A 144179-nucleotide genomic window follows, 5' to 3' on the forward strand; every position below is an offset into this window, starting at 1 on the left:
TAATTTCACAAATCAATAAAACCAACATTTATTAAGTACCCAATAACTTTGTGTTCAGGCACTGGGGAATAAAAAAATAAATCTATCCTAGAGGAATGCATTTAGTGGGAAAACATACCAAAAAAAGGGCAACTTTCATGTTCAAAAAACAATGTTTGAAACATCTTAACATCCTGTTTTTTATAAAAAAATATTTAACCTGCAAGTTTCCAAAACTATTAACTATCACTACGCTTTGCCTTTCACGATGTTATCCCATTCAGTTTTTTGGAAGAAAACAGCTCAGTTGAGGAAAAAAACAGGGACAAGTAGAGGGGACTTACTGGATCAGAGAGGTGTTTCTCAAGTTGTAATCATTTTTGTCAGATAAATAGGAATACTATAGCCCCAGGCTGTTTTTGCAGTGAGGTTTCTGGGCTGCCAACATCAGAAGCAAATAGGAACTTGAAAAGAACATAACTGGCCAGGCCGGTGTGACTCAGTGGGTTGAATGCTGTCCCATGGACTGAGAGGTCCAGGTATGATTCCTGGTCAGGGCACATGCCTGGGTTTTGGGCTCAATCCCCAGTAGGGGGTGTGCAGGAGGCAGCCAATCAATGTGTCTCACATAGGTACTTCTCTCTCTCTCCCTAAAAAAAAAACCACAAAAAAACAACATATTTTAAAAAACACATAATTCTAGTGCTCACGCCCCCCCTCCCCCCATCTCAACTGAATTCAAACTCTCTTGGCATGGAACTGGTAATCTGCATTATAAAGTAAGACAAATGTGTACTGAAGGTTTGAAGACCTTTATCCTAAGGGTCTCATATTCTAGGGAAAAATTTTAACTAAACAACTTGTTTTTGTTGTTATTCAGAGTGGGAGGGAGAGAGAAACATCGAGGTGAAAGGGACACAAGGAGTAGTTGCCACCCACATGACCCAACTAGGGCTGGGGACAAATTGCAAGGTTCCTGACGTGCCCTTAGTGGGAACCAAACCCAGGTCTCTCTGGACTACAGGATGACACTCTAACTGCTGAGCCAAACCGGCCAGGGCATTAAGTAAACAACTTTAAAAAATATAATTGAAACCTTTAAGATGCTATATTAGCACATAAATCAAAAAGCATTTTAGTGTTAAAATATATCTATTAATTTATACTTCATTAAGTTGTAACTTAAGATACTTAGGGTCTCCTCTGATGAAGTTTTTCCAAAAATGAACATTTGAAGGACAAATTTAGGGCTGGTTTTCATTAATATCAGATACAGTCCTATTACCATTATGGTTTCATGAAATCTCACTTTCCTAAAATTTGTTACGCATTCTCTTTTGAAATACAAACTAGTCAACACTTGCTTTCTCAACACACTATTGTCCAAGGAAGACTTATCTTTAATAAGAACTTGTTGGGCTTTGCTCTCAGCTAGGTTCAGCTGAAGTACAGAAACAGGTAAAATAAAACAAGCAGGGGAGTAAGAATCCTAAATGGGTCAGAGACAACCAACTTTTATTTCCTTTACTGCTCAGTATGAAGAGAAAATTATCAATGTCCATATTAAGTATTCTGAAATCCATCAAGTTTGTGGCTACAGCTACACCGCCCATAGTGACAATTTAAATTACATAAAATTAAAAATTCAGTTCTTTAGTCACACTGGTCACATTTCCAGTGCTCAATATTAATATATGGTTAGAGGTTACCATATTGGTCAGAACAGACTTAGAACATTTCCATTATTGCAGAAGGTTCTATTGGACAGTGCTAATCTAGAGCACTAACAAGTATACAAAGACCTGTTTAAGAGACCAATAATCTATCAAACCTTACAAAGATACCTACATGTCATTCCATTTTATTTAGGATTGGCTAAACATCAAGGAATATACTAAGAGCTTAGTGGTACAAGACTCAACAAGAGCTTGTGCTCAGAATAGTTAAGAGAATTTAAACAAGCAATGACAACAACCTGAGAAGTGCTATGATTCAACATGCTTGTTATGGGATCAGGAGAAAGCACTCTTTTTTATAGGGGAGCCTGGTTATTAGAACCACATTTCACAGAAGGATCACAGGGGAGATGATATCTGAGTCTTAAGCCTTGAAGGGTAAAAAGCATCAAGGGTACGATTCCAGCAGGAAGGACCCTACAAAGTGTTATGACTATATATGTCACTATGATTTGGGTAAAAAGTAATCAATTCAGTGTAACTTAAGCAGAGAGGTAATGTTGGGTGTGTATATGAGGAAAATCGCAGCAATGAAAAAGTTAAGAACAGATGAGGTTAGCCCATTGAGGGACCTTGTATAGCACATTAATGATGATGGAATTAATCCTGGAAGGAGTTAAGAGCCAGTGAAAGAATTACATCAGTTATTTGCATCCTACTAGCTGTATATTAGAACAACAGCCTGGCAACATGTAAGATGGATCAGAAGAGAAAACCAGAGGCAGAGACACTGGTTTGGAGACTATTAACATTATGGCAACTGAACTCGGGTACTAACTGATGAGAACAGAATTTATGAGATGGACTGAGAGGTTCCTCAAGGGAGGTAGAAGAGAGATGTCGCTGAACTTCATGTCCAATTATCAGTAAAGCAGTAGTCAAGGTTACCTGTACTATGAAAAGGGTAGGGGGTAGAATCCTGGCTGAGGTAAAAAGATAAAAAACTGGGTTAAGAGTGAGGCCTCTGCTCAGGTTGAATAGCCTTAATTGGCGGTGGAACCAATCTGTCTGGTTTCATGACTCACCGTGCTACCAAAAAGAGCAGAGGAGAAAGCCAATAGCATGTCTGGAGACTGGACGAGCAAGTACAACAAAAAGATGGGCTCAAAGTGTGAGTGAGAGTTGTTTAGGTGCCTGATCCCAGGGATGCAAGGAAGGGAGCCTAAAATTTAAATTTAAGATTAAGATTTTATCTGTGATACTATATTTGAAGGCTTAGTAAGGGTCTCTAATGGGGTGAGCATAAAATTCAATCTGCCTTTAGTCTCTCACTTTATCCCCAAGGAAAAAAGCTACAAAAAACATTATTTTCTAAGTAGTAATAACACGCAGTCTTGCTATAAAATCAGTCCCAGAGTGAATACCTGGACTCCATTTCCCTCCTGCATTCCTATTATAATTACTTTGTGACACAAACTGAAGTCTGTGGAAAGACAGAGAAACTGGGCTCACCCTCAAAATCTTACACCTGCTGAAACCCCTGCAAGACAACGCCCAGGCACCAGGTTATGCTTGGGCAAAAGAATCCCGCCCATAATCTACAAGGAGCGACTAGACATGGAGGCGATGACGAGTTCGAGGGTGGGGGAGGGATTCTTCTAGGCCCAGGGCGGTCCTTAAACGGGAGACAACAGAGAACTCCCATAAAGGTATTGCGGCAATCCCCTCCCCCTGCCTAGAAGGGTGCGGCCTTCTCTCCGCCTCCTCCACTGCAGCTCCTTCAGGGTAGCAGCTCGCGCCGATTTTCGGAGAACATGCACCTCCCACCTACAAACCAGCAGGACCGACCCCCGCTCCTTTCCCCACCCCCACAGGCGCAGAGCAGATCGGACTCGTACAGGTTTTTAGGCGGCGGGCGCCCGGGGCGGAGCCGCGGTCGCCGCCACCCAGAAGCCTCGGCCGGGTAACCCGCCCCCACCTCCAGCGCGCGCTTCCTGCCACGTTGCGCAGGGGCGCGGGGCCAGACACTGCGGCGCTGGGCCTCGGCGAGGAGCGTACCAACGACCGCCTCCCCGCTACCCCCGCCGCCCCGTGCAGTGGTTTCGCTCACTTGGGACCTGAGCCAATACTAAGGGGCCGTTCCCGGGATTCAGCAACCAATCAGATATCGAGGCTGCGCAGGCGGCGGGTAAACCGACTCCCCCGAAGGGGAGGGTGGCGGGACGCCCTCGCAGGAGCCACTTTCACTGACCCTTCTCCCCGCCCCCCGCTTACAGCCCCCGGGAGGCCGACCGCGCCTGTGGATCCAACTCTCCCCACCTACACCCACCCAACCCAGAGAGCAATGCGAGATTCCCTGGGCGGCTGCGCACTCCCGACCTTGTAACTGACAAGCCCTTTACTCCAACCAGAACACGCCATTCGTGTTTTCACACACGGCGGGAGAAGCAGCAGCCAATCAGTGACAAGAGCCGAGCCGGAAGCATTCCTCCCTTTGCGGTAGCAGTGGCTCTGTCCGGATTCGAGCCTTTTCCACTCCTCCCTCCCCCTCCGGTTGCCGCCGAGCAGGCCGCACATTCCCACCTGCCTCGACCTCCTCTTTTCCTTCCAGCGTAACAGACGTTATACTCCCGACTTCCCGCGGGAGGAGGCAATCCCCAAGTACCGGTCAGACCACCTCAGCCACCCATTTCCCCCGCCGTAGCCACCGGACCTCCCCCCACCAGAGTTCCGCTCCCCTACCTAGCCGAGGCTCTCTGAGGAGCCGGAGCCCCAGAGCACAGCCTCTTCTCTAGGCGGCCCCGGCGGCTTCCGCTGATTGGCGACAAGTTGGCCAATAGGTGTGGGGCGATGGGCGGAGAGGCCAATGGCGCGGCGGGAGGGGGCGTGTCCCAAGGTGCCCCTGGCGCCGGCGCTGGTAATCCCCGTGCGGTCAGTGGCGTTTCCGCTCGGGCAGCGGCTGAGTGAGCTGCTGCTGCCGCCGCCGCCGCAGCCGCCGGGGGAGGGGCGGCCGCCGCCCGCTGGCGCTCAGAGACTCACGCAGCCCCAGTCCCGCCAGTCCGCCAACATTGTAGTGCCGGCCCCCCCCCTTCCCCTGGCCCTTCCCCCACCCCGCCTTTGCTCGCTCCGCCTTTCTGCCCCCACCCCCACCTCACGGGCAAGGGCCATTCCCGGCCAGGAAACGCCGTGGCGCCGCGTTGGGCCTAACTCGAGTCCTACTGCCTCCCGGGAGTGCCGTACGCCGCAGCCCGGGCCCAGGCCCCGGCAGCGCCTGGGACAAGGTAAGGGTCCGACAGAAAAGAGGGACCTACCCTCACGACCGGGCCCCAGGGGAGGGAAGGGTCACCTCCTCCGTCTCCCCGCGCTCGCTCTCGGGACTTGGGCCTGGCCCTCCCCAGGCTCTTAGCAGGAGGATGCTGCCCCTTCTCATCCCCCTCGTCACTCCCAGGTACACCGTTGCATCCCTCTTTCCCAGGAAGAGAGGCCCCCTTCGTAATCTAGTCGACCCCACTACCCTTTTCATGTCTTTCCTGGGTCAGGACGCTTCCCCTCCCCCAATGTCTCTTCACCCCTTTCCTGGGAACTGCCTCGTCCACGTTTACCTTTGACTTGAGGATAGGCCTTTCCCTGGCCTCTTGAAATACACAGGCATACTTTTTTCCATCCCCAAGCCCCCACCCCCAAACCCCGTTTGCGCGGCCTGGTGACAACTCTGGTCGTTCTGGGGGCTTATGTCTCCTCTTCATAATGTTCCTGGACGCCTTCCCTCTTGTTCTCGGGTCCTCATCTCAGATGATTGCTTCCTTTTCCACATTAAAGACATTACCTTCGCCACCCCCACCTCACATTCTTGGTTTCTCAGTGGCGTCTGCCCCAGTATCTCTGAAATAGTCCTATTGAATTTGTAGGGTTCAAGCTTGGAGTTGAGCCAGATCGTGTCGCTCTCCCAGCCTTGGGCGTGGAGAGCGATTATTTGAGAACGTCTTTAAAGGCAGAAAAATGTACCCTTTATGAATTCCCATTTCCCCTGCGTGGAAGCTAGGGGATGCGAAATGAATGTCGATGAGAAAAAGCCCTCGTTTTTAAGTAGGTGAATCTCGTGAGAGGGAAAGTTTAACTGCTGGGAAAGCCCCCTCTATGCTAATTTATTCTATAGAGCTCTTTGCTTGTCTCACTTCGTAGGAATAACTGATCTTTCCCTTGGATACTGATGCTGCAGCCTGCTCTGCTGGTCTGGGTCAGAGGTGCATGTATGACCTGCATTTTCTGCTTTCTCATGTTTCTTGTGCAATGTGTTCACCAGTAACTCATTTCGTGCCCAGATTTCTGGGTTCCATTTAGCTTTGTCTATACTTTAGTAGTTCATTTCTCCCGTTTTCCCCGTACTCAGTACAGAAAGAATCACCAGGGTCTCTGCTAATTTCTATCATCACTTAACAAGTTGTTTTTAAATGACTTATTTGTAACCAAGGTCATACTTACATTTTTTTGTTGGGCAGATGTTACATAGCTCAACTTTTGATTGGGGAGGATCCAGTTGAGCTGAGCATTATGAGCTTTTCAGGAGAATGTTTATGTACTCCCTATTTGGGAAAATTTCTTGGTGATTAATTTTATATCACTAATGCTTTTTGGTCACTCAGAAAAAAAAGTTATAATTTTAGATGTGTGGAACCTGAGCTAGGACTAAAACAGAATATTCACATAACCAGAGGTTTCTGGGCCTCTTGGAGAACATAGGAAATTTTTTTTATTGGATTTCTTCCAGTTTTCTCAGGAGGATCATTCGTTTTCTTCTATAGCCAAAAATTCTGGTCCGTTATGGGATTAGAGTCTTTAAGGTTTACTCAGACTATCATTAAGATTCAAAAATGAATTATGTCCTTTGGTAGGCATGACACAAGGCTAAGTCTCTAGCTGCAAATTTAAATTTGACTGTAAAGAGAGTGCTTGGAAAATTGGCTTTTTAAAGACTAAAGCTTAATCTTCACTCCTAAACTGCTGGCTTAATTAAAATGGATATATAGAATTTGGTAAATAATGATTTTTCTAATAAAAGGCCCGTAGTTTAAAACTAAAAGGGTGACCTTAGGGTTGTTTCTTTCTAAAAGCATAATTCCAGCCCTCCTGGCATGGAGCATTGGTCAAAAAAAAAAAGTGTGTAAGGAGTGGGGGTGGGGTAAGGAGAAGTTTGTTCCTTTGGGTTGGATCACAGGGGTGAGTATACAAGGCAGCAGCAGCTGCTGGCTCTGGAGCTCTGGTTGCTACGTGAGAAGCTTGAGTAGTGCTGGCTGCTGTCTCCAGGGAAGGACAGCAGTGCAGCGTCCATTAATGCTGTTGGCTGCAGGGAGCTGCACTTAGGCAGTAAGCTGCTCCAGGACTAAGAAGAAACCTTGCTTTCCTGGGAATTTTCATTGCTGAGCTGGTTTGCATTTTATTGGTGGGGAGATGAGAATTCATAACCTTCTACCCATTTATGGATATCAGCATCTGGAAACTGAATCATAGAAGACTTTTTTCTTTTTTGGCAGGTTTTTGGTTTTTTTGGCAGGTTTTTGGTTTTATCTGTAGCTTTGTGCTTGAATAGGACTGAAAGTTCCATTAGAGTTTTAATTTTTCAGTCCATTTAAAACCAAAGTAATAAGAATTTAAGGATCTTCCTGAGAACCAGGAAAAATGGGGAAAATATCAGTTGTTTTCTCTATGACTGACATGTTTTCCTTCAGCTTTTTAATCATTGATTCAGTTTTAATATTGTGTATTGTGTCTCCTTCCTTTCAGTTGTTAGGCCATATTTACCTTATTGAATAGATGTTCTGCTAAATGTTTTACTAAATTTGGAATCTTAAACTCTAAAAAGAAGTGCCCTTTTCAGAATGATTTGTAAATACAAACCTCAGAAAGATTTTCTTTATTTCTGTATCAGTAATAAACTTTTCAAGATTAAATTATTTCTCTGGAGTTTGACCTGTAAAATGGATTCATTATATATGTGTTGGATGCCGTCTCTTAAGGCCACAATGATGTATGTTTGACCATGATCCATCTGAAACATAGGACAGACCAGAAGGAATATTCAGAAATTGAATAAGCCTAGTGTACAGGATACTTGAGAAGATGGCTTCTTAGCCCCTTATGTGGTCTCCCCTCCCCCACAGCTCCTGCACATTAGGAAGATCTCTGATTAAACAGAATAGTGTGTCGAGTATGGAAGTAAGGAGAGCCACCATCCAGATATACCACCAATTTTATACAGTACCTAACAGATGGGTTGTTTTTCCCCACCCCACAAGATTTACATCCTATATTTTTTCCCCTCACAATTTTAATGTTTAGTTTTGTGTAAATGTACTTAAACCCAGCCATCTATAATATGTAGCATGACCATGGCATTTGTGGCAGGGAACCAAAAAGAGTGGAAATGAGTTGTGTCATTCACAAATGTGGCTTGCATTGTCTCTCAGTGATACACACTGACTAATGAAACAGAACCTTTTTCATAGGTGATATTTGTAGGTGATTCATTATTACTGTCTTATGTAAAAGATGCCATATCAGATAAGTTTGGTTTCACTCATAGTGGCCGCTTAACATTTTAGATATAAATATTCTTTAGTTTAAGTTATATGTTAACGTTACCTTATAAACGCTTTTTCGCTTGTATTTCCTGTTGTTTGGAACCTGTTGTGATCTGGATGTAATCATTTTCCAGATCATAGAGGCCTTTTTCATATATTTATTTAACCAGTATGCTTCAAAATTTTTATATCTTCTGATACTGTTTTGTGTCTGGAAACTTATATACTTTCTGAAGTTATTCTGGCCTTTCTGGGGGAGAGTGGCTATTTAATTTTGCCTCGACAGGAAAATACCATAGGGCAAAATGCAGGTGTGCAGACAACCACTTTTACTTTGTCCTCTTCATAATTGAAATAACTTATGAAACATTAGGCTATAGTTAAGGACAGTCAGTGATTATTGGATACATCTTTTCAATGAGAAATTGGATCATGAATGGAATACAGCTTTCTTACAACTTCTGACTTCACTCTGGTGATTTGTCAGTTTATTTGAAACTAAAAGGCCTAACAGTGAATTTTGTTTATAAAAATTTTTTCAGGTATTGGAAACTAAAACTTATTAATGGGAATGTTTTAAGACAAACAAAACTTACTCTGCAAAATGTGTGAGATGGTGTATATTTTAATACAACTGATGGTTATTTGTAATTTGATTTAAAACATCCTTTCAGAGGCACTCCTTAAAAAATAAGTGTAATGTACCTATGGTAGACAATGATCCATACCATTTTTAACCTTTCACTTGATGCAGTGCTTAGATTCAGGTAAAGATTCAAGGAAGTTTATGAAAGGTGAGAGAATATAATTTCTTTCATTTACCAGTACATATTTTGTTAAATCAGAGTCTTAAGAAAAGTATCCTGTTGTATATTTGTCTAAAATGAGTAAAAGGTATCCAGTAACTTGGGGTATTAGAAAACATCACTTTAGAGAATTCTCTTATTCTGACAAGATATCTTCAAACTCTTTTAACACTTTATGAAGCAAATTTGAAATATAATAAAGGAACAATGAAGCTAAATTTTAGTCTGTTTTATACGAGCCCTCACTGAGCAAGGACTTTGTAATCCCATCCTGCCTCACTCAGTTTTTCCATTATATTGATTTTGTTTTCTAAATACCTCAGGGAGGGATGTAAGGGTCACATTAACTGTCTTTGATATAAAGACGGGAAAGGAATTTTCTGCTTATTGGAATAATGTCTTAGTATTTTTAAAATAGTAAAATTATTGGCCAGTTTTACCTCATGCATTCAACTGTTGATTTGGTCTGACTGCTCTCTCTTCTTTGCTCTTTCTGTCTTCATAGCATGAGAATTCTCAGAGTTTTGATGGTAGACTGAAGTAATAAGAATCATTTCCTTAGCCATGTTAGTTATGTATGTATACCCAGAGCTTGGAATACTCCTTGACCTATGTTATGAGTCACAAAAAAGCAGGGGATGTAGGAATTTATACAGACTTTGTGTCTATCTGGGGGATCAAGTTTTTGTTGTGCTACCTAATTGAGGGAAAATGCTGAATTCCTTGCTGCTCTGTTTGGAAAAAAGATGGAAGCATGGGAGGAGCCTGAGACCTCTGCAGCAGATTTGGTCTGAGTAGAAAGGAAGATTTTTGTTTCAAATTGCCAGCTGCTTATGTCATACTGACTCCCTTATTATGCCTCTAGTTGGCCTGTCAATATGGCCAAACAGCTAGATAAGTGTGGGGCAGGACAAAGGGCTCTTTGCACAGCAGGGAGGCAGTGTTGGTGGGGGAGGGGTTGGAGGTAGGAAAGACAGGAGGAGGAGGTTCTTTCCCTAGGAGATTATTCACTTTGGCATACAATTAAAGAAATCATTTGTAGTTCCTACTGAAGCATTGAATTTGTGCCAACCATATACTGTTAACCTGAAATTTAGTATATCCCTGAATATCTGGTAGGGACCCATCCTCTTTTCTAAGGAAAAACAAAAAAAATCAAAGCTTTGTATAGGTGAAAAGAAAATAAATTCTATGCACTCCACCTTCCTAAATACAAGTCACCTCCTGAGTAGACCATCTAGAGCAGAATTCTCATTAAGAAATGTAAAAGAATATTCTATCTGAATAAAACTTATATTTCAACATACACATTATCTTTATTTGGGTTGGGATTAGACCAAAATAGGTTGAATAGTTTGTTTCCCTTTGTGAAATAGTTACATATTGTTAGCTCCAATTTTACAACAGCAATATAGAGAGCACCCTCCAGCATTTATGTGTTTGGCTCACCATCATGTAAAATGCTAACTGAAGAAAGGCTACTTACTGTTTCAGTCTCATCCCTCTGGAGAACCTGATATTCTCCCCCCCCCCAACACACACTTTTTAATATTGGCCCAAACTTGTTTGATACATTTGTGCTCAACTGCAGCAAAAAGTAGGGCTGCTGCATCCATATTATTAGAATTAATATGAATCAGAGTTGGAAGAGATCTGTGGGTTATCTGGTACTTAAAGCAAAATTTTAATGAAATATTTCAAAGTTTGGGAAACTTCCATTAATATGTTAAAAGGCTCAGTGTCTTGGACAGTATTTTTAGTTACTTTTAAAATAAATATCAAACAATACATGTGTGCTAGGTTTTTTTTAACGAAAATATTAAAGAGTTGCACTCATAGACAAATTAGATAGCAATTATTTGGGTTGCAAAAGGATTCCTCCTTAATAAAGGAATATATGCTGAGTTTCTTTTAAATGCTTAATATATTTTAAGAGAATTTGATTTTTAGAAATAATTGATCAGAACTCAGTTTTCCAAAAGTACATCTGTTGCTTAAATTGAGATGCCACCTGTATTGCAATGTTATTAAACTAGCCTTAAAGATTTCCCTTCTATCCAGACTGCAAGAGACAGTTAAGGAAACTAGAATGCTAATTTTTGCTTATGGATCCAGAGCTTAGGACTGTTAGCAAAGAGGTTTTGTTTTAACTTAATAGAATAACTAAAAACTGCCCTTAATGCACATTGTAATATTAAGCAAGCCTGACCATATTTTGTGTCATTTCCCTCTGTAAAAGAAAGATACACGTGTTACTGACTTAACATTATATTTCTATGTGTATTGGTCTTGGCAGCAATGATAATATTTTGTCTAAAAAGGGAAATTTGAATGACTTATCATTATCATTTAGAACTTTTTTTTTCTTTTCAGTAAAATAGCAACAATGTTAACATGAAATTTAGTAGGCTATATTTTCTATTACTATAGAAATTTAAGGTAGTCGAATTCTCTTTATAATTCATTCACATGGGTTATTTCCATAGATTTGTGGGACTAAAATAGAATCCATCTAGTTCAAACCCTGGCCTCCATTCCAGACAGTTTTCTCTACATGTAGTAAGACCCATATTGCTAGCTCTAAGGAAAACACGTTTCAGTGCACACACACATTCCCCACTTCCAGATAATTAGAAATTTCTTCATTGTAGCTTCTACTACTCCTATTACCTGAATCTTGCCAGAGGCCCTAAAAAGTTGCTAGCAAAAGTACGGTGGGGAAGAGGGGCACATTTTGATCCCAAAGGTATGGATAACTGCTTTGGCTCCCCAAACAGCTAATCTCATTTTCAATAAAACCCAGCCGGCAGTAGGCTAGAATGGAGGTGAAATGTAGCACTGTACCTCGTCTTGCCTTTGCAGCTGCTCCTCCTTATTTCCTGCTATTATTATCCCACAACGCCTCTCCCCAGCAAAAAAGAAACTAGGACAAAAGGAGAAAATTGGATAGGCTAATATGATTTGTACTATAGCTAAGGGTTTGTTTATATGTACTTAAATACAAAACTCATTTGTCCTATTCTTAAAAGTCAGTAGTGAAAGATTTTGTAACTTCAGTATCTTCCATTCTCTTTCTTTATAAACTATTTCAGATTCTTAGCTTTACAGAAAAAAAATGTTTTTAAGCATACTTAATTTTCATTGGCTGTTCACATAATCATTATTACTGCCAGATGCCACTGTATTATTAGCTTGAAGAAAGGGAGGCTTCTTCTGTATATAATATTTGTAATTTGTATTGAGAATTATTAATTTTGTGAAACAGATTTATAACTAAAATAAGGTTAAAAAATTAAACCTTTATGTGAAATTGTTAGAAATAAATTTTTCTTTCTTTAGTATTCTTTCTTCAAGCTGCATAATTAATGTCCTTCAGGCCTTCTTTTTCCCACACTGCCATTTCCCACCCCCATTCCCCCAAAAAACAAGACATTTTATTTTTATCATTTTTATTGTTGTCTTCTGCTGCTGAGATTTACTCCTCCCCACTCCTGAAATATGAAGACTCATAAAATCCAGGAATCTAATAATATGTGCATTGTTGAATATAGTAAGAAGATTATTTAATAATTCTTAGAAATTATGATCTGGTTAGGCTGTTTCAGTATCATGTTAGCCTATTTAATAATATTGACATGTTAATTTTAATATATGTCCAGATTTATCTCATTGTTTTAGATTTGCACCCATTGTTTGTCTTTTTATATGAGGTTGTTTCTTTTTTTTTTTTTCCCTGTCTCCATGGTTTTGTATTCCTGTCTTGTTATGATCTTTGGCCTGAGTCAAAAAATTCTATTTCCTCCACCAACCTCGGTGTATGCCGCAACACATATGGTTTTTACCCTCACAGCTCTGTGAAGGAGGATGATCTGCAGTTAATAATCAACTATTTGGGCATTCTTGGTATCCAAGGACAATTTTATTTACCAAAAACGAACCTGGAAGGACCTGTTGGCAGTTAGACTGCCTTTGCCTTTATGTTAATGTAGGTTGTTGAGAGTTAACTTGTTTTATAGGAGAAACCAGACAGAAAGGGAAGAGATACAGATATGATTATTTTAAAAATAAGTGTTTATTATGATAACATTTGAGATAGGAATTTAGGGCTTTTTTTTTTAACTTTATTTTAGTTCTAAAGGTGAAAGTTTAAAATTCTAAAATAGAACAAAGGATTGTTGTAGCAGTATGATTACATGCTCAATGTAGTATTAGAATATTGCATGAATGCATAAATTCTTATTTTCTCAATTTCTTTGTGTTTTGTTTTTTATTTTTTTCTTTATTGATTTGGGAGAAAGAGGAAGGGAGAGGGATAGAAACATTGATGAGAGAGAACATCGATGGACCGCCTCCTGCACGTCCCCTACTGGGGATCGAGCCCACAACCTGGGCTTGTGCCCTGACCAGGAATCGAACCAGTGACCTCTTGCTGCATGGGTAGATGTTCAACCACTGAGCCACATCGGCCAGACTATTTTTTCAATTTCTGTGGTGCAAACTACTATAGCCATGCAAGTTAATTGTCTTTATGCCCACCGCCTGAAAAATATTAGGTGGAATGACTTTTTATTAATGTTTTTATTTTTTTAGAGAGAGAGAAACATCAATGTGAGAGATAAACATTGGCTACTTCTTGCATGTCCCTCACTGGGGATCGAGCCTGCAGCAACCCAGACATGTGCCCTGACTGAAAATCGAACCAGGACCTTTTAGTCTATGGGATGACGCTCAATCTGCTGAGCCACACAGGCTGGGCTGGAATGACTTTAAACAAAAAACAAACCAGATCTGAGAAAAATATAGGAGCAAGTTCAAATTTTTTATTTTTTTTTAATCCTCACCCAAGAATATTTTTAGAGGGAGGGAGGAATGGAGAGAGAGAGAGAGAGAGAGAGAAAGAAACATCGATGTGAGAGAGATCGTTCGTCCACCTTACTTCCCCTCCCCCTGACGTGGAATAGAACCTGAAGCCTTTTGGTGCATGGGTCGACGATCCAACCAACTGAATCACCTGGCCAGGGCATTAGTCCAAATTTTTGAAGTCCCCTTTTAATTAATTTTGGTATTGTTAGACATATTTTGTTTTATTTATGGCAATTAGAACTTTAATGTCATAGATTAGTACTGAGGGTAGATTGACATGTGGTGTTAATGTACCTTTTAGGATGAGGCTAAAATCATACCAAATTGTTACAGTTTTAGGCTACTTTTAAGTTTACCAATATTTTTAAACCTATGAAGTGGCATGAAATATTCACAGCTTAAACAGGTATAGTTACTTTATTGTTGGTGCATTACGTAAACAATAATCAGATATTTTACATCGGATATTTAATAAAAATTCAAAAAAAAAGAAAAGAAAACTATGCTGACATTATGTATGGAGCTCTGAAGTAATTGTAGCTATACTACTTAGATCAAATAGGTAATAATGCCAGCTTCAAGGCTCTTACTTTGGCGCCTAGGCTGGTTGACCTGACCCAGATGTTTTTACCTTGCTCTTTATTACTTAGCCCCTAGGCTGTTAAGGTTTGAAGTGTTGCTAGGAATAAAGAATCCGTTCATAAATTGAGTAGGAATCTGACTGAGCCATGTGTGAAGACCCATGGGAAGACATTTATTTTTAGAGAAGCAAGGTCTGGGTAAGTGTTACTTTCCTCTTATAATTTATCATGAAAAGAAATTGCTGGAAGTTTGCAGAGTACACTGCGCAACAAGAAGAGAAGTGTACACATCCCTCTTGATGAAACAACTATGTGCCAGGCAAGAGAGATGAAAAGTTTCTTTTGTGTAGAATACCTTAGTTTTTCTGAAAACTTAATAATAGGAATGTGTTTCTGTAGAAAATAGTTCCCCAAAGGATTGAGTTGAATATCATTTGTGAAAATGATTTTTAAATTGAATCTTTTGCAGATAGAGTGACCGTATGTCTTGGTTTCCCTGGGACAGTCCTGGTTTATGCCTACTGCATAATTAGTAATAGCACATCTTTCTCAAAAATATCCCAATTTGGGCCATAAATTATATACTCACCCTAATTATAGAGGATTATGGGACTTTTATTCTTTTCTTTATTTTTACAGAGAGAGGACGGGAGAGGGAGGGAGAGAGAGAAACATCTATGAGAGAGAACATTGATTGGCCACCTCCTGCATACCCCCCACTGGGGGTATGGCCCACAACCTGGGCATGTGCTTGTGCCCTGTCCAGGAATCAAACCGGTGTCCTCTTGGTGCATAAGTCAATGCTCAACCACTGAGCCACACCGGCCAGGCAGATTATGGGACTTTTTGTCATTATATAGCAACCCATTTATTTGTCTTTTATTTATTTATTTATTTTTTAATCCTCAACCGAGGACATTTTTCCACCCTTTGTTCAGATAGAGCAGGAGGGAGGGAGAGGAAGAGAGAGAGAGAAACATCGATGTGGAGGGACACATCGAGTGGCTGCCACCCGCACGACCAACCAGGGCTGGGGACAAACTACAACCGAGGTACGTGCCCTTAGCGGGAACTGAACCCGGGTCTCTCTGTACCGCAGGCCGACTCTCCAACCGCTGAGCCAAACCGGCCAGGGCTATTTGTCTTTTATATGGCTCTGATTCTCTTCTGCTGAGATTTATCTGTTGTCCTCTCTGAACCCCCTTTTTTACATGAGTGGTTTTTAGAATGCCTTTTTCTTGTAGTTGGTGAGGGAGGGCATAGATATATATTCGATTATTTTTTTATTATGAAAAAGTCCAAATACAACAAAATAGAGGAAATAGAAAAAGGGACTTCACTTAGATTTTATTTAAACCATTCCATTTGATCAAGATAAGATCTATATATTGCACTTAGTTGATAAATTTGAGTCTTTCTAATTTATGTTTTTTCTCTGTCTCACTCTGTCTCTGTTATTTTTATATAATATACTTATTAAAGAAATTTTATCATGCTGTAAAGTTCCGGCTTTTTGGATATTGGAGGTTGCATCTACATGGTGTCACTTAGTGTGTTCTATTAGATGACACCCCACACACATTTCATATAAATAGTGATTAGATCAATTGCAAGTATACTGTTATGAGTACTGTGTACTTCCAAAGGCCCCCAAAGACCTTTTGTTTGGGTGGGGTTATATCAAGATTTACCAGATTAGAAATTGAAACAGAACATTTTTATTTGTTTTTTGTTTTTAAATCCTCATCCGAGGACATTTTTCCATTTTTTGTACAGACAGTGGGAGGGAGAGAGAGGGAAACATCGATGCGAAAGGGACACATCGAGTAGCTGCCACCCGCACGACCAACCAGGGCCGGGGACAAACTGCAACCGAGGTACATGCCCTTAGTGGGAACCGAACCCGGGTTCGCAGGCGGACGCTCCAACCGCTGAGCCAAACCGGCCAGGGCAAAACAGAACATTTTTAAATTATTTATATTTGTCAATTAACTTTAAAATAACAGTAACAAATCCTGCTAACTCAAGTTACATTAGTTTTATGAAAAATAACTAATTTTTAAAAGTGGCATTGCTTTCTATTTTTGCAAATCTCTTTAGTGTCTGACTTAATAGAAGGCAACTGCTTTTTCACAGCTACTTCTGCAATTAATTTGTGTTTCTTTTGGTTGAAGAGTATGAAGAAAATCTGTCCTCAAGCAGATAAGTAGTTGAAAAGGAAAAGACCTCACATACTCCCTGAAACAATCTCAGGAACTTCAGTTCTCCAACCATACTTTGAGAACAACAGGCTTAGATCCATTATTTCCTTTATGATTGTGCTACTTCATTATTTTCTGTAATTATTTGTTTATCCTAAAATGCAGCTTAAATACAAAAGGCAAGATTGGTGCCTGCTTTTCCTCCGTTACTAGTTTTTGAAATAGGTTGGTAACCTAGCAGCCTCCAAAGGGGATCAATGAAGTGTTATTATTTTGTACATTTTCTCTTTTAAGACTCACCCATGGATATGTTTTATTGATTTTAGAGAGAGAGGAAGGGGGAAGGATGGAGGGAAGTGGGGAGGGGGAGAGAGACTGACTTCAGTGTGAGAGAGAAACATTGTTCGGTTGCCTCCTGCCCACACCCTGACCAGGGAGGGATTGAACCCTTTCAGTGTACAGGATGACACTTCAACCATCTGAACTACACCAGCCAGGGTATTATTGTGAACTTGTGGTTTTAAATATACTTATGTGTTTCAGTCCCTTGTAGTTATTATTTTTGACGTTGAAATTGTCCCATAATTGACTCTTGGCTCCTAAATCCTTTTTCTTTATTCTCAATCACTTCCTGGCTTTTTGTTGTTGTTGTTGTTGTTGTTGTTGTTGTTGTTGTTTGCTTTCCATTAAGACAAGATGTGGAATTATTTTTTTACATTCCCTGACCCAAACGTAGAATTATTTATATTTACAAAACTCTGGTTTCTTTTAGTGGGAAATGATACTTAGAGACCACAGGCCAATGACTTGGTTGGGTCCTTGTTTCTAAACCTTTACAGTGGACAGCATAAAAGTGGTTTATTTTCTGTGCTCTTTTTCTTTTTTTTAAATATCAGTTATTGGTATTTGATAACTTATTTTGAATTCAGTTACTACATGATATTTAAGTAAACCTATCTTTCCTCACACCCAAAATTCCAATTTTCACTAACACCAATGTAATTACTCTGATTTGTCCCACAATACATACACAACAGTTTTAGAATCTCAGAACAATATGATTACTAGAAAGTGGAGTTGTTTGTTTTTGCCCTTAGGATATGTACCTCTAAAAATAATATGGTCAAATTACAATGTTTTAAATCGCTTAGAATAGTTCTCTATATGGTTTTTCCACCAAGTTGATACACAGTGAGGTTAATTTTTTTCATTTCACTTTCAGATTTTTCACAGACTGCTTTTTTTGTTTGTTTTAAATTACATAAAATATGGTTACTAAGTGAAATTTACATCTGTAGATAGTCAGAGAAATCTGGCTTCCAGTCTTTTCTATCCTGTTCTCTTTATGTCCCTATGTATACCTGACTTGACAAATTATTCATTATTATTTAAAGTGTGTGGTTTTTTATTTTTTTTTATCATGGTACTTTTATTGTAACAGAAGAACCATTTAAGTTAGTTTATTTACTAAAACTATCTGTTTCTAGATTTTTCAATAACTAATAAGTATGTTTAGGCCATGGAAGAGGAACATGGACTTTTCTGTTTTTTTGGTGACCACAATTCCTTGCCTTAGTATAAACAGTTAAGAAAAGAAACTTCCTTTCTCAAATAAAAATTACCTCTCTTGAAATGATAGATTACTTTCCATTTGTCCCTAATGATTTCAGATACTTAAATACGACTAACACTTGCTTGGGACACTGGTTCTACTTGTAATAGAAAGCTCATCAGTTAACATGAGTGGTTCATTCTTAGATCTGAAATATAGATGTTGTATTAGAAAGGATGTCATCTACTTTTTAACTTAGTCATTTAAAATTCAGAATGCTTGATTTTATACGTTTTAAATAAAATCTTAAACCTGTTAAATATTAAATCTTTTATTCTACTAAAGTAGTTGCAGTATCATAGTTCAGCAATATATATCACTACTCAAATGGTGAAGCAGTAGTGACTGAAAGTGGAAGGGTTCTGAAATGGGATAGACCTTATTTCAGATTTTAGTTTGTGGTTTTCTTACTCTGGCCTTGGACAAGTTTCTTGGTGCATTTAATCTTTTGACTAAATAGAAATAACCTTCCTCATAAAGATGATGTGGGCATTACATGAGCTAATGCATGTAAAGTGATTGACAACACTGTGGTTGGTACAAAATAAGCATTAGTAAATGTTAGCTTTTATTTGAAAGTTATTGTTATGAATGTTTGATCAATTCTTTACACTCTCTGTGCACCTTACTTAGGATAAGTAATGCTTATTACATGCTGTAATAAGCATGCACCTGCCCTGGCCGGTTTGGCTCAGCGGTTAGAGCGTCGGCCTTCGGTCCGGAGCATGCACCTGATTTTCATGACTTCTTTAGTTATATGAAAATAACCAACTGTCAACAAAGGAATAATCAGGGTCTAACTAAAATTTGTTTGGGGCTTCTGGCTTTATAATGTGCCAGTGCATACTTTATAAATACAATCATATTTTAAAACTTAATATATAAGGGGTGCTTTAAGGAAACATTCTCTTTTTTAACACCAGATTGCTTATTAGTTCAGGTGTTCTGGTTGGTTTGTTTGTTTGTTTGTTTAAGCTTTATTGAGGTATAATTGAAAAATAAAATTGTAAGATATTTAAAGTGTACGTTGGGGTGATTTGACATACATATACATTGTGAAAGGATTCCAACAATTGCGTTAATTAATACATAAATCCCTTACATATTTACCCTGTATTGCAGTGGTTCTCAACCTTCCTAATGCCACGATCCTTTAATACAGTTTCTCATGTTGTATGTGGACGTATGTGCATGTGGGTGGACCCGCCTGGATAGGGATAGAGGAGCAGTGTCTCGGTTTCTAAGACGACTGGAAATATGTGTTTTCCGATGGTTTTCGGTGACCCCTGTGAAAGAGTCGTTTGACCCCCAAAGGGGTTGCAACCCACAGGTTGAGAACCGCTGCTCTATTGGGTGGAGGGTAAAGAATCCTTCAATTCTAATCTCTTGGCAAATTTCAGTTATACAATGCATACAGTATTATCAACTAGAGTCACCTGAAAGTTTGTCCCTTGTTACTAACCTTTCTTCACTTCTCCTTCACCCCAACCCCTGTTTCTATAAATTTGATTTTTTTAAATTTGTTTTTTAACAATTCCATATATAAAGGATACCATGCAGTATTTGTCTTTCTCTGTCTGGCTTGTTTTACTTGGCATAATGCCTCCGGGTTCACCCACGTTGGCACACATGACAGGATTTCCTTTTTATGGCTGAATAATATTTCGTTGTAGGTAAATAGCTAGATATCATATTAATCCATTCATCCTTTGACAGACACTTTAGTTGTTTTAATACTCCAGCTATTGTGAATAGTGCTGCAGTGAATATGTGAGTTACAGGTTTTCTTCAAGATGCTGATTTTCCCCCCAAAGTGGAACTGCTGGATCATATAGTAGTTCTATTTTTAATTTCTTGAGGAACCTCCATACTATTTTTCATAGTGACTGTACCAGTTTACATTCCCACCAACAAACAGTGTACAAGGGTTCCCTTTTATCCACATCCTTATTAGCATTTGTTATCTCTTGTAATTTTAGTAATAGCCATCCTACCAGGTGTGAGGTGATAACGCCTTTACTTGTTTGTTTTAATGTTTTTAGAGAGAGAGAAACATCGATTTGTAGTTCCATTTATTTATTTATTTATTTTTTATCCTCTCCTGAGGACATTTTTCCATTTTTTGTTCAGATAGAGTGGGAGGGAGAGAGAGAAAGAGAGAAACATCGACGTGAAAGGGACACATCGAGCGGCTGCCACCCGCATGACCCAACCAGGACCGGGGACAAACTGCAACCGAAGTACTTGCCCTTAGCGGGAACTGAACCTGAGTCTCTCTGGACCACAGGTCAACGCTCTTAACTACTGAGCCAAACTGGCCAGGGCTGTTGTTCCATTTATTTATGTTATTCATTAGTTGATTCTCGTATGTGCCGTGACAATTAAACCCGCAGCCTTGGCATATCAGGTTGATGCTTTAACCAACTGAGATACCTAGGCAGGGCTCATTATGGTTTTGACTTGCATTCTCTGATGATTAGTGATGTTGAGCACCTTTTCAAGGACCTGTTGGTTTTTTGTGTTTCTTGTTTGGGAAAATGTTTATTTGAATCCTTTGCCCATTAAATTTTTGTGTTTTTTTGCTATTGAGTTGTATGAGTTTTTATATACTTTTTGATATTAACCCCTTATCAGATATGTAGTTTGCAAATATTTTCTCCCATTTTATAGGTGGCCTTCTTATTTTGTTGATGGTTTTCTTTGCTGTGCAAAAGCTTTAATTTGATGTAGCCCCACTTAAAAATCCAAAATATAATTAAGATCCGTGTCAAGGACCTTATCCCCTATTATTTTCTTCTAAGAGTAGTTGTAGGTTTCAGGTCTTAACATTCAAATCTTTAATTCATTTTGACTTGATTTTTTTTTTTTTTTTTTTATCCTCACCCGAGGACACTTTTCCATTTTTTGTACAGATAGAGTGGGAGGGAGAGAGAGAGGGGGGGGGAAACATCGATGTGAAAGGGACACATCGAGCGGCTGCCACCTGCACGACCAACCAGGGCCGGGGACAAACTGCAACCGAGGTACGTGCCCTTAGCGGGAACCGAACCTGGGTCTCTCTGGACCACAGGCGGACGCTCTAACCGCTGAGCCAAACCGGCCAGGGCATTTTGACTTGATTTTTTATGTGGTATAAGTAGTGGTCTGGTTTCATTCTTTTGCATGTGGATATTCAGTTTTCCCGGCACCATTTATTGAAGTGACTTATCATTTCCCCATTTGTATATTCTTGGCACCTTTGTCGAAAGTTAACTGACTATATGGTGTATGGGTTTATTTCTGGGCTCTCTAGTCTGTTCTATTGGTGTCTGTTGTTAACGCTTAGCACCATACTGTTTTGATTACTATAGCTTTTGTGATACAGATTGAAATCAGAAAGTGTGATGTTCCAGCATTGTTCTTTTTCAACATTGCTTTGGCTATTTAGAGTCTTTTGTGGTTCCATAAAAGGAATTTTAGGATTTTTATATTTCTGTGAAAAATGCCATATAGGCATTGCATTGAATCTTTAGATCACTTTGGTGATATGGACATTGTAATAATATTAATTCTTTCGGCCCAGCTGGTGTGGCTCAGTGGTTGAGCATCGACCCATGCACCAAGAGGTCACCAGTTCGATTCCCGGTTAGGGCACATGCCGAGGTTGTGGGCCATGCAATCAGTGTTCTCTCTCATTGATGTTTCTATCTCTCCTAAAAATAAAGGAAAAAATTAAAAAGAAAAACTATTAATTCTTTCAATCCATGAGCACAGAATATCGTTCCATTTATTTCTGTCTTCAATTTCTCATCAGTGTTTTTATTGTTTTCAACATACAGATCTTTCACTTCCTTGGTTAAATATATTCCTAAGTATTTTATTCTTTTTGATGCTATTATAAATGAGATTGTTTTCTTTCTTTTTTTCCTCTAATTTTTTATTGATTTTAGAGAGACAGGAAGAGAGGAGAGAGAGAAACATTAATCAGCTGCCTACTGGGGATTGTGCTGGGACATGTGCCCTGACTGGGAATCCCAACTGGTGACCTCTTGGTGCATGGGATAATGCTTAATCCACTGAGCCACAATTTACCTCTGGGATTGTTTTCTTAATTTCTCTTTCCTGTCATTTGCTTTTAGTGTATAAAATGCATCTGATTTTTTGTATATTGATTTTCTATCCTGCAACTTGACTGAATTTGTTTTAAGTCTCTAACGGGTTTTGGGTGGAATCTTTATAGCTTTCTAAATGTAGTACCATGTCATCTGCAAACAGAGTTTTATTCTTTCTGATTTGGAGGTCTTTTGTTCTTCTTGCTAATTGCCTCTGGTGAGGACTTTCAGTACTATTTTGAATAAAGGTGGCAAGAGTGGGCATCTTAGTCTTGTTCCTGATCTTCAAAAACAAAAGCTTTCAGCTATTCACCATTGAGTATGTTAGCTGTGGGTTTGTCATATATGGCCTTTATTATGTTGAGGGACATTCTCTCTATACCTAATTTGTCAAGAGCTTTTATCATGAAAAAATGCATCTGTTTAGATGATCCTATGGTTTTTATTCATTTTGTTAATGTGGTACATCACATTTATTGATTTGGGTAGTTGAACCATTTTTGCATCCCAAGAATAAATCTTACCTGATCGTGTTGTATGATCCTTTTAATATACTATTGAATACACTTTGCTAATATTTTGTTGAGGACTTTTGTGTGTATGTTCGTCAGGGATATTGGCCTGTAGTTTTCCTTTTATGTAGTATTTTTATCGGGCTTTCGTGTCGGGGTAATGCTAGTCTTGTAAAATGAGTTTGGAAGTGTTTTGGAAGGTTTGTTTGATTGATTGAATCCTCACCCAAAGATGTATTCATTGATTTGGGGGGGGGGGGTTGATGTGAGAGAGAAACACTGACTGGCCGACGAGCCCCAACAGAGAATCGAACATGCAACCCTTAAGTTCACTGGATGAAGCTCCAGCCAATTGAGCCACACTGGCCAGGCCAGTTTTGTTTGTTTTTAATACGATAGGATTAGAATGAGATTGAGGAATGCTAAAATGAATTCAGATTGGATGGCAAGTCCTTAGGATTCCAGCCAGAATCTTTTCATTATACCATATTACCTATCCTATTTTATTTTATTTATTTATTTATTTATTTATTTATTTATTTTTTATCCTCAACCGAGGACATTTTTCCATTTTTTTGTTCAGGTAGAGTGGGAGGGAGAGAGAGGAACAGAGAGAGAGAAAGAGAAACATCGATGTGAAAGGGACACATCGAGTGGCTGCCACCCGCACTACCGACCAGGGCCGGGGACAAACTGCAACCGAGGTACGTGCCCTTAGCGGGAACCGAACCCGGGTCTCTCAGGACCACAGGCCGATGCTCTAACCACTGAGCCAAACCGGCTAGGGCTTAATTTATTTTTTAATTTATTTATTTTAGGGAGAGAAAGAGACATCGATTTGTTGTTCCACTTATTTATGCATTCGTTGGTTGCTTCTTGTATGTGACCTGACGGGGATCAAACCCACAACCTTGGCATATTTGGGTAATACTCTAACCAACTGAACTATCCCATCAGGGCCCTATCTTATTTTAGATACTGGGAGTTCTAGAAAAGAACAGAATGATGGGCTAAAGTTATCTTTTCCCTTCCCCAGAAAACAAAACAAGAACTAAAATGTATACTTTTTTAGAGAGATATGCTAACATATTTATGGATGAAATATGTTGTTTGGTGTTTGCTTTAGAATGGAGGAGAGATAATAGATAAGGTTGAATTTGAGCTGATAATTGTTGAAATAATGATAAGTAAATGAAGTTCTTTATAAAATTGTATACTTGTTTGAAATTTTTCACAATAAAAAGTTTTAAAGTTTTAAAGTTTAAAATAAAAGTATCTGTAGACTTGACTGTGGATCTTGTTACAGCAGACTAATAAACATACTCAGATTTTTCAGTCTCTTCCCATTAGTGCTGTTTGCCCTCTGAACCCAATTTCTCTTGTGACTATCACATATTTCTGATCAGTGGGAAAATAGAGTGGCTATGTAGGTATATAATGATTTTATACTAAAAGGAAAAGTTAATATTTTTTAAAATATGTTTTTTATTGATTTTTTTTTTTTTTTTAGAAAGAGAGAGAGAAACACCCAGGTGAGAGAAAAGTATCAATCATCTGCCTCCAGCATGCCTCCTACTGGGGATTGAGCCCATAACCCCGGCATGTGCCCTGACAAGGGAATTCAACTGGGACCTCTCAGTCCATGGAACTAGGCTCAATCCACTGAGCCACACCAGCCAGGTGGAAATGTTAATATTTTAAAGAGGTCTATAAAGATTCTGGAAAGTATTCCTAACAGGAAGATTGAAGAAGCAGATGGGTAAATTAAAAGTATATTTAGTATATAATAGATTTCATTTGATGAGATGGTTGAATAGCTGAAAGGGTATCTTATAAATACTAGATTATTGCCGGTCAAGATTTCTCTAAAATTAATAGGATATTTGACTAAAGGTGAAGGTTATTCTGTAACTATTAGCAAATCTTAATATTAGTGGATTTGGCAAGTTACTAACAGGACTCAAACTGTAAATTCCTCTCCTCCACTTCATAATGTTGGCTCTGAAGCTATAAAGTGGTTTCTATTTGCATTTCTTATTTCCTCTATTGAATTCTTTAATATTGTAACCCTACATACCAAAAAATTGGGTGCTTACAATGTGTCAAATATCTTGCTAGGTTCTTTTATGAATATGTCACTTAATTCTCAAAATAGTGCTGTGGGATGGTTTACAAGTGAATAAATGAACCAGAGTAATCACATAGCAAATAATAGGGTAAATCAGCTTCTTATGATTCCAGAATCTTTTCATTATACCATATTTTCTATTTAATGTAAAAAGCCTTCCACCTTTACCAATATAATTGTGCCCTTTTCTCTCCTCCTGACTTTGGGAACTGCCACCCATCTGTTTTGACGGTTTTTTTTTTTTTTTTCTTTAGGATTCTTTGCCTGAAATTGGATAGGACTCCTGAATCTGGATAAAGGAAAAATAGATGGGTTTTTATTGGGCATTATACCCTAATAGAGTGATTATAAATTCTGACTTTCTTGATATTAAAAAAAAGTTAATGGGCCTCTTTCAATCACCATTAACTTCCTTATAAGTCAGTCAGTTATGGGCTTCCTAAGTCTGGCTGCAGTTCAGGAAGGGTATGGAGGAAAGGCCTATGAATTCCTAGAAGTTTTACAAGTTTTTTTGTCATTTTTCTGAGATAAATATTCATGGTCCTTATCAGAGTATAACAGAAATCTGTGACCCCTTTTCAAACAGGTTAAGAAATACAGGTACCCTAGGATTTGGTTGCTAAAAGAGAAAGAACGTACTAGACTCAGTTGATTCTTCTTAGGCCTAAAAGGTGCCTTTCAGACCTATTGGGCCAAGTTACATACCACCACAAAACCCACTGTGAACATACTTGTTTTCTTATAAAGAAATGATCTGGCCCAGGTGGTGTGGCTCAGTGGTTGAGCATCAGCCCATGCACCAAGAGGTCACCAGTTCGATTCTCATTCAGGGCACATGCCCAGGTTGTGAGCCAAATCCCCAGTGGGGGTCATGCAGGCGGCAGCCAATCGATGTTTCTATCTCTCCCTCTCTCTTCCTCTCTAAAAATCAATAAAGAAAAAATTTTTTAAAAAGTGAAATGATCTGTGCCCTGGCCAGTTTTGCTCAGCGGTTAGAGCATTAGCCTATGGACCAAAGGGTCGTGGTTTCAGTTCCAGTCAAGGACATGTACCTGGGTTGCAGGTTCCATCCCCAGCCCAGGTTGGAGTCATGTGGGAGGCAACCAGTCAATGTGTCTCTCTCACACTGATGTGTCTCTCCCTCCCTCCCTCTTACTCTCTCTAAAAATCAGTGGAAAAGGATCCTCAGGTGAGGATTCACACACACACACACAAAAGAAATGATCTATGATTTTAGTTTTTATTTTTGAAAACTCAATTTTGCTACTGAAGATTGAAGCCTACTTAGTTTTGTTTAATTTGACTTAGATGCATTCTCAGCTGTGCTTGGTAAACTCAATTTTTTTCAAAAGAAAATACTTTTTAAAAGGAAGGCATTAATTAATAACAGGTCTAGAAGTCAGATAAGACTTCCTAAAGGAACTTGTGTTTTGATAGAATAAGGAATGGTAACAAGCAGCTATCGGGCATAGTGTTTTTGTATTGTACACGCTGATAGCCAAATAACTTTGTTATAGATTTCCTTGAAGAAGAGATAAGACAAATAATGTCTCCTTTGAACAGTTCATCGAGGAAGCATTGGTAGGAATTCATATAAGCACATGTGTTCAAAGTTTGAAATCTGCTAGAAAAAAATAGTAACGAGCTAGTTACACCAAGAATCAACTTTTGAATATTGATACTAGAGCAAATGGAAGCCTTGTGGGTTTACTTCTTGCTTTAATATACAGATGGGGGAAGAGTTAGAAGTATAAACGTAAAACAATATTGAATATTAGTGGATTTTTAAGAAATCCTAAATTTATTGAAGAGTCATGAGTCATGTAATTTTTTTCTAGATTTCAGAGATGAGCATGAAGACATCATTGCTTTAACAGGAGTTTTCTGGTGGTTTGGCCCAATAGTTCAAAGGGGCCACCTTCTTAGGCAGAAATCTTCTTTGTTTCCCTTTTTGTCGTTCAAGAATCTGATATATTTACCAAGGTATAAATTGTGCAGTCCTGTAATGGCTAAATAAATAATGGTTCTTAAGGATATAAGATGAAAGGAACTTGTACAGTAGTATTGTTAGTTGTCTAATTATTACTCTGGGACACTGGTACTTTGTGAGCCAGGAGACCCAGTTGCAAAGGATCTAATTGTGTGTGTCTGTGTGTCTGTCTGTCTATCTTTTTTTAACTATATTTTTCTAATCAACAAATAAAAATTGTTGCACTTTTGGAAGTCTGAGATCAAGATGTCAGCAGGATTGGTTTCTCCTGAGGCCTCTCTCCTTGACTTGCAGGTGACTGCCCTCTTGCTGCCTCTTCACATTATCTTTTCTCTGTGTGCACACATCCTTAATGTCTCTTTGTGTGTCCAAATTTTCTTTTCATATAAGGACACTAATCATACTAGATTAGGGCCCACTCAGTGACCTCATTTAAAAAAAGTTTTTAAATCGTGGTAGATGTAATTGACGTGCTGGTTTCAGGTGTACAGCGTAATGATTCAGTATGTATACATTGTGAAATTATCACAATAGTTTAGTTAACATCCTTCACTTTACATGGTTACCAAAAAATTTTTTTTCTTGTGATGAAAACTTAAGCTCTCTCAGCAACTTTCAAATATGCAGTATAGTATTACTAACGACAGTCACCATACTATATGTTGTATCCCCATGACTTATGTACTTTATAACTGGAAGTTTCTACCTTTTGATCTCTATCACTAATTTCTTCTACTCTACACCCCCCCCAAAATTTTTGCACTTTTAAAAACTATCCTTGCCCTGGCTGGTTTGGCTCAGCGGTTGGAGCGTCGGCCTGCGGTCCAGAGAGACCCGGGTTCGGTTCCCGCTAAGGGCACATACCTCGGTTGCAGTTTGTCCCCGGCCCTGGTTGGTCGTGCGGGTGGCAGCCACTCGATGTGTCCCTTCACATTGATGTTTCTCTCCCCCCCCCCCCACTCTATCTGAACAAAAAATGGAAAAATGTCCTCGGGTGAGGATTAAAAAAACAAACAAACAAACAAACAAACAAACAAACTATCCTTTTCCCACCAAAAGATAGGAACCACTACTCAAAAGTTATTACGTGGTGGTCTGCAAGAGATTTGTCATAATCTGGGGTATAGGATTTTGTGGGGTTTTTTTTTAATGTCTTAGTTTTTATATTGCTTACCAAGTACTTGGTTACCAAGTACCTGAAAAGGAGATACGGTGTTCAAAACAATAAGATTCAGTATATAGAAATATTTTACTCAGGAAAAAAGATTGTAAATAGAAGATGTCTCAACAAAAAGGGAAATAACAGGTAAATCTTAAGCTATTGGTGTTTTACTCTGCTTTATTCAGTGCTAGAATTCTGGGATTTACTTAGGGTCAAACTCTGGTATGACAGGAAAACCCACAGAGATGATTAAAGGAGAGTAACTGGGGAAATTTAGCAAGGTATATGATTGTGATTATTTTTTGCATAAGGATTTGGAGCAGCTTACTATGCCAGTTGTAGTCATTAACTAAAAAGTACTATTTTGTCAGTGTCCTGGGGCTAATTTATTGTAAGTATTAATTAATGAATGAGAATTTTGGCCTAAATACAGCTGAAATGTTTACTGAAACTGGACCAAAGATGAGCATCTGTGTCAAGACTTTTAAATCATTTTTTATATTAAGATCTCCTGAGAAAAGTTTTACAGTATTTTGATGTTTTATATGATGGGAACTCTTGAAGTTCCTGGGTCTCATAACAAACCACCATAGATGTTCATCCTCTAGGGAAATAATGTACTCACCATTCCAAAGAGTTCATTTTACTTGGTAACCTATATGAGTAAATATAGGCTAGTTTTAAGCATAGGCAAAACAGTGTACAGGAGTTGGCAAAAGTAGGTTTATTGATGACAACCCTGTATCAAAGTGTGCTTGAGTATAGCAAGTAGACTATAAGAATATGTAAATAATGAAGGCCAGCAATTTGAGCACTTCCAAGATTGTACCTAAGTGCACTGTGCCATTGTAACATTCTTTTGAGTTAATAAAGCTATTGTGGTAATCATAACCTGAGTGTCTTTTTCTATACTAAAACTGCAAACCTACTTTTGCCCACCCATGTATATCAGTGTTTTGTTTTTAGTTGATGTCTTTCATCATTATTACTTTTTAAATTACAAATTATTCTAAGTTTAATTCTATTGTTATCAATATAGCTTCTGTGAATAGTTTGGTAATAGAGTATTGTAGTGGTTTATATTTGCATGGACAGTGATGTGTGCCTATTTTTTCACTAACTGAACTTTAAGATACATGTGCTTTGTGGTACAAATAGGAATTATCCATACATTTCTCAAATGTTTTTGTTCTGTGACACTTTTGTTACTGAGTTATTTCTTAACTGGAAAATGTTTCTCCATTGAGTAGGGTGAGTCTTTTTACCCTGTTCTTTACCACTCAAAGACTCCCCTAGTATGCTAAGATATTGCTTACTAAAAATGAAATCAGCTGGTCACTACCTCATATATGAGCCTTTGGTTCTATGATGTAATATGATATTATCTTTAATACACAGGTTTAATGAAATATATTTTACCTGCTTTTGGGGTGTTAAGTGTTTTTATCTATTTTTATTTACTGACATATAGCATACGTAGGACTGTTGTGTCACAGCTGTGGGTCATGGGTGTACTTGCTGTTAACTCTGCTATATAAGGAGATATTTGCATTCCCAAGAACACAAGAAATTGTATTATCAGCAAACTCATGTTTAAAAAGTAATTGCTTACAATGATTTTTTTCTTAAAAATGATTGACATTTTTAATAGCCATAAGTGTATAATTGTAAACCGTAAACATTACTCAGCATTAAGCTCTTTATGCATCTTAAATTTAGCAAAAGAATGATGGCCTTTCTTTCCCTATCATCATCACCTATCATAAGTAGACCCTTTTCACCCATTTTTATGATTAAAGGGACAGCTTCACTCAGCAGATGTGATATGTATGACCAATATTTCTGGAATTTACAACAGCATAATCCTGTGGAAGAGTAGAGGGTACAGATAAAATAGCCATGAGTTGATATTTGATTAAAGCTGGATAGGGTCCATGAGTTAATTATAGGGTTTTCTCTGCTTTTGTGTTTGTTTGAAATTTTTCACAATAGTTTTTTAAAGATTCAAAACAATAGTAGATCATACAGGGTAAATAGTGTGAACAAATGAAGAAACAGTTTAATAGCTAATTAACAAGGAAAGTCTTATTTTATTCAGGGAAAGGAGTTTGAACTAAACTAATAGGCATTAGGGAGCCAATGTAGATTCCTAGTAGTGGAATGATAAAATCAAAGTTCTGTTCCAAAAGAGTTAATGTCATAGAAGAATGAAGAATAGATTGGAGGGTTGAGAGCCCAGAGTGAGTGAGACCAGTTCATTGCTATAATACAACCTTGAAATCATAATGAATGTAGTATTGGTGAATGGATGAATAAACTAGCCTGTAAAGATTTTTAAAGGAGAAAGAATAGCCCTGCATCCAGGCTCTTAGTCAAGTGCTAGTGCCAGCACAGTGAAAAGGAGAGGTTTTTTGCCTTATTTCTCCAGGGCTTTAGATTTGGACCATGTGGTCGGCTGGTGTCATAATGGAGTATGCCAAGTGAATTTGTAACTATGATACATTTTGGCTCTACATTTTAGTAAATCAGTATTGATAAGCCTCTTATAGTTTTAAAGTTTCTTCTCTTTCTAAGGGTAATTAAAAAGGAAGGCATCATTTTCAGTTACTGAGGCACAACTGCTAGAACAGTTTTGATAACCTGTTTGAAACTAAAGAGCTTAGATCTTCTAGGTACTTGCATTTTCAGTCAGAACCCTGTAGATGCCAGCTAGATTACCTATGGCTAACATAATTTGTTTTTTCATTACTGAAAGAAGAAATTTAGAGCTTAGTGCATTCTGTTAAAAGAATTAAATGTTATCTCTTGGGACAACTATAGGAAAATACTTTGGTTCTGAAATAATGTTTTATCTAGGTTTTATTTTGAAGATCCCAGCCCAAATTTAGTGACAAAGCAACTGAGATTTCCTATTTACCCTATAGAATTTTAAAGGACAACAGCATATCCTATCAGTAGTCTTAAAAGCTAAGCACAGGATTGGTGAGCATTTACAGTTAATTCTCATTTTAAGGTTTTCTTTTAGAAAGTAGAGGCTTCTAAGAAAAAGACTATTTGAGGGAAAAATTGAAATTGTTTTAAACCTTCCCACTATGTTTGTGGGAGTGTACAATGGTTTTTACTTTCTGGGAGGTGGTTCCAGCGTTACTAATAAATATACTCATGCTATTCTAGCAGTTCCACTTTTAGGAATATGTCCTAAGGAAATGTTTGTGCACATGTATAAACAAAGGCATATGTATATGCCATTCAATGCTGCATTGAGTGTTTGGGGGGAAATTAGCAAAAATCTAATAAAGATCCACCTGCAGAAGACTGATTTAAATTATAATAGATCCATGGGGTAGAATACTGTGCAATCCTTTAAGAGGAAGTAAATTTGTACATCTCCTTTGCATATAGAAAGATGTCTAAAACTTATTGCTAAATGAACAAAGCAGATTACAGAACAGTTGGAGTTATTACTTTTATCTTTGGAATATCTTTGGGAAATGGACTTGTAAGAATTTCACTTTATGCTTTTACAATGTTTACATAATTTTTACAAGCATTTTTAAAAATAATATAGCTATTGAGAGGTAAGGACCGTCCTATTGTGTATATCAGAATTATTAAACTTTAAATGTCATATCTGCTATATTCTTACCCACCTGGTCTCTGCCAAATAATCACAGAACATAATATGGTCAGGTTCTGTTCCTCTGTTTTGCAGGTTTTTGCTGCCAGTTGTTCTTCTTTTTTTTTTTTTATCCTCACCCAAGACATTTTTCCATTTTTTGTTTAGATAGAGTGAGAGGGAGGGAGAGAGAGAAACATCATCGTGAAAGGGACACATCGAGTGGCTGCCACCCACACGACCCTACCAGGGCCAGGGACAAACTGCAACCGAGGTACACACCCTTAGCGGCAACCGAACTTGGGTCTCTCCAGACCGCAGGCCGACGCTCTAACTGCTGAGCCAAACCAGCCAGAGCTGTCCTTTATTCTTAATAGAATTTTCCATGAAACTAGTCAGTAAGTTTTGTCTAAATAGTTTAAGAGATTTATAAAAGAATCTGTTTCCATAAGAGACTTTTCTGTGTCACTGGTGGGGTTGTTTTAGGGTTTTCTTTCTTTAGAGGGAGGGTGGTGTTTTCTCTTCAAAATGACTCATTAAATGTAAGGGCATACTTCAGCCCCCCAACCCACCTCCCATAGTTGTGAAAGTGCAATATTTGGCACATAGGCAAACCTAAAGAACTTGCAAATTGCCTCCCCTCTCTTTGGATAAGAGAAACATCTTGAAATAGCATGTAACATAGCTTTTATACATAGTAGTTACTTCATGTTTGTTGAATAAATGAAGAAAAACTGGCAAATCCAGATAATATAAATTCCAAGAGAGTCAGGAATTTTAATCTGGACTTTTTTGTGCAACATAGCACCAATAACTGGTGCTTAATTTAAAAGCTTTTTTTGTTATAATTCAGATGTTGCTTTCTAAAGTAAGTAGTAATTACGTTAATAAATAGAAGCTATACATTAAATTCTGATTTTTTTCCCTGAACTGCACCAATGTGCATTACTTCTTAGAATTAATATATTTGTAGTTTGCTTCATCTATAAAATAATTAATTCGACTTTAATCCTAAAACTAATTTTTTTTTAATCAGCTGGAGAAATTTTGCCTAAACTACAGAAAGTATAACAGATATTAATGCCTCATAAATCTGCATAACCTACTTTGTCTGGAATAAGTAAACCTGGTTCCCATTTCAGGGTTTGAAAATGAAAAGGTTTGGACAGAGGAGACAAACATAGATGTATAAGAGGGTTTTTTTTCTATCTGGTCTGATACATATTTCTAAAGCATGTGCTGAGGCTCCAAACACAGTAAGTAGGACAGAACCTTCAGAAAGTCTTGAGAATATTGCCCTTTAAAGAGGTAAATCAAATTTTGTGTCATCTTTATTTGATACTTAGAAGCCTAAACTTTTTCTAATTGATTCTTGTTAAGAATAGGCTAAGCACCCTGGCCGGTTTGGTTCAGTGATTAGAGCATTGGCCCTCGAACTGAAGGGGTCATAGGTTCGATTCTGTTAAGGGCACGTACCTGGGTTGCAGGTTCGATCTCTGGCCCTGGTTGGGGTCATGTGGGAAGCAACCAATCAATGTGTCTCTCTTACATCGATGTCTGTCTCTCTCTCTCTCCCTCCCTTCCTTCCATTCTATCTAAAAATCAATAGAAAAATATCTTCTGATGAGGATTAACAACAACAACAAAAAGAATGGGATGTGCATCCTTGGTTAATTTAGCAATAAATATGTATTTATCATTGTTAAATGAGTTATACATAAAATATTTTTTTCTACTTAAAATGTCAACTTTTTAAAACAATTTAAAATTATAGTATGTGTTTAATTTCATTATATATGACATGTACTCATATCCTACTCCCCCCCACCCCAAGTACAGCTAAGTAAGTATATTTGGCCTCTATAATATTCCCATTAATGAAATTTTTCATGATGAAAGAATTTCTTATTATAGAATAAAATAGGGTGTTTTTTTGTTTTTTGTTTTAAAAAACCTAGGTTTTAATTGCCTCCTATTAGTCATTGGTTTGTTGTATACCAAGCCAAGTAGTCCCTAGAGGGAGTATAAATTTAGGCAAAGTGGCCAAGGGATAAACAAGCGTTGCAGAAGAGGTGGGAGAAAAGGAAAACTTATCTTGGCTCTAAATTACTAAGTCATGATATTTCTTTAGTCTCATAATTGTTTACCCCAATGTTTCTCTTTTCTTTTTTCACTTTAGCACTGAACTTCTCTTAAATCATTTGCCTGCATTAACTTGCGTCACATTGTAAGCCTAGCTTAGAATTTAACTATCCCAATTATATGAACTTTTCATCAGATTTATTTCTTCTAATGTTTGTCATTTATCTCTCCTATACTTTTTTTTCTGTTTCCCACGTACTGTCTTCTCACTTTTTTTACTGTAGCAAAATTGAAATGCATAACAATTAAAAAAGAGTGAAAATCATTTTTAGCCACGTTCATGTTGTTGGTAGCACTCCTCTTTCCTCACATACATTTAAAGATTCCAGAGAGCCATTTAAACTCTTATTTGCTGCAAAAACTAGTTCATACGCACCTGAGTCAGCAAGTCAAGTATTATTCTTTCTATTATGCAGATAAGAAAACTGAGACTTTGAGACATTGCATGAATTGCATAAGCCCCAGTGCTGGATTCATAGAAATTTGAAGCAGGAAAAGCCTAATAAAAATTTTACTTTGAGGATTTAGGGTTCATCTATAAAAAGTGATTTTTCTGAAATCACCAAACTGATTAAGGTATAGGCTAGAACTCAAATTTCCTAACCCCTAATATAGTACATTTTTCTTTTACCAAGATAAAAAAAAAAAAAAAAGGCTACATTACAGTACAACAACAGTGTTTTGCCTCAGTATTTTAATTTGGGTTGGAGATAGAAGATAAGCATACAATGCAGGTGTCACATCAGTTCTCAGACAAGTTGGTCATGTAGATAAAATGCATTTGTATATTTATTGCGTTTTTTCCTCTGTGCTTTTGTAATTAAATTGAAGATAATAACATGCCAAAAAACCTTCTAGCCTGGCTGGTGTGGCTCAGTGGATTGAGTGTCGTCCCATGGACTGAGAGGTCCTGGTTGGTTGGATTCCCAGTCAGGGTACATGCCCAGGTTTTGGGCTCGATCTCCAGTGAGGGGGCATGCAGGAGGCAGCCATCTTACCAATGTTTCTTTCTCACATGGATATTTCTATCTCTCCCTTCCTCTCTCTCTTAAAAGAAAAACCAGTAAAGACATATTAAAAACAAAACCTTCTAACATCCTCCCCCACCCCTTTTTTTCTTTAGAGAGCAAGGGAGAGGGAGAGAGACAGAAACATTCAATGAGAGAGAACATCAACTGGCCGCCTCCCGCATGCTCCCACTGGGGATTGGGCCCACAACCTGGGCATGTGCCCTGTCCAGGAACCAAACCAGCGACCTCTTGGTGTATGGGTCAGCACTCAACCACTGAGCCACACCGGCCAGGCTGTTTAAAAAATATATATTTTTCCTTTATTGATTTTTAGAGAGAGAGGAAGGGAGAGAGAGAGATAGAAACTTCGATGAGAGAGAACATGGACTGGCTGCCTCCTGCATGTCCCACACTGGGATCGGGCCCACAACCTGGGCATGTGCCCTGACCAGGAATCGAACTGGCAACCTCTTGGTACAGGAGTCAACGCTCAACCACTGAGCCACACTGGCCGGGCAAGTATAGAAGTTTTTAAGAATAAATTCAACTTACATATATAAAAATTTTGAATAATCAGTAGGTTCAGAAATGGAATCTTAAAATTAATGACTATTTTAATCCCTATTGAAAATTTTTCTGATTTGTTTTTTTTTTTCTTCTCCTTATCCAAGTTAAAGATCTTTTATGGCTTCTATAGATCTGTTATTCTGTATATCTGTTACTTTTGATATTTAATAGTTTAAATATAGAGATAGGTTGGTCTGGATATATTGGTTGCAGGATATATTTTAGATGCTTGTTTTTAGTGAATCTCAGTTTGAGGGTTATTGCTTAAGGGAAGAAATTAGGTTAGTTTGGCTAGTTGGAGTTTAGAGAACTGAGGTTTGTTGTACGCAATCTTTTATTCAGTGAGGAAAAAAAAATCCTAATAATTTTCTAACAATACCACATGAACACCATGATTGATACCAAAACTTTGAAAAAGAAACCAGATGAGGAATCTAGGGAGGATTTTAAAGTGAGGGTATTTTAAAGCTACATTCTAACATAGTAAGTTGTGGCTAATAGAATAAAAATAGTGATTAACCCTCCTGTAAGATCTGAAGTAATATTGTTGCCCTGGAGAAAAGTAGACATTGCAGTGTGATAATATTACTCAATCTATGTCAGCCTAAGCAAGAAGACATTATCTTTTTCTGACATCCATTTTTAACAGTTTCACATAATTTCAAAAATGTCTATAAAATATACCTTTGGGAGTATGCATTTTGTCCTTACTTTGAAATCTCATAATTGGGCCCTAGATTTTCATATTTAAGGAAGCCATTACCTCCCAGAATGTTTTCTTATGAAAGTGAGGAAAATATGTGTAAAATTTCAATGTAAATATTTTGTTGTTACTATGCTTGGAGAATTATATTCAGAGTGAAAAAAAAAAATGCTCTCTGTGTTCTAGTTAAAATTTAATGATGGATGATAGATGTTGTTAAACCAAAGGAATTAAAAGACAAGGTACATTTTGAGAAAGTGGCTTGTTCATATGTATCTAAATATATATTTACTTACATGTTTTGTCAGATCAAAATTGAGGAAGAGATTTGGTTTTCAGTTGGTTTGCGAAGTTGATCAGAGATTGCTCCTTGGCTGAGTTGCTATCTGCATAGGCTGTTAACAATTGTTTCTCTGGCAGCAGATCTTGTTCATCAGGATTGCATCATTTCTGGGAGAATGGCCAAGGTCCACAGCCTCAGTACAAAGACTGTCTGAAGCATATGAGGCCTGTTCTCTTTCTGAAGCGGCACTCCTCTTCCTGCCAGTCCTCTTCACAGGATTACTGAAGCAGACTTGTTCTGAATTTCTTTCATTGAATTGGCTGTTTATTGGACTCTTGTCTCCCAGCTGCTTCCGGCTCACCTGGCTGATGCAATTTCTTTTTCTGAAATCTCTGTTGGAATTATTCTTAAAACACTGTCTGTCTTCTGACAGTGCCCAGACAGATCACACGGGTCTTGTGCTTTCAGCAAGTCATATAGAGAAGAAACTATCAGAATGACAAATACAAACACGATTGACCATTTCTGAACCCGATTAAAAAGATAGGGGTAATTATAAACTATTTCTGGCATGTTCTATTTAACAGCCTTTTCCCAAGAACCTGTGTAGGTAAGTGGTGGCATCTAAAAGAGTACCCTGTACTGGGAGACAGGCTGGTTCTACTTCTGAATTTGAGAACTGGTGTTTTTGTGGGTTCTGATGTATTATTGTTTGGAAATCCTTAAGTTGAATTTCTGATGCATTCAGTTTCCCTCTGCTGCACACATACTTACTTCTATTTTTCTTTCATTTCTTATCTTTCTTGTTGCTTCTAGAGGAGTCTACATCTGTCTTGGTTTTGTTTTTGTTTTCTTTTTAAATATGTTTTTTATTGATTTTTTTTTTTTTTTTTAGAGAGAGAGAGGAAGAGATAGAAACATTGATGTGAGAGAAACATCAATCAGCTGCCTTTTGCACACCCCCCACTGGGGATCCAACCGGAAACCTGGGCATGTGCCCTGACCAAGAATTGAACTGGGACCTCTCAGACCTTTGGACAACACTAAATCTACTGAGCCACACTGGCTGAGCTGTCTTGATTTGTTTTTTGTGTTCCTTTTACTGTTACCTTCATCCTTTTATTTTTATAGTTTCTAAGATGCTCTTTGTGAATTGTTTCTAAAGAATAGTTTATTTTCCGATTTTTAAATAGTTGGAAATTCATAAAAACATAAAATACATATCTCCTCCTTGGTAACTGAAATATAGCTCATTCACATATATGATATATTAACATTTCAGGTTAACACCTCATTCTGGCTAATGTTAAATTTCACTTTTCCCCAAAAAGTCCTAGGTCATCACCTGTTTTCTTTTCTCTTTTTGGGGAATAGAAAGTTGATTACGGCTTTATTTTTCCATGTGTTTCTATTATGGGGTTAACCACAAATAGAAATGACTCCCTTTTGTCAATCTTTTTCTATAGTAGGACAAGAGACTATATAAGTGGGATGGAGTAGGGTTGGGGCAAAGGGGTAATATGAACTTACTGTATCATGGTGTAGGTCCTTGTCTGACTGGAGAGTAAATTTGCCATTTGATTAAAGAAAAGCCTCTGAATTTGGAAAGGCGTCAGTGGCGAAGAGAAGCATCTCCTAGGAGAGATAAAAAGAAGGAATCCCTTGCCTGGCCGGTGTGGCTCAGTGGTTGTGCATTGACCAGGCACCAAGAGGTCACTGGTTAGATTCCTGGTAAGGGCACATGCCCAGGTTATGGGCCAAATCCCCAGTGGAGGGCAAGTTGGAGGTGGCCAATTGATATTATCTCTCATCAATGTTTCTATCTCTCTCTCCCTCTCCCTTCCTCTCTCTATAAAAATCAATTAAAAAAAAAAAAAGAATCCCTTGGGAAATGAGAGAGGATTCTAATTTTGAAGGAAAGAGAAGCAATATCCAGTAATATAATAAAGTATTTACCACTTGAAGTTAATAAAGAATAATTTCTCTTTCCACCCTTTACTTACACCTGGCTTTATAGGAAAATAAGATATAAAGGTTAAAGGATAAAAATATAGTACTGGAGCATTGTGCCATACACCAGAAAGGTTGCAGGTTTGATTCCTGGTCAGGGCACATACCTTGGTTACAGATTCGATCCCCAGTCAGGGTGGGTACTAGAGGCAACCAATCAATGTTTCTCTCTCCCCTTCCCCTTTGTCCCTCTCTCTCCTCCTTCCTCTCTCTTTAAAATCAATAAAAATATCCTTGGGTGAGGATTTAAAACATACATATATTAGTAGATGGAACATAGAATGGTAAACAAGATAATATACAGAGATTAAACAAATACAATTGCCATTAAAAATTATTTCTGTGGAATTCTTTTCTGAGTCCATCAGTGTTATATCTTTCTATACTAATTTGTGTCTCAACTTTTTCTAGGTCTTCAGAGCTACTGACATAATTTTTTGGGACTTCATATTCAGAGGTCTATAAAAAGGTGACTGAGCCAAATAAATTCTTTTAATTTTTGTATTTTGATAAAATCATATGTTGAGATAAAATAATCAAAATTCATTCAACAAATATTTTTCAGAAACTCTGTATGTGCTAGGCACTGTTCTGGGCATGGGAACTACGGTGAAGAATAGAACACAACAATTCTTATCCTCATAGAGTTTATTATACTCTAGTAGGAAGAAAGAGAAAAATTAACAAGTAAAAAAGTACCTTGAAATTGTTTCACTCAGAGACTATGTTAACTCTTCTCAGTCTCTCTAAGGACACATCTCCAAACTATGAAATAGATAAATAACTACTGGGTTTAGTAAATTACAGTAGGAATCTTTGTCTTGGCTTATAAAAACTAGTGTCATTATAATAAAATATTGCATATAGATGACCTGTTAAAAGTTCTTTATAGTTAACATTTTAATAGCTACATTTTGAAAAGTGTTATTTAAGAAAGGAATTATCCAAAGGGTTATATGAGAAATTTGGTTTTGTTACCATTTTTTTAATTAAGAAGCCCCAGTAGCCCTGGCTGGTTTGGCTCAGCAGTTAGTGTCAGTCCAAGGACCAAAGAGTCACAGGTTCTATTCCTGGTCAAGGGCACATACCTCGATTGTGGGTTGTGTGGGAGGCAACCAATATATGTGGCTCTGTCACGTCAATGTTTCTCTCTCTTGCTCCCCTCCTCCTTCCTGCTATATTTAAAAAAAAAAAAGAAGAAGAAGAAGCCCCAGTATTGTGAAAGCATTATTTAGAACAAGATGGCCAAGCTAGCCTATGATTGCTTTCATCAGAAGAGTGGAAGAATCATGTAAAACTCGACAAAAGGAAAATGGAGCAATTCATGAAAAAAAGGAATTCATACTTAACTACTTAACGTTAGTTATTTCTCAACTATCAGAATTAGCTGGGGTAGGATTTCATTAAGGAATGTATTAATCACTTATTCATTTATTGAGGAGATAATACCTGACCTGCTCCGTTTCCGACCTGGGCCGGTTCACCCCTCCTTAGGCAACCTGGTGGTCCCCCACTCCCGGGAGGTCACCATATTGATGCCGAACTTAGTGCAGACACCCGATCGGCATAGCGCACTGCAGCCCAGAACTCCTGAGCTCAAGGGATCCTCCAGCCTCAGCCTCCTGAGTAGCTGGGACTACAGGCGCGCGCGCCCGGCGAGGAGATAATACCTGAAGTAATTTTTTATCTTTTCCTTTTAGTATATATTTTTTTAAATTACTCTCAGAAAAATAACTATCAGCATAGGTTTATAAGGTTTTTTTTTATCTAGAAGCCTATGTTTTTTAATGGACATATAATAGTGTCTGTGAAAAGGATTTTTAATGGTGCTGAGTAATTTTTTTTGTTGTTCTTTTTTGTTTTTGTTAATCTTCACCAGAGGATATTTTTCCATTGATTTTTAGATAGGGGTGGAGGGGAGAAACATTGATGTGAGAGAGACACATGAATTGGCTGCCTCCCAAATGACCCCCACTGAGACTGGGGATCAAACCCTTTGGTGTGCAGGCCAACGCTCTAACCACTGAGCAAAACTGGACAGGGCACTTTTTTGTTGTTCTTTACTGAAAACATAACAGTTGATTCAGATTCCTGTATTGGTCGGGGAAGGTATGATTATTATCAGACTGTATTTTGATTATCAAGCCAAGCAGTTTGGGGGCTTTTTTATTTTTCTTCCCTTTGTAATTCAGTGTAATATACAGTGATATTAAAATTAAAGAAAGTAGAACCAACAATCTCCAGTATTTAATTTTATGCCCTTTGGGCTTATTTGCTGTGTTCTCTTTTCTATCATTTGTAGATTTTATTTCAGTTTTCAGAGACTTTAAGGATGTATTGCTTTAAATCTCTGTTTGGTTTTGTTGTTAGGGAAAGAAAACATTTATGTGTAAGATGGGCTCAAAGGCAGAGGTTATTAGTCACTTTATGAGCTGTGAGGAAGCAGTAGGTAGGAAGATTTGCCCTTTCATTTTAAAAGTCCCAGGTCTTAGCAATATGTCGTTGAGTAGGAATAGATCTGTTGCCACACCCATACTTGGGAGAGCCCTAGATCCATTGGTGAGATCAAGCTCGTGCAAAGTATGGATGCCAGGAAGGATTGCTCAATTTATAGCTGTTCTAGCATTCTAAAACAGTGATATAGAAGAGTAATGTTATCTTTATGAATTCTTTAAAATCTGGGCTTGATTCACTGTTCACAATTGGGTTTTTTACCCACATTAATATGCTTCAGATATCAAAATAAGATTCAAGCATCTCAGATTGTCTACCATTTCAAATATATAGTTTTCATGCCATGCAATTTTTTTTTAGTATGAATAATCATTTGGCTTCTACCATCTCATTTTATCATAAATCAGTATATCAATCATGGCTCTGTGGTCTTTTTTTTCTCTCTCTCTCTCTCTCAGAAATCTTTATTCAATTGGATCTTTAACATTGACTTTCTTCCCACCTAAAATGTTTCTTATTTCATTCTCTTAATGTTTAGTTGTGGGTTTTTTTTTTTACAATAGAAAACCACTAATGTAAAATAATACAAAGTAAGCGTTTTTCCCCCATTACACCATACCTCCAAATTTCTTAATCTACTTTTGCATTTTTACCCTTTAGTAATTTGTGAGTCTCTCTGTTCCCAAATTGTACTGATTAAGGTCGCCAACTCAGGGTATCCTCACTGCTTTTCCATACAAAATTTTCTGATCTTTTTTGGTTAATCCTCATATTTTTCCATTGATTTTTAGACAGAGTGAAGAGAGAGAGATGTATCAACTGGTTGCCTCCCGCATAACCCTGACCCGGGCCAGGGATCAAATCTGCAACCCAGGTACGTGCCTTGACCAGAATTCGAACCTGAGGGCCAGTGCTCTAACTGCTGAGCCAAACCGGCCAGGGCAAAATTTTCTGACCTTTATCATGAAGCCGTATTCTTTGTGGTTTATGTTTTAATTCATACCTAGCAATGGATATTATCTCACTAATATAGTTGTTAAGGTAATTGCATCTTCTTGCAAAATTACAGTTAAAATAAAATTGGTTTTAAAAAAGGAGAAGAGTGTTCTGTGACAAAAGAAAGCAATAAAAAATAGCTGTTGTCCACTCAGAAAGAAGCAGATTGATCTCTTTTATCATATTTAATTTGAAAGAACCAACATTGGCTGTTGGAAGAACTGCAGGTTTTTGTGGTGGGAAGGAGGCAGGGTTTAAATGAAGATCGTGAATTGCCAAAAAAATTAAACTGATATTTCTATTAACCAGCCTCTATCTTTAAAGTGTTAGTTAGGTCCTAGTGTACTGGAAATTGTTTAACAAGCAGTTGTTGAATGGGGGAAATGTGCTTATTAGTGAGCTAGGCAGACTATTACTACCTCCTTATCTGAAAAGGAAAAAATATAGAAATGAAAAGAAAACAAATTTTTCTACCTCATGAATGCAGTACATAGTAAACATGGAACAATGTATAGATTCTGTGCTGTACTTATTTTATATCCACCCCTTTAAAAGCCGTATTCAGAAAATGGAAAAATATTGAGTAGCATTTAGGATAAACTTAAAGAACTACCTGGTTACTAGATATTTTCCTTTTCTATGGCAGGATCCCTCATGTCCATAACATGTTGGTTGAGGCTCTACAGCTCACCCCCACTCTCAGAGTGGCCAATCTCCATTAATTGGACCCCGTGATTTCCACTTTCTGCTGTGTTGGACGTCATGAGCATTGCAATCCCTCTGGGAGTCACCACACCAGATACATCCTACTCAGATATGGCTGCTGGATCAGAGTAAGTGCTATTTCCTAGGTAGTAGGTGAATTACCAGTTTGTGTGGAGACAGCTTTCTTATGGGTATCTAATAATAAATATGTAGTATTTTCTAAACCCAAGCCTAGCCCCACTGTAAATGAAATTAGACCTTTCCCTTTCTCCCATAGAAGCTGGCTGGGTGGGGGGGGAGAAAAGGGGGAGGGAAAGAATTGGGGAGGGGGAGTTTCTGAATAAATAATTAATGGAATGAATTTTGCAAAGTAGTGATTACATTTTCATTTGTTTTGTTGGGTGGGGAAGATTGAAATAAAGTAGGTGTCACTACTTGCTTCTGTAGAATTAATGATTATTCTGATGGACGGAGATAAAGAGGAGTTCTCTCCAACTGATTTTCCTTGAAGGCCTCTTCCTATGTACTTCTCATTGTTGTAGAGTAAAGGGGCTGAAACTTTATATGGGCAGGTTACTTAAGCCTTCTGACATTTGGGGTAGAAAATGTGGAAAGTTAGTGTCATCTGTTTTTTATAATATTCATTGCCTAGAAAGAGGACCTTCAAAATCAGTAGTACCAAACTTTTTTTTCAGCTAAGAGCAGCTTTAGGAATTCAGAGTTTGTCGAAAAGTCCAATCCCTAAAATAGAATCTCAGTTCTTGAAGAATTTAAATGCCAAATGGCAATGAAGGTAGGCCTTCGTTATAAAACTTTATATATTATTCACAGTTTTAAAAATTTTAGCCTTTTGTATCCCTTCTCTTTTAAGTGTCCAAGATTCCCCCTGCTCACAGATTCCCCCTCTTGTCCTTTTACCTCCCTTGTACCCAATCTTCCTTGCTTACAGAAAGGAAGTGGAAGCCCCCTACCTTTCAAGACGAAGTGGCACTACACAAGGATGTGAAAGTCCAGCGAAAGAGACCCAAGGGGCCTAGGGGGCAGCACACCCCCAGAAGCCAAGTCTATTCCAGGCAGTACCAGGGATTAGGGTCTGGGCTGGAAAAATCCTGGTGTTTTGAATATGTTCAGGTCCAGTTCAGACTCTTGATCCCACAGCCACTTCTTGAGTGAGGTGGGTGTTGCTCTAATTCCCCTGTTTCTCTTGCCATTTTCACAGTCCCTGGGGATTCTTCCCCCTTCAGCAAAGAAAAGCAACTGTACCAGAACTCTGGGTTCAACTGCATCCCTGATTGATAGTGGTTTTCTTCCTAAAATTGAGACTATTATTAAAGAGCATGTCTATTTCTTTATAAAGCCACCTAGGATACCTTAACTGTTTACTGACTTCCTTAAAGAGGAAGGCTTAAAATGAAGCTACCCTAAGCAGCAGTGTATTATATTCTGGGGTAGTCTAGAATTTAAAGCAGTTTTGGCCTTATTCCCATATAAAAAGGAAAATGGGGGAGGGTGGGGGATGGGGAAGGGTGGATTGTGTTTCTTCCAGAGCTTTTTTCTTCTTATTTTGTTTTGTTTGTTTGTTTGTTCATTCGTTCTTGCATGCCAAAGAGATTTAGTTATAGATTTCGTTAATAGCTGAGTTTTCCAATCTTACAACTATTTCCCAATTAAGATACTTAAAAATATTTCTGCATTTGTAGGTAACTAGTTGTAGTGTGTGTTAATATTTTTACAAAGTTAGTCACCAGCCTCCTATGTGGATTAACTAGCAAACTATATAGGTAGACAGCATTAACATTTGTGAGAAATTTCAACAGATTAAATCAGTGAGTTTGATAAGTAGATAAGAAACAGACCAAAAACAATTATTCTTAAAACTGGTATTTTTCCCAGAGTACACAGATGACTGCCCATAAATATTGTTAGGGAGTCCACAAGTAATTGCATAAAAAATAACTTCTGGCATAAAAATTTGCCTGCAATGTTTCTATTTCCTGAGACATTTCATTCACAATCTCCAGGCAGATTTTTGATATGATGGTCATAACTAATTATACAATTATTTTTTTAGTATTTCTGCAAAGCAAGAGAATGTCAACAGTTTATGTACCATTCTGTTAAATTATTGATGATATATTTTAATGCCTCATCATGCATATTTTATTGTCATGCGTATTCCACTATTCTGGGCACTAACTGGTATGAGGGACAAAATACTCAACCAAGGAAAAGACCTAAGACTTACCTCATGGTTTTTTTAAGCTGATAGCAACCTTATGCATTATGCATTTCTTATATATTTGTAGGAGAAAACTCTAGATATAACAATGGAAGCAACACTTTTCTGACTTTACAATGTTGCCATAAATGAACTTCAGACTTTTCACAAAAGGTAGTATTATAGCAGCAGGTTGCATACTGTACTTTGAACACAACTGACAGAGTGTATCTGTTGTTGTATGTATGGGTTCTATGTATGTGCCCAGCTGTCATAACAATTCAAACAGAGGGGAAGAAAGGCTATAGTTACATTTACATTAAATGGATGGCTAATAAAGAGATGCAATCCTAACACTTTAAGTTTTAATCCATTTAAAATATAGATAAGAGCTGATATATATGTCAAGAAATATCCTATGTTTACCTATCAACATGTAACTATATAGTGAATCAGTAACCAATATGGAAATTGCAAAGTTTTCTCTTCAAAAGATATGAGCTTAGATTTTAGTATTTGGAATGCATAGCAATATATTAAATGCTGTCCTTGACTAGAAAGTATTGTGCAATGGGGTGGCCTTTTAATCTCCAAAGCATACATTTTATTTTTATTCCCTAGACTTGCACATGAATTGCATATGTTCATATTTACCCTGTTTGGGGATGGGTAAGATAAACCAGCATAGCTACATCTCCATGGCTATCTTTTATTTCACATCACTTTCCTTTTTTCCCCATCAAAAAAAAAAAAAAAAAAACCCACAAAAAAACCACAAGCCATTCCTAATAAACAGCTGTCATGTTTCACCCATGTGTTCTAGTGGTACAGAAGTCTCATATATAAAATAATGTACAGCTCTTTGGAATGCTTGTTTATCAGATAAGTTAACAATGTTGTATAAAATTACTTTCTCTTTACTGTCCATCATAAAAACTAAATTCTACCTTCATTTTATTAATACTTGTTTGCCTTTGGTTTCATTTAGGAAACTCCACCTGTTTCCTAATACTCAGCTGATTGCCTCCCAGTGAGCCATGTTCAGATCATCTTTTTCTCAAGAATACTGACCTGCATTCTTGATGTATTTCCCCCCTGCCCCCAGTTCCCATTTTGCAGGCACTCTTTTAAAGTAATAGAACGCATGCGCTTCACTAACAAAGAATACTTTCCTATGTCTAAAATTCTTCTTCACCTAGAAATTACCTTTGCTGTTACTAGTAAGATCCCTTCTCACAGTTTTGGAGCGTATGACTTGGTGAGTTGGATACATATATCAGAATTTTCTTTTATCGCTCACTTCTCAGCTGACATTGTGCCACGTTGATCCTCACACTTTATTCCTGCCAAGTACTATATATTGTGTATGTTCAAGCAGGGAAAAACATATATTTCTTGAGGCAAACAGTATGCATTATTTGATTCCCTAAAAGAACCTTTGATCATTAAGGCTGAGTTACACATGGTGTCCTTGGGATTTGTAATTTGTGAATCTCTGTTCTGGTTAATTTAAATGACATTATTCAGTTCTGCAAAGTCATACAATTGCATTCCTTAATTATCTTTAAAACTGCCCCCAGACCTAACCCCTTAAAGTTCTTTTTTCCCTAAAACTCAAAATTTATCCTTTGCCACCTATGCCTTTTTATTACCAAGTAAAGGATTACATTGAATTTCTAACTTTGAACACATTTATAATTCTTTAATATTAATAAATTGTGCCTGAATTCTTTATTCTTCACTCAAGGAGGGTTCTAAAAGATACTTAACCATGCTTCTCTCTAAGCCTGGTTACTTAAGATCTCATATAATTTTCTTTAAAGCTAGAATGTTATCCTGGTTTACATACCAGTTAGGCAGAGTAGAAAGAGCACCGGGAGTCAGACATTGTTTCAAATTTTGGCTTTGTATAAACTCACCACCTCGGTTTATCCTTCTGTAAATGTGGGGTGCTATTTACCATGTTTATTAGTTGTAGAGTAAATTAATGAATATATATAAACTACTTAGAAAATAATGGGAAATTCAAAGTGGTAACCACTATTGCTGTTGTTATTTGTCATTAGACTAACAAAACATCTGAGTACAGTTTTTATTATTTTGAAGTTCTGTTGTTATCATGCAGCTGTAAAATAATTGTGTCCTTGATATGCTTGCATGTGATTGGTGGAGAAGTTATTACTCTAATATTTGAAAGGTATTTGGGGATTCATCAAGATGAGAGGTATAAATATAAGATGCCATTGTTTTTACCTGTACTTTCTTCAGGGTATCCTGTCTTGGTAGTGAATGGAAGAGGGCCTGGTCCCTGGGGCAGTGCAGAAGGCACTTTCATCATCTCACTCACTGCAAATGTCATGTGAGGTTTCATGGAAGTATTAAGAGATCCAATTAAGAAGAATAGTTCTGAGTCTAAAGCAGCCCAGAGTGGCTTCTCTAGGGGAAACTCCCTGCTCAGCTGGTACGTTTGTGTTTGTCATTAGCGACACCTTGTATCCCAGGTGCCTGCCTTGAGACATCTGCCTGTACTGGCTTCATGTTACACACAAATCCACATTTAATAACACTCCTAGTGTTATTTATAGGCTTAGCTATGTTAATCAGATTGTTTCACTGAGATCTTTCTCTATTCTAGTAGCTGGTGGTTGTGGAAAGAGGAGGGGTTAGAATGGGAAGTTAAGTCTTAGTTTAAGGGAAGATTAGGTGTTATGCTATCATGCGTTGCTTTTCGCCTTTGTGCAGCCCTGAATCTGTGGAGGCTAGTCCAGCAGTTAATGAGAAGAGCGTGTATTCCACTCATAATTATGGGACCACTCAGAGGCATGGGTGTCGAGGACTGCCTTATGCTGTGAGTATGCATTTGTTTCTCTCCAAAGCAGTGATCTTCCTGGAGTGTAATCCATTCTTATACATTGTGACTTTCTTGCAATGTTTATATGCAGCATGACGAAGTTGCCCCTTTTGCACTTCCCTGCCTCCAGCGGACGTCTAGCCCTGCATCATTGTTCTTGTTTTTATGTCCCAGTTGACCTTGGCATTTTGTTTTATCACTTTCCTGGTTGAAGCCAAAAAGCGAAGGGTACTACTTTCTTCTTTCTTTCCATATGTACCATACTTTAGGGGAGAGAGGGGCCAGTGTTTGGACACTGTTGATTTAAAAAATCTTATTTTCAGGATCATAATTACGGAGCCCCTCCTCCTCCGACACCTCCTGCTTCTCCCCCTGTCCAGACGATCATCCCTCGTTCTGACCTGAATGGCCTGCCGTCGCCCGTAGAGGAACGCTGTGGAGACAGCCCGAACTCTGAAGGAGAGACTGTTCCTACCTGGTGTCCTTGTGGTCTTTCTCAGGATGGCTTCCTTCTCAACTGTGACAAGTGCAGGTAAGATCATGTTCCATCTAAGTTCAAGCCTGGGTTGCTGGGATTAGGGTTTCTTATTAGTAGGGAAAAGCTCAAAGTATTCTTTCTTGTGTTTGTTAATGTAGATGATTCCTTAGTGCTCCTTGGCTCGAATTCTCTGCACTAGGTGAGAATTGTTGACAACAAGGAATGAGAGATTGATGTTAAAGCTATTGAATTTGATATGAAATTTAATGTCCTGGAAACTTTTGGTAGGTGGGAGGAAGGGGGTAGTGTATGCAGAGACATGTCTCCCATGTGTGCAATGATGTGCTGTATACTGTTGGAAGAACTACTTTAAGTTTATTTTCCCTCTTTAGGGGAATGAGCAGGGGGAAGGTTATTAGACTTCATCGGCGGAAGCAGGACAACATATCAGGTGAGCAGAAGATGGGTTATGCCCATATTTTGACATATAATATTTTGTATTTTAAATACTTTTCTCAACCCCTTCTGTAAGTTCCCATGGTTCTTAGCTCTTTTCATGGAAAGGAATAGAAGTCCTCAAGATCACTGTGTAATTCTCTTATTGTGAATTAAATGTATCCATAAATGACATTTTAGCCCTGTAGCAATCAAAATATTTCTTGTGAGCACAAAAAAATCAGATCCTTTTTTTAATGTTACATGTGGAGGCAATGGAGCTTTGGAACTGATTTTAAGGGGAGAAATGTATACAATGTAGAACAGAATTGATATGCTTATTGTCAATGATACAGAAAGAATCTTGTTTTCAAATGGAAAGTATGTTGTTCTACAGATAGAATTAATATTAGACGTAATGACTCACTGGATATGAGATAAATCTAATGGAATAAGTTGCTTTGATGCACTTTTGAGTCTGTTTCTACAATGTGCTATGAAATAACCTTTTCTCAGGTGGGGATAGCAGTGCAACAGAAAGCTGGGATGAGGAGCTTTCTCCTTCCACTGTGTTGTATACAGCAACACAGCACACACCTACAAGTATCACCTTAACTGTTAGAAGAACCAAACCCAAGAAGCGGAAAAAGAGTCCAGAAAAGGGTCGTGCAGCACCAAAGACAAAGAAAATCAAGGTATGGAGGGTAAATAAAAATATGTCTGAGATAGTTCAAATTTTGGACCAAGAATGCACCAAAATTCTTTTAAGAAGTTTGATCCAGATGTTTGAAGGGTCATTTTGCTCTACTTGCAAATATCGGCTAATCTGTGTTGTGAACATGTAGACCACCCTCTCTTCTGCCACTTCATACCATCACAACTGGCACAAAGTTTCTTCTCCTCCAAGCCCCCTCCCAGGTATGAAATCCCAGCCCCACCTGGCACAAGCCATAAGTGCTACAGCCTCCAGTCTAGGATTCCACTATCCTTTCAGTATTTCCCTGCCTCCTGAGCCCAAAGCAGTCTGAAATTCTTATCCTGGTACATGCCTACCTCATGTCATTGGGTTGACTTTTTTTTTTTTCCTTGTTTCAAAAAAATTAGGTAATGTCTCTTGAATGGTCTAGGCTTCCTCAGTGTTGTGGTTACTTTCTGTATTCTCAACTAAAAAATCTCCAGGAGAAATCTCTTCTGTTTGTTCTTTCTTCCCCATCATAGCAACTTTGTTGCTCCTAGGTGACTTGCCCATTCCTTGTAAAGGGGATTGGTCTTCGTTTCCTTCTTAATTTCAAAACTGGTAAATCTACCACCTTGCTTAACATTTTAATTTATTTTTTCTTTTAGTGTCGGGTGCATATAGGATTTAAGTGATGCATGCTCTTCCCTGTTAATTGCCTAGTTTCACAATGGGAAGTATTAGAATTAGCCACAGAGTTCACTCGCCTTGAGCTACCCCTATTCTTGATAACAGTGTGGGGAATTCAATTGTATTTGTTACCTAGGATAAAGGGGACAGACTAGAACACTAGTTCTTGCCTTAGTTTTAGTCTCAGATAGGTATAACTGTCATTCTTGGTACCAAGTTTTGTTTTGTTCTACTTGTTTTCCTCTTTGGGATAGGCATTTCGAGAGGGATCCCGGAAGTCCTTGCGGATGAAGGTAAGGGGTATTCTTCCCTGCTGCTGTGTTTTACTTCACTGTGATCTTGCATTTTGGTCAGCTTCTTTCCTGACATTGATGGTCTGGGAATCTTGGATTCTGCTTTTTGTTAGTTTGTAATTGTTGCCATTTGGTTTTCATAGAACTTTTCTCCAAAGTAGATTTTTCTTGGCCATTTTCTGAAATATTTTTCTCTTTCTGTAATTAGCTTTCATTTGTTGGTTTTTCATTAACTGTTTTTCTGGGAGTAAGCGACATTTTGCCAAACAAAATGAGGCTGATGTGTTCTGTTACTGTGATTGGCCTCAACCTCAGGACTGAAGTTTTTCTGGTGATATAGGATCTCTTATGTACCTACTCTAGCACCATGTGGGCTTTAATCGCCACTTGTATAGATACTTTTCATCGGTAGGAAAGTAGTATTTATTGATCGGAATTACTGTTATTGGAATTATTTGCATTTGAACTGTATTCTCCTGGCATGTTTATTTGGTATAGAAGATTTTGATGATGCTAATGTGTTTTCTTTTCTTCGGTTATCAAATAAAAGGACCTGTGAGGCATGATTTTGGATAATAGTTGGAGACTAGAGAAATTACGTGCAATGGACTTTTAGGTACTGGGTAACAAAAACAGAATTTGCCCAAAGGAGATTTGATTAAACTGTCTGGTATCTTCCTTTACTTATGTATATATAGGATGACAACACACTTCCCAAACCATTACTTAGGACTTCAAAGCATTTAATTATAATTAAGATGTATTAATTCTATAAGTATTCATATCCCTAACTGTGTAAAGGTGGCACTTATTTAAAATTTAAAGGCCTTGCCTTGTATATACCTATAACTAGACTTGTTCGTATCTGTAAAAGAGATGGGAATATAGGACTTAGAGCCCAAGAGCATCAGAATCCTGAGATGTCTTAGAGCACAGTTTAATTATCATCTCCTACAAGGGGCCAAGTTTGCTTTAACTGCCCCTTTATTTTTGTCTCCTTTGCTTACAGGAGAACTTAAATTGACTTATGGAATAGACATAGCCCTGATCCAAGCTGTTAATCTCTTTTTTATTTTATCAGCTATTGTAACTTGGCTTCAGAGGTCTGAAATGTTTTGAAAGCTATTGACCATTTCTCCCAGAAAACTCTACATAAACCCCATATATTGCTTGCTTTATTGAAATGTTGACAGCTAGTCCCATAAATGTGCTAAAATTTAGACAGAAAAATACTAGTTGGTTTATTTTAATTCTCATCCAGAATTTTAAGTTGAGTTGCAAATTTTGTACTCAGAATTTGTTATTAGTAAGAACTTCAGCAACGATCTGGGTGAGACTATAAGAATGGGAAGAATTTGTCATTTATATTTTTAATCTCTAAGTCAGGTGCTTTTCTACTTGGAGACTACTCAGAAATTCTCAACCTTAACACTATTGACATTTTGAACCAAGAGATTCTTGGGCAGTTGAGGGGAGCTGGTTTTTTGTATTGTAGTCTGTTTAGCAGCATACTTAGCAGCTACCCACTAGGTACCAGTAAGTAGTACACAGGTGTGATAATCAAAAATGACCTCTGATATTACCAAATATCTCCTTATAGGCAAATTACCTTTGGTTGAGAACCACTGTTCTAAACCCAATGAGACGGGATGTTCAGTACCCAGAAGAATGGGGCAGCAGAATAGACAGAGTTGTATTAAGGAATAATATACAATACTGTGGCAAAGGCTTCCAGTGTACATTAAATTTAACAAGTAAAAAGTTTAGTGATCCCTACTGGTTGCTTAACTTGGGCATACTGTTTGAGCACCCATAATCCTCAGTCTTATAAGTAAGCGCCATTAAGTCTTAGATTTTGTACTTTTCTTTTGCTCAGCTGTTACATCTGATACTCTGTTCTCAGTGTGTTGGCCTTAAGTGTTTCTTAGATCCTTTGTTTGTTGTTCAGTCTTTTGGACGTTAGTGAGAAATGTAGAAAAACTATGGTATTAATATTTTCTTCTCCTGTTTCATGGGGAAAGGATAGTAAACAAGAGTCAGTTAAAACCACTGACACAAAAATGAAAGAAAGCAGTTGTTATAATAGGTATAATGTTTTCTGTATCATTCATGAAAAGTGTATTTAAATTTCTTATGCCTGTTTTTGCAAGTTTAGTGTGGATATGATTTCTAAGTAGCTTTGGTACTATACTGTCTTTTTCTTCTAGTCATCACTGGTATGACATCATCACAGTCAGTATTTATTTTGTTTTCTGATAGCACCTTAAGTCTTGAACACCAGGAAGGAACACATTTGTCAGACTTAAGCTCTGTCTCTGTTTCTGTTTAGGATGATGTTTATGTGCTCTAATAATCTTCTCTCAGAACTATCACCATAGAGGGCAATGATTTTCCTAGAGAAGTATAGCAAAGTACCTCTCAACATTTTCCAAACTCTACCTACCCACTCCTTCTCCTCACCACACCTCTTCAGGTTGTGGCTATTTAAACTGTCAAAAATAGAGTGTTAGAAAGATACATTCCAGAATGATAACTTTTTCTGTGGGAGGTGAGATGATGGGTTACTTATTTGGGTCACATGTATATTTAGAATGAACATGTGTTAATTGTATAATGAAAGTAAGTCACACAAAAACAAAACTTTCTCTTGGAAAAAAGTAAAATAATACCAGTTTGGGCTGGCACTCTAATGGAGATGTTCAAGAAGTATTGAAATTTAAATGATGTGATATTTGAGGGGTTCTCTTATTCGTTTTCATGAAAGTTTTCTTGTTAGCTTGATATACTTCTTATGATAACAATAAAATTGATTTTAATGACTTAAAAATGGTCAGTAAAACCACAGTGATGAGATGGAACTATGATCAGATTAATTTCTCATTTTAGAAATGAGGAAACAGAGCTTTTCTAAGTTGTTTAAGGCTTCCCTACTCATTGGTAATGAAACCATGGTAGAAGCCAGATCCCCTGACTCCCAGGCATTACTCTTATGCAACACCACCTGCCAAGTGAAAACAAATTTTCTGAGACTCAGCCTCTTTTCCCCCTCCCATATTTATTCATGGACTCTGCTAACCTACCTGACCTTTGTTCTCTACAGAATTCTCCTTCTGAAGCACAGAATTTAGATGAGAATACAACTGAGGGATGGGAAAATCGGATAAGACTATGGACTGATCAGTATGAAGAAGCTTTCACTAATCAGTACAGTGCAGATGTACAGAACGCCCTTGAACAACATCTACATTCTAGCAAGGAATTTGTGGGCAAACCTGCTATTTTAGACACTATCAATAAGACTGAATTGGCCTGTAATAATACAGTTATTGGTTCCCAAATGCAGGTAAGGATCAAAGGATTAATGACTTTAAGTAAGTAGTTGATTTTTAAGAACCCAGGGAAAGGGTATATATTGGAATTACCATGGTTTTCAAATGTACAGAGACTTAGAAAAACAAATTAGCTAGCTACTGAGCATCTTTAACCAAAAGCAGGTTATAGTAACTGGAAACTCTCCAGGTACTTATTTTTAAACTATTTTAATTAACTAAAAATATACAAATTAAGATAGGAAATTTTATACAGCTTCAGTAGAAGTTAGTAAGATTAATGGAAAGCTATGCTTTTTTACCCCCTCGTTCTTTTTCTCTTCTTTGATTTTAGAGAGAGGAAGGGAGGAGGGCGGAGAGAGAGAGAAACATCACTGAGAGAGAACATCGATTGGCCGCCTCCTGCATGCCCCACACTGGGCCTTGGGACCTGGGCATGTGTCCTGACCAGAAATCAAACTGGTGACCTCTTGGTCCATGGGTTGACACTCAACCACTGAGCCACACTGGCCAGGCTTTCCCCTCATTCTTACATTAGACATAGACACTAAAATATTAATCATGTATTTTTCTTGAGTCTTTTCTTGATATCATTGGGCCCAAACTAAGCTGGGGGGGGGGGTGGCGAGGCGTGTGTGACAGGTTCACTACATGGAGTCTGATGATCACTGAGCTAAATAATATTTACAAATACAGCCTAAAAATATTGGCTTCTTTTCCTCAATAAAAAACAAAACAAAACATTTTTATTGTCTACTAAGCTGCTGCTGCTGCTGTTGTCTAATTTTAATACTCTGGTTTTATTCAGCTGCAGTTGGGAAGAGTTACTCGTGTTCAAAAGCACCGGAAGATCCTGAGGGCTGCAAGAGATTTGGCATTGGACACTCTTATAATAGAGTATCGAGGGAAAGTCATGTTGCGACAGCAATTTGAGGTCAATGGGCATTTCTTCAAAAAGTAAGAATATCATTTATTGAGCAGTGAGGGCTAAAGTGGGCCTGGCTGAGCAGCAGTATTGCTATAAAAACCATTCTGGTTGTGATAGGATACTCTCTTGGGGAAAAGATTACAGCTCAAATAATCGCATGCCTGTCTGCCATTGCTAAAGAAGTGCAAATAAATCTGCAAATTGTTTAATGTATAAAGTGGTAATGACTCCAAGCCAAGCATTCCTTGCTTTGTGCTTATTCTTGAATCAAAAGCAGACAAGCATGTGATATTTTACAAGTTTAGGCATTGCAAAAGACTACTGCTTCTTCTGTCAGCATATGCTTCATGTTTGAAGTCATGGGGTGGCCTTTTTCTTTCTGTGTATTGAGAATTACAGGAATTTTAATTATATCCCTAGACCATACCCCTTTGTGCTCTTCTACTCAAAATTCAATGGTGTAGAGATGTGTGTGGATGCACGTACTTTCGGTAATGATGCTCGGTTCATCAGAAGATCATGTACACCAAATGCAGAGGTAAGATTTCTGTAGCAACTTCTTTGAATGGAATCACCAAAGAATAAGTCTACTGAAGAAACAGTCTGAAAACTTAACCCAGATTATAGTCTGTAGATAATGGTTATGATTTTTCAATGTAAGAGAAAGACAAAGACAAAAAAAACGAATGTAATGATGCTTTTATTCTGACAGGATGGGGATAAGGAATGGATTTTTTTTTTTTTTTTTTAAGAGAGGAAGAAGTGGGGAAAGCTTTTGTTAGAGAGAAAGAGCTAGACTGGATAAGAAGTCAAAAGAGGTTATATTGAAAAGTTGCCACATAATGGAAGATGCCATTGGGCCCAAACTAAGCTTTGCAGTTGCAGTTCAAATTTTAAATTTTAGTTAATAGTGCTGTAAAAGAGGTTCTTGACATGTTTAGAATTGATTAGTCAGTGTAACCATATCAAATAAAGCAAGAAGATCCACAGAGCTTTTCTTATAGGCTAAGGGATTGTAATTCTCAGAAAACAGCTTTAAGATGTAGAATAGTGATCTTACCTTGATTTCTGACATCTCAAGGTTTATTGAAGTATCATAAATTTTCAATCAGTCACTGTATAATAGTTTCAAATGAAATGATAGAGTTAATAACAGACTGTTAGCTCTAAGTGGGGAGAAATTATTTGGATAAAATGTTTTTTTTTTCCTTTTGGAGAATTTTTAGTCTTTGTTATAAATCATCAACCATAAGCCTTGTTCACACAGGTGCGACACATGATTGCAGATGGGATGATTCATTTGTGTATCTATGCTGTGTCTGCCATCACCAAGGATGCTGAGGTCACCATAGCATTTGATTATGAGTACAGTAACTGGTAAGACCTCTAAAACTTTTCCTAACATGAATGGTCTTGTCTTACATAATAAGCTATAAATTCTGTCTTTGTTCCTTGCCATTTTCATCTTTTATAACTAATCTTTTCATCAGTATTGCATTTTCTGCCTAGAAATTGTGGAGGGAAAGACAGGCTTAGGGTGTTTTTTGTTTTGGGGTGGTGTGGATTTATTATTGATGTTTTTAGAGACATAGGAACATAATATGATACTGCTCAATAATCTGATAACCAGACATATTTTGTTTGGTATGCCTTTATAGCAAGAATAGCAAAAAGGGATGTGTGTGACATTCCTAGAAATGGCAATAGCATCAGTTGTTATGCATACAGCATTTGTGCCAGGGGTCATATAGAATGAGAATTTAAAGATTCATCCCATTCAGTCAAGTCAATTAATTTAGTTACGTATGACAGTGCAGAGAAACAGAGATGGCAAATCACGGATGAGTATGTGATAGGTTTTGTAAAATGGATGATTTTTCTTCTTTGGTCCTTTTAGGCAAAAAAGGTTATGTGGTAAATTGATGTTCAGCACACATACAAGAAGAAAAGGTATTAATAATAAGAAGGGAACTAGTGGGTAAAAGTTAGTGGTAAATGTAGACAGAAGATAAGTATGGTCACTTTAGACTCTCACTAATTGCCCACTAAATTACATAAAGACAGATGAGAGAATTGAATTTAGTGGAGGCTTTTTTTTCTTTCCACTGACCATGTCAGTGGGAAAGAGTTGGGGTTATACAGAATCACATAATACCAAAAGTACTCATAGGATTCTCTATACCTCTGCTTAACTTATTCAAATACCAGAAGAAGTTACTAATATTTCAAGAGAATGGATAATATAATTGATTTTCAAGGGTACTGAGACATGCACTTTTGTTTGTTTCTTTGGAGCAGTAATTATAAAGTGGACTGTGCATGTCACAAGGGGAACCGGAATTGCCCTATACAGAAAAGGAATCCCAATGCTGCAGAACTGCCACTCCCACCTCCTCCAAGCCTACCCATCATTGGAGCAGAGACAAGACGGAGAAAAGCGCGGCGGAAAGAGCTAGAGATGGAGCAGCAGAATGAGTCCGTAGAAGAGGATACCAACCCACAACCAGAACAAGTTCCTGAGAAAGTGACAGTATCCAGTGACCATGAGGTAATGTTCCTTGGCCAGAGGCTGTTGCTATGGTATTGATCATCTCCAAATGAAGAGGATTCCAGGTTGCCACACGATGTTTTATGTAGGGAATCTATAGTAACACTTAATGTCCCTCATATAGAGGTGGGTGCTTGGTCATTTATTCTCTCTCATATGTGTGTGTGTAATGATTTTTTAAATTGTTTTTTAGAGGTGTGGGGGTTAGAGAGAGAGGGAGAGAGAGAAAAAAACAACAGTGTGAGAGCAAAACATTTTATTGGCTGCCTTCTGCACTCTACCAGGATAGAACCGGCAACCTTTTAGTGCATGGGACTGACAGCCATGCAACTAAGCCACACCGGCTAGGGGCTTTCTCTTTTTTTTTTTAAACAATGTCAAGGACATCCTTTCAGCTACTTTCCAGGTTTTAGTTCAGAGAAAGGGGGCTTATCGTCTGTGTTTACCATGTAGCCCCACATGAGTAACTTTATCAAGCACTTGAAACTTTCTAGAGCGTTTTAAGCTACCATGGGTGGGGGGGTGGTTTTTTTTTTTCCCTAGAGTTTAAGAGTGTAGCTGAATATTGTCTCTATCTTAAAGGAAATAGACAATCCAGAAGAAAAAGAAGAAGAGAAAGAAGAGATTACAGATGACCAGGAGAACCCAGCTCATAGCAGGAGGGTGGGTACCTTCTAACATCCTTTTGTTCATGCTGACTCCTACTACCTAGAGCATGTGAAACCCTTCTCTTCTGAGTTTGTATCAGCTCGTTTATTTGACGTTACAATTTGGGTTTTTTCTATAAAGTCAATTTCATTAATAATTTTTAAATTTCTTTTCTTACGCAGACACAAGTAGTAGTTATCTAGTGACTGTTACCTTATGATGGATGGTTTTTAGAAGTTTCTTACTAACAATCTCATTTCCAAAAAACTGCTTGGTTGAAATAAAAATGTGTCTTTTGGGGCTACTTGCTCTGACTTAGGAATTTTCCTAAGTTTATGTGAGTTTTGAATTTAAAAATCCCTATCAGTCGTATGGATTCAAAAATCTATTTTTTTGCTGAAACCATGCATCTTTATTTCTGTCCCTGAGAAGAAGTTCAAGAAAATCTACTTGCTTATTTTTGACTGATATGACTGATAAGGGATTTTTGAAGTCTGAAAATGCAGAGAAATACTGGTTTTGATGGCTACTTTATTATATTAAAGTTTCAGAATATCTGGCCTTTGAAAAGTTAACGCTTGACCTTGCTCCTTGCCTTCTTTTACAACTCCAACACTTAAATGAAACAGTTTATTTTTGTTTTTATCTTTTGTTTGCCAAAATATACATACTGATAGTTTTTGTAAATGTCTACAAATTTTCATAAATTATATTTCTGAAAAGCTGTTTCATCCTCTTGATGGAGGCTTTCTTCTATGCTAATGTAATTTTTTTCTAGACCCGGGAAGATAGGAAGGTTGAAGCCATCATGCATGCTTTTGAAAACTTAGAGAAAAGAAAGAAGCGGCGGGATCAGCCCTTGGAACAAAGCAACTCTGACATAGAGGTTACTACCACCGTCTCAGAGACACCTGTAGGGGAAGAAACAAAAACTGAAGCTCCTGAATCTGAAGTTAGCAACTCTGCTTCAAACGTGGCCATCCCAAGCACACCACAGAGTATTGGGGTGAACACCCGGAGGTCTTCCCAAGCTGGGGTAAGAGAAGAAAAGATTCTAGGCCTTCAACATCCTTGCTTTTGCTAATGTCAATTACCTATTTTGGGGAATGGTTAAAATCTGCATTTTCAGCTTTTATCTCATATTGAAATAAATAAGGTCATTTTCATCAGCTGTGGGATTCAGGGAGACAGAATTGGAATGACTAGACACTTTAGGCTAGAATGGAACATCATACTGTTTCTGCCAGATAAACTTTGGTGGTGAGTTCATAAAAATTATTTGGTTTCTCTTTTGGCCCTTCTGTATAGCACAGTTGTGCAGCTGCCCTTTCATAGTATTCTCAGGATAAACTCATGTTTCCCTTCCTTACCCTAGCCCTGAATTCTAAGCCTTAAGCTAAAATATCAGTGTCTGGGAAAGAAACAAAGGGAAGAATTGTCTAAGCATACTAAAATTAGGTGGCTTCAGCTCACTTTTGACCTATTTTATAAATACTTATGAAAGAAAATAATAACCAAGACATCTGCTAATAGCCTATTTAGCTAATTTAAATGTATGAATATTTACAAGGATTACATTTGAAATTGGTGTTTCTAAATGTTCACTTTTTTCACCAGTGAACATTGAGAATGCTTAAAATGACTAGGAGACTAGGTAGAATGTTTGCTGATAAGAAATTTCTGGTAAGCATTTACTCTGCTATTGTTGTAGGATGTTGCTGCAGAAAAACCAGTCCCCAGACCACCTCCAGCAAAGCCTTCTAGGCCCCGACCGAAGAGTCGAATTTCTCGGTACCGGACCAGTTCAGCCCAAAGACTAAAGCGTCAGAAGCAAGCCATTGCACAGCAGGCAGAGTTATCACAAGCTGCCTTGGAAGAGGGAGGAAATAACAGCTCAGTAACTCCTACTGAAGCTGGAAGTATAGACAGTTCAGGAGAAAACAGGCAATTAACAGGATCTGACCCAACTGTAGTATCAGTTGCTGGATCCCATGTCAACCGTGCAGCATCTAAATACCCCAAAACCAAAAAGGTAAGTCACGAAAACATTTTCATAAGTCTAGTCTGGCAAGGGCTGTGTCTTAGTAAAGTGAGAGGACCTGTAATTCCCCAGAAAAACCAAATGCTCGAAGCATTACTAAATTGAACATTTTAGATCAAATGTTTTGACACAAAAGACTGAAGCCATCCTACTACAGTTCTTTTAATTTTTAAGCAGAGCTAAATGCTGATATCTGGAGTTATTCCTCCCTTTGTGGTCACAGAGAGGGTGAAGGAAGATGTGGTTGCATTTTTAATGCTTAGTTCATAACTCTCTGCAGCAGCTGTATCTACCTGTGTCCTAGTTTCTAGATGAGGTTTATCTTTATTGTCTAGCACTGCTGCCTCTGGATTTTAATTTGCAGCATCAACTAATGATTTCTTTTTACCTTAGTATCTAGTTACAGAATGGTTGAATGACAAAGCAGAGAAGCAAGACTGCCCTGTTGAGTGCCCTTTACGTATCACCACGGATCCAACTGTACTGGCAACGACCCTGAACATGTTACCCGGTCTTATCCATTCCCCGTTAATTTGCACCACCCCCAAACACTACATTCGCTTTGGCTCACCCTTTATCCCTGAGAGGCGTCGAAGGCCCCTTCTGCCTGATGGCACGTTCAGCTCTTGTAAAAAGGTATGCCAATGTTTATTTTTAACCTAGGTTGCCTGCAATCATGACATATCTAACATTCTCCAAATAGCCACTCTCTGCCCATGTGAGTTTATTATGAGTTAGATGTTCAGCCATGAATACTGATGCATCAAGAGTCAGTGGGACTAAGGTGGGATGTATACTGTGTTTTTGGTGCTCAGTTTGTGAGTATTCACTGTTGTCTTCTCAGAGAGCCCTTGAGGTTACTGAGTTGAGAGCGCACAGCATTTGATGCCTGGGTAGGGAGGGATGTTCTGTGTGTGCTCTTGTGGTATTGGTTAACATGTCCATTTGTGATTTTGAGTGAAATTGGGCCCCTGGTACTCTAGAGCACTGTTGAATAAGTAAAAAAAAATGCTCGAATTGTTTTAAATTAATTCAGTCACATTTGAATGCGAGTAGAGGAAATGTCCTATTACAATTGACATAATTCCTGTTCCTTGATCAAATGACAAGTTGGATTGTTTATTCCCTAGTAATATGGAACCTACTATAAAATTCATTCTCTCTCTCTCTCTCTTTCTCTCTCTCTCTCTCTCTCTCTCTCTCTCTTTCTCTTCCTGTCTCTCCTCTCTCTAGTTACATACTGTTTTTGGATCTAGTGGCATAGTGTTTGAGTTGTTTGTTTTTGGAATGCTCTTTCTTAATTCCCAGAAGCCCTGAATATTTTCCAAAGGTGTCTCTCAGGAATAGATCACTCCCTCAGACTATAATATCGTTTTTTGTGTTTCTAGAAGTATAGGACACCCTTTCATTTGGTCTTCCTTTGAGGTAGTCTGTTCCCTGGAACACCCTTTTCTCTTATCCTCAGATCTGGATTCAGGCTGCCTTCCTCAGTGTCTGCCATTGCCCTCCTCCACTGGCATCACGTACATGAGGATGCTGCATGTAGATTATTTGATGTGATGAAGTCTCCAACTCCAGGCAGGTCTTCCCTGACTCCTCCAAACTTAAAGCTTTTCTCTTTTCCCCAAAGAGCAGAAATTATTTCTTGGGGGGAGGGGGGCATGAAAGATAAGCCAGAGTGGTGTGGGATATGGAGGGGAGGAGGGCAACAGGGATCTGTGCACAAAGGAAGGGCCCTACCACTGAATGAGCAGCACACACTGAAGAAAGTCTTTTCCTAATCGCACATCTTACCTACTAAGTATTTGAGTCATTTACTGGTTTATTTGGGGGAAATTCCCAAGTAGAACTCCTAAAGAGCAATTTGAGCATGAGATCTTTGCAAAAAGGGTTTGTAGATAATGCAATAACAGACTACTAGACTTCTAAGGATGTTAACTGTTGAAGCATCTTGTCAAGCCAGATTGTAGAATCTCCTATTTTGGTCCTTTATGAAGGGTAGACAGTTATTTAGTACAGATTAATAGTGAAGTCTGAATTGTAAATAGTATGGACCAGCTTCTTGAAATGACACCTTGCTTATTCTGATGCTAGGTTATGATCTTTGTATTCCATCTTGCTTTTCCAACTAGCAGAGTCCTGTGAAAACCAAAAACATGGAGAAATATGACTTCAAATTTCATAGAAAATTCATTTCTTAGAGCTCTTTTTACCTGGTTATGGTTTAGAATTTGTATCTGTGGCTCATCTTTGTATCTCTACTGGCAGCGGATAGAAATCTCCTTTAACTCATGTTCATGTTGTATTCTCCAGATGTGTTCCTTCATCCTTAGTCTTATTTTATACAGGCTCTGCTCATACACTATCATCTATATGTGTCATGCCAGGCTTCAGAAGTTCAGGCTGTGTCTTCTTAAATATCATAGCAGAATTGCCATACTTAAATTGGGTCTTAAGTTTAGATCTGAATTAAGTTTAAATTGCAGCTTTAAGATTTGCTGTGAACATATCAAGATTATATCACAAAACTAGAATATAGCTTTTTATGCAGCAAAACTAATGAAATTGGGTCTTTTATCTAGTAATCGAACTCAGCTTTATCCTGGGTGGGGATGGAGAAGAGTTATTTGTAGATTGGTTAAAAATGTTCATCCAGTGGAGGACATAAGATTTCTATGATTAAACAAAATTGTAATAAATTTCTGAAGATCCCTTAGAGAAGAATGTAACTTAAACAGATAGATGAAGAAAACCATCCTCCATGGTATTAGTTAGAACAGTATATATTCTTAATATGTCTACTGTTTCCTATCTAATTAAAGGAGGTACAGACCTTGTACCTTGTAAGTTAAAAATAGCATAAAGTTGCATATGTATATTTGCACCCAAATTCTTAGAGTATTTGACAGGACATTTTATGATCTCCCTGGAGTTTCTAAAGTAAAGTGAATCATAGTTCTTAAAAAGCATGTTATGGTATGTATATCTTTTGTTGGATCTTGTGTCACTTATTTTAGAATGGAAGCATTTATAAGTGGCTAACAAGTCTTTCAGTAGTGACCCTCCTTGCTCTCTCTAAATCTTCTCTAAACTTACCTTGTAGGCATAATAATGTGTGGGGCATTTGGTCTCCCACATTTCTTAGAAAACCATCCTGACTGCAAATGAAATACTGTGCTTTGCATTGGTATTTAATTGTAAACATTGAAGGGTTATTTATTTCTGTATCTCTATACATAGCATTAAAATTCAGCTAAACAAGTCCTCACTGAACATGTGTTCTCAGTACTCTGCTACAGACTTGCTTCACATACATTATCTCACTTTGCCTACATGACAGCCCTGCGAAATTGGGATTATTGGCCTTAGTTTACAGATCAGAAACTTTGGCTTAGAAGCGTTCATTAACTTGCCCAGAATTAGACAGCTAGTAAAAGTCATGGCCATGTTTCAACACAGATTTTTGAACTCTAAAACCCAAATTATTTTCTTGCTCTTTACCCTTTAAAACATTTTTCTCTCCCATCTTTGAGCTTCCTAAAAAGCTCTTTAATACAGAGTTTCAGAGAAGGAAGAATGTTCTTTTGACCTTAACCATAACTGGGACTCGGGGATGGGGTAAATTATCTGTAGGGGTAATTTGAACTTGTTCGATACAAATGTTCATGTACCTTTTTTAAGAGCCCTAACATAATTGTGTAGACATACAATAGGGCCAGGGGGAATGGGTTAGATCATGTTTGCTGTGTTTGACCTTATATCTAACCAAAGCAGCATCTTATTCCTTAGAATGCCCCTGGCCTAGCTTGATTTTTCCTTTTTGTAGTCATTAGGTCCAGGATGTAAATTCTTTTATGAGTGCATCTACTTTTCTCTTGGAGGAAACCACAATAGTAACCCCAAGTGAGTCCTTTCATTTGCTCTGAAAAGAAAAACTTCTATTGAAGGTATCTGTGATGAAGGATTTTACACTCATTTCCTCCTGGCCCTAAGTTTCTTCATCTGTACACTGAGTGCTTTGGACAAGGTGACCTCTAAGGTCTTTTCTAAGTCATAAGGAACTGTGGTTCTGACAGTTCATCTTTACATCAATAATCTGTGTATAAGAGAGTTCATTCTTGGTCTTGTTTTGGCTTTTCAGAGACCTGGTCATATCCTACAATGCTGATGTGATTCATTTGATTGTTGAGATGTCTTTTATATACTTACTCTTTTCTCCTCATGTTTACAACTTAATTTTGCTTTCATTTGGCAGTCCACGATGCCATTTACATGATGTAAAGTGTTTCTTGGTGAAATTTTCCTGACATTAGTTTCTAAGAAATAATTATTTCCTAAGTTTCTAAAAAGATAAATCTGTCAGAATTGCTCTCTTTAGTGAAGAGAATATTTACTTACCTGTAATATATGTTCTCTAAAGGTGTAAAATTATAATCACCTTTGCTCTTCCTATTTGGGGGAGGGTCTGGCTCAGAAATTGATGTTTTCAAAATTCGATCTGTCTTATGTCAGGGCAGGAGAGTCACAGAGTGGTGAGCAACCTACAACTGTGTATCTTAAGAGAACACAATTACAGGTAAGAAATTTTCTCTCTTCCACAGGATGCATAGTCTTTACTATCCTAATCTTTGTAGGCTTACTTTTTTACCTAAATTTATTTCTCATCATTTAGAATTCAGTATTCACTACAAAAAAATGTGACTTTTTCTCCCTTTTTGATCTCTGCAAAAGATCATTTATCCTGGTGATTTGCATTATTCATGCATAATTTAACAAACTACTTGATAGGGAGAAAAAAATACAGAATATTCCATCTGAGAGTAGACCTTTTAGAAGTATTTTGGTATCTGTTGTGAAGAGCTGTTTGTTCTCATCCAAAGTCTTCCTGTGCATTTTTTCTGTTACCTCCTTAGATGTCCCCAGCACAGGGTAGACAACTCAAGATCTTTTATCTTCCTTCTTGGCACTTGTTTTATGTGCTAGTTTTATCCTATATGATCAGTCTCTCTTAAATAAATTCTAAGATTTCCTCCTATCTTTTTCCATTTCCCCCATTCTAAGGAGTATGAAAAGTTGAGTAATCATTTTTTATTGGCTTTGGTTTTTTAATGGGATCTCATTATGTGTAATCTAGGTTTTCTTAATTTTGCCCAGTAGAAGAAATTGATGGGTAATATTCCAATATACTGAAACACAAGGAAAATAAAATACTTGACTGTGGAACTGAATGAGTGTGTTGGATTGCATCTCTCGCCAGTTGATATGTAATGATCTGGTTAATGTATTTTAAATAGATATACTAAATAGTTTTAAATTATTATTGATAATACCCTGGTTCTTTTCCCATTACAGCGCTGGATAAAGCAAGCCTTGGAAGAAGGGATGGCTCAAACATCATCTGTACCCCAAGAGACTAGAACTCAGCACCTATACCAAAGTAATGAGAATAGTAATTCTTCTAGTATCTGCAAAGACAATGCAGGTATGTATCTCAAACCTTTCTAAATATATGAGCAGTGATTATTTCAGGTCCACGTATACGTTTTCTGTATGAGTACTGACAAAGTCTGATACAAAAAAAGAAATATCAGTGTTCTCTAAATAGTTAATTTACCATCTGTCTTTACAGAGGAACAGAGAGATCTCAAGTCAAGGATCATTTTTTACAGGACGACAAAGACAGTGTACAGATAACAGCAGAAATGGTTATAAAGTTAGATACATTTAAAGTAGTAGGTTTAGGAAATCTTTATTCATATTTATAAAAGAGGGGAAATAAGTAAGAAAGATGTGGGATACTATTCAGGAATGAATCACAGTTGTAGGTAATTGAGTTGGATGTGGCTTGGTTGGAGGATCAGTGGATGAATAAAGTAAACGAGACGTTATTTTGAATTGTTGGTTTTAAAAAAGGGCTTGCACTGTTAGCATAAAATTTTTTAGAAAACACAACCTTGAATCCAATTTCAAGTCCACATAAGTTTTTAAATTACAGGGCTATGAAAAATCCTCCAGTCCACTGGTTTTCACTGTGACTCTTGCATGGGGTATAATTGAATTGTAGTTGAAAGCACTGGTGCATGAACTGTGATACCAACTTATTTTGGAAGTCTTTTTACCAAAGTTTCTCTTGCCAATTGCAGCTTCATTGACAAGGTCGCTGTGATTTTCCTAAGTTTATCTCTAAATCAATTTTGTGGACAATGTGCAATCAAAACAAAATACCAAGATAAATCAGATTCTAAAGGTCACCTTAGCCTATAGCTAACATGATAATATTTCAGATTTTAATAAAAATTACTTTATTGTTTTTGTTCATTGCCCTGTTGAGTCAATATGAAATTGAATGAAATAGATTTGTCTGCTAATATCTACTTTATGTTAAAATTTTGTATAATGTGTTTAGGAAAAAATAGGCTGCTAAAAATATATTTTTTCAAATTATCAATCTAGTTATTCTTCTATCTCCAGATTGGATTATGCCTTATAAATTTTTCCCTAATAATAAAATCCCAGTGTGTAATTTGTGGAAGATATATTATACCGTATATTGCCCTGGCCGGTTTGGTTCAGCGGTTAGAGCGTCGGCCTGCAGTCCTGAGAGACCCGGGTTCAGTTCCCACTAGGGGCGCGTACCTCGGTTGCAGTTTGTCCCCGGCCCTGGTCGGTTGTGCGGGTGGCAGCCACTCGATGTGTTCCTTTCACATTGATGTTTCTCTCTCTCTCTCTGTTCCTCTCTCTCCCTCCCACTCTACCTGAACAAAAAAAAAAAAAAATGGAAAAATGTCCTCTGGTGAGGATTAAAAAAAAAAAAAAATTATACCATATATTTAAAATATTTTACTCTCTTCTTTATCATGTATTAATGGAAATTTACTCAAACCAAATTAATGTCAAAAAATTCTGGTACCGGAGTTCCATCAAAAATATCAATTTATGATAGCTTTTACAATACAGTGAAAATATAACTTAATGAAGTCTTCTATCTAGTATACATTTGAAATCTATCTAATGCACATTTATTTTATATGTGGTGTGTGTGTTAAGTGTGTACATATTTGAGGTTGGGAAAAGGAGGTGGTGTAGCAGTTCATGTCCTGACTGGCAAAGACAGAGAGAAAGTGCATTTGTTACTATGCACCTTGTTTGGAATGGAATTAGGACTGTTAGTCATCAACCTTTATTGAACTTCTGCTCCTGTCTCTAGCAGTGAGGAACATACAAAGGACACACCTTGACTTAATAAGGGGCAACACTAACTGAAGGAAAATATTTAATTAAAACGAAGCAGTAGTAAAATGGATAACTTGGTATATTGCTACAAGTTAGTGTAAATCCCAAAGAATTATTTGTATTTTTTGGATTCTGTTTGTTCCCCAAAAGACCAAGGAAATACTAATCAAAAAACGGGAGACAGTTTGGTATAGTAAAAAAGACTCCCAACAGACCTGAATTTGAAGACCAGCTCTACCCTTTACTTAACTATATAATATTGGGCACGTTTTGAAACATCTCTTAGCCTCATCTGTAAAATAGGAATAGTAATATTGGCTTCATAGAACTAATAGATTAAATTAAATGATATGTATAAACTGCTTAGTATAGTATCAGGCCCATAATTACTGTCATTATTCTACACAGTATTTTTGTTTTTATGGAACATTTACAGAAATTAGTCAGATAATACAATCCATTAACGATTCTAAGTTCCTAAAAGCTAAAGTTGTATAGAAATTAAAGTTATATTACTAGTTAGCTAGGGGCAAGTGTAATGTTCATTATTTGTAAATGATAGGGATATATACCTAGGAGAGCCTAAATAACCTACTTAAAAACTTAGAATTAACAAGTTGAATAGAAGGTATATATACAAAAATTAATAGCATTTATGTACTAAGAAAATTTATAAAGAAAAGTATTTTATTGTCAAACTTAACAAAACTAAGAAACTGCCTAGGAATGTTAGTGGAGCATGTGGGGCAAACCATTACTAAGAAAAATTTTGTTGTTTTTAATCCTTACCCAAGGATATATTTTTCATTGTTTTGTTTTTTTGTTTGTTTGTTTTGAGAGAGAGAGAGAGAGACATTGACATCTCAAGAGCCCCGTCCAGGGCTGGGGATTGAACCTGCAACGCAGGTATCTGCCTTTGACTGGAAATCGGACCCAAGACCCTTCAGTGCATGGGCCGATTCTCTAACCATTGATCCACACTGGCTAGAGCTTGAGAAATTGCATATTCCTTAATGGAAAGAATAAATATAATCAATATTTCTTTTCTCTGGCTTAGTAGAGTTTCCATCGAACTAGCTTGTTTTTGGAATTTGATTAAATATTGTTGAGGCTTATCTAAAAAAATAAACACGAAAGCAACCAAGAAAAAAATCAAAAAGGAATAATGATGAGACATATTTTCCCTAGAACTATAAAACTATAGCTTCTAGCCCTGGCCAGTTTGGCTTAGCAGTTAGGGCATCAGCCCGTGGACTAATGAGTTGCAGGTTCGATTCCAGTCAAGGGCACACGTACTTAAGTTGTAGTTCATCCCTGGCCCTGGTCAGTGTCGTGTGGGAGGGAACCAGTCAATGTGTCTCTCACATCAGTGTGTCTCTCTCCCTCTCTCCCCTACTCCCCTCTCCCTCCCACTCAATCTGAAGATAAATGGAAAAATATCCTCAGGTGAGGATAAAAAAACTATACCTTCTAATATGAAGCTGGATGCTAGTAATTAAATCAGTACAGTGCTGGTCCAAGCAGTTTGGTAAGATTTACCATAGGCATTAAAACTATTCATACACCTTAACCTAGTAGTGGTTCTCTAGGTATCTGTTCTACAGAAATAGATGTGGACCAAAAATTTTGTACAAAGCATTAGTCATACTTATTAATAATTCCAAAAATATATAGTATAAAATCAACCTGGATTTCTGTCAATAAAGGAATGGTAGAATTTGTTTTATCTGCTACGTGCACATACTTTTGATGGAATACTATGCAGTGTCATTAAAATTTTCACTCTTCATTTTATCAAATTAATTTAACCCCCCTCAAGAAAAAGCATAATACTTTTAAAAAACTTTTTTTTTATTGATTGATATTTAGAGACAGACAGAGACATCTTCTGTTTGTTGTTCCACTTACTGAAGCATTCATTGGTTCTTTCTTGTATGTGCCCTCCCTGGAGATCTAACAACCTTGGCATATTGGGACGAGGGGCTCTAACCAATTAAGCTACCTGACTAGGGCCATAATACTACTTTTGAATTAGAGTGTTTTTGTTGTTTTAATCTTTACCCGTGGGCATGCTTAGAGAGAGGAAGGGAGGGAAGGAAAAAGAAAGAAAAACATCATTGTGAGAGAGAAACATCAATGGGTGGCATTTTGTACGTGCCCCGACCAGAGATCAAATCTGCAACCCAGGCATTTGCCCTGACCAGGAGTGACACTGGCAACTCTTCAGAGCACAGGACAGTGCTCAACCAACTGAGCCACTCTGGCCGGGCTGAATTAGTTTTTTTTTTTTTTTTTAATCCTCACCCGAGGATATTTTTCCAGTTTTTGTACAGATAGAGTGGGAGGGAGAGAGAGAGAGAAACATCGACGTGAAAGGGACACATCGAGTGGCTGCCACCCGCACGACCAACCAGGGCCGAGGACAAACTGCAACCGAAGTACGTGCCCTTAGTGGGAACCGAACCCTGGTTTCTCCGGACCGCAGGCCGACGCTGTAACCGCTGAGCCAAACTGGCCAGGGCCTGAATTAGTTTTTAATGGTCTGAATCTTGAATCTGTGAGAATAGTAAAAGAACGGTGTATTATGACTAAATAAAATTTCCCCTAGGAATATATGATTAGTTCAGTATTTGAAAATTTATGCATATAATTTATTAGCTAACCAAATCGAGAAGGCAGAGTAATAGCACAGTAAATTAATGTAATGATAAATCTAATAAAATAATATATTTAATACTTTTTTAACATTTATCTCAAAATAGTTGACAGTTACATTTCATGGTGAAAACAACAGAAAAACTGGTAGAAATCAATAGGGTAGCTGGGTACAAAAAACATATAAACATTTTCTTATATGCTAACAATAACATTTAAATAACATAGAGAAACACATCCAAATCATAGTAGTAACAAAAGATAGAGAACACTAAAGAGTGAACTTAAGTAAATATCTGACGAATTTATATGGAGAGAGATATAAATGAAGGCATGAGTAGTTGAAAGATTATGCCATGGTACTGAGAATTTCCCCAAAATTATTCATGAATTTAATAACAACCCCAATCAAAATTCTGACTACTTTTGTTTTTTTTCATAGATCAGCATGGTTAATAAATGGATTCTACAGCTCATTGACATGAACAAGTATTCTAGAATAGCCACAATATTTTGGAAAGCTAGAGTAAAATTGCTAGTATTGCCCAAACAATTTTATTTAAAATGTTATGTCAATGTTGGTATTGATGTCATTTGGACATTAAGAGTACAGAATAACATTCAGAACTAAACTTAGTATATATGTAAGACTCTAACAGGATAAACGTCGTATTTCAAATCAATGGAGAAATTATAATTATTCTATAATTATAAGAGATTTTGGAAGGATGTGCTAGCCCTTTGACATGTTAAAGGATATTACTACCTTATACTCTAATAGAGTTTAATTAACAATTTAAGTATAGCCCAGCTGGTGTGGCTCAGTGGTGCATTGACCCATGCACCAAGAGGTCGCCTGTTCGATTCCCAGTCAGGCCACATGACCAGATTGTGGGCCAGATCCCCAGTGGGGGGCTTGTAGGAGGCAGCCAGTTGATGTTCTCTCTCATTGATGTTTCTCTCTCTCCCTTGCCCTTCCTCTCTCTCTAAAAAAATGAATAAAGAAAAAAATTTTTTTTTTAAATTTAAATATAAAGATCAAACATTGTATTGTCAAAAGAGCCTATTAATAAAATTAAAAGGCATATAGCAAACTGGGAGAATATAACTAAATTTGTTTTTTAATTGATTTTCGGAGAGGGAGAGAAATATCAATAGGGCTGCCTCCTACACACACCCCTGCTGGGGATTGATCCTGCAACCTGGGTGTCAAACTGGCAACCTCCCAATGCAGGAGGACAACATGCTCAACCAACTGAGCCACACTAGCCAGGGCACTGTAACATTTTTGACAAAGTGTCAACATTCTTATTACTTAAAGAGCCCTTACAAATCAAGAACAAGATCAGCACCTGTAGAATGCAGGCTAAAGGATGTGAGCCTGTAAAAATACTCTTGATTTAACAATTCTACGTCTAGACATTTGTCCTAAAAAGTAAACAAATGCAGAAATATGTAAGAGCAAGATTAGTACTCATTGAGGCATATTTATAATAGCAAAAAAAGATTGAAAAATACTTAAATGGGTTAAATTTTGACAATATGAACACCGTATAGCCATTAAAATTTTAGATTTTTATTTATTCACACGCCCCCCCCCCCCTTTTTTCTTTAATCCTCACCCGAGGACATGTTTTTGCACTTATAGTCAGGTAGAGAGCAGGAGGGAGGAAGAGAGAGAAATATCGATGTGAAAGAAACACATCGAGTGGCTGCCACCCACACAACCCCAACTGGGGCCAGGAACAAACTACAACCGAGGTATAGGCCCTTAGTGGGAACTGAATCTGGGACTCTCTGGTCTGCGGGCCGATGCTCTAACTGCTGAACCAAATGGGCCAGGGCTTTTTTCCATGTATTTTTGAGTGAAAGTAGATTAGTGAGCATTGTGATTTAGACAAGAAGTCAATAAAGCCATGAAAATACACCAGGATATTATCAATACATTAATTTGGGTTGTGGTTTTAAGTTGTGTTCATATAATCTTTGGAAGTTGAATAAAGATAAAAGTAAACAGCCCTGGCCGGTTTTGCTCAGTGGTTAAAGTGTCAGCCTGCGGACCAGAGAGACTTGGGTTCAGTTCCCACTAAGGGTGCCTACCTTGGTTGTAGTTTGTCTGCGGCCCTGGTTTGGGTTGAGTGGGTGGCAGCCAGTCAGTGTGTCTCTCCCACATTGATGTTTCTCTCTCCACACCCCCTCCTGCTCTATTGAAATGCAAAAAAAAAAAAAAAGTCCTCAAATGAGGATTAAAAAAAAAAAAAGATAAAAATAAACAGAAAAGATGGGTAGATTCAACCACATAAAATTTGAAAACTAGGTATGACAAAAGAAAAATTAAACTGGAAAGATTTTTTTTATAAATATAGTTCTATTAATAGAAAAATATGCGATTGACCACTGGCCCATAAACGTTATAAGGGCTGACATCAGGTCTGTTTTGTTGACTGTGATATCATAAGTACTCAGTAAATATATTTTAAGTGACCTGTAAGTTGATTTGGGGGTCGATTCATCTGTACATTTCAGCTTTTCTGCATTGACATAATTACACAATTAGTAATTACAGTGTTGGAAATAGGTATATAGTGGTCTTTTAAAAAATTCACTATTTAATTGCCCAGCGGTGTGGCTCAGTGGATTGAGCGTTGTCCCATGGACTGAGAGGTCCCAATTCTATTTACGGTCAGTGCACATGCCCAGGTTACAGGTTCAATCTCCAGGAGATGTCATGCAGGAGGCAGCTGGTTGAAGTTTCTCACATCAATGTTTCTATCTCTCTTCCTCTCTGTAAAAAATCGATAAAAACATATTTTTAAAAAAAAAAGTGTAGATGGAACCAGATTACCTAGTCTTTATCTCTCTACGAATCAAATTCCTCACCTTTAAAATGGGGGATGGTGATAATAGTACTGAATTATATAGAATTGTTCCAATTAAATATGATTGGTTCACATGAACCACATAGTATAGTGCCTGGTATATAATAAGCACTTAAAGCATAATTATTTTTTACTAACAGAGCAATATGATCACCTCTGTTGAGATTCTTAAACTTATCCTAAACATGTTTTACATATATTTTCTATTTCATACAAATTTGTAAATACCTTTAAATAGATTTATATGATGACCATTTGTCCCCACATAACCTAGTTCAGTGGTTTTCATATAGTAGGTATTAAGTAAATAACTATCTTTTAACTGTTGTAAATGAATAAAAGTAGTTTTTCCTCCAGAGAAAGCAAGATAAGTACTTTGAGTAGTCACTAAAATATATACAATAGTAACTTCCTTTTTAAGTGGACCTAAAACGTATAGGAAGTAGGATATTCTAATCAGAAAAAGTACCAGCCTAGGTTTTTTTAATGGTTGGGAGTTTTTGTAGCAGTCACTTTCACACTTTGAAGCACTCTAAAACTAGTGCCTAGCTAGATATGGATCTGGTAATCATGTGTACCTCTTTTCCTGCTAAATCAGAACGTTACAGAAAGCTGCTGAAAAAAAATGGTGACATTAATTAAGCAGACGGTGGTTTTAACAAAATGACACAAATTCGGGATTTTTTTTTTTTGAAAACTCAGTATAAGAAATTAATTTATATTTTCCCCTGGAAGAGATTAATTAGTTTCAGGGATTGGTCAGAAACTTGGTTTCATCTGGCAATTCTCTGGGAGATAGTTTTGAAAATTACCTTTAAGAGTATCAATTAGCCCTGGCTGGTTTGGCTCCACAGTTAGAGCATCAGCCTGCGGTCCTGAGAGACCCAGGTTTGGTTTCCACCAAGGACGCGTACCTCAATTGCAGTTTGTCCCCAGCCCTGGTTGGTCGTGCAGTGGCAGCCACTTGATGTGTCCCTTTCATGTCACTGTTTCTCTCTCCCTCTCTCTCTCTCTCTTCCTCCCACTCTACCTGAACAAAAAATGGAAAAATGTCCTCCGGTGAGGATTTAAAAAAAAAAAGAGTTGCAACTAAAGAGGTTCTTTGGTCTTTTGGGTTGATTGCAGAAGATAGCCACTGTGGGCTAGAAATTAATAGCTTTACTACAGAGCCTCCTTTAAGCTGTGGTTTCAGCCTCTCATCTGAGCTTTGTATTTCACAGACTTGTTGAGCCCATTAAAGAAATGGAAGTCTCGGTATCTGATGGAACAGAACGTTACCAAGTTACTTCGACCTCTTTCTCCAGTCACACCACCCCCTCCCAATCCAGGCTCAAAGAGCCCCCAGCTAACCACACCTGGTCCATCTCACCCAGAAGAAGAATGTCGAAATGGATACAGCCTCATGTTCTCACCAATCACGTCTCTTACTACTGCTAGTCGCTGTAATACTCCTCTGCAGTTTGAGGTGATTTGGGTTTTGTTGTTGGGAGTGCTGAATATGAAGTCATCATTTGCACCTCCTCATTTCAAATACAATATCATTCCAAATGCTTCTTTACCATGTTCCTTGCCTGTCTCAGCAAGAGAATGGGAAACCTGAGGGTCAGTGTGACCTATTACCTGATAGCCTCTCATCTTGGCAGTCCACATACTTCCCTAAATAGGAATAGTTTACCACAGATGACATTCATTTGCCTTTTGCATGCAGCCCATTGGTCTCCTTAACTTTAGGTAGTAAGCATGCTAGATCTCCATCTTTGTCTTTACTCTCTACTTGGTTAAAACAGGCCTCTTGCTGCCTAGTAATCATTAATGACACCAGTCTGAGAGCTCTGATTATACTATTTGTGTCTTTATTTCTAGGCCTTTAAATCAGTAAAGTGTCTTTCCCTGTTGTTTTGTATTCTTATTATGGCCTCAGTGAATAGGGATTGAGAAAAGCATATTGTTTATGGAAAATGAGGTTTTTTTCCTACTCCAGGTTATTTACCCTTATTGTTATAATGTGTTAGGAATGAGACAGAAGCTAGCAACATGCATTTATAAAAGACTAATTGATTACATTCACTCTGGATTGAGTTTGAAATGTATATCTCAGCTGTTTAAAACTTTAATTCTGATCACTTTAGTATTCAAGCTTGGGTAACAGCAGATTTGCTGAGTAGATTCCATGTGTATAAAAAAATACCTCATCTATCCCATGTTGCTTTGATTTATAATTAAATTAAACAGACACTATTTTTTCCTTCTCAGAAAAATTTGTTTTGGTCACTAAACACACTCAGCTCTGCCTCTGGCTTGCCCTTCTTCAGATGAATGTCCTAACCAGTGCCATTCTTCTCTCTGTTAGCTTTTAAAACGAGTGCATTAGGGATTTAAAATATCTGTATTTATAAATGGCTAACTCAGAAAGAGGTAGCTAGCTAGCAACCTTTGAAAACCAGAAGCAGCTAGACCATATTAACTTGACTCTTAGAGCACACCTCTTTCTGGCAGATAAAAATCTTTCCTGTGGTATTCTTTTTAACCAGATAGTAAAGCAGCTAAGTTGACTTGATCTAATTGCGATTGACTTTTTCAATTAGCAACTGGGGTTCTATAAGTAAAATTTCATGAGAAGACATTCTCCCTGATAGGCATTATATTATAGGAATAGGGATTCATACTATGTCATTGCAGGTATTAGTATAATTACGTGTGAAAGTAGAAGGTAAATCACCTTCACAAACAGCCAAGTTTAGTACTCAGTGCATTTCCTATCCCTTGTAGCATTTTGGATAAGTGTAAAACAGTATGAAAGTGTAAGATGTTACATGGTTTTTTGTCAATCCTCACCCGAGGATACTTTTTCCATTGATTTTTAGAGAGAGTGGAAGGGAGGGAGGGCGGGGGAGAGAGGGAAAGAGACACATAGATTGGTTGCCTCCCATGCACACCCTGACTAGGGCCAGGAATCAAACCTGCAACCCTTCAGTGTATGGGCCAGAGTTCTAACCACAGGGTGACACTGGCCAGGACCATATATATACTTTTAATCAAAGATTCTTTTATTGATACACAGTCTAAGCATAATGTTAGAATACCAGAAGGGAGAAAATAATATATTAAATGGTCCATCCCTTCAATGTATGTTTCTACTTTTTTAATCTCAAGATTTAACTGAGGAAATTTAGCCTTTCTAATCAATTAAAAAACAAACTTCACCATCCTGACCATCCTTATCATTCTAATTGCCATACTTTTTCCTATTTTCTAGTATAAGGAGATCTGGGGAGTCTTATTTCCATCTAAGACTGAGACACAGAGAAATATCCAAAAGGTGTCACAAATAAAGATCAGCTTGGTTGGAGGAAGAATGTTTTTGAAAGGAAAAATTAACATTACAGGAGAAAAGTGAGAAATCTCTCCAACTCCCAAGGGAAGGAGTTAAGGAGACACCTAGTGGAAGAGAACAAAATCATAAGGAAGGGGAAGCATCAAGAAAAGATACTGAAAACAACATTGAAAAGACACAATTAATTAATTAATTAGACCCTCCTTTCCACCAGAATGACCCTTCTCTTACTGCTTTGTAATCCATCCCCCACTATCCATCTCACACTCTCTACCCACCCCACCAAATAAAATTAACAGCCAGTAAGTACCCAGCTCTGCTGAAACAGCCTCATTTCCCCTACCACAAACACAGTTGTCCATAGTTTACAACATTAGGAACTTCCCCAGCCCTTAACCTTACCCCTGGCACCCTGGTCACAACTACCACCATTAGTCTTACCACTTTTTACCATTCAGATCTTTCCATCAGAGTTCACTGCCCAGTTCTGTTTGATATGGGAGTGATGCCTCAGGTGAAATCCCTAAGGGTAAACCTGTTCAGACACACGGATTCAAAGTATACACACATGCTTTTTTTCCCCTTTGTTCCCAAAAATACAGTGGATTTTAACATCAGAAAATGTTGGTAGGCGTGGTCAGATCCAATTAAGTTATGCCAAGAACCATCTTAGTCTATGATCTAGGTCCATCAGTCATATTTTCTATAATTGTCATTCAAGAGGAACTGGCCGTCTCCCTAGCCCTGTCTTCTGCCAGCATGCTAAGTGGTTTCCCTGGATAATGGTGATGGGCCTGAGTCACTTAGGAGAATGAGGAAATGTAACGCTCAGGAGGGGTTGTGGGGTGAAGAAAAAAGGTTCCCCTAAGGAGGAATAAGTGGTCGGGTGCCCAGTAACAATTACTATAGGTTGCTAAACTCTCATCTAACGTAGAAAGAAATATACAGTGTACCCTTGAACAACATGGGGGTTAGAGGCACCAACATCCTGCTCATTCGAAAATTCATGTATAGCTTTTGACTCCCCAAAAACTTTACTGATAGCCTACTGTTTACTGGAAGTCTTACTGATAACATAAACAATCAATTAATACATATTTTGTATGTTATATGTATTATATATTATATTCTTACAGTAAAATAAGCTACAGGAAAAAAATTTTAAGACAATCATAAGGAAGAGAAAGTAACATTTACAGTGGTGTGTACATATTTATTGGGGGAAAAAATCCATGTATAAGTGGCCCTACACAATTCAAACCAGTGTTGTTCAAGGGTCAACTGTAATAGTGTGAAATTTCACCTCTTTCCTGATATCTGCTTGAGATGTTTACTTATAGCATGAAACATTATAACTAGTTTATTCTTAAATGCTTTCAAAGGCACCAGGAAGCATTTTAATAAGTCATTCTGTTCATTGAGATGAATTCTGCAGTTAAACATTTCCCCTGTGCATTCTTGTCCCCCACCCCCATCCCCCAGAAAAATTGTGGCTAACTATCTATGCTTGCTTTTACTTTATTTTTTGTTTTGTTTTGCTTCTTGACTTCAAGTAGATGAATAACAAGATGCTTTTCCCTCCTCTAGAACATATCCTCCCCTGAGAGTTACCCTGCGAATAGGCCCGAGTCCCTGTCACCCGAGGTAGTTATCACACCATCTCAATCACACTTGGAGGCTGAGAGTGAGTGTGCATGAGTGTGTGGGAAGGGCTGGGGTATCCGAGCTAATGGGGTGATGGGCTGGAGGGTGGCCTACTGGTCACTGTAAGTTGAATGAATTTTCACATGTATGACTGGTTACTCAGAACTCTCAATATAGGTGGAGGAAAATAAAGTAGTTATGTGTGTGTGGTGGGGTTCGTTTTTGTTGTTGTTGTTTGGGGGAGGGAGTGACTAAAGAGGTCTTTTTAAAGAAGAATAGTATCTAGAAGTAAAGTTTAAAGGAAGCTGAAGATGTAGGAGCCTTGTTAAAGAAAGTAATAATGTACATTAAATAAGAAAAGTTGAATCAAAAGTTGGTAGGAGCTATCTTTTGATAATTATTATCTTAGACTGATAAAAGAGCAACTTATTGGACAAGTTAGGCAATGATTTATGCTTTGTTTCTGGGTTAATCTGAGAGCTCTGTTTAACTGTATGTTTTGGGTTTTGGTTGGTAGGTTGAGAGGCTTCTTTAAAACGGAGTCGAGCCTCTTGGCTTTCTACATTTTTGTAGCTCCTTAATAAGGTACACAAGGAAACTATGTCAGCCCACAGCTTCTGTGATAGGCCTCCGTTCTGCATTGATTGGGATACAAGTGATACCTATTAGGGTATCAATTGAGTGCTTTGCTCAGAAACCGTGCTGCTGTGGAGATGTGAAATTGCGATTTTAGTGCTAGCATTTCTTGACTATTAGAAGATTTGGACAGAAGTAGTAATGATTAATTCTATGAATCCACATGGAGTCTTTTTCCTCTTGAAGAGAACAGAATAGTCTCTCTTTTAGAAATGAACTGAACTGTTAACCCCCTCCTTCTAATAAAAAACTAGTATTAAACACAGTTACAGTTGACCAGATTCTGAATCAGTAGGACTTTATAGATCAATGTGAAGCTGAGAAAGGTTGTATTGTAGTGTATCAGAGGTTTTCTGGGTGGTTTTGCTGTCTTACAAGGAAAGTACAGTGTTCTCTCCTCAGGTGCTAAGGTTCTACGATAGCATAATTTAGAGAGTGACATGATATGGTATCTGGGTTTCTGGAACCATTCTTTCTAGAGTTAGCTATTTGACCTAGTGGTGGAAAATCTTGGTGTGAGGAGGTAATAACCAAATAGTAGATGGGGTTTATTTTTGTTACATTTCAGATACTCTGCAGTGATGGGCATTAGTGATGTTGTGGTATGTTGACATACATTAGAGGATAAAGAAAGAAGAATTGAGTGGCCAGAAGGTTTTATGAGAAACGTATCTATTTAATAGTGAAAGTGAGTGAAGAACTGGTTGGTTGATGTCTTTGATGCCATTCTCCTTTACTGAAGCAGTACCTTAAATACTTGACTTTCCATCTACTTTCTACTTTCTTTCGACTTTTCCCTCCTTCCACCTTCCATCAATATTAACTTAGAAACAAGTAACACTGGAAGCCAGTTATCTTAAGACACCAGCTGGTCTCACTTCTGTAGCATACATGGGGCTCAAGTAAATCTCAAATGATACTGCCAATCCCTTAATGTAGTGCAAGATAATTCAGCAGACCTGATGAAAGGCTAAGCAGGCAAAGTAGTCACATTTGGCCAATTACCTAAATCTGATTTTTCCAGTATTCTCCAGAAAGACTTGAAAGTAATTTGGGAAAGGTGGGGGTTGTTTAGAGATCTGGCCTGTATACACTGTTGCTACATGGGACTCTTACAGATGTTAATGGAATTCTCTCTTCTGCTTCCATCCCTCTTGTCTTTGCTGTTCACCTATGCCCCTCCTGCCTCCCTTCTTTTCCGCCCTTTGACTTTTTTTCCTCCTCCCCTACCCCATGTCTCCATTGATTTTTATTCTTTCAGCTGTGTCACCGAAAAGACCTGGACTTGACAAAAGTAGGCTACCTTGACTCCAACACTAACAGCTGTGCTGACAGACCTTCCCTGATCAACTCGGGTCCTTCTGACCTGGCTCCTCATCCCTCCATCGGGCCCACCTCTGAGACTGGCTTTCCCAGCAGGAGTGGGGATGGACATCAGACCCTCGTGAGAAACTCGGACCAGGCATTTCGGACAGAGTTTAACTTAATGTATGCCTATTCCCCATTGAACGCTATGCCTCGAGCAGATGGATTATATCGAGGGTCTCCCCTCGTAGGGGATAGGAAACCTTTACATTTGGACGGGGGATATTGTTCCCCTGCAGAAGGGTTTTCCAGCAGATATGAACATGGTTTTATGAAAGACGTCTCTCGTGGATCCATGTCACCTGGTGGTGAAAGGGCTTGTGAAGGAGTCCCATCTGCCCCCCAGAACCCACCACAGAGGAAAAAGGTAAGTTTTACATGGTACAGGCCCTTTTGAAGAGCACTAACAATAGATATTTACGAAGTTGCCTCTTATGTGTTCAGCACTGTTCTCAGTGTGAGGAAACCAAAGAGAAATAAGACATGGTCTCTGCCAAGTCCAGTAAAAGGCTATTTTAACACAATTTGATGGATGTTATAAATTATCAGCAAATTTAAATGCCTATCATGTATGTGCCATATACATGGTAGGCAGTTCAAAGAATAGAGCTTTAGAAAAGAATATCATTAATTACTTGTATTATTTAGCACTTCCCATGTTCTAGGCACTATTAAGCTCTTCTTATGCTGTTAATCCTCAAAATGATCCTGTAAGGTAGGTAATTTCCTGCTCTGCAGATGAGGAAACTAAGGCAAGTTGAGTAACTTGCCCATGGTCACACAGCTAGTAAATGGAAGAACCCGACACTACCCCACGTCCTTATGATTCTAGATTGCATGCTCTTATTGCCACCATGCTATATTGCCTCCTAGGTTCTGCCCTAATGGAGCTTATAGCATGTGAAACTGAGCTTGGCAGATAATTATATTAATAAGTAATTAATTATAACGGGGATGGATGCTCTAAAGGAGCTGTTCAGATATGGTGAGAACATCTTAACGGGAGCCTGGCCTAGTCAGATATGTGGAAGATGCTTTAAAAAAAAGCAAACAAGAGGCTCTTGGCCAATTTGTGAAGGGTGGTGGAATGAGAGGTGACAGGTCACTGATTGAGTTGATCTCAGACATTAAGTAGGAATCAATCAGCCAACAAATGAGGGTGAGGATGTTATAGAAGAGGGAACAGAACAGGTAATTATGTGAGACTTCATTGGATGGGCAGCAGGGATGCGATGTGATTGCAAACACTTGAATGTTGCTATGGTGTCAGAAGAAGGGTGAGGAGCATAAGGAGGAGAATAAATAGAGATGGGCAGGGCCAGGCCATTGAGAGCTTGTTTAATGGATTGGGACCTGGCTTTTAAGCAATGCCTGTTCTAGAAATTACAGAGCCAAAAATCTGCTTTTTATATCAGTGGTTTTCAGCTAGGGGCATTTGGATATGCATGGGAGTATTTAAGGGTTGGCACAGCAACTTTTATTTATTGAGCAGGGCTAGAGAAGCTAAAATGTTCTGTGTGTGACACTCTCACATAATTGCAAAATATCTGTAGTACTCTTGGTAAAATGTAGCCTAGTGGCTTTTCACATTCACATTACATTACAATAAAATACATTACCAAAAATCATTACTATTAACTCCTTTCCATGATTGTGTATGAAAAATGTGTGTCTAAAATTGTCATTTTGAGTTTTGTTATGTTTTACTTTTGTACAAAAAATGAGAGCCCTAAGAGGATAGAAGAAGGAAACACTAGCAGATAATTTGGAAAAAAAACAGCAATGGATTGGAACAGCATTGACCATCAGGAGCAAAAGTGGAAATAGTCTTTGGATTTTTGGTTTCATTTACTATGTGCAAAAGTGATTGAAATCATTATTTATTTCAGAACTACTGATGAGCACCTACAATTGTCCAAGTTTTGTGCTGGATGTGAAAGATTAAAAAAACAAATAAATTTTGTCTTTGCCCTGGTAGAACATACACTTTAGTGGGGAAACACGTAACAAGCAAGACATTATAACAGGCTGCCAACAATGTAAGCACAATTCACTGTAACAGCACAGAGCAGGTGGGGCAGGAAGATGGTTTTGTTGTGGCAGTTGGAAAGAATGAGGCAGATGAGTAGGTAGCTGGAAGAAATTTCCAAATGTGTATAGGTTTATTAGAGCTGCTTGATAAAATAAAAAATCATTTCCCTTCTCCTTTTACACTAGTTTCTCTATGTGTAAGACAGAAACACTAATGAATTTTTGGGTGTGGCTTGGAAAATTAAGCATGTGTAAGAACCCTGAAGAATCACCTTTTTCTTTTGTGTTTTTTTTTGTGTTTTGTTTTTCTTTCTCTGTCTCTCTCTGGTGTGTGTGTGTGTTAAACAGCTATCTCTGGGGATTTCTAGAGAGAGAAAAGGCTATCAGAATCACCCAGGAGGCTTTTTCAAACTACATAAACTCCCAACTCTCTACCCTCCCTTTTCTAGGAGTTACCATTGTTGCAGATAACTATGATAGTGTACACTTCTGCCTGGCCGGTATGGCTCAATGGTTGAGCGATGACCCATGCACCAAAAGGTTGCTGGTTTAATTCCCGGTCAGGGCACATGCCCAGGTTGTGCCAGATCTCCAGTGAGGGGCATGCAGGAGGCGGCCAGTTGACATTCTCTCTCATCAGTGTTTCTATCTCTCCTCCTTCCTTCCTTTCTAAAAAAATCAATAAAGAAAAAAAAAATAGATAGTGTATACTTCTGTTATCAGGTAGCTGTAATCTTGCAGGTCTTTCTAAAGGCAGGAAAAAGATTGAATTCTAGTGAACCCCAGTCTTCAAAAATGTCATCTCCTGGTGTCTACTCTTCTCCTTACCAATTTCTGATTGATGTACAAATGTAGCTGTGCTCAGATCTGTCTCGCACCTGAAAAAATTTTCCAGTGTTGGTGCCTGCTTTGTTCACATGGCATGCTAATGGTTAAATAAGGCTCCATCTTTCCCCATTACTACTGATCCACTGACAATGCCTAGAGTCCTATTTCTTATTTCCTTTCTAGGTATCCCTGCTGGAGTACCGCAAGCGGAAACAGGAAGCCAAGGAGAATTCTGTTGGTGGAGGGGATTCTGCACAGAGCAAAAGCAAGTCTGCAGGAGCTGGGCAAGGCAGCAGTAACTCACTTTCTGACACTGGTGCCCATGGTGTGCAGGGATCCTCAGCCCGAACCCCATCTTCCCCTCACAAAAAGTTCTCCCCATCTCATTCCTCTCTGTCCCATTTGGAGGCGGTAAGCCCATCCGATTCCAGAGGCACTTCATCTCACTGCAGACCTCAAGAGAATATCAGCAGTAGGTGGTAAGTTGGTATTTGATGCTTTAATAATTAAATGGATCGTTCCCAGTTTTAACCTGTAATGTGTGGGAACACTTATCTGAGAAAGCCAGACATCAGTGCACTCTATCCTGTTCAGCTGATTAAATAATGTCAGTCAGAACCCCTCAACCTTACAGAAGCAAATAATTGCCTCCAGTCTTGTGGAACACCACTTTAGACTGCATACAGTTGTGGACCCAGTTGAGCTATAGTATTTGCTGGCATTAACACTGCCTCTTCTGTTCTCTCATTTCATATGAAAAGTAAGTCAGGCCCTGGCCAGTTTGACCCAATGGTTAGAACGTCAGCCCTCAGACCAAAGAGTCGAGCATTTGATTCTGGTCAAGGGCACATACCTTGGTTACAGTTCATCCGCAGCCCTGGTCGGGGTCATGTGGGAGGCAGCCAGTTATGTGCCTCTCTCACATCAGTGTTTCTCCCTCCCTCTCTCTCTGAAGATAAATGGAAAAATACCCTCAGGTGAGGTGTTTTTTTGTTTGTTTGTTTGTTTTTTAAGTCAGGCGTTCAGCTCAGTTCCACTTAAATTGACAGTAGATGTCTCAATTCCACACAGCTACCATATACAGAGAGAAGATGTATTCTGAAAGGACTTGTCTGGCTTAGGGGAAATCACAGATGATAATACTAGTGGAAAGTACTGAGGTTCAAATGAGGGAAATAGAGGATGAGGCAGTTTAGAGGGCTTAAATGAATAATGTTTATTAATCTATGAAACATTGTATTAAACTACCATGTGCCAGGCATATGACTTCACAGAAGAGAAAACTTAGCATTTTGAAATAGGGGTTAAGCACACTCCCCGTCTCAGGAGGATGCCCACACCTTTCCATTCCAAGTGCATTATTACCTCTGCCTTTCTCTCTCCAAGGGCCCTTCTTTTGCCTCTGTAACTTGTTCCCTGAGCCTATTTCTTCCTTGGCTCACTTTTACTACCTCTGCAACTTTCTAAATAAACTTTCTCTTATAATTTGGGAGAGGGGTGGAAATGGGGGTTAAAAAAAGTAAACATCTTGCCTGGCCAGTGTGGGTCAGTGAACTGAGAGGTCCCAGTCCGATTTCCAGTCAAGGCACATGCCCAAGTTGCAGGCTCCATTCCCATGCAGGAGGCAGCTGATCAGTGTTTCTCATATTAATGTTTCTATTTCTCTCTCCCTCTCTCTCTCCAAAAAAATCAATAAAAACATTTTTTAATAAGTAGACATCTTTAAATTTACTTTTTTCTTGACTGCTTTTTTTTTTAAGTGTTTTTTCTTTTGTGCCTGACATAATTTGAAGCAGAGAAAATACCTTGTTTTATTTTATTATTTTTTTATCCTCACCCGAGGGCATTTTTCCATTTTTTGTTCAGATAGAGTGGGAGGGAGGGAGAGAGAAACATCGACATGAAAGGGACACATCGAGTGGCTGCCACCTGCATGACCCAACCAGGGCCGAGGGCAAACTCTAACCAAGGTACATGCCCTTAGCAGGAACCAAACCCGCATCTCTCCAGACTGCAGGCCAACGCTCTAACCGCTGAGCCAAACCGGCCAGGGCAAAAATACCTTGTTTTAAATTGGTTCTGAAGAAAATAATGTCTAAGATGTTTGTTTTTAAGAGACTATGTTGTACAACCTTTGTCAGAGATTTAGTTGTTCCAGACTCTTGACTCTGAGATCCTGAAGCATTAACTTGCACCCTGTTGCCTGCATAGGATGGTTCCCACGTCAGTAGAACGACTCCGAGAAGGAGGGAGCATCCCCAAAGTCCTCCGAAGCAGTGTGAGGGTGGCCCAAAAAGGAGAGCCTTCTCCCACATGGGAGAGTAACATCACAGAGAAAGACTCAGGTAAGCCTATAGCCTTGTGCTGCCAGCCAAGTTCAGTGACATGTGAGCCAGGCTCCACATTATTTCATAACAAATGATAGGCTGAGGTTAGTCAGCTTATGTGGTTGGGCTTCATTGTATGCAAGGTTCCAGCTTAAATTTGCTTCTCCTCTTTTAGGCCACAGCATTTTTAAGATCTAGTATTGCTTGTTTTCTATCTGCTCTTTTTTCCTTAAAGGATACCTTTTTGTAACTCATCTGTCCAATGGCCTGGAAATGTACCTTGTTGATGAGAAAGGAGACAGGAATCAGATCAGGCATTTAAGAGATAGCCCATAATTAACCACTCCTTTTGCCCTTCTGATATACTGTGCACCTGATTTGTCAGAAAAAGAGCAGCATGGGTTAGGGAAGTCATTGATGATTAGAATAAACATGGCTATTTCTCACTTATTCTAAGAAGCCAAGTTGGCTTTGTATTACATTCCAGACCCTGCAGATGGAGAAGGCCCAGAGACACTGAGCTCAGCACTCTCGAAAGGAGCGACCGTTTACAGCCCTTCCAGATACAGCTACCAGGTGAGATGAGAAATTGTTTGTCTCGGTGTAGGGGTGTATTCTGAGTTCCAAATGTTTTGAGATGCCAAGTTGCATATAGTTTCAGCAGCCTTAGAAAAATAAATTGATAAGAGATAGCCATTTTACTGTCTTTAGTATTCTGAAAAGAACAAATGGTTAAGAAGAAAAAGTAGGGTGTTTTAAATATTTACAGATATAAATGGGACTTTTTCACCTTGTTATGCTTTTCTTCCCGACTTTTTCTAGCTCCTGCAGTGTGATAGTCCACGGACAGAATCACAAAGCCTCCTTCAACAAAGTTCCTCCCCCTTTCGAGGACATCCTACCCAATCTCCAGGATACAGTTATCGAACTACTGCACTGAGACCTGGAAACCCCCCTTCCCACGGTTCTTCAGAATCCTCCCTCTCCTCTACATCCTATTCCAGCCCTGCCCACCCTGTGTCCACAGACTCGTTGGCTTCATATACGGGGACACCAGGGTATTATAGCAGCCAGCCACATTCTGGAAACAGCACGGGCAGCAATCTTCCGAGGAGGAGCTGCCCTTCTAGTGCTGCTAGCCCTACCCTGCAGGGCCCCTCAGACTCACCGACCTCAGACTCGGTTTCCCAGTCCAGCACAGGAACTCTGAGTTCCACCTCCTTTCCTCAGAACTCTAGGTCATCATTGCCATCAGACTTACGGACTATCAGTCTGCCCAGTGCTGGGCAGTCCACTGCCTACCAGGCCTCCAGGGTATCAGCGGTTTCCAATTCACAGCACTACCCGCACCGCGGGAGTGGGAGTGTGCACCAGTACCGACTCCAGCCATTGCAAGGGTCGGGAGTCAAGACTCAGACAGGACTTTCCTAGGGCTTCTGGATTTGGGCAAACAGAACTGAATGAGCCCATAGCTGCTTCCTTCCAGCTGCCTCTGGAACCTAGGCCAAGCAGATTGCTGGGGAAGGGGGTACAAGGTGCCAGAGGATTGGGGCTGGTCGACAAGAAACAAGACTTGTGGTCACAACTGGCTCTGGCCTTGGAGAAAAATGTAAATCTTGTCTGAAGCAGAGACTATAAAGAAGTTTCTCCCTGCTGTTAAGGGTACATTGTTGACAAGCAAATGGTGTTTCGGTTAGTAACGGTTCTAAGTGCAATGAGTTGTGTTGAAGCTTCGGTCTCCCATCCTTGCCTGTAGCCCGTAGTCACTTGTGCAGTGAGGACATCTTTTTAAATCAAAAAAAAAAAAAGTTTTCTTTACAAAACAAAACATGAAAAGAGCCAATCTCAAAGCCCCAAGCCATCTGAGTAGCACTAGGGTTTTATGCACTTAAGAAAAAAGGTAGGTTTGTAAATGTTCACCGTAAGACAACCATTCCAAAAGCAGATATCCAGCCAAGATGTGTCCACCAAGAATGTTCCCTACCTTTGTCTTTAAACCACCAAGAAATAGGCAGGGAGAGTGAAGCTTGGAATGTGCTCTAAGGGGTACCTGGCTCTCTTGAAGAAAAGCTTGTGGTCAACTCTTGATTATTCAGGAGCAGATTAACCTAGTAGATTGTCTGAGGCCCCCAGCTGTTACCATCCCACTCCCTTTCCCCAAGCTATTTCACAGCTCAGTAACCCATGGAGTAAGTAGGTAAAGAAAAGAGGAATGATAAGTGAGATAGGCCAGGTGCATTGCTACTTATCAGCTGTTGGCAATAAATTTGATTAGGAAGGATCCCAGGTGGTTTTGGGACTTCTTTGAATTTTATTTTTTCTACTCCCAGTGAATCAGGAGTTGACGATCCCATGAGTAGGACCGCCTCCATGATTGGGGAGCATGCACTCGTGACTGCAGGGTAAGAGTGAAAAGATGTGTGGAGTGGTGCCGACAGGACTGTGATTGTGTGTGGGCGTGTTCCACATTTCTTTAGGGGATGCTTATTTGAGAGTGGAATGGGTGAGACAGTTAGAAAGCCACTCACGCACCTAACACTGTTCTGGATGAGAGACGAGAGCAAACTGGCTTCTCCCCATCAGTGCATTGTGCCTGTTGTACACCCCTGGAGGAGCCTTGGAGCCAGCCCAGGTGGGGTACACAATCTTTTTAAATTCCATACGGTTGCCAGCTTATTTCTTTTACTTGTTTACTGTAATATCTGGCGTGTTTTTATTTATCTAATTTTGTATTCAGTTATAACCATGGTAGGGGTAGCAGATCTATGACAGGTGTAATCCCTGGTGCTGCAGTGGACCTTACTTCTTTTCTTTTGGACAAGATAATACTGTGAGTCTCCCTCCTTCCTCCCCTCCAGTTTGTTTTCTCCTTTTTTTCCCCCCAGCCTGTTGCATCCCCTTCCTTCTACCCTTCCTACAACTATCATATGCACAGTCTTCTCTCTTTGTGTGTGACTGTTACAAATTTCACTTTTTCAAAATTGAAATCAGGTGTTTGCTCAAATGAGGGGAGATTTTTTTTTAATGCTGAGACCTCAGCAGAATACCTTTCTTTTTGTTTCCCCCACAAACCCATCAGTCTGGGAGAGCGTTGGGAGTGGAAATCATGTTGCCTGGGATGCTGGTTTCTTTGTATATTATATAAAACGTATGTAAATGTCTCTCCATTTGGGCTGGGGTTTGCATTCTCTCCTTGGCTGTTAACCGAGGGGAGAGGCCAGCAGGCAGGCAGCCCTCACCCTGCCTGGCACGTGCAGAGACCCCAGTCACTCTGTGTGGGCAGGGTGCTGTCAAGACCAGACCTCTGGGGGGGATGGGGGCGGGGGGTGGGGGGGACTCTTGGAAGGGAAGAAGTATCACTTCTTTCTCAAGTGGAGTGTTTACACCTTGATGTAACATTTGAACTTTCACAAGAGATGTAATAATTTTGATAATAAAATTCTTAACCATAATAATCATAAAGTTGAGAACTTCTTTGTCCAGTTCTGTGACCTTGCCTTGCCATGTTTTCCTAATTATTTCCTTACCTGAAGAGGGCAAGGTGTTGTACCCATGTTCAGGAGGATGTGCTTTTGGTTGAGTAGTTGTGCCCATAATGGGGCCAGGAATATAGTTTGATCTTCCTTCTGCCTTTTATGATGATTAAGGGCAGTTCAGGCTGCAACAGTGGAACTGAACATTGCAAACTGATTTGAACCAGAATAGAATTCCTGACCTTGACCTTATTCATTCAGCAACTATTTTTTGGCCTTTTTCTTTTCTATTAAACAATTACAGCATTGTTTTTGGTGGGGGGTTTATGTGATTAAAATGAGGCATGAGCCCTGGCCGGTTTGTTCAGTGGTTAGAACGTCGGCCCACGGACCGGAGAGGCTTGGGTTTGGTTCTCACTAAGGGCACATACCTCGGTTGCAGTTTGTCCATGGCCCCGGTTGGGGTCGTGTGGGTGGCAACCACTCAAAGTGTCTCTCATCGATGTTTCTCTCTCTCTCTCTTCCTCCCTCTCTCCCTCCTGCTCTATCTCAAGATAAAAATGTCCTTGGGTGAGGATAAAAAAAAGAGGCACGCAGATAAAATCTCTGCTTTTATGTTGCTTACACTCGAGCAGGGTGAGAACTAAACCAATTTATAATTTCAAGTAGTCATTGCCATGATGTATAACAAGGGAGGTTGATGGGGTCACTCTAGATTGGTTGATAAGGGATTGTTTTTGAGGAGGTGACATTTAAGCCGAGACCTCGGTGATAAGGAGGCAGTCAAGGGATGATATGAGTAAAAATAATTAATGGGGGGAAAATATCTGTAACAAAAATAATAAAAAAATAAAATGAATTTTTAAAAATCATTCCTGGGGAGTTAGAACAGTAGGTGCAAAGCTTCTGAGCAAGGCTTGGCTAGGATATAGTGAATGACCAGGGTTGGGAAAGGGGGTGGTAGTTATCCAGGAAGATAGGCATTGGATCATATGGCACAGGGGTCAGCAAATTGTTTTTACGAAGAGACAAATATTTAGGCCAGTGGTTCTCAACCTTCTTAATGCCGCGACCCTTTAATACAAGTTCCTTATGTTGTATGTAGGCGTATCTGCATGTGGGCAGACCCTCCTAGAGACAGACAGAGGAGCAGTATCTCGGTTCCTAAGACTATTGGAAATATGTGTTTTCCGATTATCTTAGGCGACCCCTGTGAAAGGGTCATTCGACCCCCCGAGGGGTCACAACCCATAGGTTGAGAACTGCTGATTTAGACTTTATAAGCCGAATTGTCTTGGTCACAACTATTCAACTATGCCATTGCAGGACAAAAACAGCCACAGGTAGTAAATGGCTCTACTCTCGTAAAACTATATTTACAGAAATATGTGGCTAGTCAGATTTGGCCTGCAGGCTGTAGTTCGCTGGTCCCTGAAATAGAGCCTATGGGTTTAGTTTAAAGAATCTGGATCCCAGTGGGAAAGTCATTGTAGAAATTAAATAGAGAAGTGACATGGTCTAATTTATTTTTTGTTGGTTGGTTTTTTAAAATTTGTCTGATTGTTTCAATCCTATTGGGAGAGAGATAAACAGGTGCCAAGAAACCAGTTTGGAAGCTATAGCAGTTATTCAGGCAAGCAACAATACAGTGATGTCTTCTATTAAGACACAGCCCTGGCTGGTTTGGCTCAGCAGTTAGAGCATCATCCTGCGGACTGGAGTCCTGGGTTCGGTTCCTGCTAAGGGTACGTACCTCGGTTGCAGTTAGTTCCCGGCTCTGGTTGGGGTCATGTGGGTGGCAACCAGTCAATGTGTCTCTCACATCAGTGTTTCTCTCTGTCTCTCCCTCCCTTTCTCCCTCCCTCTCTATCTGAAGATAAATGCAAAAAATGTCCTTGGGTGAGGTTAAAAAAAAGACTAATAACAAGAATAAGGAGAAGTATTTGGAAACCAGGCATGTTTTGCAAGTAAACAGCAGTCCTTGCTGATGGATTACCGTGACAGTATTTTGCTCTAACATTTGTTTGGCAGATATTTACCGAGACCCATGATAAACTACATCTTGCTCAGCATATAAGGAATTCAAAGATGGAGAAAATGCTGTGCATTTCTTTAAGGAGCTTCTTTAGAAAGGAGCCAATTGGAGACAAAAATGATTTTTTTTTTAGAAGGCCTTTCCAAAATGCCTGTAGGAATACTGCCTTAACCTTACAACAGCTGCAATGAATTCTGTTTGGGTAAAAGGAGAATAGGAGTACCATCTTCTTTAAAAAGCATTTCCAGGCTGACCAGTGTGGCTCAGTGGTTGAGCATCAATCCATACACCAGGAGGTCACCGGTTCGATTCCCAGTTAGGGCACATGCCCAGGTTGTGGGCCCGATCCACAGTGAGGGGCATACAAGAGGCAATCAGTTGATGTTCTCATTGATGTTTCTATCTCTCTCCCTCTCCCTTCTCTCTCTAAAATCAAGAAAGAAAAAATATTAAAATAAATAAATAAAAAGCATTTTCATATACAGTATCTTATTTGATCTCATAATTCTGAGATGAAAGCAAGTCAGATGCTAAAATTTAAAGATCAGAAATTGAGGCCTGGTACAGTGTTCTAGCTGTACCACAGGGTTTCTGATTACAAATAAGCTCATCTTATTTTTGCCAGAATTTGAAGGTCTATTCCATAATCATTTACTAAACATCTACTGTGTGCTGGGCTATAAGTAAGGTGCTAGGAATGTAAGACAGCCAACTGCCTATTAGGAATTGGTATATTGCTATTGTTATCAAGTACTTACCATGTTATTAGGTAATGTGCTTTTGATATGGTATAACAGAAGCTGAACAGTATTAAACTAGTGCAATGATGCATCTTTTTTATGACTTTCCAGTTTACCAGACTTCCATTTATGCCATCGGCTAGCCTCATTCACACTTAACATTGTATAAGGTGGGTATTATTTCTGTTTTATAATTTTTTAATAAATTTTAGAGGATATGCCCTGGCCAGTTTGGTTCAGCGGTTAGAGCGTCAGCCTGCGGTCCGGAGAGACCGGGGTTCGGTTCCCGCTAAGGGCACGTACTTCGGTTGCAGTTTGTCCCCGGCCCTGGTTGGTCGTGCGGGTGGCAGCCACTCGATGTGTCTCTTCACGTCGATGTTTCTCTCTCTCTCTCCCTTCCTCTCTCTCCCTCCCATTCTATCTGTACAAAAAAATAAAATAAAATAAAATAAATAAAAAAAATAAAATAAATTTTAGAGGATGCAACTTGTCCAAGATTTCTAAATGGTAGGCCCAAACCGACAGTTTTGTAGATTTTGCCGTTTACCCAGGAAAAAAAATAGACAAAGTTAGAGATACTGTGAAACTATGACTACAAATTACTTAACTAGTTGAAAAAGTATGTTATACCCTTTTCTACCTTCTAAACAGCAGTCGGGCCTTTTGGCCCTTGAGCATCAGTGTGATGGTACAAGGTTCATTGTGAAGAAAAAAAGTGCACAATTGTCCAAATGAAGTAGGCCATTTACTTTGAAACTATATAGATTATCAACTCATCAACCAGAGCTGGGACAGCCTCTATAACCTATGAAGCTCAGAGAGATAAAAGGGTTTGCTAAGGTTACACACACACACACACACACACACACACACACACACACACACCCTGTGTTCAAGATTGATAAGGGCAACAGCTTGGAGAAAAGTATAGTTATTGAAGAAGATGGTGTCCCCCTACTAACAGTGGTTCTCAACTTTCCTAATGCCGAGACCCTTTAATACAGTTCCTTATGTTGTGGTGACCCCCAACCATAAAATTATTTTCATTGCTACTTCATAACTGTAATTTTGCTACTGTTATGTCTTAGGCAACCCCTGTGAAAGGGTCGCTTAGCCCCCAAAGGGGTCGCGACCCACAGTTTGAGAATCGCTGCCCTATAACTTTCCCTGCTTCTAAATTCAAAATTTACCATTGCAGAGATTCTGAGATAATACTGTTCTGTCTATTTCTCAAGTCCCTCATAAAAGTGCACAGAGTGGTCATGATAGCCAAACAAAATTTTGGGTAACACTGCAGGAAAATTAGGTATCTCCATGAGCCCCAAAACAAGGTATGTAGAAGTAAACCACCAATAGTCATAAGATCTTCATGGTATTACCTGTTTCAGAAGAAGCAATGGAACATCTGATGAATCTCAACCCCAGAACAAGTACTTCAAAGTTCAGTGAGCTCATTTGAGAACAGCAGCCAAAATTTGGAAGAGTTTTGCAGTGGGTACCAAGGACCCTACGTTAAGCCACAGGGCTGAAGTAGTCTCGGCCCCCGAAAAAACTAATCAGCAAAGCCCCTAGGACAGAAGCTCCACATTGAAAAGATACTCCTAATATAACCCAAATTTATCAAGACGGTCAAAATAGAGATGGGTTGGGGGATCACGTTCAGTGAAGTATTTTGAATAGGAGTGAAACTAGGATTGTTCCATTAAGTCCATGATGTGTTGTCCTTCTAAGAATAATATAAGGATATTAAATAACTTATGTTCTTTAATTCCTGAGAGAGAAACAGTAATAAAGTCCTAGCATATTCTATGCTGAGTTCAAACAATTGTTTGCACTATTTATATTTTAATACTTTACATACAAAAAGTACTGTAGAAATGAAACTAGAAAAACTCATAAATTCTGTCTTCTTAAAATTGCAGAAAAGCTAACTCATAAATATGCTTAACAGAAAGGATCAAAGTCAAGTGCCTAAGAAAGGAACAGAATAATATCCCCATAGACAATGAAAGCAAGCTAAAGACATGCAGATAAACTAAGTGATGTATCTTCAAAAAACTAGGAAGGAGGGGAACTTCCTCAACTGGATGAAGAATAGCTACAAAATACCTGTAGCTAGCATCCTACTTAATAAAGAGAGACTAGAAATTTTGACACTAAAATTAAGAATGAGGCAAGGATGTTCATTCTCACAACATTTGTACTGGAAGTCCTGGCTAATGCAATAGGACAAGAAAGGGAAATGAGTATACAGATTGGGAAGGAAGAAATAAAACTTTGTTCATAGATGAAAATTGTCTTCTCTAGAAAATCAAAAATGGGGATCAGGAGGAGGGTGTCAGTGGGGGTGGGGGGAAGGAGAGACATCTGTAACAAAAATGAATAAAAATTTTTTAAAGGATTAATCAAGAAAAAATATAAATAAATAAAAGAATTTTATGCAAAAAAAAGAAAATCCAAAAGAATTAACAACAAATTTTAGAACTAAAGTGATAATAGCAAGGTTGCGAGATACAAGGTTAATATACAAATGTCCATCGCCTTTCTGTATACCTACCAGCAACAAACAATTGGAATTTGAAAATTAAAACAACATTTACATTAGCACCCAAAAGAATTAAAGAAATCGGGCAAAATATATACAAGAACTCTTATTCTCTTTTTAGGAAAAACTACAAAACTCTCATGAAAGAAGAACAAAATAAACAGATATAGTGATCATATCCATGGTCATAGATAAGACTTATTGTTAGGATATCAGTTCTCAACTTTTTTTTTTTTTTTCCAGTTTTCAATTTGATCTATGGAGTAACCCAATCAAAATACTAGGAACTGCCCTGGCTGGTTTGGCTCAGCGGTTAGAGCATCAGCCTGCGGTCCGGAGAGACCCGGGTTCGGTTCCCGCTAAGGGCATGTACCTCGGTTGCAGTTTGTCTCCGGCCCTGGTCGGTTGTGCGGGTGGCAGCCACTCGATGTGTTCCTTTCACATCGATGTTTCTCTCTCTCTCTCTGTTCCTCTCTCTCCCTCCCACTCTACCTGAACAACAACAACAACAACAAAAAATACTAGGAACTTATTTTGTAAATATTAACAAATAAATCTAAAGTTTACATGTAGAAGCAAAAGACCCAGAATAGCCAACACATTATTGAAAGAGAAGAACAAAGTCAGGGCTAACACTATCTGACTCAAAGAATTAATATAAAGCTACAGTAATCAAGACAGTGTAGTACTGAAATAAGAACAGATGAAGAGATCAATGGAACAGGATACAAACCCCAGAAATAGACCCATACAAACATAGACAATAGATATTTGACAAGCAGAGGCAATATAATAGAAAAAAGATAAGTTTTCAATAAATGGTGCTGGAACAACTGAAAACAAAAACATTAGACACAGACCTGACATCCTTCACAAAATTTAACTCAAAATGCATCACAGACCTAAACATAGAAAACAAAGCCAGCAAACATCCAGAAGATAAAAGGAGAAAATCTAGAAAACCTTTGAGTTTGACAATGACTTTTTAGTGGCAGCCCCAAAGCCACCACCCATGAAAAAAAAAATTGGTGAGCTGGACTTGATTAAAATTAACTTCTGCAAAAGACTATCAAGAAAATTAGAAGACAAACCACAGACTGGAAGAAAATATTTGCAAAAGATATATCTGATAAAAGACTTAAAATTCACCAATAAGAAAACAACCTAATGTCTGGCTAGAGTGACTCAGTGGTTGAGCATCGACCCATGCACCAAGAGGTCACCGGTTCAATTCCCAGTCAGGACATTTGCCTGAGGTATGGGCCCTATCCCCAGTGGGGGAGCATGCAGGAAGCGGCCAATTAATGTTCTTTCTCATCGATAATTCCATCTCTCCCTTTAATATTTTTTCTTTATTGATTTTAGAGGGAGAGGAAGAGAGAGAGAGAAACATCGATGAGAGAGAACATTGATTGACCGCCTCCTGCATGTCCCCCACTGGGGAATGGACCCACAACCCGGGCATGTGCCCTGACCAGGAATCGAACTGGTGGCCTCTTGGTGCTTGGGTCGACACTCATCCACTGAGCCACACCAGCCGGGCAAGAAAAAAAAAGAAGGAAAGAAAAGAAAACAACCTAAAATAATCTACAGATTCAAAGCAACCCTATCAAAATACATCTTTTTTTTTTTTTTACAGAACTAGAACAAACAATTTATATTACAAAACTATAGTAATCAAAACAGTATGGCATTTGCTTAAAAACAGACATTTAGATCAATTTGCTTAAAAACAGACATTTAGATCAATAGAGAACCCAGAAATAAACCCATGCATGTATGGTCGATTATTTTTTTAAGGTTTTTATTGATTCTTTCAGAGAGGAAAGGAGAGAGAGAGAAACATCAATTGGTTGCCTCCCACATGATCCTGACTAAGTCAGGGATTGAACCTGCAACCCAGGTCAGTGCCCTTGACCAACTAACAACTCTGATCCTCAGGCCAACCTTCCAACCAGAGCCAAACCGGCCAGGCGTGGTCAATTAATTTTTTTAAATATATTTTTATTGCCCTGGCCAGTTTGGCTCAGTGGTTAGAGTGTTGGCCTGCAGTCCAGAGAGACCCAGGTTCGGTTCCCACTAAGGGCATGTACCTTGGTTACAGTTTGTCCCCGGCCCTGGTTGGGTCGTGCGGGAGACAGCCACTCGATATGTCCCTTTCATGTCAATGTTTCTCTCTCTTTGTATTCCGCTCTCTTTCTCCTACTCTATCTGAACAAAAAATGGAAAAATGTCCTTGGGTGAGGAAAATAAATAAATAAATAGTTATTGATATATATATACATATATTGCATATATCTTCAGATAGATCGAGAGGGAGAGTAAGAGAGAGAGAAACGTCGATGTGAGAGACACAGAGTGGTTGCCACCCACACGACCCCAACTGGGCCAGGGCCAAACTGCAACCAAGGTACATGCCCTTAGCGGGAACCGAACCCAGGACTCTTCGGTCCACAGGCTGAAGCTCTAACAGCTGAGCCAAACTGGCCAGAGCTATTGATTTTTTTAGATAGAGAGGAAAGAAGACAGGGAGAGAATTAGAAACATTGATTGGCCGCCTCCTGCACAAAAATAAGTGAGACTGCATCAGACTAAAAATCTTATGCACAGCAAATGAAACAACAAAGTGAAAAGGCAACCTATGGAATGGAAGAGAATACTTGCAAATCATATATCTCATAGGGGGTTAATATCCAAAATACATAAAAACTCATAACCCAAAAACAAAAAAATCTATTAAAAGTTGGTAGAGGATATGAATAGACATTTTTCCAAAGAAGACATAGATGGTCAACAGGTACATTAAATAGTGCTCTGCTTCACTAATCAAGGAACTGCACATCAAAACCATGAGAGGCCACCTCACACCTGTTAGAATGGCTATTATCAAAAGGACAAGAGAACAAGTGTTGGGAAGGACGTGGTGAAAAAGGCAATTCTTGTGCACTGTTATTGGGAATGTAAATTGCTGCCACTATGGAAAACAGTAGGACATTTCCCAAAAAAATTTTAAAAAAAGAACTACCATATGCTCCAGCAATCCTACTTCTGGGTATTAATTCAAAGGAAACAAAAACATAAAACAATATTGCAACCCCACGTTCATAGCAGCATTATTTATAGTAGCCAGGATATGGAAACAACCTAACTGTCCATTGATGGGTAAATGGATTATTTTTAAAAGGTGCATGTGGCCAAGCTGGTGTGGCTCAGTGTTTGAGTGTCAACCCATGCACCAAGAGGCCACAGGTTCAATTCCCAGTCAGGGAACATGCCCAAATTGTGCATCAGTTCCCCAGTGGGGGACATGCAGGAGGTGACCAGTCAATGCCCTCTCCCATTGATGTCTTTCTCTCTCTCCCTCTCCCTTCCTCTCTTTCTAAAATCAATAAAGAAAATAAAATTTTTAAAAATATGTTTGTTTATTGATTTTAGAGAGAGAGGAAGGGAGAGAGAGAGAAACATCAATTAGAGAGAACATTGATTGGCCGCCTCCTGCATGCTCCCACTGGGGATTTGGCCCACAACCTGAGCATGTGCCCTGACTGGGAATCAAACCGGCGACCTCTTGATGCATGGTCGAAACGAAGCTCAATCATTGAGCCACACCAGCCGGGCGAAAAAAAAGTTTTTAATAAAAAGGTGTGTGTGAATACTCATACACACAATGCAGTATTATTCAACCATTAAAAAATAAAGAAATCCTGGCATTTGCCACAACAGGAATGGACCTTGAGGGCATTCTAAATGTCGTAAGTCAGACAGAGAAAGACAAACACTATATGATCTTACTTATGTAGAACCTTAAAAACAAAATGATATTATAGCTACAGAAAATACAGTAGTGGCTGCCAGAGGACTGGGGTGGGGGCTGGGGTGGCAAAATGGTTTAATGTGATCAAAATGTCAAACTTGCAGTCCTAGTGATGTACAACATGGTGACAAGTTGATAATACTGTGTGAATATTTGCAAGTTACTAAAGGAGTGAATCTTAAAGTTCCCATCACATATTTTGTAACTGTCATGATGGATGTTAATTGACCCTTTGATTTGCTATAGAAAAAGTGTTTCTCTGCCATCTCAACACCAAATTTGGCATTCCAGCAGTTGGGATAATTAATTCTTAGGAGGGGGGGAAAGAGCATCCCTGGGTGGGCTCAAACCACCAACCTTTGGTTACAATGTTGTACACCTAAAACTAATGTTATATGTCAGTTATATCTCAATTTAAATAAAGTGTTGTGGGGCCCCCGGCCAGTGGATTGAGCATCATCCCATGGACTGAGAGGTTCGGGTTCAATTCCTGGTCAGGTCACATGCCTGGGTTGTAGGCTCAATCCCCAGTAGGGGGCATGTAGGAGGCAGCTGATTGATGTTTCTCACATGGATGTTTCTAACTCTCCCTTCTGTCTCTTAAAAAAATATATCAATAAAAATATATATATATTTTTAAAAGGGGTAGAAAAGGAAAAACATCTGTAACAAAAATTAATTTTAAAAAAGGGGGTAGGGGGAATGTGACAGCAGACGTACATAGCCTTCATGTTTTAGGTCTAACATCTTATTTCCTCTTTAAGTCTTTTATGTCACCTAATATGATTATAATTTCCCACGGTCAGGATATTACTGTTTATTCTACACAGTTTTGCATACAGCTTATGCTTAACTCTTTGAGAAATTGACAGAAGGAGCGTGAAAAGAAGGAAAGGAGAGATTTAACCTCCCAGAGTAATAAATGGGTTTTCCTAGTATCTTAGAAGATCCAGTAGATAAATTTGAGGTCATATAGTACAAGTTAAGGAAAACTTCTGCCTGGAGAAACATGAAACAGAAAGAATGGTAAAGAAAAGGGGTTGTATTTAATTTACTAATAAAAGGTTTAGTAAATTTGAACAGGCACATTGGTTTTTATAAAGACTCTACTTCAAGACATGCATAAATTTGTTTATAATTTTTCTTTATTGATTTTAGAGAGGAAGGAAGAGGGGGAGAGATAGAGACATTGATGAGCGAGAACATCAATTGGCTGCCTCCTGCACACCCCCCACTGGGGATTTGGCCCACAACCTGGGCATGTGCCCTGACCAGGAATTGAACCGGTGACCTCTTGGTGCATGGGTCGACACTCAACCACTGAGCCACACCAACCAGGCAAAATATGCCTAAATTTTAAGGCTCTTTTTTTTTAAATTTTTTTCTTTTCCCTTTATTGATTTTAGAGAGAGAGAGAAAGGGAGAGGGAGAGAGAGATAGAAACATCGATGAGAGAGAACATCGACTGGCCGCCTCCTGCATGCCCCCCACTGGGGATCAGGCCCACAACCTGGGCATGTATGTGCCCTGACCGGGAATCGAACTGGCGACCTCTTGGTGCATGGGTCGACGCTCAACCACTGAGCCATACCGGCTGGGCTCAATGGTATTAATACCCACCAGTAGGTATAAGCCTACTGGAGTTCTTCAAATGAAGCTTTATTTGTGGTAAATGCAGAATTCTTTTCTACCGTATCCTTGGAGAAAAGGAAAACAAGCTAATACTTTTTTAACAGGCAAAAGATATAAAGAGACACTTCATGTACAGATGGCAAATAAGCATATGAAAAGTTACTCAACATCATTAGTCATTAGGTGATCGCAAATTAAAACAATACTGAGATGTCACTACATACCTGTTTGAAAGGCCAAAATCCAAAACACTGACGACACCAAATGCTGGTGAGGATGTGGCACAACAGGAATGCGAAATGGTGCAGCCGCTTTGGAAGATAGCTTGGCATCTCTTACAAAACTAAATATACTCTTATCATACAATCCAAGCATCGCATTTCTTGGTATTTACCCACAGAAGTTGAAAACGTATGTCTACACAAAAACCTGCACATGGATGATTATAGCAATTTATTCATAACTGCCAAAACTTGGAAGCAACCAAGAAGTCCTTCAGTAGGTGAATGGATAAATAAACTGTACATACATCCAGAAAATGGAATATTCAGTGCTAAAATGAAATGAGGTCATCAAGCCATGAAAAAAAACATGTTAGAATATCTAATATTACTAGTAGTAAAAGGAGCCAATACTGTATGGTTCCGATCACAGTCACGTGCCACATAGCAATATTTTTGTTAATGACAGACCACATATACAACAGTGGTCCCGTGAGATTCAAATGGAATTAAAAAAGGGAAAAAGATTCTAATGGAGCTGGAAATTATGTTATTGCCTAGTAACATCGTAGCTGTCCTATATTGTTCATGTGTTTATGCTGATGCTGGTGCTAACAAACCCGCTGTACTGCCAGTGATATAAAAAGTATAGCACATACTGTTCTGCATATAGTACATGACATTTGTTAATAATAAATGACTATGGTAGTGGTTTATGTACTTACTATACTATATGTTTATTGTTATTTTATTTTTTTTTATTTTTTTTTATCCTCACCCGAGGACATTTTTCCATTTTTTGTTCAGGTAGAGTGGGAGGGAGAGAGAGGAACAGAGAGAGAGAGAGAAACATCAATGTGAAAGGAACACATCAAGTGGCTGCCACCCGCACGACCGACCAGGGCCGGGGACAAACTGCAACCGAGGTACATGCCCTTAGCGGGAACCGAACCCCGGTCTCTCAGGACCACAGGCCGACGCTCTAACCGCTGAGCCAAACCGGCCAGGGCTATTTATTGTTATTTTAAAGTGTACTCTTTCGCCCTGGCCGGTTTGGCTCAGCGGTTGGAGCGTCGGCCTGCAGTACAGAGAGGCCCGGGTTCGGTTCCCACTAAGGGCATGTACCTCGGTTGCAGTTTGTCCCCGGCCCTGGTCGGTCGTGCGGGAGGCAACCACTCGATGTGTCCCTTTCACGTCGATGTTTCTCTCTCTCTCTCTCTCTCTCTCCCTCCCACTCTAAATGGAAAAACAGGTGAGGATTAAATAAATAAATAAGTAAAGTATGCTCTTTCTACTTACAAAAAAAGGAAGTTTGCACCAGTATGGCTCAGTGGATTGAGCATCATCCCATGGACTGAGAGGTCTCAGTTCATTCCAGGTCAGGGCACATGCCCAGGTTGTGGGCTCAATCCCCAGTAGAGGGCATGCAAGAGGCAGCCAATAGATGTTTCTCTCCCTCTCCCTTCCTCTCTCTAAAATCAATACAGAAAAAAAAAAATTTTTTTTTAATGAAGTTTGCCCTGGCCGGGTTGGCTCAGCGGTTAGAACATCAGCCTGTGGTCCAGAGAGACCGGGGTTCGGTTCCCGTTAAGGGCACGTATCTTGGTTGCAGTTTGTCCCCGGCCCTGGTTGGGTCATGCGGGAGGCAGCCACTCGATGTGTCCCTTTCATGTTGATGTTTCTCTCTCTCTCTCTCTCTCTCTCTCTCTCTCTCTCTCTCTCTCTCTCTCTCTCTCTCCCTCCCTCCCTCCCTCCCACTCTATCTAAACAAAAAATGAAAAAATGTACTAGGGTGAGGATAAAAAATATATATATAATAATAAAAAAAGAGAAGTTTGTTGTGAACCATGCCGTGTTACGCCAACAGCGGCCTCATATATCTCATGTTTGTCGTGTCTTTTGATTTGATTGTATTTTCTCTTCTGCTTGATTTAATCTTGTGTTGTTTTGTGCAATAACATGCTGTACAGGCTTGTAGCCTAGGAGCCATAAGCTATACCATCTACCTCAGGTGTGTAGTAAGCTATACCGTTCTAAGTTTTTGTATGTGCACTCTATGATGTTCACACAATGACAAAATTGCTTAACTACTGTCATTAAGTGGTGCATGACTGTAGATGACATTCTAGGGAATGCAAAACTATTGGGACAGGAAAAAGATTGGTTGCCAGGGTTTGGGGAAGAGAAATGAATAGGCAGAGCACAGGATTTTTCGGATGATGAAACTGTTTTTGTATGATACTGTAATGGTAGCTATATGTCATGATACATTTGTCCAAACTGTGGATTTTAGGTGAAAATAATGTGTCAATGTAGATTCATTAGTTGTTAACAAATGTACCGCTTCCTGGGGGATATTAATAATGTGGGCGACTGCATGTATGAAGCAGGGAGAATATGGGAAATCTCTGTACTTGCTGCTCAATTTTGCTGTGAACTTAAAACTCCTCTAAAAAAACCTGACAAATATAGAAGACAAGCAAAAATAAAAAGGCACAGCATGTGAAAAAAAAAAAAAACACAAAAAAGCAAGGGAACAGAACAAATACCAAGCTACAATTCAAGAAAACTGTCCTGAAATATCTTAAACTACAAATTGAAAAAGAATATTGCACACCTAGTAAATTCTACCCAGAATGATCAATACCAATGATCTCTGCCTAAGTCCTAATGAAATTGTTGGAGTTTACAGAAAAGGAAAAAATCTTGGGTTCCCAGGCCCCCAAAAAAGTTACTTATAATGGAAATAAAAGTAAATGTCAACAGCAACACTTTATGGCAAAAGAAAAGGGGTGTTATAGAAACTGAGCCAAAAGTAAGCAGAAAATATGTTATTAGTAATCATATTGGTGGTAGTATATCTGAATATTTTAATGTAGGGAAAAGCAAATGAATCCAATGTCCTTGAGAACCAGGATTCTCAATGTATGTAAGGGAGAAAGAGTTATATATGTTAAGACAGAAGATGTTAAGCCAAAAACCTTCTATGTATCATTATGAACTCATGAGGTATATTATGATGGATAGGTTACATATCTATACATATATATTTCAGTTTTGTATGTCTGTCTCAGCTCTGTCTCCTGGAAAGGCTTTAGAAACCAGGCTTCTTAGAGAAATGACTGTCATTTGACTGGACTTCCTAATCAGAGCGCCTAACATCTCAAAGTCTTCAAGAATTACCCAGAATATTCAGGTCAAACACTCAGCTTTCTGGCCACAGTCTCCTTTCACATAGTCTTGAGTCCCTTAAGTTCCTCAGTTCCTCCGTTTCCTCCATCCGTCTGTGTCATTCCGGGCTCATCTTTTTCAATACCAACCTAGATCTCACGGAACACTCGACACTTGGCTTACCTTGCACCTACCTCTCAGTCTACTGCCAGCCTTCTCTGTGTCTGCCACCACAGATTCCTGGTCATCCAGCAGTCCTAAATCCTTTGACAGACCCTGTAGCAACTGTTTCAAACCTCACAGTCTTCTCAACCCCTTGCCCATTCCTTCTCTGAGTAGCCAATTTTGCCTCCTGCTTCACTGAGGAAAAGGATGCCATGAGGCGAGGGCTCCCTAAACCTTGCACTTGAGGTTTCCTCTCCTCTCCCTTTCATCATCCTCTCTTTCTTTAAGCTCTTCCTGGCCATGACCTGCATATATTCAGAACTCTTTCATATTTAAAGAAAGAAATGTCACATTCTTCTCTAGATTACGTGCTAATCCTCGTCCACTGCTGGTTCACTGTATATTCTTAACATTCCTTGAATGAGTTCCAACAATTTTCCCTTCTTATCTACACTTCAAAAAGTGATCCTCACTCGGTCACCTCCCATTTTCTCCCTGAACAGACCTGTGTGGTGCTCCTCACACTCCCGTGAACATGCTCTTCGACAGTGGCCTCCTCGTTCTCAAGTCCAGTGGATACATTTTTCAGTCCTGAATTTTGGACCTCTCTGTTCCACCTGACCAGTTGACCTTCCCCTTGAACTCTAAAGCCTTGCTTTCCATAACAGCACATCCTCATGGTTCTCATAGCTCTTCTGCTGCCCCCTCCTTTTGGAATTATTCCTCTGACCTTTATCTGCGGGTGTTGTCCAGCATTCTGTAGCCCCACAGTCTTTTCATACTATACAGTCACCTGAGCAAGCTCATCTCTGCTTTCCTTTTCAACCATCGCCCGTGTGCCCGTGCTTCTGATCCAGATCTTTCTCTTGAGCTCTCAAATCCATGTAAGTCAGCTAATACTGAAAAAACAGCACCAGGTCGCCCCACATACATCTCAAATTTACAGGTCTCATCTTGCTCCCCTGCTATACTGGCAAATTTTAACTGTCCTCCTGATGCCACTCTCTAGTCCCTACCCCCACAACCCATCAGTTACCAAGTGTCAGTTCTACTTCCTAAATATCAAAGTTCTGACCTCCCAGGGACACTGCCACCGCCTTGCTTCAGGCCTGACTTCTGACTCCCCTTTCATTGACATTGTCTCCCTCTAATTCAGCCCCCTCACACTGCAACCAGAGTGATTTTTCTGAAATGCAACTCTAATTGTGTCCTGCTGCTGCTTAAAATCCTTCCACGGTTCCCCACTGCTCTCTGGTCTGGAGTTTTGTCATCATCTGGCCTTTGCCTGTCTCTCCAGACTCATCTCTGACCCTCCCTGCCTCACACTTGACTGTTCGGCACGTAGTTCTCCACACAGACCATTCTGTTTCTTTTGCTTGATCTCTTTCCTCAAGCTGCCTTTTTCTTGAGTGGCTTTCCTGACCCATGCCTGCCTAAGTCCTAGGCATCCTATAGTAACCCTCCTCCAGCTGTGCCCACCCCACCAAAAGCCATGTAAGGCGTCCCCACCCAGGGCGCCCACAATACCCTACACATAGCAGATTTTACATTTTTACATGCCACCTCCCCAACCAGACTGGTCATTGAGTCGGGGTCTCTGTTTTTTGTTCCCTAAGTGCTTAGTCTATACTGAGTGCACACAATTCCTAAGTGCACAAATGATCATCAAGGTAGCTGCCATTATGGGGCATGTTACAATGTGGCAGGCACTACAAAGCAATCCACATACATTCCCTCATTGTTCCTTACAACTTCCCCAAGATCGCTGTCGTCATCCACATTCATTCCAGGGGGATTTGGAGGGGAAGGGGCTTGTCCAAGGCCACACCGGAAAAAAGGGTGGAGCGTTCGCTCTAGTCAGAGTCCTAGGTCCAAAGTCAAGCCTACGCCATCAGGCATGTGCAGAGACTGCCAGCGCCCCCTCCATCTATTCTCCTTTCCCTTGGTAACAGAACCTCAATTTGATTTGGGGTGGCAATGTGCCCAGTTAACAGACTACATTTCAGCTAGGTGTGCTATGTGACTCAGTCCTATGGGATTTCCAGAAGTCTCCTTCAAATGAAATATGGACCAAGTGATTCGAGGCCCAGCAGCCATTTTGGGCCATGAGGTGTCCATGCGGATGGAAGCCAGGCACTAAGAAGGACAGGAGCCTGGGTTTCTGATCACACTGTAGGCCATATTAGTCATGGTCTGGGCTACCTCCAGACTTTCTGTGATGGGAAAAGAAATTAGCCACCTTGTAGAGCTCAAACCTGGTACAAAGAGTCAGGCTACATTTCACCCCTCTTGATTCCCGGGGGGCAGACTCAGAGAAGGAGAAGCCAGCATGGGTGATATAAAGTGTTTCTTTATTTGAACATCATTCCACCTGTACTGAAGCTCAAATCCAGCAGCAGCAGAAGGGGTCTGGACCAAAATAAGTGTTACCAAATTGGACAATGAACAGTGAGGACACATACAGACAGAACTTACTAATGGGGTGTGGACGACACCAAGCTATCCTAACATCACACAGCACAGGCCCTCTGGGGCCCGCTGGTCAGAGCTCTGGGAAGGACTGTGGCTCCCTCGTTCCTTTCTCAGGAAACTGCAACCCCACCCAAAGGCTAGCCCTGAACCCGGCAGGGACCTGTGAAATTTCTTGTGCTGGGAACATCCCAGCTTCTCCAAAGAGAGGGTATCCCTTCCTCAGTTCATGCTGGAAGCTGGAGAAGGAGGATTCTCCTGGGTCCAAGCAGGAATCTCAAAAGAAGTCCAAGGAATTTCTCCCCACAGCCTGGTCTATAAGCTCCCGTTGTGGTGGCTGTTCCAGGCATGAAAAGGATCTTGATTCTACCAATGGTCCTCACACCCTCAGGAAAACAATGTTTTCCTCCATGGGTACTGGTCCCCAAACAGAAAAGTTTTCACACCCCAGGGACCCAGAAGAACTTGACCAGCCAACACGCTGGACCACGTCTGGGTGTGGCCACGTTGGCCTATCCTGAGAGTCCCAGACCAGGCAGAGAAAGCTGGGGAGGGCCAGCCCTCTGATCCAGGCACAATCGGAGGAGCACCTCAGAGACCTCAAAGCTCAGCTTTCAGAGACCAAGAGTACAAAAGACATCTCTGCTCCCATCTCCTCCCAAAGGCTAAATCTCAGTTCCCACCTGGGGTAGGGACATCCCACAAACACCCCCTGGCCTCTATGGCTTCCTTGCCCCAGGAGCCACCACACTTTGGCTTCTCCTGGGGCCCTGGCTGAAGCACCAGTTACCCCCTGTGCTGAAGCCCAGGGACAGAGCTATGGTGTGGTTCCCACTCCGACCTCTCTCCCCTCCCTCTTACTCTGGTGCTTCTGCAGCCCACCCAGCCCTGCTTTCCTAACCCCGATTCTTCAGCCAGGGCAGCAGGTGGCTTATGGACAGTGACATGGAAACACTGTCAGATCACCCCAAAGGGAATTAACCTCCTTCTTCTCTGCCATTTGCCCACTCCAATGGCACTGACCCGTTCTGCAGTCATCTGGACTGTACCCCCCTATCCCCGATCTGAAGGCTGGCTGGCTGGGCCCGTCCTTGGCCTCTGAGGGGGTAGTTCTAATACCTCCACAAGGCACACAGGTCTGGCAGACCCCTTGGCTGGTCCCCTCACACAGTGCACACACAGATGCTCCTCATTCCTCAGCCCTGGCACCTTCATCATCACCCCCGCCATGTCTCCCTGCCTCCCAGTCTGGTCTCCCACAACTGTCTCTCCATTTGCCTCCTTCCCAAATCCTCTTTTCAGTCCCCTACATTCCCCCATCCCAGGTTCTCTGTCCCTCTGGGTCCCCACTCTGTTCACTCTTCCTCTCTCTTTCCATTTTTGAACCTCCCTGGATCCCCCTCCTCCTTGCTCTCCTCCCCCTCTCCTGTCTCATTCTTTCTCCCACCTTTCTCCCCATTCCTAATCACTTGCTCCGGTGACCCCTCCCTCCCGGAGCCTTCCAACACTGGCCTTTGGCTTGGATCTGCCCCCACTCCCTCCCTCCCACAAGGCTCCTCTCTTCTTCCACCTGGGACCCTGCTGTCCAGCCCCGCCTGCCGGCAGCCTGCGGGGAAGGTGCCAGCAGGGGCCGCAGTGCAGGGCTTGGAGGAGCAGGGGAGCAGGGCACAGTGCTGGGCAGGGCAAAGTGAGGGGGTGGGGGTCAGGACTTGGGAAACTCCAGGTTTGGGGAATCCCACCAGGACTCAGCCTCTGACCCCAGTTAGGGTCCAGAAGGGGGATTTGGGCAGAGGATTTCTATAGTCTTCCCGCTCAGGTCCAAGTCCAATGAAAATGAATACAGGTTGGCAAATACATGGCACTCACTGCTTTTCTCCCCACCTTTGGCTGAGGCCAACGTAATAAAATGGTGGGGCCTTAGGCTCCCCTCAGGGGGCTGGGCAGCCAGAACCGGCAGCCAGACGCAGGCACACTGGAGGAAGACCACCTGCTGCCTGAGCTAGGGCCTGAAAGGGGCTGACCACACCCTTGGCCAGATGGCTCTCCTGCCAAGTCCAGAAACACCTGCCGTCTCCCTTATTTGCTCCCTGCCAAGTGGGAAGGAAATGCTCTCCACAGTGGGAGAAGAGGGGGAGAGAAGACTCCTCGTCTGCCCCCCCCATACTTAGACACACTCTCTCTCTCTCTCACACACACACACACACACACACACACACTCATGCCTCGGCTCCAAGCACTGCCCATTGGGCTGCAGACCCTGGGCATGTCGCAAGGCGAGAGGTGGGCAAAGAGAAGGAAGAGGTGTGGAGACTGGGTTACAAGGCCTGGGGATGGGGACAGGGGGTACCCTGTTCAGAGGTGACCTGCAAGTTCAAGTTATGCAGAAAAGTATCAAAGAGGCAAGACAGTCTCTGCCCTTGGCAAATGCCAGGGTCAGTTGGCATGAGAAGGGGCAGAGGGGTGATACTTCCCCTAATGCCCCATGGTTAGGCCCCCTCCCCAACCTCCAACCCTAACAACAGGGCCAAAGAGTCTGTGCTGTACAAAACAGGCTGGGGTCAAGGGTCCAGTCAGTGGTGAGACATCCCAGCAGAGAGGCGAGGCCAGGCCAGCCCCAGGCAGAGCCACACTCCCAGCCGCAGTTCCCTTAGAGCCTGTCTGTTTTTTTCCTCAGACTCTGGGCTGAACTGGGCGCCAGTTGACAGGGAGGCCCTGTGCTTTCTCCCTCGGTGCAGCTCAAACTCCTTTGGGAGAGCTGGGAGCACGCTGCAGTAGGGGCAGAGCGGCCCTGGGGAGGCTAGTGATGCCTGGAGCTCTGCAAAGATGTGATGGAACCATCATCAGACCAAAAAAAAAAAAAGAAAAGAAAAGAAAAGTAGGAAAGAGTTCGGTTGCCCTGGGGCAGTGTCTTAAATAAGTTTCTGCGGGAGGCAGAGACCAGAGGAGGCAAGGATACAGCCAGGCAGCTGCTCCCAGACTGAGGGAGCCTGGGGCCCTGGGATCACAGTGTCTCCTCTCCCTGGATACAGCAGGGCCCCCAGGCCAGGAGGGAGAGGAGAGGAGACCCCAAGGGATGTTCACCTCCCTTAGGTCAGTTGAGGGAGGGGCAAAATCAGGCCCTTCAGGTTCTGCTGGGCCTCTCTCCTCCCTCTCAGCCTGCATCCAGCCCCAACCTGTCTTCAAAGTCTGGAGCTGGCAGGCAGGTAGCAGATGAGAAGTCAGTCCGAGATTGGGGTCTTCCCTCAGAGCTTGAATGGAGGGTGAGAGGACAACCGATGGGACACTCTGAAGGCAGGTCAATTCCTGGGCTGCGATCCTGGCCTTCAGGGTCCCTGTGAGTGAGCAACAGGACAGGGGAGGACTCCCCAGCTGGAGACATCGCCCCCTGGCCGCAACACGGAGCTTACTGTAGAGCTCACAAAATCTAAGAGAGAAAGAGAGAGAATGGGAGAAAGTCAGAGTCCAGCAGGGCATTAGGGCTCCCCTCAGCCAATCCTCAGGGCAAAGCTGAGCAGAGGAGTGAGCTGCAAAGGCTCTGAAATCCCAACCAGGCCTCTAACTAGCTGATGGCCTTGAGCAGGCCATTGGACCTCAGAGTCCCAACTTCCTTATCTGCAAGACAGCAGAACAGCCTCACTCACAAAGGTGCTTCTGAGGGTCAGAAAGACATAATGCCAGCCAAGGACTCTGCACAGTGTTTGGTGTATACTAAATGCTGGAAATTACAGCAATTTACTTTATTTTTTACTTTTGTTCCGGAGATCTTTGGTTTCGAACTGACTGTGGGGTTCACTCATCTTGAGCTCTTAGTAAGGAATGAAATCCTGGATGCTGACATCACTTTTAACACTGAGCTATTAGGGTGGTTGAGGAGGGAGGAGAGGATGCTGAGTGGGCCCACCTCAACCAAGAAGGGCAGATGGCTGTTTTAGTCATGCACTTCTGGAAGCTGCCACCAGAGGGCAGGCTCTGACTTCATACCAAGACCACAGAAACCACAGACTATCAGGGTATCCAGGGGCGGGAGGCTCAGAGCGCGTAGGTTACCAACTAGCAACCCAGGAGGGACTGAAAAGGGGCAGGCAGTGGGGAAAAGCTTGGCCTTTGAACTTGAATATGGGTTCACATTCAAATTCTGCCACTTAGGTGGCTCTGGGCAAGTGACTGGACCTCTCCAGACTTTGGCTTTGTAAAAGGGTGGTCATGATGCCTGCCTGATGGGGTGTCTGTGTCCAGGAGTGAGTGGCAGCTTTTCCTGAGCATTCACCACATGCCCTTTCACAGGCATAATCTTTCTTTCTTCCTCACAGGACAGCCCTATAAGGTGGTGGGTTCTCATCACAGTCATTTTGTGAAGTGCTGGAAATTGAGGCTCAAGAAGGTGACGTCATTTCTTAGCTCAGCCTGCTTCCAACACAGATAGTCTGCTTTCACAGTCCTAGGGTTCCACCACAATACTGAATTACCTCCCACCAACTGAAATAGTCTTCACCACCAGTGTCCCTATTTTATAGATGAGAAACTCCAAGAGATAAATATAATTAATGGAAAGTGTTAAACATAGACCCAGATCATGCTAACAACTCAAGGGAGGGTGTGGCTATGAAAATGCCAACTATTTCTCACAGCAGAGGACACACACCCAGACTGACAGCGGTCTGTCCACCAATGCTATGCAGTGTCTCTCCTTGCTCAGGGGGCAGGGTGGGCCCCTGGGTCAGAAAACTGGCCCTCCAGTGGAGAACAATCTGGCACTATCATTTCAGTGGTAAGTGTGTAATTTAACTTCTGGAAAGACATCAAGAAGATACTTGAATATAAGAAGCCACACACGACGATGTTCATTGTAGCATTGCCAGTAATAGTAAAAACCTGGAAACCTCACTAATAGCCCCTAAAAGGGGAAATGATAAGAAAGTAGAGTTTCTTTATTTTATGTAATGCTAAGGATTAGATAAAAAGGACAAGACAGTTCTCCATGAAATGATAAAAACAGATCTTTACGACATGCTCCAGAGTGGAGCACAGAAAGGGAGCTGGGGTGGGAGCTGGGTGTTGTTTAGGATGACACCTGTCCTATGTTATATTGGCACTTAACACTGTTTTGTAAAGGGACAGATGAAGTTTGAAGATGCACAGATAAGCATTGGTAGCCCCTGAGGTTCTGGTCTTATGTGTAAGTTGTTTCTTTATTGTATTTTAATGTTACTTTATATATCTATGCAATATATTAAGTGTAAAGCATTATTCAAGAACTGTAACTTTACAGTACTTTGTACAAATACAATAATGTGTACACACCTACCTGTCCACCATCTGCTCTTGGCTTCCCTCATCCATAACACCGTCCTACCATTTATATTTCTCATTTCTTTGCTTAAAAAAAAAACCAGTATTACCATAAATATAGGTATGTTTAAACTACACATTGCTTAGTGGTGCTTGACTTTTAGCTCAGTAAAAATCTGTGTCATCTTCTGGAACTTGATTTCCCCCCCTCTCAATATAGTATGTTTCTAGTGTACCCATATAGTTACTATAACTGAGGTTCATTCGTTTTCCGTGATGTGAATATATCGCCATTTATTTATCCATACGCTTGTCAATGTCCATTTAGGTTGTTTTCATTTATTTGCTATTTTGAAACTGCTGCCAAGAGCATTCTTACACGTTTCTCATGGGTTTATACTCACTGGAGAGTTTCCTGGGTCACAGGAGCTCAGATGTTCGGCTCTGAGGCATAAAGTCAAATTGTTTTCAAGGTGGTCGTGCTGTGTGTGCCATTCCCAATCTCTGCTTCGTGATTGATTTGGAAGATGCCCCGGCCCCGGCCCCACCCCCGCCCCCGCCCCCGCCCCCGGAAGCGGAAGTGCGCACTCGCCTTTGTTGTCCTGCTTGAGCTCCTCCTGCAGCAGGTCTGTTTGCCGGTTGCCCAGCACGAAGGCGAGGAAGGAGAGGATGAGGGCGTTGAGGATGCCAATGATGGCCAGGATGTACGCCCAGCGCACGGAACAGTCCCCCAAGGAGTACTTCCCGGTCTTGGTCCCGCACATGTCCCGGATCGTCTCGGAGTCCCAGCCATCGGGGAAGATCATGCAGCCCAGCACGAGGCACAGAGCTGAGGGGGCGCGAGGCCAGCCCCCGCCGCGGTCAGGAAGAAAGAGAGAAGGAGGTGATTACTCCTCAGAGCCCGAGGATCCCCAGGAACCCTCCTCACTCCGCTCATCAACCGTAGAGCCTGTTAGCCGATTCCTGTGAGTTCCAGAAACCCTAGAGCCTGGGATGACTTACTGCCTAGGAGAGCAGAAGCTTTCCGGAACCCATAATGCCTTCCCCCGCCCCTATCAAATCAACTCCTACCTCCAGGAAGCCTCCTGTAAATATGAGAAAATAGCAAACCACTGTCACCTCCGACAACTTCCTTTAGCATCTTGGCCATGCCCACCCTCTCCTGTCTTCATCACTATTTATTTAGGTTGTTCAGTCAACAGATATTTATTGAATGTTATTTTCCTTTTCGTCAAGGTGCTGGAAATACATTCTCATTCACACAGCTGAACACTGTGCTCAGAGAACAGACTGGGTGAGAACGATGGAATTTGAGCCTAGTTCTTTCACTTAGTATATGCCTTTGGGGGTGCCTCCTGTTTGTGTTTGTATGTTGAAAATCAGAGTGAATACTTACCTCACAAGGTGGTTGTGAGAATTAAATGAAGTAATGCTTGTAAGATACTTGGCACAGGGCTAGGCATTCACTCACTCAAGTAGTATCTATTGAAGGCCTACTGTGTACCAAGCAATGGACTAGGCAGGGGGTGGGGATATTTGAACTCTAGCCTCAGGAAGCTTGCACTGTGGTGGGAGGAGAGAGAGATTCATTAGAGCAACGGGCTTAAGAGAGCTGGGGCTCAAATTCTGGCTCAGCTAGTTCATAAATGTGTGACCTAGAGCTAGTTCTGTCACCTTTGAGCCTGTTTCCTTATCTGTGAAATGGGGATAATGATGGCAATCAAGTGATTATAAAGATTACAGGAGGCAGCAAATGTGAAGTGCATGGCACAGTAAGTCCTGTATAAATTTAGTTGTTATTATTATTAAAACTAGTCATAATGATAAAAAATAATAATCAGCCCAGCTGGTGTGGCTCAGTGGTTGAGTGTCGACCCATGCACCAAGAGGTCACCAGTTCGATTCCCAGTCAGGGCACATGCCCAGGTTGTGGGCCTGTTCCCCAGTGGGGGGCATGCAGGAGGCAGCCAATCGATGTTTCTATCTCTCCCTACTTCTCCCTTGCTCTCTCTCTCTCTAAAATCAATGAAGAAAAAAAAATTTTTTTAAGAATTCAACAACTTTGAAGATGGCTTTTAGATACCCAACTAGAGAAGAAAGCTGGGGCGGGGATCTGGAGGTGTAACTTTGGGAGCCATGGGCATGCAAATCCCTGGGACTCAACCTTAGGGAAACTGGAGAGAGGGCTCAGGACTGAACCCTGGGGTGCTCCAGCATTTACTGGGCAGGAAAAGAGGAGGAGCCTATGGAGAAAAGTTGACCCATCCATCTCCTCAAATGTCCCTGACACTTTGCAAAGCCCTCCATGTCCCTATCAAACTTCAGGGTGAGGAGATGACAGAGAAGGGATGGACTCAGTGCAGCCCTTCCTTCCCCATGCCTCCCCCCCCCCCCCACCAGCAAGAGGCAGGAATGAGGAAAGAGCCTGGGGAGAAGGCAAACCCAGCCAGCCCCTCCACCTCCTCTCCAGCCCTCCCCTCCGGGGTACAGTGTTTCCCACCAGGAGCATTCCCCATCTCCATGGAAACCGCTCCAGCATCCCAAGCTCCCAGCAGCGCTGCTCTAGCTCCTGCCATCGGTCAAAGAGACCCTGCAACCCCAAGCTTGGCTCTCAATGAGGTTTTTTTCCTGCAACTCTGGCCTTACACATTCTCTCTGTCTCTCTCTCTGTCTCACCATTTACACGTCTCTTTCTCTAATCAGGTGTCTCCATTCCTTTCTTTCTCCACTCTTTCCATCTTTCTCTCTGCATGTCTCTTCACACACCCCTCTCTTGGGCTAGTCTTTTTCATGCTCATATCTCATCCTCCACCCTCGACCCTCACTCTTGTCTCTTATGTTTAGATCTCTCAGCATTTAACATTCATTCACCACCTCTCCTCTTCTCCCTTCCTTCTCTCCCTTCTCTTCCTTCCCTGTATCTACCCCTTAGCCCTTTCCTTTCCCTGACTCTCCCTTTGCACATTCCACGTATAAATTCTGGGTGCCAGGCACTGTGGAGAATGCTGGAGACACTGGCAGGCATGGTTTCTGACCTCGAGGGCAGAGCTGTGTGGGAAGGAATAAAGTCAAGTCTACATACAGTGCTCGGAAGGAAACAGACTAGGTACTGAGACTCTGAAAAACAGGGTGCTCAGAGGAGGCTGGCAATGGAGCCTCTCTCCACATATCTCTCTTTCTCTACCCCCTTTGCTCTGAAGGGTTTTAGGTGGTGGCTATGCGGCCCCAAAGGCTGCTCTGGGAATGAGAAACATCAGAAATCAAGCAAGTGGAGGAAAGCAAACCAGATGGGTTTCCCTGGACCTCTAGGAAGAGAGGAAAGACCACAAGAGACTACAGGCAAGGCAGCCTTCAGCATCCCTGTTTGCTGGATGGGGAAAGTGAGGTTGAGGTCCTTGGAGTCCAAGTTAAAGTCTCTTTGAAAATAATCAGCTGGTTTTTATACACCAATAATGAGCACTCAGAGAAACTAAAAAAACAATCCCATTTATCATTGCAACAAAAAATTAAGATACCTCAAAATAAACTTAACCAAGGAGATAAAAGACCCCTTCTCATAAAACTACAGGACATTGAAAAAAAAAAAAAAAAAAAAGAGGAAGATATAAAAAAGTGGAAGCATATACCGTGCTCATGGATTGGAAGAATCAACACCATTAAAATGCCCATACCACCCCAAGCTATCTACAGATTCAATGCAATCCCTATTAAAGTACCAATAGATACTTTAGTATTTCACAGATCTAGAATAAAGACTCCAAAAGTTTATATGGAACCAAAAAAGACTCCAAATAGCCACAGCAATCTTGAAAAAGAAGAACAAAGTTGGAGGATCACAATTCTGTATATCAAGTTATACTACAAAGCCACTGTAATCAAAACAGTCTGGTACTGGCACAAGAACAGGCATATCGCTCAATTGAACAGAACAGAGAACCCAGAAATTGACCCAAGACGTTATGCTAAATTAATATTTGACAAAAAAGGCAAGAGGATACAATGGAGAAAAGACAGTGTCTTCAATAAATGGTGTTGGGAAAATTGGACAGGTACATACAAAAAAATTAAACTAAACCACCAACTTATACCTTACACAAGAATAAACTCAAAATGAATAAAAGACTTAAACATAAGTCATGAAATCATAAAAATCCTAGAAGAAAATGTAGGCAGCAAAATCTAAGACATCACACCTACCAGAATTTTCACCGATACATCGCCTAGGGCAAGAGAAACAAAGGAAAACATTAATAAATGGGACTACATCAAACCCAGCTGATGTGGCTCAGTGGTTGAGCGTGAACCCATGGTCCAAGAGGTCACTGGTTCAATTCCCGGTCTGGGTATGTGCCCAGGTTTCAGGTTTGATCCCTGGTGGGGGGTGTGCAGGAGACAGCCGACTGATGTGTCTCCCTCATTGATGTTTCTATTTCTCCCTCTCCCTTCCTCTTTCTCTAAAAAAAAAATCAATAAAACATATTTTAAAAAGAAAAAAAAGAAACCAGCATCAAAATGAAAAGGGAACCCACTGTATGGGACAATATATTTGCCAATGATACATCAGGTAAGGGGTTAATTTCCAAAATATATAAAGAAATGCTCATACAGCTCAACAGAAAAAAGACAAACAATCCAACTAAAAAATAGGCAGAGGACCTGAATAGACACTTCTCCAAAGAGGACATACAAATGGCCAAGAGACATATGAAAAAATGTTCAACGTCACTAATCATCAGAGAGATGCAAATTCAAATGACTATGAGGTATCACCTCACACCTGCCAGAATGGCTGCCAACAACAAATCATCAAACAACAAGTGCTGATGAGGATTTGGAGAAAAGGGTACTCCAATACACTGCTGGTGGGAATGCAGACTGGTGCAGCCACTATGGAAAACAATTTTCTCAAAAAATTGAAAATGGAACTGCCATCTGACCCAGTGATCCCACTTCTAGGAATATATCCTAAGAAGTGTGAAACATCAATCAGAAAGAATATACCCTGCCCTGGCCGGTTTGGTTCAGCGGTTAGAGCGTCGGCCTGCGGTCCAGAGAGACCCGGGTTTGGTTCCCGTTAAGGGCGCGTACCTCGGTTGCAGTTTGTCCCCGGCCCTGGTTGGTTGTGCGGGTGGCAGCCACTCGATGTGTTCCTTTCACATCGATGTTTCTCTCTCTCTCTGTTCCTCTCTCTCCCTCCCACTCTATCTGTACAAAAAATGGAAAAATGTCCTCGGGTGAGGATAAAAAAAAAAAAAAAAGAAAGAAAGAAAGAATATACCCTATTTCATAGCAGCACTATTAATAATTGCTAAGATCTGGAAACAGCCCAAGAGTCCATCAGTTAATGAGTGAATACAAAAGTTGTGGTACATCTACACAATGGAATACTATGCAGCTGTAAGAAAGGAAGATCTCTTATCCTTTGAAATGATATGGAGGGACTTGGAGAGTATTATGCTAAGCAAAATAAGCCAGTCAGAGAAAGACAAGTATCACATGATTTCACTTATTTGTGGAATATAATGAACAAAATAAGCTGATGAACAAAATAGATCTCTCTCTCTCTCTCTCTCTCTCTCTCTCTCTCTCTCTCTCTGTCATTCCTTTTCTGTCTCTCTAAAAATCAATAAAAATATATCCTCACATGAGGATTGGAAAAAAAAAAAAAAAAAAAAAGAACTAAAGAAAATGGAGACAAGCCATCTACTAGATGCAGAGTTCAAAATACTGGTTATAAGAATGCTCAATAAACTTAGGGGAAGAGTAGGTGAACTCAGAGAGAACTTCAATGGCATAAAAAAGGACCTAGAAACCATAAAAAAGAACCAGTCAGTAATGAAGGATACACTAACTGAAATGAAGAATAATTTACAGGGAATCAACAGTATAGTAGATGAAGCAGATAATTCAATTAGTGATTTGGAAGATAAGGGAGCAGAAAACACCACATCAGAACAGCAAAAAGAAAAAAGAATCCCCTCTCCCAAAATGAGGATAGTGTAAGGAGCCTCTGGGACAACTTCAAGCATACCAACATTTGCATCATGGGGGTGCCGGAAGGAGAAGAGAGAGCAAGAAGTTGAAAACCTATTGGAAAAAATAATGACAGAAAACTTCCCTAACCTGATGAAGGAAATAAATATACAAGTCCAGGAAGTGCAGAGTCACAAATAAGATGAACCCAAGAAGCCTATACCAAAACACATAATTAAAATGCCAACGGTTAAAGATAAAGAGAAAATCTTAAAAGCAGCAACAGAAAAGCAGTTAGTTACCTACAGGGGGGCTCCCATAAGACTGTCAGCTGATTTCTCAACAGAAACTTTGCAAGCCAGAAGACAGTGGCAAGAAATACTCAAAGTGATGAAAAGCAAGGACTTACAACCAAGATTATGCTATCCAGCAAAGCTATCATTTAGAACTAAAGGACATATAAAAAGCTTCCTAGACAAGGAAAAGCTAAAAAAGTTCATCACTACCAAATCAGCATTACATGAAATGTCAAAAGGTCTTTAAGAAGAAGAGCCCTGGCCAAGTGGCTCAGTTGGTTGGAGCATTGTTTTGTACGCCAAATAGTTTGCAGGTTCAATTCCCAGTCAGGGCACATACCTAAGTTGCAGGTTTGATCCCCAGTAGGGATATGTACAGGAGGCATTGATATTTCTCTCACCTCGATACCCCCCCCCCCCCATCTAAAATAAATAAAACATCCTCGGGTGAAGATTTAAAAAAGAAGCACAAGAAAATACAACTCTTCAAAAAGTTAGAGAAAAGGAGAATGGGTGCCACAGTGAGGGCTTTTTTTAAAATCCTCACCTGAGGATATTTTTTCCTTTTATTTTCAGATATAGTGGGAAGGGGAGAGAGAGAGAAAGAAACATCGATGTGAGAGAAACACATCAACTGGCTGCCTCCCACACAACCCTGACCAGGGCCGGGGACCAAACTGCAATTGAGGTACGTGCCCTTGACCAGAATCAAACCCATGACTCTTTGGTCTGCAGGCCGATGCTTTAACCACTAAGCCAAACTGGCCAAGGCAGTGAGGGCTTTTGAATGTTTTAAAGATAGGGAGGACCAGAAACAGTATAGAGAAAAACAAGGGTTAGAACTTAGGGTAGGGGTAGAAAGGTTTTCCTTGAAGATCATCTGAAAATGGAGGGAGGGATAGAAGAAGAATCAAGGCCCAGGGAGAAGAGCCAGGGATGAGGTCAAATTGGGTAAGTAGGGGATATTCACACATCCTGGTAAGTGCTCGTAAGTGAATACAATCATCCCCCCTTCTTTGTTGAAGACAATTTCCAAAACTCCCAGTGCATACCTGAAATAGCAGATAGTACTGAACCCTATGTATACTGTCTTTTCCTGTACATTCATACTTGTGATCAAGTTTAATTTCTAAACTAGGGACAGTAAGAGATTAACAACCATAACTAATAATAAATAAAACAGAACAATGTATTATAAAAAAGAAGAAAAGATGTGTCTAAATAACCCCAACTTCTGAGTTGAACTTAGATGATAATGGCTTCATATTTCTATTTTTAAGGTATACATGTAGAGCACCAAGAGGTCACAGGTTCGATTCTCGGTCAGGGCACAAGCCTAGGTTATGGGCCCAATCCTCAGTAGGGGACATGCAGGAGGCGACCAATCGATGTTCTCTCTCATCGATGTTTCTATCTCTCTCTCCCTCTCCCTGTCTTTCTCTCTAAAATCAATAAAGGAATATATATATATAATTTTTAAAAGATATACGTGTAAAGCCATTGTTCAATTTCTATTTTCTTAACAAATTATCTCGACAGACTATTTTTGCTTATCTTTTCATTTTTATGGTGTGTTAGAAAATGTATTGTTCATTGCTTTCACAATAATGTTTTTTAGTACTCTGGTAAGAGTTGCTGTAATATGCCAAAGGAAGTTGTTCTTGGGTTAAAAAATTTTAATTTAGAGGAAGAAATAATGAGGCCAGAGATTACTGATTTCAGGAATAGTGTTTCTCAAGGTGAAGTCTGTGATCAAAAGGACTCCCATGCCCCCAAATACCCAGGTGTCACAATGACTTAATGTTCCAGCTTTAGAGAATAATATCTTAGTTCAGCATTGGATTGTCCTTGTAGTTTTATTTTATTTTGTACAGTAAATATGTACAAACATAGTATAGAAAAGTTTAAAACACAGAAAAGCATCAAGAAAAAGAAATAATAATTTCTAATCTCCCCCTGAAAGTTAAATACTAATAATATTTGCGTATATATTCTTCTTATATAACTTTTAAAATAAAATGGAAACATGCTGAAAACAAAGGATGTATAACACCACTAATCAGCAGGGAAATGCAAATCAAAACTACAGCAGGTGCCACTTCACAGCCAGTATGATGGCTATAATCAAAAAGTCAGATAAAAGCAAGGATATGAGGAAACAGGAACCCTCCTACATTGCTGGTGGTAATGTACAATGGCGTGGTCACTCTGGAAACAATGTGGCCATTTCTCAAATTATTAAATATAAAGTTGCCATTGAGTCGCTGATTCCACTTCTAGGTACATATCCAAGAGAAATGAAAATATGTTCATAGCAATATTTATAATAGCTAAAGGTGGAAACCACCCAAATGTCCACCAACTGATGACTGGTTAAACAAAATATGATATATCCACAAATTGGAATACTTTTCAGCCATAAAAAGGAATAAAGTATTGATACATGCTACAACATGATGAACCTCAAGTGAAAGATGCCTGTCACAAAAACCACATATTACATGATTCCATTCATATGAACGGTCCTGAATAGGCTAATATACAGAAATCAAAAGTAGATCAGGACTGACCAATGTGACTCAGTGATTAGGGTGTCAACCCTTGCACCAGAGGGTCACAGGTTCGATCCCCAGTCAAGGGCACATACCTGGGTTGCAGGTTTGATCCCCGGGCCATGGGCAGGGCACATGCAATCACTGTCTCTCTCTCACATCAATCTCTCTCTCTCTCTCTCTCTCCCCCCCCCACCCCCCTCCCTTCTACCCTCTCTAAAAATCAATGAAAAAAATATCCTAGGGTGAGGATTAACAACAACAAAAAAACAAAGAAATTAGATCAGTTGTTACCTAGAGGTTGAGCAATCTGATGGAGAAACTGGTTTAGGGGTGATAGCTAAAGGGCATAAGGCTTATTCTTGAATTGATGAAAATATCCCAAGCCCTGGCTGGTTTGGCTCAGCGGTTAGAGTGTAGGCCCGCCAACCAGAGAGGCCTGGGTTCGGTTCCTGCTAAAGGCACGTACCTTGGTTGCAGTTTGTCCCCAGCCCCGGTTTGGGTCATGTGGGTGGCAACCACTTGATGTGTCTATCTCACATCGATGTTTCTCTCTCTCTCTTCCTCCCTCTCTCCCTTCCGCTCTATCTCAGGATAAATGCAGAAATGTGGATTTAAAAAAAGTAAAAAAAATATATATCCCAAAATTGATTGTGGCAATGGCTGCAGAACTCTGTGAATATGCTAAGGAAACCACTGAATTGTACTTTTACATGAGTGAGTTGTGTGACATATGAGTTCTATCTTAATAAATCTGTTATCAAAGAAAGGGAGTGGGATCCCTGGCCAGTTTGGCTCAGCGGTTAGAGCGTCGGCCCGCAGACCAAAGAGTCATGAGTTTGATTCCAGTCAAGGGCACCAGTTGTGGTTCATCCCTGGCCCTGGTCAGGGTCGTGGGGGAAGCAACCAGTTGATGTGCCCCTCTTACATCGACATGTCTTTCTCTCTCTCCCGCCCTGGTCAGGGTCGTGGGGGAAGCAACCAGTTGATGTGCCCCTCTTACATCGACGTGTCTTTCTCTCTCTCCCCCCCGCCCCCTCTCTCCCTCCATCCCACTCTATCTGAAGAAAAATGGAAAAATATCTTCCGGTGAGGATTTAAAAAGAAAGGGAGTGGGCAGTATAGTGGTCTCTCTCTTCCTGTGTGTATGTGTGTGTGTGTGTGTGTGTGTGTGTGTGTGTCCACTCATTCTGAGGTTTCCTGCCAACACATGAGTGTGGCTAAATTCCTTCAGCTTCAGTCAAACTTCAGAGGACTACACCCCCCACTGAGGTCTTGGTTGAAACTTCATAAGAGACTTTGAGCCAGAACTACTCACCTAAGTTACTCCCAAATTCCTGTAATTCACAGAAACAGAGATAATACATGTTGTTGCTTTAAGCCATTAAGTTCTGGGGTAATTTGTTATGCAACAATAGATAACTAATTTATGTTTTAAAATGTTGTTTTCATTTGCTTGTATATTTATGGGATTTCTTGGAAAGGATACTCAAGAAACTGGTAATAGTGTTTGTCTCTGGGATGATCATTGAGGGATGAGGGCAAGAAGGAAACTTACATCTCATTGTATAACTTTTTACCTTTTGAATTTTGTATGCATATATTAAATTTTCCAAAAAGTAAATAAATGTCTGGGATATTTTTAAACAAAAAAGTCAACAACTGTCCGCTGCCTACAGGTAAAGTCTAAACTCCTTACCATGGCTTAGAAAGCCTCCACAATCCATCTCCCCATCAACTCTCACCACTCCTTGCCTTAATTGTTTGTAGTCCCCAAAACACAACAGGCTATTTCCTACATCGACGCCTTTGATCATGCTGTCTCTTCTGCCTGGTTGCCTTCCTCCTTCCTTCCCATCCTTTAAGACTCAGCTCAAATGCTGTTTCTTTCTTTCTTTCTTTCTTTCTTTCTTTTTTTATCCTCACCTGAAGACATTTTTCCATTTTTTGTTCAGATAGAGTGGGAGGGAGAGAGAGGAAGAGAGAGAGAGAAACAGCCCTGGCCAGTTTGGCTCAGCAGTTAGAGCGTTGGCCTGCGGTCCGGAGAGAGAAACATTGATGTGAAAGGGACACATGGAGTGGCTGCCTCCCGCACGACCAAACCGGGGCTGGGGATAAACTGCAACTGAGATATGTGCCCTTAGTGGGAACCGAACCCGGATCTCACTGGTCCGCAGGCTGATGTTCTAACTGCGGAGCCAAACCAGCCAGGGCTCTCTCTCTTTTTTTTTAATCCTCACTAGGGGATATTTTTCCATTTATCTTCAGATAGAGTAGGAGGGAGAGATAGAGGGAGAGAGAGAAACATCAACGTGAAAGAGACATCAACTGGCTGCCTCCCACACGACCCCAACCAGGCCTGGGGACAAACCCCACAACCGAGGTACGTTCCCTTGGCCGGAATCAAACCCGGGTCTCATCGGTCCACTGGCCAACGCTCTAACTGTCAAACCAGCCAAGGCCAAATGCTGTTACTTTTTGAAAGACTTTCCTGGCTGTCCTTAACTGTGTCAGAAGTCCCTTTTGTACCCCCAGAATACCCTGTGCATATTTCAATCATTTAATGTGATGATCTGTTTTCTTCTCTGCCTCTCCCATTAGACTATGAGCTCCCTGGGAATGAGGACTCTCAATCAGGATTCCCAGAGCTTAGCACAGTGCCAGATACACAGAGGAGGCCATCAAGAAAGGACTCATGTGAGGGGGAATGTAGGGGGGTAGGAAGGGAGGAAAGGGAGGTGGAAGAAAGGAAAGTTGGGGAAGAAGAAAGAAAATGAGGGAGAGAGGAAAGAAATTCCCCCAATGTGCTCAGCAGTGTTATACACATCGACAAAGACTTACTTAGATGGAAAAAAATCCTAAGCCAAACCTGAAGCAAACAGTAAGAAATGAGGAGGGATGTGAATGCATATTCCAAGTTGCCGTGACAGGAGCTCCTGTGGTTGCTGTTCCTAGCCCAGAGACCCCTGCTGACTAAGGACACAGATCTGGAAGGCTGGATGATCTCACCTCTGGATCACCAACCAGCCTCTGCTGCCACCTTCCACTCTCTCTGCTGTGACGCCAGCACCAGGCAGTGCCTGGTACATAGTAAGCACTACCTACTGTGGTCAGAATCATCTCCTTTCTGTGGATAGAGGGTGTCACTTTGTGACCATGAGCTTGTCTCTTCTCTCTGGGACTCAGTTTTTTCATCTGTGAAGTTAAGGAGTTGGGCAAGCTGATCGGTAAGACCCTTTCCAGCTGAAGGTTTATGATTTCTCAAGGCCTTTGATCATCAGTCCAAACTCTTCCACCTGAGCATCAGGCACCCCTCACAAACAGCTCTTCACTCAGACTATGTCACAGGAATAGCATTGACCATTTATGGCGTGTTTACTGTGCACCAGGAACCACACTCGGCATTTTACATGCATCATTTCATTTATTTCTTTCTACCACCTCTGAGGTGGGTACAATAATCATCATTTTTACAGATAAGAAAACTGTACCTCAGGGAGGAAAACCCACTTATCCAAGCCCACACAACTGGGTAGTGGCAGAGCAGGACTTCTAAGTCCTCTGTTCTTCAACCACTACCCTACACTACCCCCTCAGTCCCTCCTGAGTGTCTACTCCAGCCAGCAACCTCTCCTTGGCTAACCTCACCCAGCCCAAAGGTAGACACTGAGTGCACAGAGCTCTCAGCTGTAAGTTGTAACCTGTGTATTCACTTCCTGGGTTCCAGTTCAGTAGTAAGAACAGGTTCTAGATCCTTTGGGACTTGTGTTAAGTTTCAGCTCCACCTTCCACTAGATGTGTGGCCTTTGGGCAAGTCAGTTTAATAGACAAAGATTAAATGACATAATGAATGTGAAAATGTCTAGCACAGAAGCTGGCACATTGTGTGCTCTCAGTAAATAGGAAAAACTAGGTGAAGAGTAACAGAGATGTCCTGAGAAGCCCTGAAAAGCTGACCCCTAACTCCATAGAGAGCCTCCTGAGTCTCCCAACCTCTCTACTTTGAGTTCAACTCTTCCGGAAAATACATCCTGCCACTATCCCCACCACTAATGCTTCTTTATAAATCCTTGGGCTTTAGAGTCAGAAAGACTGAGTTATAAATCCTGGCTCCACCACTTAGCACTTGTGTGACCTTGGACAAATGATTTTTTCCTCTTTGAGGCTCAGTGTTCTCATCTATAAAATATCAATAATGGCACCTACTCCATAGGATTGCTGTGAAGATTAGATAATAGTATGCATGTAGATGTTTAGCAAATGTTCAAGCATACATTAATGGCTCAGAAAATGTTAAATATTTTTACTGAATAACAATAACAGTCATAGCAACTTCAAGTTGCCTACTGATTAGAGTTCAAACTCCTTGATTTGTATCAACAGCCTTGCACATTGTGGCCCCATTGCTCCTTCCTGGGCTCTCCTCCCTCTCGCTGTTCCCTGGATGTCACACTCAATCCAGAGGTGGTTTTCTCACTTCTGTGCCTCAGCCCATTATCTTCCTCTCCATTCAGAATGCTCCCTGCCATGGCTGGTTTGGCTTAGCCATTAGAGCATTGGCTTGTGGACCAAAGACAAGAAAACTGTACATTCCTGATCAAGGGCACATACCTGGGTTGCAGGTTTCGATCCCAGTCCCAGTTGGGATCATGCAGGAGGCAGAGCCAATCAATGTGTCTCTCTCACATCAATGTTTCTCTCTCTCTCTAAAAAGCAATGGGAAAATATCCTTGGGTGAGGATTAACAACAACTAAAATGCTCTCTCACTCCTCATGCCTGTCCACACCCTGTCCTACTCAAGCCTCACCTTCCAATTAAGCCCGCAGCCTCCTCAATTGCCCCAAGTTTCCACTCTGTCTGCACTTGTCTTACCTAGAGTATCCCTCTTCTAGTGGTCACATTTGAATTCCCTTTGCAAGAACTGACCTTTCTCTACTATCAGTCCATGTGTTCCAGGGATGAACATGTGGCTGAGGTCTTAGACAAAATCACATTGATTAATTAAGAGGTGGACACCTGACCAAAGCTGAGCCAATGAGAATCAGCCCTGGAACTTTTGCTGGAACCATGGAGTACAAGTGTTCTTTTTCTTTTCTTTTTTTTTTTTATCTTCACCTGAGGACATTTTTCTATTTTTTGTTCAGGTAGAGTGGGAGAGAGAGAGAGAGAGAAACATCGATATGAAAGGAACACATCGAGTGGCTGCCACCCACACGACCGACCAGGGCCGGGGACAAACTGCAACCGAGGTACATGCCCTTAGCGGGAACCGAACCCGGGTCTCTTCGGACCGCAGGCCGACGCTCTAACCGCTGAGCCAAACCAGCCAGGGCACAAGTGTTCTTTTTCAACAGACATTGCCAAGCTATAGTAATGCAATTTTAGAGCTGCTAGTAGCTGTATTTATCACCTTCAGGAGAGAAGCGGTCTTAAAAATAAGCCAACACAGAGGAACCAAGAAATGGAAAGAGACATGTTATAATGGCATTATCTGAGCATCTGGATCCACCCATGCTTAAAGTTAGATACTCTTTTTTTTTTTTTTTTAATCCTCATCCGAGGACATTTTTCCATTTTTTTGTACAGACAGAGTGGGAGGGAGAGAGAGGGAGAGAGAGAGAGAGAGAGGGAAACATCGATGTGAAAGGGACACATCGAGTGGCTGCCACCCGCACGACCAACCAGGGCCGGGGACAAACTGCAACCTGGTACGTGCCCTTAGCGGGAACCGAACCCGGGTCTCTCGGGACCGCAGGCAGACTCTCTAACCGCTGAGCCAAACCGGCCAGGGCGAAGTTAGATACTCTTGACTTTTAAGTTACATAAGTCAAATATACTACACTGTTTATAATTTAACATTATTTTATCTTATTTTTAGAGATGGAGGAAGGGAGAGGGAGAGAGAGAGAAAGAGAGAGAGACAGAAAGAAAGAGAGAGAAACATCGATGTGAAAGAGAAACATCGATTGATTGCCTCCTGTGCCTCCTCTGTATGTGCCCCAACTGGGGACTGAACTCACAACCTAGGCATGAGCTCCAAATGGGAATTGAACTTGCAACCTTCTGATTCATGGGAAAATACTCCAACCAACTGAGCCACACCAGCCAGGGCTACCCTCTTTATTTTATTTTAATTTATTTAAGCCAGTTTGAGTTTGGTTTCTGTCACTTGCCACTGAAAGACTGCTGACCAATATGGTGATCTAACTAGATGGTAAACTTGAGAGCAGGGATTGCATTTTATAGACTTAAAATCCTTGAGGGTAGGGATGATCTCAGTATTGCAGCACCTAACATAAGGATAATCACCAAGCAGGTAGGGTATAAACAAAAGAGTAAGTATCTCTTTGTATTTTCTCAGCACTTGGGAGACTCTAAAATACTTGAATGAAAGTTCACTTAAACAAGAAACATGCAACCAGCATTTTAATTTTTATCTGATACAAACAAAGCCCTTTGCTTCTCTGCAGTTCCTCTGAGGACAAATTATATCTCACTTTCTGAATGGAATGATCATGGTGAAAGTGTTTTTCTAAGAGTACCACAGTGCAGAGATACTTTAAGTTCACTAATCTAACTGATTAGCTCCCCCACCCTCCTTATACAGATAAGACTGAGATTTAAGCTAAAAACAATAGCTTAGCACTGCATGGTGAATCACAGGCAGTCAGCTGAGACCTCCCATCCATGACCGTAGTCCAGTGCTCTGGACTCTATCCTGGTGTCATTTTATTAAGCAAAGTGTATTGTCTCTTACCCAGAGAACTCAGAAATCTCTAAGCAAAATGGAATAAACTGCTCAACTCTGATAATAGTCCTCATGAGTGGGACAGTAACACAAAGGAAAGAGCACTGGGCTAGGAGTCGAGACTAGTTTACTCACTTACTGGCTGTGTGACTTTGGGTAAGACTATAGCTTCTTTAGACTCAGTTTCATCTTTCTAAAATAGGGGCAGGGGAAGGCAGTATTTGAAAGAGCTGATCTTTAAGATCCCTGAAATTCTATAATTACATGGGGGTTGTTGATCAGTTCATCCAGTCTCTAAGATTAAACCCAAATGGATTACAGAGAATTTAAAAGCCAGAGGTCAGCAATCCATCTGCAGACTCCAGATTAAGGTTGAGGAATTGGGGGTTCCAACTGAGTATATATTCTTTCCAATTTGCCTTTGGAAGAAGAATAGAACGGAAATATTTAAAATCATTTTCAGAGTACCACTGAGAAATATGGAGAGATATGCCCCATACCCTATAATTCTTCTCACCTGCTACAAGGATCCTAAAAGACCCATTATCTAAGTTGAATGGAGTGAAACAAGCCTATGAGGATATTCACATCTGAATAAACATTGCCTTTTTCAAAGTAGTTCTTTCACGAGTTTGGGCAATTCTTCCAATGGCATAGTAATTCCTCCCTGCATTTGTAGAAGTCCTCTTGGGAAGTAAATCAGCCTCAAGATTTTGCCCTCATACCTCGGCTTTCATTCCAAGTGACAATTGTCATCCATCATATTTTCTACACTTCTAGCCATTTCCCAAAATTATATTCCTTCTTTAAAAGAAGGAATTTTTGTCCTGGCCAGTTTGGCTCAGTGGTTAGAGAGTCAGCTCTAACCTGTGGGTTTGATTCCTACTCTGGTCAGGGTTGTGCAGGATCAATGTGTCTCTCTCACCTCTCTCTCTCTCTCCCCCTCCTTCCTCTCTATATAAAAATTAATGGAAAAATATCCTCGGGTGAGGATTAACAACAACAACAACAACAAAGATGGAAGTTTCCCCTCAGTGATGACCCCTAAGAGAATACATCCATGCTCCAAACATAATTCCAGCAGTGGAAAAATCGACAAGTGATGTAATACTTCCTCCAGGGCACTCTTTTGAAGGGGCCAACTTGTTAAATAGTAGCCCTGGCTGGGTAGCTTGGTGGGTTACAGCACCATCCTGATATGCCAAGGTTTCAGGTTCTTTTTTTTTTTTTTTATCCTCACCTGAGGACATTTTTCCATTTTTTGTTCAGATAGAGCAGGAGGGAGGGAGAGAGAGAGAGAGAGAGAGAGAGAAACATCGACGTGAAAGGGACACATTGAGTGGTTGCCACCCGCACGACCAACCAGGGCCGGGGACAAACTGCAACCGAAGTACGTGCCCTTAGCGGGAACCGAACCTGGGTCTCTCTGGACCGCAGGCCAATGCTCTAACCGCTGAGCCAAACCGGCCAGGGCAGGTTTCAGGTTCTATCTTCAGTCAGGGCGCACATAAGAAGCAACCAATGAATGCATACAAATAAGTGAAATGACAAATTGATGTTTCTCTCTCTCTCTCTCTCTCTCTCTCTCTCTCTCTCTCTCTTTCTCTCTCTCTCTCCCTTTCTCTCCAAAATAAAATCAATAAATAATTTTAAAAACACTTGTTAAATGCTCTGAGGTGTTTATTTTGAAAACCTATTTCTGTTGCATGATCATCACATTTTCCTTCTTCTTCTCACCGTGGAGGACTCCAAACATTTTCCTAGCCTTCATTAGCCCTCCTCCCCCATTCTCTGGCCCCACTTTCCCCAGCCCAACTCTCTTCCCTGCCTGCCATTAGGCAAATGCCCAAGTTGCTGAATCTTCAAAATCTGTCTTTGATCGAAAGGCAGGCAGGCGTGGGGGACTCTAATGGATCCTGGAAAACTGTCTCAGCAGTTTTTATTCCCAAAGGCCTTTCTTTGATTCTTAGGTTAAGATATCTGTCTAAGCCAAACATTACAGAGGGTCCCAGGAACTCATTTCTACAGAGAGTTCTGGCATAGCACCAGAACCCTCCTCCCTGCATTGAGTGAAGGTGGGGAATGGAAACCAGTCCTCCAGAGACCCATGTTAGCAGGTGCTGTCAACCATCCACACTTCAAACATTGAATAGGCACTATGACCAGCCTCCTCCTATATCTTAGCACAGCACTTTAAAGTTTACAAGATACTCTTTCGTTTGTTTTTTGAATCCTCTCCAGTGTTTTATAGATGAGAAAACCAAGCTCCAGAGAATTAAAGTGAAACATCCAAGTTGATGATGTCAGCACATTAAAGGTCAAAGTCAGATCTCGAGTCCCCATCTCATGCTTTTTTCAATACGACAAAATTGTTCACACCTAGAGTAACTCCTCATTCAGATAGTTTCCCTTGAAACAACCAACAGAGAGTCTCAAAGACCCTCAGAGACTAACATAATGCTAACCCATCAACAAATGCAGTCTACCCATATCCAACCACACAGCCCCAAAGACCCAGCTCTAAGGTTCTGACCTCTGTCCCAAAGTGTCTTTCTCAGAATTCTCCCATCACCGCAGTGGCTGCTGAGGGACAATCTAGGAGGTGTGTTTTTAGACAGAGGAACAGAACCTGTCTCTGACTCCTCCAAGAAAGGGTCCTAGAAGTAAAGAGCCCTGTCCCCTGGGCCTGTTCTAGGGGTCCCGCCCCCTCCCCTCCCCTACCTGCCAAGAGCTGCATCCAGGCGCAGATCTTGTAGACCGTGGCCGTGTTGCAGAAGAAGAAAAGCGCAAAGCAGGTAATGCAGCCGAGGATCAGCACCATGGAGAGCAGCACGAAGAAGGCGGCCGCCTTGAAGGCGCCGGACGGGATGCTGCTGAAGTCAGTGAACGAGCCGCGGCAGATGAGCTCGCGGCCGGCCAGCCCGCTGCCCACACAGTAGTGGAAGAGGCCGAAGTAGCCAGGCTTAGGGGTGCTCACGCTGTCGCCCACCCAGTAGGGCTGGATGAAGACCACCACGTTGATGATGGCGAAGCAGATAGTGAAGATGGCCCATAGCACGCCGATGGCCCGCGAATTCCGCATGTAGTGCTCGTGATAGAGCTTGGAGGCCTCCTGCGAGGGCAGCATGGTGCCCGGGGGCGGGGCCGGCGGCGGCGGCGGCAGCTGGCGGGGGCCGCCGGCCCGGGACAGACCGCCGGGCTGCCGGGCGGGAGCTGGGGATGCACGCGAGAAGCCGCCCTGAGGCAAGGAACTCGCGAGGGCCGGGCCTAGGGCAGAGCTGGGGAAACCCGGGGGCTGGTATGGGGAAGCTAGCAGGGGCTTATGAGAGTGTTGGGTCAGTGTCTGTGGCCAAAGATCTCCAGTTGGTCACTTAAGAAGGGGTCATGTGAAAGTTGGGGGTTGGGATGAGGGGGCTGTGGTGAGGATATGGGAGCTGAAATGGGGGTGTTGGAAAGTGGTCACGGGGGAGTTGGGGAAGGTGCATGGAGGCTGGTATTGGGAGAGTAAAGAGGGGACCATGCAGAGATGGAATGGAGGCTGGGGACCGGTATTGGAGATTAGCAGAGGGGCTGTATAGAGAGAGCTTGGAAGGGAATTTGGGAGCTGATATTAGGAGTAGGAGGTCTGATATTGGGTGTCTAGAAAAGGGATATGGAGAGAGGAATGGGAGGTTCTATGATGGGGTAAGAAGGGGATATAAGGGACTGGTACTGGGGGATTGGGAAGGTAATATGGGGGCTGGGACAAGGAGTGGGGGTTGGTATAAAGGTCTAAGAAAGCGAAGTGGCGGTATCAGGGTGAGGCTAGATAGTAGTCGGGGGCTGGGACTGCCGGGTCTGGACCCGGGGCGGGGGGGTTCGAGGGATCCCTCAGAAGCTAGGGCTGGATTAGGCTGGGAGGGAGCCTAGGATTGGCGGGCCAGGGCTAGAGAGAGAGGTTTTCCAGGCCAAGGGTACGAGGGACCGAGGCCAGCAGGCAGCCTGGACCAGGAAGGTCGTGCGGCAGGCAGGAGATGTCCCCTGGGCGCTGGAGAGCGGCCGGGCCCAGGTAGGGCCGGGGATGGGGGGTGGCTGCCCCGCGCCCAGGCCGGACGCACACGGAGGCTGCGACCGAGGGGACGGGGTGCGGGGAGACCAACCTGGGCCCGGTCGGGGCAGCGGGTCCGGGACTGGCACGACCTAGGCGCCGCGGCTCGGCGCTCCCAGCAGCAGCTGCCTCGGCCCAGGCGGCGGCCGCGGCGCGGCCTCCATCTTGCTCCGGCTTTCCCCGGGGCGCGCTCCCGCGCCAAGGCGCGCGCTCTCGTGCACTGCCACGGCCGGGCGGAGGCGCGCTCCCGCGTCGAAGCGTGCGGTGCCGGCGGAACCCGGGAAGGGTAGCACGGTCGCCTGCGTGCCCCACCCGGATCAATAGATCCCCTCCACAGCAGGGCCCTCTGGTTTGGGAGACACCCTTCTTCCAGCCTAAGCTCTGGAGCTGTGGGTCCCCGCCAAGTCCATGGGAGTGGGGGAGGGGCGGAAAGCGGTATTATTTGATAGTATTTGAACTGATGTTTTCCTCCCAAATTACCTTCCTTCCAGCCTATCACAGTGCCTCGAGATGCACCATTTCGCTTTTAGTCCCTTAGGTCTTGGAGGCGTTAAAGGTTCCCAGAGACCCCTAGGAAGCTGCCAACACCCCTGGGAGAGGGAACCCCCTAAACTTTTAGCGGCCCATGACTGCGGTGGGGATTCTTTGACCTCCAGAACAAGGAACAGGCTCCAAGGTGAGTATCGGGGGAAAGGAGAGGAGGCTGGGAACGTGTTGGTTACCTTCCCTCACTCTCACCAGTGCCTGGCATTAAGTGGGTACATCATTAAGAACAAAGCATTGAAATCCAGGCTCAAGATGAGGCTGAGAACACCCTGGGGGCACTCCAAGAACCAAAGGATGGGTCTTAACCCATCCAGGGAAATAGCTTTGGCTTAGAATCTGCCAAGGCGATCTGGGTTGACACTCAAACAAACTCTGACTACTTACTCTCTCTGTGACCTTGTACTTGCACTCTCTAAACCTCTTGTACTTGCACTGTCTGAACCTCTGTTTCCCCATCTGTAAAGTGGGCAGATTAAACTTTGGTTTTAAAAAGCTAAGATTAGCCCTGGGCCAGTTTGGCTCAGCGGTTAGAGCGCCAGCCTTCAGGCAAAGTGTCATGAGTTCGATTCCCAGTCAAGGGCACATACCTGGGTTGCAGGTTCAATCCCCAGCCCTTGTTGGGGTCATGCAGGTGGCAACTGATCTATGTCTCTCACATCGATGTTTCTCTCTCTTACTCCTTCCCTTCCTCCCTCCACTCTTTAAAAATCAATGGGAAAAAATTAACTATATATAGTTAATATATATATTTAATATATATATAATATATATATTTAATATATATATATTTAATATATATATAGTTTATATATATATATATATATAATGGGTCCATGAAATCCCATAAATTGGGGACCTCAAACCCATGTGAGGTCATCTCACCTGAGCACAGAGTGTTCAGTAAGTTTGGTTACCTTCTATTGGTTTCTTGCAGAGGGCATCCTGTCTGTCTCCTGAGAGCCCTAAGATACTGGACCCATAAGCTGGAAGTGGCTATGGAGTGTGTCTTGTTCTATATCTTCTCCCACCTGACAGATCAAGAACAAAAGTCGAAGAGCGGGATTGACTTATACAAAGAGGTGGATCAATCCTGCCAAATAGGTTGATCAATCTGATTGATCATGAATTTATTAATCTAGGCAATAAACATATGACAAGCCCCTGCTATGTGCCAGGCAAAATACCATGCTAGGCCTTGGGGAGAAGATGGTAGGTAAAACAGATGTGGTCCCTGCCCTCCTGGAGCTCACAGCTTCATGGGGAGATAGAAGGTTCTGGGAGGAGGAAGCAGGCATCCTCAAAGAGTACCTCAAAGTCTCCTTCCATGAGTACTTGTTTGGTTACTGTTCTGTACACAAGTTACTGGATCCAGAAGCTCCATCTTTTCTACCTACTCTGCCGTGAATTACTGCCTTTTTCTCTATCCTACTGAGCCAAGCTAGGCAGTCCAGGACAAAAACACAGAAGTTCATTTACTGCTTTTGAGGCAAGAACTGACAATTCTTGCTAAGATGGGCCCCCAGTTCCTCACTAGTTGTTCTATTTTAGCTCCGCAGAGCAATGGCACCCTATAGAGATCTGCATACCACCCACACCACTTCTGACATCAATACTTTTTCTTAAAGAAACTCCTTTCCCCCTTACTTCATCCCTGGGTTAGGTGACACCCACATCATCACCACTCCCGTAATCTTCTGCAGGAGAGGGCAAATAATCAGGTCTGGACAATGAGAATACTCCATTATAGCAGACACAATGATTGGTTCAGGAGTGGGGTCCATAAGCCAACCGAAATAATTGAGAATGATATCCAGGTCATTTGTTGCTGTTTATAAGAAAGAGATGTTCTCTTTCTACTGAGATTGTTGAGCTGGAGGAATTGTAAGCTTTAGCTACTGGGGCCATCTTTGATACCCCAAGCAGAGAGTTTGTCATTGAATAAGATGAACACAGAAGGAAGTGAAGAAGTGGAGAGAGGAATGCTTGAGATCTTGCTTTCTAGCATGTCATCAGTTTGGCTCAAATAAACTCTTACAAAAATTCTAAAAAAAAAATGGAGAGAGACAGTCCTGATGACATAGTTTGAGCACCTAGATCCATCCACACTGGAAAACCTGCTTCTGGATTGTTCTGTTAGGTGAGCTAGTAAGTTCAGTTTTTGCTTAAGCCAGTTTGAGTTGGGTTTTGTCACTTCCAAACAAAATAGTCCCAAATAACTTACCTACATCCTCACAAAAGAGAGCAGAGCTGATATACTAGATTGTTTATACTGTAAAAAGAATGCCTGAATATATGAGCTACTCTTGACATCTTGGAACCAAAAGACCAGAATTTGAAACCCATTTCTGACACTGTTCAATGGTGTGACCCAGGACAATGATGCTACTCTTTGAAATCCAATTCTCTTCATTTATAAAATAGAGAAAAACGTCCTTCCTACAGATATTGTGAGGATTAAAAAAGATAGTGGAGCCCTGGCCAGTTTGGCTCAGTGGTAGAGCATTGGCCCATGGACCAATGAGTCGCAGGTTTGATTCTGCTCAAAGGCACATACTTCAGTTGCGGTTGGTCCCTGGCCCTAGTCGGATTGTGTGGGAGGCAACCAGTCAATGTGGCTCTATTATATCGATGTTTCTCTCTGTCTCTGTCTCTCCCTCCCTCCCATTCTATCTGATGGTAAATAGAAAAATATCCTCTGGTGAGGAATAAAAAAAAAAAAAATAGTGGATGGAAAAGAGCTTTGTAAATTGAAAATGGCTTTATAAATGTAAGTGATTGTCATTAAATTTTAATAAGTGACTTTCCCAAAGAGTAGAAATAGCAGCAGTATTGGAAAGGCACTTGAGCTGGGAATAGCTGGGAAAGAATGTCTCCTCATTTTGAAGACTAACCTTGGAGCAGTTACAGAAAGAAAATTTGAGAATTTCTCATTGTCCCCATGGAGTGGCCAGATCAAAATGGAACAGTTGTGGGATCAAGATGGGGACTACTAAAGTAAAGATGATACTGGACTGAGCACCTGGCTGAGAAGAGAAGCCACCAGGGTACTTCCAGCCAATATCCTAGGGAAGAAAGATTTGTATCTTGCTGGATACCCATTTTAAATCCTCACTTGAGGATATTTTTCTATTTATCTTCAAATAGAGTGGGAGGGGGAGAGAGGGAGAGTAAGGGAGAGAGAGAGAAACATCGACGTGAGAGGGACATATCGGCTGGTTGCTTTCTGCACGACTCTGACCAGGGCCGGGGACAAACCGCAACTGAGGTACGTGCTCTTGGCCAGAATCAAACCCACGGCTCATTGGTCCGCAGGCCAACGCTATACCACTGAGCCAAACCGGCCAGGGCCGGATACCCTTATATCTAAGTTAAGTGTTTAGTTACGTTGAACAGTTATTAAGCTCTTAGAACATTCTAGGTCCCCTGATATTTGCTTTACATGTCTTGTCTCTTTTCATTTTCATAATAACCCTATGAGATTGTGTCATGGGCTGAACTGTGCCCTTCCCACCAATTCATACATAGAAGTCCTAACCTTTAGTATCTCAGAATGTGACTGTATTTAGAGATAGGGTCTTTAAAGAGGTAATTAAGGTAAGATAACATCATATGGGTCAGCCCCAATCCAAGAGGATTGTCTCATAAGAAGAGATTAGGATATATAGTTCACAGACCAAGGAACAACCATGGAGAACACAGTGAGAAAGCAATCATAGGAGAGGGACCTCAGAAGAAATAAAACTTGACAACAAACTTGGTGTTGGACTCCTAGCCTCCAGAACTACGAGAAAAATAATTTCTGTTGTTTAAACCACCCAGTCTGTAGTATTTTGTTATGATAGCTCTAGGAAACTAATACAGGAAGGTACTACTGTATGGCCATTTTACAGACGTTAAGTGACTTGCCCAAACTCATTACACTGACATTAAATGACTTGTCCAAAGCCATACCTCTAGCAAGTGGAAGAGCTGAGATTTATTTATCCCCAGGTAGCCTGCCCCAGAATGCCCACTCTTTTTCGTTAATCCTCACCCAAGGATATTTTTCCATTGATTTTTTTTTTTTTTCAAAGAAAGAGTGGAAGCCCTGGCCAGTTTGGCTCAGCGGTTAGAGCGCCCACCTGCGGTCCGGAGAGACCCGGGTTCGGTTCCCGCTAAGGGCATGTACCTTGGTTGCAGTTTGTCCCCGGCCCTGGTTGGTCGTGCGGGTGGCAGCCACTCGATGTGTCCCTTTCACATCGATGTTTCTCTCTCTCTCTTCCTCTCTCTCCCTCCCACTCTGTCTGTACAAAAAATGGAAAAATGTCCTCGGGTGAGGATAAAAAAAAAAAATCAAAGAAAGAGTGGAAGGAGGGAGAGAGAGAAAGAAAAGGAGAGAGAGAAACATCAGTGTAAGAGAGACACATCGATTGGTTGCCTCCCGCACGACCCTGACCGGGGCTGGGGATCAAACCTGCAACTCATGCTCTGGCCGGTTTGGCTCAGTGGTTAGAGCATCAGCCTACAGTCCAGAGAGACCCAGGTTTGGTTCCCGTTAAGGGCACATACCTCGGTTGCAGTTTGTCCCCAGCCCTGGTTGGGTCGTGCGGGTGGCAACCACTCGATGTGTCCCTTTCACATCGATGTTTCTCTCTCTCTCTCCCCCTCCCACTCTATCCGAACAAAATATCGAAAAATGTCCTCGGGCGAGGATAAAAAAACAAAACCCTGCAACCCAGGTATGTGACCTTGACTGGAATCAAACCTGTGACCCTTCCGTCCTTGGGCTGATGCTCTATGCTGAGCCAAACCAGCCAGGGCTCTTTTTTAAAAATTTTGATTTCAGAGAAAGAGAGAAAGATCAATTTGTTATTTTTCTTATGTACACATTCATTGGTTGACTGTCTTTTTATATATTTTTTAAATTGATTTTTAGATGGAGAAGAAAGGAGAGATAGAAACACAGGTCATCTGCCTCCTGTGTGCCCTCTACTGGGGACTGAGCTGGAAATTCGGGTATGTGCCCTGACCAGGAAACAAATCAGTGACCTCTTGGTACATAGGCAATACTCAGTCCACTGAGCAACACAAGCTGGCCAACTCTTTTTTTTTAACCTCACCCGAGGACATTTTCCCATTTTTTGTTCAGATAGAGTGGGAGGGAGAGAGAGGAAGAGAAAGAGAGAGAGAAACATTGACATGAAAGGGACATATCTAGTGGCTGCCTCTCGCATGACCCAACCGGGGCCGGGGACAAACTGCAACCGAGGTGCGTGCCCTTAACGGGAACCGAACCCGGGTCTCTCTGGACCACAGGCCGACGCTCTAACGGCTGAGCCAAACCGGCAAGGGCTTTTTTAAAATCCTCACCCAAGGACATGCTTAGAGAAAGGAAGGGAAGAGAGGGGGAGGGGGGGTAGAGAGCTATATCGATCAGCTACCTTCTATTCCTGCCCCGACCAAGGATTGAACCCAAAACCTCAGTATGTGCCCTGACAGGGAATCGACCTGGCAACCTTTCAATGCACAGTATGATGCTCAACCAACTGAGCAACTCCAGCCAGACCATTGGTTGACTCTTGTATGTGCCAACTGGTAATCAAACCCATGACCTTGGTGTATCAGGACAATGCTCTAACCAACTGAGCTCCCCTGTCAGGGCCCAGAGTGCACATTCTTAATTACTGCACCATATAGATCATTCCATAGAGTGGATTCAATTCTTCTTGACTACTTTTGTTTCTTTTGAAAATTCATATCATTCAGTTTTGAGCACATGCACTGGCATCAGACATCTGGTTCCAAGTCTCATTCCTGCTCATGATCGCTCTTAAGGCTGTTTTCTCATCTATAAAATGGAGCAGATGATCATAGTGGTATTTCACTCCAAGTGTTCAGGAAGGTTGAATGACATTATACACATAAAATGCTGATATCATTTGCTCTTATCCTTGCATTTCTAGAAAATGGAAATTTCAGGATTCAAATCTGGGACTAGTTTGCACAATGCTAGTGCACATAACCCTTACATTGAACTGTTCAAAGTTGCTGAGCCCCTACAGAGAGGCATGGGATCTTTGCAGTCAGACAAATGGGTATTTGTGTTCTAACCCCAATACTCAATAACTGTGTGGGTTTGAGTAAGTTATTTAAATTCTCTGAACCTATAACATTGGACTAACATCTCCTTAACCTCACATGATTTAAATGAGGTCAAATAGCCCTGGCTGGTTTGACTCAGCAGTTGGAGCGCCGGTCTGTGGACCAGAGAGTACCGGGTTCAGTTCCCACTAGGGGCACATACCAAAAATAAATAAATAAATGAGGTAAAATATGTGAGATGTTGGTCATATGGTAGATGCTCAGTAAACATTAGTAGAGAGGATTTCATCTTTTTTTTTTTTTTTAATCCTCACCCGAGGATATTTTTCTATTTATCTTCAGACAGAGTGGGAGGGGGAGAGAGGGAGAGAAAGGGAAAGAGAGAGAGAAACATCGATGTGAGAGGACACATTGACCGGTTGCCTCCTGCACCACCCTGACCAAGTTGACCCCCCCCCCAAGACCCCGACCAGGGCGGGGGACAAACCGCAACAGAGGTACAAGCCCTTGGCCATGTACTCATTGGTTTGCAGGCTGACGCTCTGCCACTGAGCCAAACCGGGCAGGGTGAGAGGATTTCATCTTTTGAAGAAGGTTAGGTTCTAAAGACAAATGCAATTGAGAAGAAAAAAGGGTGTAAATTACCCTTTATTAACTGAATGTGTTCCTGCAAAACTTTAGAGAAAGCTGGCAATCGTAAAGCCATGTTACAAACCTTAAAGACATCGAAGGCATTAAGGTCCCTGAAAATAGCTATAAGGGAAAAAAAAAATTATTCTTTAAAAAATCCCTTCATTGTCCATAAAGTACAATAAGCAAGTTTCATGTATACTAAACCACCTCATCCTGTTGTTCTTAGGTACTAAAGTTTAAGAAAATGGACATAAACTAAAGAAAGAAACAAAAGGAAAGTCCAGCTCTGGCCCATTTGGATTGGCAGTTAGAGCATCAGCCCGAGGAAGGGTCAAGAGCTCAATTCCGGTCAAGGGCATGTGCCTGGGCTTCAAGTTTGATCCCTGGCCCTGGTCAGTGTCGTATGGGAGGCAACCAATTAATGTGTCTCTCACGTCAATATTTCTCTCTCTCCCTCCCTCCCACGCTGTCTAAAAAAAAAAAAAAAAAAATAGATGGAAAAATATCCCCGAGTGAGAATTTAAAAAAAAAAAGTTTATTTTTATATATGGAGCCATTCAAACCATTCTGCCTTTAAAATATTACCAATTCTTAAAAAATGGGGGATAGATGGAAAATTCTAAAGGATTTATATTTACCTGTATGTAGAATTTACTCTACTTATCTATAGTCTCCAAAACATAAAAGCAAAAATAAATTAATGTTTGCTTGTGAGGATTAAAATAAATTGTAACCTCTTAAGGAATCAATCATTAAATGTGTGTATGAAGCTGTAATGAAAATATCTGTGGGGTTTGTCCAGCGTTTCTTTTCCTTTTCTTCTGATAATAGTATCCAGCTTCTGTTAGGGAGCTGCCCTTCCTCCTTCTCTGGGCAGGAACGGATATGGGTCCCAGGCCAGCCAATCATATTGCCTTAGTCAGCTCTGGCTGGTATTTCACAACACCATAGACTATGTGGCTTAAACAACAAACATTTCTTCCTCACTTCTGGAAACTGGAGATGGGGTGCCCTGGTTGGGTGCCTACGGGAGGCAATCAATTGATATGGATGTTTCTCTCTCTCTCTCTTCCTCCCTCTCTACAATCAATTAACGTATCCTTAGGTGAGGATATAAAAAAAAGATATAGTCCAGTTCCATTGCCCGCCCAGATTTTCTTCTTTCCCTTTGATGTTGACTCCTCACCATACCCTGAATCCTGGGCAACCATGTGGTTATTTTCTGTCCCTATGGGCTTTGCCTTTTCAACAATGTTGTACCTTTTTGTCTGACTCCTTTAACTTGGCATAATGCATTTACAATTCAATCATGTGGTTGGGTGTATTAGTAGTTGGTTTCTTTCCATTGCTGAGTAGTGATCCATTGTATAGATGAACCATAGTTGGTTTATCTGTTCACAAATTGAAGGCCATTTGGGCCACTGGGATTATTTTCTCATTTTAATAATTACAAATAAATCTACTATAAACATTCATGTATAGTTGTTGTTTTTTTTGTCCATTTTCTCTTGGGCTGTTGGTTATCTCATAATAAAGTTGTGAGCCCTGGTCAGGTAGCTAAGTTGGTTAGAGAGTGGTCCCGATACATCAAGATGTGGGTTTGATCCCCAGTCAGAACACATACAAGAATCAATCAATGGGTGTATAAATAATAAGAAAAATAAATAGATAAATAAATAAATAAGAAAATAAAAACATACACCGCAGACTGTGAGAAAATATTTGTAAATCATTTGTAAAATTTTAATCTTGTATTAAAAAATATGAAAAATTCTTAAAATTCAACAGAAAGAACACAAACTCAATTTAAAACTGGACTAAAGACTTGAATAGTTACTCCACCAAAAAGGATACGCAGATGGCAAATAAGTACATAAAAAGAGGTTCAACCTCTTAGTCGTTTGGAAAATACAAGCTAAAACCATGATGAAATGCCACCTACATCTAATGGAATGGCTAAAATCTTGTTGTTGACAATATCAGCTGCTAGCAATGATGCAGAGAAATTGGAATTCTCGTGCATTGCTGGTGGAGATACAAAATGGTATAGCCACTCTGGAGAAAGAGTTTGATGGCTTCTTGTGAAATTAAACATACACTTGCCATATAACCCCACTCCACAATATTTATCCTAGAAAAATGAAATCTTATGATCAACAAAAACTAATATATGAATGTTTATAGAAACTCCAATTCAAGGTCTCTATAAACTAGAGGAATGTTTGATGAGTAAATGAGCCAAGGTTTCAGCTCAATTAGCACTAACACCATAGAGTGGTCACCAAGGCAGCAGTGTGCAGAGGGAGTGAGGGCCCAGGCCCAGCCTGCCTGAGGCAGAGTTTTACTACTTTAGCTGCGGGGCCCTTACTTCACCCTCTCTCTGCCTTGGTTTCCTCAAATGCAAAATGGAGTCCGTTTGCCCTGGCCAATTTGGCTCAGTGGTTGGAGTGTCGGCCTGCGGACCAGAGTCCCGGGTTGTGTTCCCACTAGGGGCACGTACCAAAAAAAAAAAAAAAATTAAGTCGGTTAAACTGAGGAGTAAATGAGTCACCACATAAAAGCATTACAAATAGTGCCTGATATATAAGTACATTCTAGACTCAAGCAAAAGCTGTTAGCATTGACTTCTTTGTCCATAGCTTCAACGGCCACCATATACTGTACACCTATTATGTTTCAGGCACCCTGCTCAATGCTTCATGTAATGATCACATCTCATCCTACCATCCCTATGGGGCAGAGATTATTATACCTATTTACCAGTGAAGAAACAGACTCAAGGGAAATAATTTGTCCCCAGTCACAGACTAATGGAGCCAGATATCTGTCTCACTGGCTATGTGCTGTAGCAGCAGTTTTCAAAGTGTGTTCCCTGGATCAGCAGCAGCAGCATCACTGGAAACAGAAATACAAATATTTGGGCCACAGCTCAGACCAACAGAGCCAGAAACTCTGAGGGTGTAGCAAAGTGCTATTTGTATTAACCAGCCCTGTAGGTGTCTAATTGAGTTCTTGTATAAACTCAAGGCTGAGAACCCCTGTTCTGGAGGACAAACCAAATTATCTGCAATTCCTAACATTTGGAAGGCCCACCAGGCTTTTCAGTCTCCAAACAAAGAAATAAAATTAGGCGAATGACTTTAACTATATATCAAGTTGGAGTTATCAACTGAATAGAAAATAATTATTTTAAATGACTTTAAAGTTTAAAACAGAAATTTAACAGGGAATCCTTAGTGGGATATATCTTTAAAAAAAAAAAAAAACTACAAAACAAATAAAAGCTGACTTCAGTAATTCTATTATTACTAAGAATCTTGGTATTGTTATTTTAGAACTGTTAAAAACTCTAAACAACAGCCTGGCTAGTGTGGCTCAGTGGATTGAGCATCGTCCCATGGACTGAGAGTTCCCGGTTCAATTCCCAGTCAGAGCACATGCCTGGGTTGCAGGCTCGATCCCTGGTGGGGGTCATGCAGGAGGCAGCCAATCCATGTCTCTCTCTCACATTGATGTTTCTCTCTCTCCCTCCCTCTCTTTCTAAAAAATCAATAAAAATGTATTTTTTAAATTATTTTTATTAATTTGTTTTTGTCACAGATGTTTCTCCTTTTTCCCCCATTGACACATTTCTCCGGATCCCCGCCACCCCATCCCCAGCATTACTGTCTATGTTCATTGTACTGTGGATGCATACATGCAAATAAGTTCTGTGGTTTATCTCTTCCCTCCCTCCCACCCCTTCTTCTGAGGTTTGTCAGTTTGTACCCTACTTTTATGTCTCTGGGTCTATTTTGCTCATTGGTTTGTTTTGTTCATTATATTCCACAAATAAGTGAGATCATATGATACTTGTCTTTCTCTGATTGGCTTGTTTCGCTTGGGATAATACTCTCTAGGACCCTCCATGTCATCTCAAAGAATAAGAGATCTTTCTTTCTTACAGCAGCATAGTACTCCATTGTGTATATGTACCACAGCTTTTTTATCCACTCATCTAGTGATGGACACTTGGGCTGTTTCCAGGTCTTAGCTATTATAAATACTGCTGCTATGAACATAGGGGTACATATATTCTTTCTGATTGGTGTTTCAGGCTTCTTGGAGTATATTCCTAGAAGTGGGATCACTGGATCAAATGGCAGTTCAATTTTTAACTTTTTGAGATAACACCATAGTGTTTTCCATAGTGGTTGCACCAGTCTGCATTCCCACCAGCAGTGTACTAGAGTCCCCTTTTTTCCACACCTTCACCATCACTTGTTGTTTGATGATTTGTTGATGGCAGCCATTCTGACAGGTGTGAGGTAATACCTCATAGTTGTTTTAATTTGCATCTCTCTGATGATTAGTGACTTTGAACATTTTGTCATATGTCTCTTGGCCATTTGTATGTCCTGTTTGGAGAGGTGTCTATTTAGCTCCTCTGCCCATTTTTTAATTGGGTTCTTTGTCTTCATTTTGTTGAGTCGTATGAGTACTCTATATATTTTGGAAATTAACCCATTATCTGATGTATCATTGGCAATTATGCTTTCCCATATAGTGGATTCCCTTTCCATTTTTTTTTTATCCTTACCCGAGGACATTTTTCCATTTTTTGTTCAGGTAGAGTGGGAGGGAGAGAAGGAACAGAGAGAGAGAAACATCGATGTGAAAGGAACACATCTAGTAGCTGCCACCCGCACAACCGACCAGGGCCGGGGACAAACTGCAACCGAGGTACGCGCCCTTAGCGGGAACCGAACCCGGGTCTCTCAGGACCGCAGGCTGATGCTCTAACCGCTGAACCAAACCGGCCAGGGCTCCCTTTCCATTTTGATGGTTGTTTCTTTTGCTGTGCAGGAGCTTTTTAGTTTGATATAGTCCCATGTGTTCATTTTTCCTTTGTTTCTCTTGCCTTAGGCATTGTATCAGTGAAAATTCTGCTGCATGTGATGTCTGAAATTTTGTTGCTTACATTTTCTTCTAGGATTTTTATGGATTCATGAGTCACATTTAAGACTTTTATTCATTTAGAGTTTATTCTTGTGTATGGTGTAAGTTGGTGGTAATAAAAACACATTTTTAAAAAAACAACAGTCAGGTCAGTGTGGCTCAGTGGTTGAGCATCAACCCATGCACCAAGAGGTTGCTGGTTCCATTCCCAGTCAGGACTCATGCCCAGGTTGTGGGCCTGATCCCCAGAGCGGGGCATGCAGGAGGTGGCCAATTAATGTTCTCTCTCTCATCGATGTTTCTCTCTCTCTCTCACTTCCTCTCTCTCTAAAATCAATAAAGGGAAAAAGAATTAAAAAAACAACAACAGCCCTGGCCGGTCTGGCTCAGCAGTTAGAGTGTCGGCCTGCGGTCTGGAGAGATCTGGGCTCAGTTCCCGCTAGGGGCATGTGCCTCGGTTGCGGTTTGTCCCCGGCCCTGGTTGGGTCATGCAGGTGGCAACCACTCGATGTGTCCCTTTCATGTCGATGTTTCTCTCTCTCTCTCCTCCTCTCTCTCCTTCCCACTGTATCTGAACAAAAAATGAAAAAATGTCCTCAGGTAAGGATAAAAAAAAAATGGAGTCACTTATGCCAAGCCCCACTTCACCAAACCAAGACATAAAGCAGGGGTTGAGAACCTTTTTTCTGCCAAGGGCCATTTGGATATTTATAATATCATTCCCAGGCCTTATAAAATTATCATGTTAAAAATTAGCCTGCTAGCCCAGCTAGTGTGGCTCAGTGTTTGAGCATCAACCCATGCACTAAGAGGTTGCTGATTCGATTCCCGGTCAAGGCATATGCCCAGATTGTGGGCCCAATCCCCAGTGGGGGGAATGCAGGAGGGCAGGAGGCGGCCTATCAATGTTCTCTCATCGATGTTTCTATCTCTCCCTCTCCCTTCTTCTCTCTCTAATATCAATAAAGGGAAAAAAAATGTTTTGTTTTGTTTTTAATTAGCTTGCTAGCCCTGGCTGATTTGGCTCAGTGGTTGGAGTGTTGGCCTGCAGACCAATGAGTCTTGGGTTCGATTCCAGTCAAGGACACATACTTTGGTTACAGTTCATCTCCGGCCTTGGTCGGGGTCCTGTGGGAGGCAGCCAATGTGTCCCTCTCACATCAATGTTTCTCTCTCCCTCCCTCCCACTTTATCTGAAGATAAATGGAGAAGTGTCCTCGGGTGAAGATTTTTAAAAAATTAGCCTGCTAGTCTGGCTGGTGTGGCTTAGTGGTTGAATATCAACCCATGCACCAAGAAGTCACTGGTTCGATTCCCGGTCAGGGCACACGCCCAGGTTGTGGGCCTGATCCCCAGAGTGGGGCAGGCAGAAGATGGCCAATTGATATTCTCTCTCATCGATGTCTCTATCTCCCTCTCCCTTCCTCTCTCTCTAAAATCAATAAAGAAAAATTATTTAAAAAAAATTAACCTGCTATATTTGGTCAGGCTAATTTGATGAGGTGTGTGATGTTAGTTAGTATTGATTTCTCAGGCCTTACACGGCCCAAGGACTGGACGTTCAAGTTTCAGCTGTCCCAGAAATGGAATCTTAAATCAGTCAACTAGGAATCACCTGATTGGTACTAGTTATGCAATCTGCCTGATAGACCCCAACAATCCCCTAAAGCACCCGTTCTCAACCTGTGGGTCGCGACCCCTTTGGGGGTCGAATGACCCTTTCACAGGGGTTACCTAAGACATAACAGTAGCAAAATTACGGTTATGAAGTAGCAACGAAAATAATTTTATGGTTGGGGGTCACCACAACATGAGGAACTGTATCAAAGGATCACGGCATTAGGAAGGTTGAGAACCACTGGGCCCTAAAGGAAAGTGACCTTGCTACAACCAGTCTACTTTTTTTGTCTAGTATAATTTCCTTGTTCCCAATCCCTTCTGCCTATAAAAGTCTTTCATTTCCTCAGAGCTCCTTTCTATCTGCCAGATTGGATGCTGCTTGATTTATGAATCATTGAATAAACCCAATAAGATCTTT

General features: G+C 40.6%; 2 protein-coding genes and 1 non-coding gene across 30 annotated transcripts; 2 read left to right on the forward strand and 1 right to left on the reverse strand.

Moving 5' to 3' along the window:
* Positions 1–4589: 4589 nt before the first annotated feature.
* On the forward strand, positions 4590–88026 carry SETD5 (SET domain containing 5). 28 transcript variants are annotated; one of them, XM_036267372.1, is made up of 28 exons: positions 4825–4936; positions 38922–38979; positions 42607–42793; positions 43615–43839; positions 46083–46141; positions 47152–47344; positions 47626–47731; positions 48058–48266; positions 48605–48663; positions 49164–49342; positions 50268–50306; positions 53407–53649; positions 54444–54592; positions 54984–55101; positions 55831–55940; positions 56862–57111; positions 57694–57774; positions 58538–58795; positions 59471–59791; positions 60194–60436; positions 65153–65282; positions 73788–74032; positions 77489–77545; positions 79443–79913; positions 82589–82884; positions 84617–84750; positions 85220–85308; positions 85555–86163. In XM_036267372.1, the coding sequence occupies exons 6-28, from the start codon at positions 47253–47255 to the stop codon at positions 86161–86163; spliced, it is 4488 nt and encodes a 1495-aa protein (XP_036123265.1). In that variant the 5' UTR covers positions 4825–4936; positions 38922–38979; positions 42607–42793; positions 43615–43839; positions 46083–46141; positions 47152–47252. The 28 variants fall into 28 exon arrangements, with proteins under 28 accessions (XP_036123289.1, XP_036123283.1, XP_036123265.1 ...); XM_036267386.1 differs by lacking the exon at positions 47152–47344 and having other exon boundaries at positions 85555–88026; XM_036267374.1 differs by lacking the exon at positions 46083–46141 and having other exon boundaries at positions 85555–88026.
* A 19184-nt stretch (positions 88027–107210) lies between these two features.
* LHFPL4 (LHFPL tetraspan subfamily member 4) lies at positions 107211–129014 on the reverse strand. The gene is made up of 3 exons (XM_036267082.1): positions 128578–129014; positions 110879–111115; positions 107211–108421 (listed from the first exon to the last, which is right to left on the reverse strand). Exons 1-3 carry the CDS (start codon positions 128981–128983, stop codon positions 108321–108323), a joined length of 744 nt encoding a protein of 247 aa, XP_036122975.1. The 5' UTR covers positions 128984–129014; the 3' UTR covers positions 107211–108320.
* An 8186-nt stretch (positions 129015–137200) lies between these two features.
* On the forward strand, positions 137201–137331 carry LOC118633656. Its single transcript, XR_004960213.1, has one exon. It is a non-coding gene; the product is annotated as a small nucleolar RNA SNORA33 (small nucleolar RNA).
* The last annotated feature ends 6848 nt before the right edge of the window (positions 137332–144179 follow it).

Source organism: Molossus molossus, unplaced genomic scaffold (assembly GCF_014108415.1).
Source record: "Molossus molossus isolate mMolMol1 unplaced genomic scaffold, mMolMol1.p scaffold_m16_p_18, whole genome shotgun sequence".
Classification (NCBI taxonomy): Eukaryota; Metazoa; Chordata; class Mammalia; order Chiroptera; family Molossidae; genus Molossus; species Molossus molossus.

Bases quoted from the DNA above. Each gene is read 5' to 3' on its own strand.
- SETD5 (XM_036267374.1), top strand. From the start codon at position 47,253: ATGGAAGTATTAAGAGATCCAATTAAGAAGAATAGTTCTGAGTCTAAA. The intron at 59,792-60,193 runs GTAAGTCACGAA...TTTTTACCTTAG, and splicing joins AATACCCCAAAACCAAAAAG to TATCTAGTTACAGAATGGTT. The intron at 65,283-73,787 runs GTATGTATCTCA...TGTATTTCACAG, and splicing joins TATCTGCAAAGACAATGCAG to ACTTGTTGAGCCCATTAAAG.
- LHFPL4 (XM_036267082.1), bottom strand. From the start codon at position 128,983: ATGCTGCCCTCGCAGGAGGCCTCCAAGCTCTATCACGAGCACTACATG. The intron at 111,116-128,577 runs GTAGGGGAGGGG...GCGCCCCCTCAG, and splicing joins CTGGATGCAGCTCTTGGCAG to CTCTGTGCCTCGTGCTGGGC. The intron at 108,422-110,878 runs GCGAGTGCGCAC...TTTCTCTCTTAG, and splicing joins GCTCAAGCAGGACAACAAAG to ATTTTGTGAGCTCTACAGTA.